This window comes from Chenopodium album, chromosome 20 (assembly GCF_948465745.1).
Source record: "Chenopodium album chromosome 20, dcCheAlbu1.1, whole genome shotgun sequence".
NCBI classification, from domain to species: domain Eukaryota; kingdom Viridiplantae; phylum Streptophyta; class Magnoliopsida; order Caryophyllales; family Amaranthaceae; genus Chenopodium; species Chenopodium album.
In genome coordinates, this window is record NC_137853.1 from 6,728,939 (window position 1) to 6,873,117 (window position 144,179).

At 34.8% G+C, this 144,179-nt stretch overlaps 9 protein-coding genes, 1 long non-coding RNA gene and 1 pseudogene across 11 annotated transcripts; 9 read left to right on the forward strand and 2 right to left on the reverse strand.

The window, feature by feature from the left end:
* Nucleotides 1-32,044: 32,044 nt before the first annotated feature.
* Nucleotides 32,045-32,912, forward strand: LOC145598234 (brassinosteroid-responsive RING protein 1 pseudogene; annotated as a pseudogene).
* A 5,368-nt stretch (nucleotides 32,913-38,280) lies between these two features.
* On the reverse strand, nucleotides 38,281-46,243 carry LOC145597493 (uncharacterized). Its single transcript, XM_081653676.1, has 8 exons — nucleotides 45,985-46,243; nucleotides 45,843-45,864; nucleotides 44,042-44,098; nucleotides 43,354-43,435; nucleotides 41,790-41,885; nucleotides 41,582-41,706; nucleotides 41,490-41,508; nucleotides 38,281-38,882 (listed from the first exon to the last, which is right to left on the reverse strand). The coding sequence occupies exons 1-8, from the start codon at nucleotides 46,082-46,084 to the stop codon at nucleotides 38,568-38,570; spliced, it is 816 nt and encodes a 271-aa protein (XP_081509802.1). The 5' UTR covers nucleotides 46,085-46,243; the 3' UTR covers nucleotides 38,281-38,567.
* An 8,703-nt stretch (nucleotides 46,244-54,946) lies between these two features.
* Nucleotides 54,947-57,375, forward strand: LOC145599437 (two-component response regulator-like APRR1). 2 transcript variants are annotated; one of them, XM_081655818.1, is made up of 4 exons: nucleotides 54,947-55,143; nucleotides 55,271-55,438; nucleotides 55,644-55,772; nucleotides 56,783-57,375. In XM_081655818.1, exons 1-4 carry the CDS (start codon nucleotides 55,006-55,008, stop codon nucleotides 56,888-56,890), a joined length of 543 nt encoding a protein of 180 aa, XP_081511944.1. In that variant the 5' UTR covers nucleotides 54,947-55,005; the 3' UTR covers nucleotides 56,891-57,375. The 2 variants fall into 2 exon arrangements, with proteins under 2 accessions (XP_081511944.1, XP_081511943.1); XM_081655817.1 differs by having other exon boundaries at nucleotides 54,952-55,167.
* Nucleotides 57,376-65,475: 8,100 nt separating this feature from the next.
* On the reverse strand, nucleotides 65,476-66,216 carry LOC145596695 (uncharacterized). The gene has a single exon (XM_081652910.1). It carries the CDS (start codon nucleotides 66,214-66,216, stop codon nucleotides 65,476-65,478), a length of 741 nt encoding a protein of 246 aa, XP_081509036.1.
* Nucleotides 66,217-78,266: 12,050 nt separating this feature from the next.
* LOC145599430 (uncharacterized) lies at nucleotides 78,267-83,690 on the forward strand. The gene is made up of 3 exons (XR_014103751.1): nucleotides 78,267-78,402; nucleotides 81,579-81,683; nucleotides 82,797-83,690. It is a non-coding gene; the product is annotated as an uncharacterized LOC145599430 (long non-coding RNA).
* A 1,352-nt stretch (nucleotides 83,691-85,042) lies between these two features.
* LOC145597530 (beta-adaptin-like protein C) lies at nucleotides 85,043-94,993 on the forward strand. Its single transcript, XM_081653717.1, has 15 exons — nucleotides 85,043-85,283; nucleotides 87,045-87,242; nucleotides 88,699-88,812; nucleotides 88,934-89,184; nucleotides 89,921-90,056; nucleotides 90,162-90,341; nucleotides 90,467-90,559; nucleotides 90,640-90,851; nucleotides 90,971-91,034; nucleotides 91,127-91,306; nucleotides 91,966-92,058; nucleotides 92,462-92,847; nucleotides 93,417-93,606; nucleotides 93,698-93,901; nucleotides 94,455-94,993. The coding sequence occupies exons 1-15, from the start codon at nucleotides 85,197-85,199 to the stop codon at nucleotides 94,752-94,754; spliced, it is 2,688 nt and encodes an 895-aa protein (XP_081509843.1). The 5' UTR covers nucleotides 85,043-85,196; the 3' UTR covers nucleotides 94,755-94,993.
* A 1,987-nt stretch (nucleotides 94,994-96,980) lies between these two features.
* On the forward strand, nucleotides 96,981-102,076 carry LOC145596696 (uncharacterized). The gene is made up of 14 exons (XM_081652912.1): nucleotides 96,981-97,128; nucleotides 98,479-98,537; nucleotides 98,678-98,789; nucleotides 98,876-98,982; nucleotides 99,093-99,161; nucleotides 99,236-99,808; nucleotides 99,947-100,431; nucleotides 100,551-100,615; nucleotides 100,714-100,793; nucleotides 100,904-101,008; nucleotides 101,097-101,236; nucleotides 101,351-101,458; nucleotides 101,678-101,830; nucleotides 101,935-102,076. Exons 1-14 carry the CDS (start codon nucleotides 96,981-96,983, stop codon nucleotides 102,074-102,076), a joined length of 2,346 nt encoding a protein of 781 aa, XP_081509038.1.
* Nucleotides 102,077-102,867: 791 nt separating this feature from the next.
* LOC145598406 (serine/arginine-rich splicing factor SR45a-like) lies at nucleotides 102,868-107,777 on the forward strand. The gene is made up of 7 exons (XM_081654753.1): nucleotides 102,868-103,012; nucleotides 103,517-103,539; nucleotides 103,670-103,768; nucleotides 104,077-104,182; nucleotides 105,149-105,298; nucleotides 105,931-106,006; nucleotides 107,275-107,777. The coding sequence occupies exons 2-7, from the start codon at nucleotides 103,517-103,519 to the stop codon at nucleotides 107,469-107,471; spliced, it is 651 nt and encodes a 216-aa protein (XP_081510879.1). The 5' UTR covers nucleotides 102,868-103,012; the 3' UTR covers nucleotides 107,472-107,777.
* A 9,219-nt stretch (nucleotides 107,778-116,996) lies between these two features.
* On the forward strand, nucleotides 116,997-121,427 carry LOC145598377 (uncharacterized). Its single transcript, XM_081654720.1, has 8 exons — nucleotides 116,997-117,188; nucleotides 117,541-117,622; nucleotides 117,722-118,269; nucleotides 119,247-119,385; nucleotides 119,486-119,619; nucleotides 120,621-120,683; nucleotides 120,794-120,859; nucleotides 120,991-121,427. Exons 3-8 carry the CDS (start codon nucleotides 118,078-118,080, stop codon nucleotides 121,069-121,071), a joined length of 675 nt encoding a protein of 224 aa, XP_081510846.1. The 5' UTR covers nucleotides 116,997-117,188; nucleotides 117,541-117,622; nucleotides 117,722-118,077; the 3' UTR covers nucleotides 121,072-121,427.
* Nucleotides 121,428-123,938: 2,511 nt separating this feature from the next.
* Nucleotides 123,939-129,621, forward strand: LOC145598311 (putative E3 ubiquitin-protein ligase RHB1A). Its single transcript, XM_081654649.1, has 5 exons — nucleotides 123,939-124,089; nucleotides 126,468-126,604; nucleotides 128,390-128,804; nucleotides 129,225-129,334; nucleotides 129,429-129,621. Exons 2-5 carry the CDS (start codon nucleotides 126,533-126,535, stop codon nucleotides 129,459-129,461), a joined length of 630 nt encoding a protein of 209 aa, XP_081510775.1. The 5' UTR covers nucleotides 123,939-124,089; nucleotides 126,468-126,532; the 3' UTR covers nucleotides 129,462-129,621.
* A 4,222-nt stretch (nucleotides 129,622-133,843) lies between these two features.
* Nucleotides 133,844-143,032, forward strand: LOC145598635 (AT-rich interactive domain-containing protein 2-like). The gene is made up of 3 exons (XM_081655013.1): nucleotides 133,844-134,227; nucleotides 134,315-135,423; nucleotides 141,688-143,032. The coding sequence occupies exons 2-3, from the start codon at nucleotides 134,467-134,469 to the stop codon at nucleotides 142,552-142,554; spliced, it is 1,824 nt and encodes a 607-aa protein (XP_081511139.1). The 5' UTR covers nucleotides 133,844-134,227; nucleotides 134,315-134,466; the 3' UTR covers nucleotides 142,555-143,032.
* Nucleotides 143,033-144,179: the final 1,147 nt, after the last annotated feature.

The following is a 144,179-nucleotide window of genomic DNA, read 5'->3' on the forward strand; positions in this document are numbered from 1 at the left end:
TAACTCCATGAACATAAGAAGTAATGGAAGACATGGATTGGAGTTAAAAACATGTTCTCCATGATCTCCTTATTTTTCTCCAGTAAAAAGTTGTTTCAAATTAAACGTGAAAAGTAATTTTTATTTTTCCAAAAACTTAATAAATAAAAAAATAGAAAATATAAAACAATTTAATCCTAACCGAATCAGATTTTTATCAATTAAAAACTGATTCAGATTTTATTCATTAAAAATAAATATTTTATAAAAACTATTTTATCCTAAAATAACTAACACATTTAATATGAAATATTAAACCAATTAGAGATTAGATAGGAAGCAACTTAAAATAAATCCCTAAAATATAGGAGAAGATAAGGAGAATAAAATATCTTTTTGACTAACAAGAAAATCAGATTTTATTTAAAAACTTATCTTTTATAAAATAAAATCTATTTGAAAATAAATAATACTTAGTCAAAACTAATTACCTAAAAAGTAGGCAAAGATAATGCAATGACTATTAACGTTGAAAACTGACTTTTAGAGCTGTGCAAACTCGTGTTTCTCCTATACACGAATTTTAGACTAACCCGTAAGGAACTGGCTGGTCAGCAATACCCAGTTCCTTCCAGACTGTCAGTTCCTTTGAGATTGAAGTTCCAATTTAGTTCCATAGGCATGTTCCAAACAATTTCTCTTGTCCAACATACTTACATGATTCTTAGAAAAATATACTCCTATTTTTCCAGTCTTCATGTTTCTCTTATGAAGCTTCTACTCCGATGCTTCTGTTCCTGTCAAGGAACTTCTCTTTTCTTGTTCCCCCTCAGGAACTGCTGCTTATTCCTTGCAAAGAACATCTTCTCATTCTTCTTAGGAACTGCATGTAAAGTCTAACTATACGTTTGTATGTTTAGACTTCTTCTCTTTGTGTTCCCCTGAGGAACTCAAGCACGATCCATACATTGTATGTAGGGAACCATCTTCTATAATGATCTAACCTGTACTCAATCATCTTCATGCTTCATGACTTGTTCATGCACATCTTGTTTAGGGTAAAAATACCCCAGGTACGTGGCCCAATCTCATAGTGACACGTGGCCCAATAAACAGGTGACACGTGGCCCTATGAGAATGTGACACGTGTCCACTGGTCATAGTGACACATGTCAGCCATCTCTAAATGCCCCAATGCTAAAATCAGAAAGAGAAAAGGGCCCTGATGACCTCAGGCCCAAATCCCGAGAAAACCTTGAAAGCCGTAAAACGGCGCCCCTTACGACACGTGGCGACTTCTGATTGCGCAGCCAATCATGTCACGAAATTCTAGGGTATAAACCCTAGAGGGGTACATGTTCTCACCCCTATAAATACCCCAATCATTTATGATGGGAGGGGGATTTGGCGACATAACATAAATACAGAGCATCAAAACGCTCCAACTTCTCTCTACTTTCTCTCTCTAGCCTTTTCCGTTTCCGTTCACTAACTTGAGCGTCGGAGGCGAATATTCCGTACACCGGAATATTCGTTATTTTGCAGGTGTCCGAGTCTCATTGCCAGCAGAGCGTGACCAGTATCCGAGGGAATCACAAAAAACCCCGAAACATCTGGCGCCGTCTGTGGGGATACTCGTCCGTTATGGCAATAGACGGTCAGGCACCTAATTCTGGACCTCGTCCAGGCGAAGATGGATATGTAGAGGACATACATACTACCATACACTCAAGCAATCCTTTGACCGCCTCATTTGAAGAGGCCGAACAACCTTCCCCGGCTGCTTTAATGGCCGAGCTGACTAAGCTCCGCAAGGAGTTAGCGGCTGTCCAGCAAAAAGGGGGAGGAAGTATCTCTAAGAAAGCAAACAACAAGACCAATGCAACCGATGCTGGTAATACCCCATTCCGTCGTCCGCACGGAAGATCTCCCCGAGTCCCTCGGACCAATTTCTCTGACCTGCTGGCGAAAACACAGTCGGCTGGGGGGAAGGGCAGACAGCCAAAAAGAGTAGAGGCTGAACCGTCCCAGCGTTTTAAGGATGCAAGGGATTACATTCGGCACAAACAAAGGGAGAGGGCCGCATACTCTGACACGGCCTCTACCCCAACCATGCCGGAGGGAGTCTCCAACCAATCTTTCTCCCAATACACCAACACGGCTGCTTCTAGCAAGAGTCATACTATTACTCCCCGACCAGTTCAGCCGTTGCCATATCAGCCCCCTCAGGTACTCAATGGGTGGATGCAACCAACTCCCCAAGTTTTTGGGCAAAATGGGCCGTATGGTCAGATGTTCGGCCAGACTCCCTACCTGGCTGGAACGTCCGCTCAGCCTCAGCCCATTGACTGGCAGATGCGTTTGTTGAATTTGGGAGATAAGCCGCCTCCGTTTTCGCAAGACATATTAGCATCTCCTCAACCAGCAAAAGTCAAGAGTGTACTAGTGGGTGCCTATGATGGTACGGGCAACCCAGAAGAGCATGTTACCTCGTACAGGAATCTGATGTACTTGCAAAGTGTAGATGATGCTACATGGTGTAGATGCTTTCCGGCCACTCTCAAAGGGGTAGCTCAGGATTGGTTTAACAGCCTCCCAGCCGGGTGCATCAATTGCTTTACCACCCTCAGTTTGTTGTTTGTGGGAAACTTCTCATACAACATCCCACCAAGAAAGACAAGTCTCAACTTGGCTACAATTGTCCAAGAAAAGAATGAAGGACTACGTTCGTACGTCCAAAGGTTTAACCAAGAAAAAGCCCAAATTCATAATCTTCCGGACGAAATGGCTTACTCAGAATTTCTCCGGGGATTAAGGCATAATGGTTTTAAGTTTGATTTGGTAAGAAAAAAGATTCGGTCATACGCAGGTGTATTGCGGGAAGCCGAAGCCTATATTGAGGCCGCGGATTTTTGTTCGCTCACCAAATCAGAACAGCCGGCCAAGGGGGCTGAGAAGAAACAATCTTCTCGGCAAGACTCGGCCGGTCGAAAGAAAGAAAGAAACAAAAGAAAAGAAATCTGGGTAGCTGATGACCAGCAACCCAAGTCAAAGAAAACCAAGACATACGAGCCTCAGTATGAGTTCAACAAGGATGGGTACTCTATTTTGATGGAGATAAAAGACAAGTTTGAGTTTGAGAAGCCTCAGCCTCTGAGAGGCTCAGCCCAGTACAGGAACAAAAACAAGTATTGTCATTACCACAAGGATGTGGGTCATGACACGAATGAGTGTATCAATTTGAAGAGACTGTTGGATAAGTTGGCCGACAAGGGTCTACTGAAACCCTATGTGACCAAATCCAAATTCACCTTCAAGCGGACAGACAACACGTCCGAGAAAAAGCAACAAAGCGAAAAGAAAAATGACAAGGAAGATGATGGGAATAGCACTGATTCAGGTTTTGTGGCCGTCATATCAGGAGGCTTTGCCTCAGGCGGCCCTACCATGAAAGGAATCAAGCAGGACGCTCGAAACCTGTCAAATGTGATGCAAATGGACGTTGTTAAAGCCGAGCCATTTCCTGAAGTGATCATAAGTGAAGCTGACCGTGGTGAGGTCAGAGCTTTGCACAATGATCCCATGGTCTTTGTAATGAAAATAGCAAATTTGAAGGTGGGACGGGTATTGATTGATACGGGCAGTTCGGCCGATATCATAAGTCTCTCTGCCTTGAGGAATTTAAGCTTCCCAGAAGATGCTCTCCAAGATATAACTCATCCTTTAGTAGGATTTGGGGGGAATATCATTCATCCAGTCGGACGGATTGACCTTCCCATCCGTTTCGGGCAGAAGGGGGAAGGAAGAGACATGGTCGTCCGTTTCCTTGTGGTAAAAGAGTTGACTGGGTACAACGTAATCCTTGGCCGCCCTACTCTCAATGCAGCCAAGGCGGTCATAGTGCCTCACTTGATGTTGCTCAAGTTTGAAAGGTCAGACGGAAAAATCGGAACAATTCAAGGAAGTCAGAAAATGGCCAAGGAATGTAATCAGCTGGCCGTGAAGCCAACAGCACGCGGCCCAAAGTTGTCCGAGGTAAAGGAGGAAGGAGCCTCACTCCCAGCATACCAGGTCGGCCAGAAGCGTAAGGCGAACAGGACAGAGGAAGCCTAGCAACTAATGACTGTCGGCCGGCCAGATGAGTTGAGGCCCCAGCCGGCCGGCAGCCACCAGGATATAGTGCTTGACTCCAACCACCCAGAACGGACAGTTAGTGTCGGCACTATAGCCTTGGAATTGCTTGGGGATGAGTTAGTGCGGCTGTTAAGAGAATTCAAAGATGTGTTTGCATTTGAAGTTGGTGAAATGCCAGGAATAAGCCCTGACCTGGCCGTGCACAAGTTGGCCGTGAATCCTTTGATAAAGCCTATCCGCCAGAAGAAGAGAAATCACGGAGAAGAAAGGAATCAGGCGGCCGCAGCAGAGGTAAAAAAGCTGCTGGACGCCGGTTTCATTCGGCAATGCTTTTACCCAGATTGGGTGGCCAATGTAGTTCTTGTGAAAAAGCCGAATGGGACTTGGAGGATGTGCGTGGATTACACGGACTTGAACAAGGCGTGTCCTAAGGATAGTTTCCCCTTGCCTAAGATCGACCGCTTGGTTGACTCTACAGCCGGACACGCCCTCATGAGCTTCATGGACGCATACTCCGGATTCCATCAAATTCCTTTGTGGGAAGAAGATCAAGAGAAAACAACGTTTGTGACCGAGCAGGGGTTGTACTGTTACAAGGTTATGCCATTCGGCCTCAAGAATGCCCCTGCTACATTTCAGAGGCTGGTTAATACAGTCTTCAGAGACCAGATCGGCCGTAACATGGAGGCGTACATTGATGACATGATTGTCAAGTCAAAAGAGCCGGCCGACCATCTCAAGGATCTACGAGAAACGTTCGCCGAACTCAGGCGGCATAAGATGATGTTAAATCCAAAGAAGTGTGTATTTGGTGTTGAGTCCGGCAAGTTTCTCGGATTTTTGATTGATCAACGTGGAATCGAGGCCAACCCTGAAAAAATTCAAGCCGTCCTTGACATGAAGTCTCCAAGAACAGTCAAGGAAGTGCAAAGACTGACCGGTTGTTTAGCAGCCCTTGGAAGATTTTTGTCAAGGTCAGGGGATAAGTGCCGTTACTTTTTTCAAACCATAAAGAAGAAAGCCATGTTCGAGTGGACAGAGGAGGCCGAGGAAGCATTTGTACAGTTGAAAAATCACTTGCATACATTGCCTCGCCTCGTCAGTCCGTTCAAGAATGAGAAACTATACATCTACCTTGCCATCTCTGAACACTCTCTAAGTGCCGTCCTTCTCGCTGAAAGAGACGGCCATCAGGTCCCAGTGTATTTTATCAGCCATGTACTTCACAATGCTGAGCTGAAGTACCCTCCAATTGAAAAATTTGGCCTGGCCTTGTACATGGCATCTAAGAAGCTGCGGCCATATTTTTTAACACATTCAATCGTGGTCTATACAGACCAACCCTTGAAGAAGCCGTTCTCAACTTTGGAGGCAAGCGGCCGCATGCTCAAGTGGGCCTTAGAGCTCAGAGGTTTTGACCTTGTATTTGAGCCAAGGAAGGCAATCAAGGGGCAAGCCTTTGCAGATTTTTTGGCTGAAATGACACGGCCTGATCTTCAGCCGGCCGGGGACCGAGTTTGGAAAGTGTTTGTGGATGGTAGTGCAACAGCGACCGGGTGTGGCGCTGGTATTATATGTGAATCTCCTGAGGGAGACAAGTATGAGTACGCGTTGAGGTTTCAGTTCCAAGCGTCAAACAATGAAGCTGAGTACGAAGCATTGTTGGCCGGCCTAAGGATGTGTAAAGCGGCCGGGGCAACCAAAATTGAAGTATGCTCGGACTCCCGGCTAATAGTCCATCAGGTCAATGGTGGCTTTGAGGCCAGGGAGCCGGCCATGATGAAGTACATGCAGCTAGTTAAAAATGAGGCCGAAGGCCTAGAGCTTTTCTCTCTCAAGCAAGTTCCCCGTTCAGAGAATCATCAAGCGGACGCCCTCTCCAAATTGGCTTCCTCGGCGTCATGTGATACTCCTAGATCAGTGTTTTGGGAGGTAAAGGAAAAAAGGAGCATTGATGCCGAGCCCGTTCATATAATAGATAGAAGTTCAACCTGGATGGACGGAATCATTTCCTACTTAAGGGATGGAATACTTCCGGACGATCCGAAAGAAGGTTGGCTATTGAAGAGGAAGGCGGCCTGGTTTGAGATGAAGGACGGAGAGCTATTCAAAAGAGCCTTTGTGAAGCCTTACCTTAAATGTATAACTCCCGAAAGAGGGCATGATGTGTTGGATGACCTTCATCAGGGGCATTGTGGTTCGCATATTGGAGGCCGAGCCTTAGCTGAAAAGGCGACACAGTTGGGATATTACTGGCCGAGCCTAAAATCGGACGCCATGAAAATGGTGAAAAAATGTGACAAGTGCCAGAAATTTTCAACCCTTATTCATCGTCCAGCAAATAGCCTATCAGCCATCAGTAGTCCACTCCCCTTTGCCAAATGGGGCATGGACATTTTGGGACCGTATACTCCTGCATCCGGCCAGAGACGGTATGTATTGGTGGCAGTAGACTACTTCACCAAATGGGTTGAAGCTGAGGCCGTCCGGGGCATTAAATGGACGGATGTGTCGGCCTTCATTTGGAAAAGCATTATCACTCGGTATGGGGTGCCTCAGTCAATGGTGTTCGACAATGGACCCCAATTTGAGACCCGTCAACTCAAAGAATGGCTGGGCGACCAAGGCATTACCCATTGCTTTGCCTCGGTCGGCCGACCACAAGCCAATGGTCAAGTTGAGGCCTATAACAAGTTGATTGCAAATGGGATCAAGCGCAGGCTTGAAAAAGCAGGCGGCCTATGGGCAGACGAGCTGGTCAATGTACTATGGTCCATACGGACAACAGCAAAGAGTTCTACAGGGGAGACTCCATTCTTTTTGGTCTATGGAGCTGAGGCCGTACTCCCAATTGAAATGTATGAGCTCACTTTGCGGGTAATGCTTTATGATGAATCGGCCAATTGGGAAGCCATGAAGACCGCCCTAGATTTCCTTCCGGAAGCTAGGGGCAATGCGGCGCTTAGGCATGAAATTTATCGCCTAAGGATGACAAGGGCATATAACCGCCGAGTGTCTAAGCGGCCGCTCAAGATGGGGGATCTAGTGTTGAGAAAAATGGAAGCTGTTGGTCGTGCCAATGAGGACGGCAAGTTGACTCCAAACTGGGAGGGACCGTACAGAATCAGGGAAGAAGTCCGAGACGGCACATATCGCCTTGAGGCAATTGATGGCCGTCAGATCCCACGGACATGGAACACTGATAACTTGAAAAAGTATCATGTTTGAGCTTGGTTTCTTTAAGTACTTAGCCAAAAAGCTGTTTATACAGCTAGGTCTACTGACCGAGCCTTGTAATTAAAGCCGTACGGCCACAACAATGTACTTTTGACAAAAATTAATGAAAGTCAGGCATTGTTGAATTGTTTGGTGTTTTTATGTTTAAAGGCCGAGTTAATAAGGAAGCAAGGTTGCTTCCAATAAAGTAACGCGGCCTACCATTCTTTTTGAATGGCCGAGTTAACAAGGAAGCAAAGTTGCTTCCAATGTAGTAACACGGCCTATCATTCTTTTTGAATGGCCGAATCAAAAAGGAAGCAAGGTTGCTCCCAATATAGCAACTCGGCCACACAAAAAAAAAAAAAAAAAAAAAAAAGAAGAAGCTGATTTAATTCAGAGATCAATGCGTCCGCCCAAATCTAGGCGGACGATTGAGGCAAGGTATCCCGAACTTGTGTAGAGAACAAGTGTCCTTTATAAATAGGGCAAGGGCATACCTAGACATTTAGCCCGGCCAATCAAGGAATCTCTGAGTTGAGATAATACTCAGGATTTCTAGGGTAAGTCCGAGCGATAGATTCAACGGACCACTCGTACAATGATAGCCGAACGGCCGATTAAATTAATTCGGTGCTTCACCTAGCCCAAGGGCAATCATTACTATGATTTGATTAACCTGCTAGCCGTCATGCCCTTTTAAGGCATAAAAACTACCAAGTTAATCAAACCACTTAGAAAATGGACTAGGCGAACACCGAATAAAGGGGCATACCCCTAGAAGCGTACGAAAAGGCATAATACTGAGACGTACGGAAAACTTGCAAAAAGCATAAAATTTGCAAAAAATTGCCAAGTATGAAACAGAAGTAAGAGCCGCCATAAGGCGGACAAAGCTTTCATTAATAAGACCGCACAAAGGCGGCCGAAATGCTTACATAACCGCTTGTACAGGCGGCCTCAAAAAAAAAAAAAAAAAAAAAAAAAGTACAAAATAAACTAAGTACACAGTAAGCTGAAAAAGAAAAGGAAAGCTGAGCAGACGGCTGCTGGAGGACCTGAGCTCTACTTAGCCGTGTTATCTGTGGCAGGCTCCTCCGCTATCTTGGCGTCCTTGGCCGGGGCAGCCTTCTTGTCCGCCTCCTCCTCCTCCTCATCCCCGTCCTCTCCGGACTCGGGGGAAGTAACTACTAGTTCTGGAGGAGGCATGCCGGCCTTCCTTGCCTCTTCTTTAAGGCAGACGTACTGAAGCCGCTTTTTGAAGCGTTCCTCGTAGTAGGCGGCTTCACCTTCGTCCACCATCAAGTTGAAGGCATCATAGAAGTATGCCTTAAGCCTGTCTTCTGCATTTTGCTCGATGCGGATGACTTCTTCAACGCTGATCGGCCGAGGAGTTTTAAGTTGCTCCTCATAGTCCGCAAGGGACTTCTTTAGGGTTTCCACCTCGGCCTTCAACGCGTCCGCTTCATCTAGCGCAGACTTAAGGTTGGCTTGTGCCATCTTCAGTTCGCTCTTCAGGGCCTCGGACGCCTCGAAGCCCAACCGCCATTTTTCCTTTTCCAGGACGGCCTCGTCCCTCTCAACCCTCATGGCCTCCCTGGCCAAGGACTCCTGTTCGAGTGCCTGGCCCAGTTTGACCAGGTCCTCTGTTTGCCGCGCCGCTTTGTCGGACAGCGCGGTTATTTGGGTCTCAAAGTGTACCCTTTGGACGGCGGCCGTCCCAGTTACAGCGTCCTCAGCTTTCCTGATTTCAATCCAAGCGTTCTTCAACCGTTCATTCTCCTTGTCCTTCCAATCTAGGAAGGCGTTCAAACGGAGGAAGAGCTGCGGACAGAAGGAAGAAACTCAGTCAAAAATATAAAAAGTTGGCTAAGTGTTGGAGAGCAAAAACATAAGGAGATAGAAGTCTACCTCGGCACTGCAGTTCAGCATGGGGCCGAGGAAGCCTTCGTTGATCCCCCGCAGCTTATCACGCTGCGCTTGTGGGACCGCGCGAACCATGGCCTCGCGCATGGCCTTCCTGTCCGCGCCAGTCAGTGACTGGCCGGGTACCCTCAACTGCATCTCCTCTGATATATCTGCGGACGACCGTGTAAGAGAAGTTAGCTGAATTTTACAACAGACTTATAAAAAGTGAGGAAAAAGATGGCTAACCAGTGGAGAAGGTTGGAGGAGAACGGTTGGTGGGAGGAGGCGGTAAAGGAGCTTCCTCCTCTTCCGGACGGCTCCCTTCAGCGTCGCTGGACGGTGGGTTGACCAGCACCGTCCCGATCCAGCGACCGGTCATTTGTTCTGGGGTTAACCTATCCCCACCGTCCGAAGGGACGGACTCCTCACGGACCTGACCAGCAACAGGTTCCGTGGGCTTGGAGGCCCCGCTTTGTGTCAGCCGGGGTTGTTCTCCTTTAGACTGCGTTGTAGCAGTCTGCGACTTTGCCATGGCCGCTGCTTGAGAAGACGTCTTGGAAGCAACCGTCTTTCTCCTCTTGGATGCGTTCGCATCAGGAGTGGACGTGGCCGGCTGCTTCCGCCTGGCCTTCGGGGTGGAAGAGGAGGTCTGCAAAAACACCAAGTCAGAACAATTTGATGGCGTCCGTGCGATTTGGGAAAGGAGCTCCCTGTCAGCATGCATGAACGGACATAGAGCGTCCGTGCAAACTCAGGAAGTAGGCTCCTTCCAATATAGCAGAGCGGACGCATTAAGAAATGAGAAATTCAAAAAATAAGCTAAGTGTTTACCTCTTTGAGTTGCTCGTACATCTTGAAGCGAGCCTTGTATCTGGCCAAGTCCACCTCGGACATCTCAACCTCCGCTTTTTGGGCCGAGTCAAGCATAGCGTACGCCTCCGCTGCAAAAACAGAAGGCAAAAGTGTTAGAATATTTTTCTGAAGAATTCTATGTGCGTACAGAAAAGTTTATATATCTAGGTGCCCACCTTGGGGCATGTTCTGGTACAGGCCGTACGCAGACATGAAGATAGGGTCCCTAAGCCAATTGGCAAGTGGAACCCAATGGCTAGGGACCCGTTCAGTTTTGTTGCCCCGCCTGACTCGATTAACTTTGAAGTACTCGAGCTGGTGTTCGTGGCTTGGGTGGATGGGCGGCTTGTCAGGCTTGAGGTCTCCGCGTCCGAGTTGAATAGGCTCTGGACGGCACCTGTTCATGCGGAGGTTGAACTCCGCGTCCTGAGTTTTGATACGGTAGAAACGGTGCTTCCAGTCCCTCCACTTACTGACACGGTCGACCACGACCATGTAATCCCTGGTTGCACTCAAGATAAGCCAACCATCCACCTCCTTTTCCAGCCGAGTGAGTGAGTGCATCTCACAAAAGACCGCAAAGTCTGGTGTAAATTTCTTAGCGATGCACGTCACTAAGTACCCAAAGATGTTCAACCAACTGTTTGGCGTCAGTTGGAAGAGGCCGATGTCATACTCGTCCAGGACAGTCCGGACGAATGGGTGAAGAGGGAAGCGGAGCCCTACATCAAAGGCGGCCCGGTAAACGCAAAACGCTCGTTTGCGCGGCTTCTCCTCATCCCAGATAGCCACAGCAATGGCCTTCCTGGGGACTTGAATCTCGAATCCCTCCCCCAAATGGAGGGACTCCTTATACTTCTCAAAATCTTTCTTTAAAAACTTTAGGGCTGTCTCCCCAATTGTACAGGCGTACGGGTCCCTAAAGTTATCAATGTTGGCGACGGTCTCTTCGACCGCCTCCTCGCCCTCGGCTGTCTCACCCACGGCCTCTTTTTCAACTTCCTCCTCTTCCACTTGGTGAGAAGGGGCACTCCCAAACTCTGAAGACAGCACTCTGTCCAAATCTGCTGCCTCGGCCGAGCTTCGGCCCCTTGAGCTTGGGACGCCCATCGAAGAAGGAACGTCCTCCTCGACCATTGGACGCTTGCCTTTATCCTTGGCAGCGTCCGCCCCATTTCCCGAAGGAGGGGCGCTGCGAATAGGCAGAGCGGACGGTTCACGGATTGAGATTCCTGTCAAGGGTCTGTCCGCCCCACCCAGTTGAGGCCGAGGTTGAGAAGAAGGGACGGACGAACCAGAAGCGTCCGCCCCCGGGTTGGAAGGGTTGTCCATACAGGCTACCAGTTCAGCCCCATCCATGACTGAATTGGCAAATTGAGGGAACCTAAGTTCCGGAGCGGGTGCGGACGAGGCGCCTTCAGCTCTAAGACGTTCCTCGAAGGAAGAAGTGACCTCCACGGCCAAGTGATGAGAGCCAGTGGAGGCGGTCGTTGTTTGGGCGGTGGAGTCAGTCTCCACCATTGTACTTGGATCACTAGGGTCATAAAGGACCCTAGGATGAACCAGACTTCCGTCTGGGTTCCTGGCCGCGTTAAGCTCACGCGTACGCATGGTTCTCGCCATTGCCTGTTGGGACAGAGAAGAATAAGTGGGGGTGAGTATGTACGCATCAGACATAGACTCACTCCAGGGAGGAGACAACTCTTCTCCGTCCACTCTAGATTCCTCAGTCCCAGGCGAACGGCCGGCCTCATGAGAAGAGTCGGACGAAGCCGAGTATGGATCCAGAATTGAAGTAAAAGAAAAAGAAAACGAGTAAAAGAGAAGATGTAGACGGCCTACCTCTGTACGTTCTGAAAGTTCTGAAGGTGGTGGTGAAGTTCTTGAAGATTGACCGGAAAGCTCAAAAATGCCCGGAAAACTCAAACTCACGGCGGCGCTCTTGAAGATTAAGGGAAAAATAACTTTCTCTCGCTAGAACGCTCTGACTTCTCTCTAGAATTCACAATTGGGTAAAGTGTGAAAATGAGAATTCACCTCCCATATTTATAGAGTGAATTCAGGAGGGCAAAATGGTAAAACCATCTTTCCCGCCTAAACACTCAAACGGTAATTTCTTGAGAAATCACTCGAAGAAAGGGCCAGGACGACGTTAGGGTTCTGTTAACTTGTGAAAGAGACCAGATGAACAATTAACACCTTCAGCACTTAGTCTCCAAAAATTGAGAAAATCTAAGAGGAAAAGCGTCCGCCCAGTTCTCAGACGTACAAAGCATGATTAGAAAGCCAGGAAGTACATCTGAAATCATGGAAGCCCAGATTACCCCAAAGAAGATATATGGCCGTTCTGGGTGGTTAGGAGATCAACTCCTCCCAGAGTACCAGAACGTCCAGTCCCATTAAAGTGGCCGTTCTGGTCAGTTAGGAGATCAACTCCTCCCAGAGTACCAGGACGTCCAGTCCCATTAAAGTGGCCGTTCTGGTCAGTTAGGAGATCAACTCCTCCCAGAGTACCAGGACGTCCAGTCCCATTAAAGTGGCCGTTCTGGTCAGTTAGGAGATCAACTCCTCCCAGAGTACCAGAACGTCCGGTCCCACTAAAGTGGCCGTTCTGGTCAGTTAGGAGATCAACTCCTTCCAGAGTACCAGGACGTCCAGAGTGCAAGATCAGAGGAGGCGGCCAGTAAGTGTACGAGCCACCCCCTCTGAGGGGCAAATGTTTAGGGTAAAAATACCCCAGGTACGTGGCCCAATCTCATAGTGACACGTGGCCCAATAAACAGGTGACACGTGGCCCTATGAGAATGTGACACGTGTCCACTGGTCATAGTGACACATGTCAGCCATCTCTAAATGCCCCAATGCTAAAATCAGAAAGAGAAAAGGGCCCTGATGACCTCAGGCCCAAATCCCGAGAAAACCTTGAAAGCCGTAAAACGGCGCCCCTTACGACACGTGGCGACTTCTGATTGCGCAGCCAATCATGTCACGAAATTCTAGGGTATAAACCCTAGAGGGGTACATGTTCTCACCCCTATAAATACCCCAATCATTTATGATGGGAGGGGGATTTGGCGACATAACATAAATACAGAGCATCAAAACGCTCCAACTTCTCTCTACTTTCTCTCTCTAGCCTTTTCCGTTTCCGTTCACTAACTTGAGCGTCGGAGGCGAATATTCCGTACACCGGAATATTCGTTATTTTGCAGGTGTCCGAGTCTCATTGCCAGCAGAGCGTGACCAGTATCCGAGGGAATCACAAAAAACCCCGAAACACATCTCAATACACATATTAGTTAGATAATCATCATTTGTTTACAATCATCAAAACCTTACAACAATGAGGCTTTACTTATCGAAGGAGGTAGGAAAGGAACACCCTAATCCCATTTCCTACCGGAAATGGTAGGGCTTGAAGACAAGGAAAGGAACTTAACATTGAAATGGTAAGTTCAATGTTTTATTTACAATGTTTACTTCGGGCGGGACACCTACCGGCTACCACCTTTGCGGCTGGTCGTGCTATCGCCTTGACTTAATTTTATGCCTCGGCTTAAAAAGGTGTAAACCCTTATGATCTAATAATGCTAATTTTGGTATATATAGTGTATTTTTCACCTATAAAATATCTCTTTTATTTGTTACACTACATCACCAACATCATCTATACCTAATTACCTATTGATCTATCCCTCCTATTATCGTTTGGACTAGTTGAACAACTTCAGTTTCAATTGTCAATAATTAGCTCAAAATTATTAGACAAATCATCTCACTTATAATCTTCTATTGGCTGAATACTGATCATATATCTCTCAACTTTGAGTTAGCATTCTTGCTTGTGACAATTTTTTTTGTTCTTGTTAAATGATTACATACAAAGTATAAACCTTTCCACCTATTTATTTCTTATCAATTTAGAGAAACACAAAGTATATTAAATATTAACTTATTCTCCATAAATATTACCATGATCAATAATACCATTACTCAATAGTCTTAAAGGCCAATGACATAATTTTACAAAAATAGTGACGTAATTTCAATTGTTGTTGTTGGTTCATGTAACCGACCTTATCTTTTGGAGTTAAAATTCGATTATTGTATTTGTTGTAGTAACACAGCTTTAAACAGTGTTCTATAGAGAATGTATTAACAATAGCCTAAAATCTAAATCTTTTTTTTTTTTTTAATTTTTTTTTTCATGAGAACAATTGATCAATACAAAAAGAAAGAAGACATAGTATGCGAAAAGAAGTTGGCAAAGAACATGCTTAATTGTTTTTCCAAAGACTACAAGTCAAAAAGGTACACAAAAAAAAGTGCATATACAATTGGAAAAATTCCACATTTTCTAAAAAATATGATAATGTCTCTATAATGGCTCTCTTTAACACAACACATCAGATTTGGCTTAGTGAGAAACAAAGATGAAGAAGAGAATATATTAATATCTTTATTAGTATAAATTTAATGAATTAAGGAGTAATTAATTAAAAAGAGATTAATAACAAAACCCAAAATGTTCCTGTCCTAAAATTGAAGTTGATTGGTGTCAGTAAAATTGTGCCCCTCCGTACAATGGTGAACAAAAGTAAAGATAATAAGTTATGGTGCAATAACAGTCGTCACATGCTCTAGCCGGTCCTCTTGTTTGCTGGTGGAGACATGGTGTACACTTTAGAATTCAACAACATGGCCTGCCCGGGGACAACGTACTCTCGCTTAAAGTTGTACTCATATACTCTATTTGTCCCTTTAAAATTGTCTCGCTTTTCTTTTTTATTTGACCTTTTGAATTTGCCTCATGTTGTAAATGACTACAAGGCATGACCTATGACTATTTTACTTGTGCATAACACTTCATAATTTTATTCTAACCAATTTACTCTCGTCTTTAGATGTGTATATCTATATCTTACCAATTTTTGGGAGAAAGGTAGACGTTAATTTGATTAGTAGTATTTCCCAATAGGTAAAATGGGCCAAGCCCATTATCAAGAGTTAAGCCCTAAATCGAGTAGGGTAACAGCCATATATTTAGTCAGAAGTTAGGCACAAATGGCCCATATACCTGATCACTTAATTTTTTTTTTTTTTTTTTTTTTGAAAGATATACCTCATGACTTCATAATTCATCAAAAAGCTTAAAAGTCATCATCATGATAAGCTGATACGGGTTATGGGTTAGTCCCTCCATCTACCCCCACCCCAAAGTCATGGGGTTCGATTCCTCACAGAACCCCTTCACCCCCCCCCCCTGGTTCCTGAGATAGGAGGGGGGGGGGGGGTTTCATGTAGTTTACCGTTAAAAAAAACAATAAAAAAAATGATAACCTAATACAGATTAACATTCTATACTAATTTGCGTATATAAAATTTAAATACTTTATCATGCCTAATATTAATATATTAATTCAAAAATATTGAGGGTGATATCTCTTTTCAAGATCAAGTGTTTTAATAGGTGGTTGTCAAAAAATTATTTGAGTATGTGTGTGAGTGTGACATTTATGATTTAATTATATTTCTATGATAAATATAGCAAACCATTAATAATGCTGAAATGTTCAATCGATTAAAAAAGAATACCATTATTTCCTTTTAAAAAAACCATTATATGTTATTGCTTCAGCTTTCCTCGTGTCTTCCAAGAGTACAAGATCAATAGGTCAATGCACATCAACGTAATCATCATGAAATTCAAAATTCATCAAGCACACATAGACCGTACATATTTAAGAAAATCGCTTGTTTATAATCATTAAAATCAATATCAACTTCAATCATTTAATAGCTTTTCTCATTGTAACTAAATATGTTCAAATCAAACTTGTGGAAGTCCAAGCCCAACAACTTGATAATTAAATAGTCTCATTGTCTCAATGAATTATCACAATTATATTTATCCAATAACACAGGTTACAAGATCGAATCATACCTCGCTTGCTATTATAGTGTTATACGGGCATATACAACGTATATATGTTAAGAGCGCATTGAAAGGGCTAGAAAACAACACAAAACATTGTTGTAGCTCGCTAGGGTCATAGTTACTCAATTTGTTCCAAGATTTCCTTGAAAAAAACCTCTCTCAAATCCAAAATTCCCATCACAATTGAAAGGAGACATGAAACAAGAGTAACCACGTGGGACAAATCAGTTGGATGACCCGCCAAAAATCACACAATCAAAATTGGCTTCACATGTCCTTAGGAACATCCCCTACCTCTTGTTGCTATTTAATTGTCACATACTATAGATTATATAAATATATACTTGTACATACCAACTATATCATATAATAGCATGATATATATAGGCCTTGTTTGGCAATTGGCTGTTGGCTGTTGGCTGTCGGCTGGTTTGATAGTATAGACAATTTCTGATTTGCAAGGTTGTAATATTTTTGGCGCTACACTCTTGGTTCTTTTCTAAATCTTTATTAACAGACAGTTGTGCTTAAGTAATCAGAGATTAGTTGGTCACAAGTCTTAATCACAAGCAAATCATTGTCCTTTTCATTTTTTTTTTATTTTTAATTTTATTTTTGTTGAAATGTTTACTTTAAATAGTTAAAGATAAGAACAAGGGAAATGACTAGTGACTAGGATGAATTGATGGGGATTTAAATTAAACTTTATTATATAAACCTAATTCAGCTTTGTGTCGATTTAATTGAGATTATACTTATATTTAAAGCTGTTAATCACAGAAGATTTAGTTGGCAATGTCTCTAATTTATCTAACACTCTGACAAAGCCAAACTCAGAGTTGCGAGGCAATGCAATACCACTTTTGTAGAATTGGTTGTTTTAGCATTTATGGGAATCTTTGTCCCTTTGTAATTTTCTTGTGTAATACCTCGATTAAAATTAACCGTCTTTTAAGATTATATGGACATATTATATTATTGTACTTATTGATGTTAAAATAATACCATATATGAATGAAATACGTACTCGTATATATGTACTCTGTATGTAATAATAGACCATTAAATAACATATTATTGCATAGTATGAAAAAGAAAAATTATGTAAATAATGCGATAATATGGAACATAAATGGTGAGCTTGATGAGCTATTGTTCTCATTTGATAATGACATGAATTCGGTCCCCATTTGTGATGTAGTTGTTTGGATAAAAATTAACCCTAATGAGATAGACAAGTCCAAGTGCCCAAGACTACAAGACAAGCCTAAGCGCAAGGCACACGAAACACCCAATCTTGTATGTCTGAAGAGAGAGAGACTATTTGCCATCCATATTCCATATTGAAGTGCCCTTATTTTGCCCCTTCGAAATCCTTTACGTACGCGTAACAAAAGCTAATGTTGTACATTATATGCCCTTGATTGGTACCCATCTAGTCATGTTACTGATACTTGTCGTTGCTCCCTCCATTTTTATGTAAGTGTCCATAATTTGACTTTGACAGTACACTATTTATATGCATCGTTGTGACTAATGGTTTTACTTTATGCATAAGATTAGTCGTGACAGTACTTGTTATAATTGTCGCAATGTATAATTTTCACATATAAGCTTTTTATATAATTTATATTTATTAATAACTAAATATATCATAAGTTAAATGCATTTGCAAATTAAATGTGCCAATCAAATCAAGACACTTAAACAAAAACAGACGGGTGCCATATGACAATAACAAATCAGACCTTCTACTAATATAATATTAGGTCTATGCTAGAAGTACCAAGCAACAAGCATTGTTAATGCCTATAAGATAAGAGTAATTATAGATCTAGAAGGCTTCACTTATTGTTTGGTAAAAACCCACTTTTAGTTGTTATTTGTGTTAGTGTACTTATGGAGGGTAATCTAACACCCCTAAAAAAGACAGTAAGTTAAGTAATTTACCAATCAAATTTTCCATAGTTTTCAAGTATAGTACTATGTAATTAATTTGGTTAATTATCAAACAACTATTTGGATGTGAGTCCCATCACTAATTACTTGTATCTCAAGCTCACTATTTTTCTTTGAATTTTATGTAATGTAGGGCCATTCACATTTATTGAATTGAGCTGAATTAAACTGAGCTGAAATGAATATTTTATTAGAGCAACTCCTTTTGCATGCCCCCGGTTTACAATAATTTTATTGTACATCGAACATTTTTGCAAAAAGTTACCCTTTTTTCTTTATAAAAGTGACTCTTTTTATTACAAAAGTGACCCATTTTTTCACAAAAGTGACCTTTTTTTTAGAAAAGTGACTCTTTTTTTCACAAAAGTGACCCTTTTTTTTTCCACAAAACAGAGTATCAAAATTAAAAAAATAAACACAAAATGCAAAAGTTAACCCAATGGCTCTACTTTCATCCCGTATATTTATCTCTCCTCAAAACTAAACATTTCCACCATTAACAAACCTTCAAATTCTTTCTTCGCTAGCAACGCCGATAGCGCTGAGACCATCGCCGATTCCACCATTTCCGACCATCTCACCGAGCAAAGTGACGACGATGACGATGACGACAACTATGCACTTCAAGCTTATTAACTGCGAAATTCCATTAAATAACAAAAATCAATAAATAAAAAAGGCAAAAACCTTTGAATCTCAAAATCAATAGAGATAAATCATGGAAAGAAATGAACTGCAGCAAAAAAGAAGAGAAGAGGAAGTAAGAGTGGAGAGAGAAAGTGAAAGAAGAAAGCACTCAAAGAAGATGAGGATCCAGAAAATGAAAAAGATAGGAAGAAGGTGCTCACGTGCGAGTCCAAAGAAGCTGATTTACAATATTGATATTGTAAACCGGATTTTAATAAACTTTTGTGTTATTAGAGAAGGAAATTAGGAGTTAAAATGAACTGAAGTGAACTGATTGGAGCTGAACTGAACTGAACTAAAATTAAGCTGAAGTGAATAGACCTTTAACTCATTATTATCCTTGCTTCAATAAAATTTTATAACTTGTATTAATTAGTTGTACTGTATTATTTTTTCCACCATTTAAAAAACCTCTTTTAATTTATACGTGTGGCCAATCAAGTTTAAGAAGAATAATTTGATGACGAAGTGAGTATTATATGTATAAAGAAAAGACAATATTGCATGATACTGAATAATGAAGTAGACTGTTGAAATAATGATCCGAGTCTCCTAGATGAGCATGTAGTAGCTAAGAGTAGTATCTTTCCCTTTAAATAATAGTGTGGGTGTACCCCCCACATATTAATGAGAAATTAAAGAGAAGTTTATATCACACACACAAAATTCCTGATAAAAAATAGGTGAGGCAATCTAACATTTATAGCAGTAGTATATACATGCGTGGTTGATATTTGATTGTCTATCACTTCAATATATATTATGCCTTCAATTTTAATAATTGTACGATTACTTTGAAAGGGATGGAGTACTTATTGCATACTTGTATGTGAGTACCATTTATGTTGTGAACTGACAATTGTTGATTATCATGGTTTTCAATTCTCATAGTATTAGGCATGAAATTATACTAACATGACCAACACTCAGTTATAGAATACAATAACTAATCTAATAAGACACACAACTCCTTTATTGATCTCATCATTTCTGTGATGGTTGATCTGATCTTGATTCTAACCTCGAGTCCTTGACCGGAAATTGATTTTGGCACACCCATATGTGAGAAGAGCATAGAAAGCTGTGCTCTCATATAAGGGTGTGCCAACACTACTACAAAAAATGGCAAAGAAACCATTCAAAATAGGTATAAGAAACCATCAATTGTATGGTTTCTATCTCAATGGTCTCTTAGCATAAGAAACCATACTTTTGGTATGGTTTGTTAGATTGAAATAAATAACCATACCTTTAAGATATATGGTTTCTTAAATACCTTCTTAATTTATGACTAATGAAGGCAAAGACACCTTTATTCAATAAAAAATGATTTCTTTGGTTAGAGATAAGGGACCACATGTGTAAGAAGTCTGGTCTCTTAGATCCAATTTTTTTTAAAAAAAAAATGAGAAACCACCTTTAATTTTGTCAAACTAGACTCACGTGGCCACCTCTACCGGCCACTCCCGCTACCCATTATACCGCCACCCTAGCAGGCCGTTGTGGCCCTTTTTACCGCCACCTCCTCCACCCGCCCAACATTGGATATGAAATTGTAGCAGTAATAATCAAATAAAATTAAAATACAATGTACATAAAACTTATATTATCACAAACCCAGATTTACAAGTTCATATAATACAATTATCCCTACAAAAATTATACTAAAAATTCTTACAAAAAATATAAACAAATCTAACAAAAATAAAATTAAAAAAATAAAAATTTTACAAACAATTACAATGAAATCTGAGGTGAGAGGAGTAATTAATAGAACAAATAGATCTAAAATTGAAAACCAAATATCAAAATAATCTAAGTAATATAAATAACTAACTGATAAATTTTTCCTTGCTCTTGTTCCTCTCAAAGATGCTTCAATGGAAGATAACTGAAGAAGTAGTGCTAATTCAATGGTCGAAGAACGGAGAACTCATAGATGCACCGTGAGGAGAAAGTCAAACACTTGCTAATTCAATGGTCGAAGAACGGAGAACTCAAAGATCTCACAGTGATACACATCGGCGGCGAAGATTCCGTTTGTTGTTCCATTTCTTTCTCCTCCCTCACCATTTTAGCATCCAATAATCAACCAAAAATTGCTGCTCCTTCGAGTTATACTGAATCTTTCTTGCTCTTCTCCGCCGCACCACACATTACGAGCCTCACAATTCGAAATGCGAAACCATGGATCAAAATGAATGAGCAATTGAAAACATTGTAAGAAATTTTTAGATCGTAATGCTCCGTATTAAATTTGTCAATCTAATTTTGGCTGAATTTTTTTCTTACTTTGATACTATTATAATGAGTGAAAGATGAGAGTGAATGAAACGGCAGCATTGATCCGATATAATGTTAGGGTTTTAGCTTTTGATGTTTAGTTGTTTCAAAAAATATATTAAACAAATCAACTTTTAATTAAAAAAAAAAAAAGGGATTTCTTTCTAAAAAAAAATACGAAGTATGTGGGTTCCTTAGCTTGCTCCCTGTCAATTCCTCTCTAAGAGACCATGATTCTACAACAATGATTTCTTATTCATCTCTAAGACACCATAACTTTGAGTTGTATGGTTTCTTTATCTAAGAAACCTTATTAGTGACATAAATGGTTTCTTATTAATGGTTTCTTAGCCATATTTTGTAGTAGTGCAAAATCAATTGGGGGTGTGCCAAAATCATTTCCCTCCTTGACCCTATGCTCGGTTTGTGTTAGATTAACACTTTTTTTTTTTTTTTAAGGTAAGGAAAATAAAATTTGAAAGCTCTATGCTAGATTAGCACTTGATCCCTTCGTTGCAAGACTATGTTACCATTCTTACAAATAATCAGTAAATTACTACGACGTACCATAATGTATAAACCGATAATTTCTTGACAAATTATTTATGAGAGAATAGCTTGATTATTATTCATCCATAGGTAGAGTATTTATACAAAACCTACGCTCATAAGATAGGAAACAATATTCCTAAAGATATACTAACATAACCATAAACCTGAAGATATATTCTCTAAATAATATCTTAACATAAAATAAACATAAATATATTAATCTCTTAATAATATCTACGGAAAATATATGTGATAATCTCATATCTCTAACATTTCTTAACCAAATCGATAAGTTTATTACATTGACTTTAGTCACTAATTAAATCATGAAACTCCCACGATTTAAGTAAACCCAAAAGTGATAATTTAATGCAATAATATACAAAGTTTGATGAATTCATAAAATAATCTCTAATTTCTCAAAAAAAAAAAAAAAAAAAAAAAAAAAAAAAAAAAAAACTCTAGTTCTCTACGACATAAACGTGACACATGGAGTCATAACATACTATCTATAATTATACTCCGAATCTATATAATATTGTTACCATGATTATATTTAAGCATGCATATTAGTAATTAACACCAAATTAATTAAGATTAATAATAACACCAACTTAAGATTAGTATTGACTTTTTAAATATCTAATTGGTCGTACTTCACACTTTTCGCATTGATTTTCTCACTTCGATTAATTATGTCTTACAAGAAGATTTCATGTAAGAAATTAATAAACGGAGAGAGTAGTAAATTAATATTGATTATCAGGTACTTGATAATAAACTATGAATTGTATGTAGCATAGACATGTACTTAAATGTAAACTACTTTAAACTTCGCAAGTTTGTAATTCAAGATTTTTTAATTCACAAATTTGATAATCAACAAGCTAGGTTAGATGATAAGTAGCTCGATTTAGGACTTGTTCTCTCCCTTCAAGGCTTCAACTAGTAATTTAGATACCTATTAAAATTAGACCAGATCTCCTTGTTTCAAATGAAGAGGACAAGTTCTTAGATCTCGCTGAAAAAGTAAATCATCTTGCACAAGATATTACTCCGATCTGTAGGTTTTATCTCACATTATTTCACTTATTCTCCCACAATTTTTGTATATATAAAGCATTTATGTTTTCAATTTGAATTATTAGGAGACAATGTTGACACAATGTAATGACAACATATTATTAGTCATTAATTAAGTGTTGTAACATTATTTAAATGGTCATTAATCTCATTATATCATAGACTGTCTCCGACAACATGATCCATAATTTCTCATATTTGATATGTGAGAGACTGAAAATTCAAAGAATAAACATGATACTACTCGCTCGTATAAGGTAAGCCCTATATCGTAAATTATTGTCCTAATACATGTTTTACAACAACGATTTTCATTTTATTCTTTCTATATATTCTTTTTTTTTTTGATGGATGATAGGTAATTGTGTCTCATCTTTGTAAGACAACCCTTCAGAGGAAAGTTAACATTTAGTGGAATTAAGAATCCTCGTCACTTCCTAACCCTTTATACCTTTTCTTTTTATTTTTATTTTTAATATATTGTTTTTAAAAATAATAAATATTTTTTGGGTGGTTGTTTCTTGTTCTTTGGCTTTAGCCTTAGCTTGAGCCAAGTTCACACTTAGACTTAGACATATCACATAAAATTAGCCGAGTGGTCTAGTCTAGCTAATGGATTATTTCTCTTTCAAAGTCCCACCAAATTTTGGATGGTTGGTTGGCTAGGGTTCATACCATTACTCCACCCAAACCCCTCATGACCCATCTTTAATTTGATTTGTTGTCCATGCCATACTTTTACATTCTACATGATACATCTACATCTCTTTATTTTAGTTGGGTATAATTATCCATTATTAGTATGAATGCCTTTGGTTACTATTTATTTTATGGTTACTATTGCTTGAAGCTCATGTAATTGTCATCATGGACCACTATAGTGTTTGTACATTGTCTAATTAATTGAATTTTATAATTAGTTCAAATTAATTTTGTCTTACTAGCTAGATAATCAATTGTCTTACCAAGTAATCAATTGATTATACGAAATATGTGTGAAATGTGACGGAGTACATTTTATTGTTTGAAATTGTTTGGCCTATATTTTTGCAGTGGTATACTAGTATATCACCTATCGTAAGAGATTATAGACAAATCGATCGATAATTTATATCTCTATCTATTATATAAGCTAAGTGAGAGGAGAAAGGTGATGATGTCCACCTAAAAAGTCTCATTATATTAACTGATTAAAACTTATATTTACTGATTCTTGGTTATATTTGTTCTTTAAGTTATTGATTTTTATTGATTATAAATTAATTTTACTAAGCGTAAATTATTTTTACTAAACTGAACTTAGCTTTACTAAAATGAAATTATTTCAACTGATTTTTTAGTTTTAATTTTTTATTACGGTGAGTGGATAAGTCTAATCAACTAACAACGTTTGCTCCTTGTGTTCGTTTTTAGAAAGTAACTAGTGTGCGGTCCGGACGTTGCACCGGGGTTACCACTTTGATTAAATTGTTTATTTATGTAATATATTATCATCCATTATATATGTTATGTATAAATGTTACTAATTAACAAAGAGTATAGAAAGCAATTTTAATACTCTATTGTTTGAGAAATTTGGATTTTATTCCTCTTATTTTTTTTCAAACTGCTTATCCGGTTTTCTTTTTAATTGGTTCATGTCATTTATAGTTATATTTATTTGTATAGATGACATGAATTATTATTAGCTAATATGGTAAAGAGTTAGCCTTGTATCCTCAAGGTCTAGAGTTCGAAACCCATTATATATTAGTTGGAATGATTTGTTAATTGGTAATGACATGTCATTAAGTGATGATGTGGCACAATGCTATGAGAGGGGAATGACGTGGAACATAAATGATTTTAGGAACGCTTTTTAATATATAAGTATAGATATAGATTGAGTTTCGTATAAAAACACACAATAACAATATCACTAGAATAATTTACAATAAAATCCATAATACATTTATAATTTTATACACATAGCTTTGATAAATTACATGGATACGGACATACGGTCCAACAAGAATAAATGTATAATCTTCACATTAACAAATTAATAATTATCATTAAGATGGTGGGAATACTAATGATGAATGTTCTACTACATATTGATTGCAATACAAAGTAGCCGTTAGTGGAGTTAACAAATCACGGCCCATGGAATGAATGCTTCTAAAATTCCTCCCACCTACTAGCATATCGAGCACTTCACCAATTAAGGGACATATGTACCGCTAGCTTGAGCTCCAAATCTTTCAAATGATTTGTATTGTACAAAATCCTTGGAATAATCTCAAACGTCAACAACTTATAGTGGTATAAAATAGAAAATGAGTTGTTTAGATCAGCTTCAATTCAAGATGATTCATCAATTCGAGTTTTATTGTTGGAATAATGAGCGTATAGAAGCATCATTTTCTTTTAAATTAGGTCATACTAAGGTACAATTATAATGTCAATTAACTTATTATGATAATTTAATAGCTAAGTTCTCAAAAAATAAGTAATAATAACTAAGTTATTTCTTTATGATAAATTTTGAATCAAATGACATTTATTCTATTACAAAAGGGTTTAATCAAGCTGAGTAATTTGAATAAGGTATTTTATAATCAACCAACTTTATCAATCATAAGTAATATTCTTTAATTTGTCAAGTAGATTCCTCATATTACGTGGTTTTGTGCCTTTAATTTCCATTACAAAACTCAGAACTCAAATGAAGTGAATCAACACTATACATGTACTTTAGTTCCTCATAATAGTAATCTAAGTGCAATACAAAATTACTTTGTACCAAACATCCAAATTAATTTAATTCGGTTCTCAGGTACTTTAATCACTATTTTACAAATAAAATGTTGTTTAACCTACCTTGTCCCCCAAAATGGATGTCAACAAATTACAATTATATGTCTAGGTTAGTATCAAAAAAGCCTAAGGGGCTCAGAACACTGCTCCACCATAGATTAACTTTAATTTTTGTTTACCTCTTTAAACATTCATTCTCATTTTATTTTATTTTTAAAGGGCACTTATCTAATTAATGATCATCAATTAGTTTAACGGGAAAACCTTTTTAAAAGTAATTCTCAAAAAGTCTATTATGACCAATTAATTTTCTTTAGATTATTTTGAAGATAATACGTTATTATTCAACAATTTTCACTAGCAAAAGATTGCATTTCCTCCAATTATTAGTCCAATATTCCTAAATACTTCGTAATAGGTCATGTTTGAATGAAAAACATTGCAAATATTGGGTTGTAATTCAATATTTTTAAGGTGTAAAGAGAGCCGGGCCTCAAAGACAGTAGAGTTGTAGAAAGGATTCAATCCCAGATTTTGGGTATCAGCCCCATAAACTTTTACCAACTAAGCTAAGGGCCTGTTCTCTTACGTTGAAATTCAGTTCAGTTCAGTTCAGCTGAGTTCAGTTCAGTTCAGCTCAGCTCAGCTCAATTCAGTTCAGTTCAGTTCAGTTCAATTCAGTTCAGTTCAGTTCAGCTCATAATTTCCTTCTCTTATAAAATATTCATTTCAGTTCAGTTCAGTTCAGCTGAGTTCAGTCAATGAGAACAGGCCCTAAATGTTGCCTGCTAGCATCTACTTTGATGGAAATGTCATAAGTCATAACTATCCTTTTTAATGCAAGCACATCTCTATCTTGGCTCAAGGTAATCATCTAGGTTATCAATAAAGGTAAAAAGGACTAATTTAATTAACAGATTATGTAGGAGATAATAGGAATTAATGTGGACATATGTAAAAACTAATCAAAGAATTAAATCTAAAACTAGTCTAGCAAAAATAACATAATCATGTCAGGTGAGATATTGTTAAATTCATCTCAAGGTTTAGTTTTATCATACTCCGTATCAACTTTTAATAGTTTTTGTTAATGAGCAATTAAAGATACTGAGAAACTATATAATGAGATAGATAGAAATGGAAGTAATATAATTTAATTTTTAAGTACAAGAGAGATTTTTTTTTTCCCTTCTATCTTGAGTTGGGAAGAGGAAGACTCTACATGAAATTTATTTCTATGTCAAGCAAGCACCTCCTATTGTGTCTAAAGTAGCTAGTAGGAATTCAATAATAAGGGTGTGTTCTATTCACGTGATTTTCACTTATCGATCTAAACTTAACTAAGTTATAACTTGTATTTCGTTAATCCTTATTATCAATACTTATATTTCCTAATTAAACTAAGAGTCTGTTCTCTTACGTTGAAATTCAGTTCAGTTCAGTTCAGCTGAGTTCAGTTCAGTTCATTTCAGCTCAGTTCTGTTCTGTTCAGTTCAGCTCCTAATTTCCTTCTCTTATAAAATATTCATTTCAGTTCAGTTCAGCTGAGTTCAGTTCAGTTCAGTTCAGCTGAGTTCAGTCAATGAGAACAAGCCCTAAGTTTATCTGAACTTATTAGACCTAAAATAAGTGAAAATAAGGCGAACAAAACATACCCTAAGTGGTCCTCCAACCTTATTTAATTTATTTATATTTTTATTTCGTGAAAGCATTGGTTTTTGTAATGTTGATGGTTTTATAAATTACTGTTTCCCTAATCTTCAAATTATTGGAGACATAGCTTTCCTTAGCGTATCAAATATACTATTATATACTTATGTGGCTTTGTAAGTCATTCGCTAAAACTTCTTACCTTATTTCTAATTTTTATTTCATAACAATTAATCGAAGAGTTATACTAAAATTAATATGATCCGAGTCCAAGTCATGTAATATTAAAGATATCATATGATTCATATCCCTTTAGGTAAGTTATATGTCATTCTCATATCAAATGCAATCGTTGACATATCCGCATATTGTATTCTGATCCAATATTCATAGTGTTCGTATCTTTTAGTGAATCATAAATTTTGTATAATTTTAATATTAAAAATGAATTTGTATAGAAAATAAGTTAATTATTTAAGATTATAAATTAATTGACTTTTTATTCTATAGGTACTTTAAAATAAAAATAAAAATAAAAAAATAAAAAAAATAAAATAAAAAAAAAACTATTGTTATACACTTCCAAATATAACATGATTTCCCTTCTTGACTAAATGAAAGCTAGGATATGTAAATAATTTTGCAATGTTGAAGAAAGACACGAATAGTAGCTTAGCAACTAGCAATAGTCAATTTTGTTGATATTATCAAATGGAGAATATATTGTTTTTAATTTTAATAGAGGAGTGTGAAGTAGTTTATGATTAACCTAGCTACAACCTTTAATGAGCACTTGTTAAGATATATAAAAAGTTTTAAATAAAATGCATTTTCTTTACCTCCAAAGGCTCCAATTAGTCCAATTCCATTTTAAGGTTTTATATCATTCCTCTTTTAAAATATACAATCATAGACACATGTATTAGACAAACTGTTATTGTTACGAAAGTTTATGTCTAAGTTCCTAGAAAAGGTTAGAGGAAAAGAAATCAACAAAAGCAAATGGGAAAGGGGCATCTGAAATGGTAGTGCTTGCAAACTAGCCCCATCAAGATGGGAACAGTGATAATTGTGGCATAGAGTCCCCCACTATTAGGGTATGGCCTTATTTTTTGCTCCCACTTCATAAGATTTGTTATCTTTCTAAAATTGTTTGATTAATTGTTCATAAGTCATCATTAAAATGTCACACAACTTGGATGCCGTGGGGAAACAGCAATCCTCAATCCTCATGGCTTCTAATAAAGAGCCTAGTTTTCTTCTTAGGGAACCTTTTAACTTTATATTTTAAGTGGGAAATATGTTTAAATCAATGGTTGTAAGATTGAACTCTTTTAAGAAAAATAGTTTATATGGAACTACATACTCAATATATTTTGACTAATGTCTTTATTTGCTTAACTTTTTATAAACGTTCTTATTTTAAAGGGTTGTACCGTTGTAAGATAGGTTTACAACTAGCTAGTATAGTATGGTGCTACTGTTGTATATATAGGAAGTTCGTGTTTGAATAATAATAAAATTTAATTTGGTGCATGCTTGAACGGTTGAACCCTTGTACTCCGTATATATGTAGTTTAATTTTTTGTCCATCGTTTGTAAACCTTGTGTAGTTGTACATGTGTCATTGAGATGAAGCACAATCAAAACCTACTAGGCTACTTCATATTTGACGACATTATTTATCTTTGAGAATTAGAGGCATTTACAACTAGCTACATATTAATTATGTATGATGCACATGACTAAAATTGGATAGATGATCCAGATTCCAGAGAGTGTAAGAAACGGCACACCATATAATTATATGTTACGTGCAAGTTTGAGTTTTTAATACAATTTGACGGTATTTAGCAAGATATTATAAATATTAAATTATTCAGAGTTGTGCTGAGGTGAAAAGACTTTTTAATTTCAATTATCTCATTTGTTTTGCGACTTTTGCGTATATAATATAGCAAGTGCGTAATAAAATTTGTGAATCTTTGATGTTTTCTAATGACGGTTTAAAGTGGCTAGTAGGGGTGGCAATATCATCCAAATCCGATGGATAACCATTCACCCGATCCAAATATATGGATGAAAACCCGAACTTAAGCGGATGACGGATGGATGATGGATGGGTTGGGTGACGGATCGGGGTGGATACGGATGATGATACATCCAACCCATCACCCGATCCATCACTCGACCCATCCATCCACCCGTTAAATTTATATATAAAAAAATAAAAATAAATATTTTTTTTAATAAATTAATGTCTATTGTAGTGTTAGGAATTGACATTTGTTTTTAATTTAGTAAAAATGAACGAGTATTAGAAGGATGTATAAAAGTTTTAATTAATTGATCATTTTTTTTTCAATTCTTAATTTTTAATTATATATATATTTCACCCGAATTATCACCCGATCCACCCGATTCATCCATGGATGACGGATGGATCGGATGTGGATAAAGGAAAATTAGGTGATGGATGGGTCGGGTGATGGATGGATTGTTGGCGGACGGAGGCGGATGAAGCATCACCCGACCCACCTCCGATCCATTGCCATCCCTAGTGGCTAGTTTGAGTTAATCTTTTATGTGATTTATTTGATCTTTAAATCTATACGATAATATAACCAAAAAAATACACTAAAAAGAAATTTAGAACTCTATGTTTCAATAATTTATAATAAATCCAATTCAATTGAATAAAACAAATCATTAAACAATGAGTCTAATACCAAAAAAAAAAAAAAAAAAAAAAAAAGGCACTTTATGGTTATGATGCACAATTGCACCGTAAAACGTAGTAGGGCATAATTCAGCTCCAATTCAGTTAAGTAAGGATCTATTAGAAATTAAATTAATAATAAAAATATCAATACAATGATGATGATGTTACATGTCTTGAACCCCACTAGAAATTGAGAAATTCCCCATAATAAAATCGTTTATAAATAAAAATTCAAAAACACGCATATTTTTATGATATATTCCCCTTGTTTTTAAATAATTGCCCTATTTCACCATGTGCGGAGTTTTAGGAAAATTTAGATAAAGTAATAAATAAAGGTATTGGGGTTAGTGAGAGGTAAATTGGAGGGGAGAGAATCTAAAAGTAATAACATTGGATCTCATTAGTTGGGAGAAATAAATTAAATGTTATTAAATATTTCCAAATAAGGAAATAGCGCAAGTGTTTAAAAACGACCGAAAAAAGAAAGTGGAACAAGTATTAAAAAACGAATGGAGTACATCAACACCATACTTAGGGCCTGTTCACATTTACTTAATTTCAATTCAGTTCAGTTCAATTAAGCTCCAATCACTTCAGTTCAGTTCAGCTCCTAATTTCCTTCTCTCATAAAATATTCATTTCATCTCAGTTTAGTTTAGTTCAGCTCCAATCAGTTCAGTTCAGTTCAGTTGCAATCAGTTCAGTTCAGCTCAGTTCAGTAAATGTGAACAAGCCCTTAGTATTATACTCAGTATTCCATAAGACCATAACTAATACGTATATGTGTATAACTTACCAAAATTGTACCTGATACATGTTACTTGCTTACTTCTATGTTGTGTGGTTCTTTCTTTTTTCTTTTTTTTTTTCTTTAAGGGTAAGAAAAAAGACAAACTTTAGGAACCCCTCTTCACTAAGGGTATTTCTAATGCATCAAAAGAAATAATAGGGTACAAACATGAGGAAGTACAAAGAGTAATGTCCAATTGTCCATGTTATCACTAACAAGATGACCTACATTCGCAATCCAATTTGCTGCTCTATAAACATGGTGAATATTCTGTTTTTGAAACCTTTGAAGAAGATTGAGGATGTCGGCGATGATGTGATCGATTTTCCATGGAACGGACCAAACTCCTTTTACTGCGTTGATTAATAGGAGATTATCCCCTTCGATGACTAAATGTTAAATCCTGTGTTGAAGAGCGAGAAGGATGCCTTTTTGGAGAGTTGTAGCTAGGGGTGTCTATTATTCGGATAAAAACCGCGCGAAATCCAATTCAATCCAAACTGAATTATCAATTCGGATCGGATCCAAACTTTAAATCAGATCGGATTAAATTTTTTTGAAAATTCGGATTTTCGGATCGGATCGGATTTACCTTGTTCAGATCCAAAAAACCCGAAGTAACCGAATTATAAAAGCGTTATTTTACAAAAAAAATATTGTTAACATTAATCACGTTAAAGTATGTTTATAATTATAATAATATTAATCATGTAAACCTATGTTTTTAATACTTGTATAAATCATGTATTATTATACTCTTAAGAATTGAAATTTTATTATTGTAATTTTATTTTTATAATCGCATTAGACCCAAAAAAAATAGCAACGTATTTTAATTCGGATTTTCGGATTGGATCCAAGTAACCGATTTATAATTCGGATTGGATCGGATTGGATTTGGTAAGTAATTCGGATCCGGTTGGATTTGAAAATTAAAAACCGAAATTTATTTCAGATCGGATTGGATTTGGGCTAAATCCAAACCGAATACCGAATGAACACCCCTAGTTGTAGCTTCTGCAACAAAAATAGTGGTTTTGCCGAGGTTGAAGGTGCGAGCTGCAATAAGGGAACCAGTGATGTCCTCTAATGATGACACATGTTGCTGTTAAGTTGTTTTTGAGTTAACCGTCGAAGTTGAGTTTGAAAGAGTTTAAGGGGGGTGTTTCCTAGAAACCTGCTGGCGCGGAATGGAATGGATGGGTTGGTGATGGGTATAGGTTTGGGATCACTGAGCTTAAAACTAAATTAGTAACTTACAAGTAGTATAGTTTTAATTTTTTTTATGATATGATTTATACAATGTTGATGCTGACTCTAAATTATTTAATCATAGTGACATTGTCACAAGAAAAAAAATTCCTAACAAAAAATTAATTAATTAATTATTATTTTTTTTATAATTTTTAATTATACCTTTATACACTCTCAAATTCCACTATCCCCATCCCATCACCATCTCCCTATATAAATAATTCCCATCATAACTCATCTTCTCCCTCCTCATCTTCACTATCCTTCCACTTTCTCTCTCTTACTTCTCCCTCTTTCTCTCTCTACAAATCACACATGGGCTTTCCGGCAGGCTACACGGAGGTCCTCCTCCCCAAGCTCCTCCTCACAACGCTCTCGCTCCTCGGCTTTCTCCGCAACCTCATCCTCTCCTTCCTCCGCCTCATGGGCCTCTCCTCCCTCGTCGAGGCCGCAAACGACTTCGATCAGCCCGAGCCCGGCCCGGTCCAATCCATCTCCTCCGCCGGCGCCCTCATCCGGGAGATGCTCCCCGCCGTCACCTACGCCGAGGTCCTCTCCGCCGCGGGGCCCGACGAGCCCGGCCCGCCGGAGAGCTGCGCGGTGTGCCTCTACGAGTTCGAGGAGGACGACGAGATCCGGCGAATGAGGAATTGCCGACACATGTTCCACCGGTGCTGTGTGGACCGTTGGATCGATCACGATCGGAAGACGTGTCCGCTTTGTAGGATGCCATTTGTCCCTGATGAATTGCAAGAAGATTTCAACGAGAAACTTTGGGCTGCTTCTGGCATTCCAGATTTTTACTCTGAATATTCTCCTATCACTAATTTCTTGTAGTTTTGATAGGTGGTAAGAAAAACAAAAAATGAGAGTAAATACCACTTTCTTTCTTTTATTGGCTTAATTTTTTGGGCCGAAACTTTAGATTAGTTTCTTTTTTCTTAAATCATAGTTCTCGGGTTGTGTGGATCCGAGACCTATCGAGCTAAGTTAGTTGATATCCGCATCAGAGACTTGAGCTGAGTTCAGTCCTATGAGATGTACATATTACTGAATACTTACAATGGAAAGGAAGAAAAAAAATTGGAAATAATTTCATGTAATCTTGTCAAGTATTTTTGTTTTTTTGCCATTTAATTGTGAAATTTTAGGTAATTATTGTCAATCGAGAAAGGTAATTGGGTGAATTGTCAATTGAGAAAGGTAATTGGGTGAAAATTAGTGCGGGACAAATTTGCTTTTATTTTTTGTTCATTGTTGTGTGGTTAGTGGCAAAGCAAATGACATGTTTTGGCACATTGGGTAGATTCATTGGCACATTTAGATGTGAGAATGAGGGCAAATATTATATGATATGACAACGTACTATTGACGTATGTTTAGGTATTTTCTTTGCATCAATACATCATATTATGGAATTAAGTTTGCCCATCAAAATCATCATATTTGATTAATCTAAGAGTAGAAATATAATAAGTGAGTGGTCACTTATGGTGGCTGTTATTTGGAGAAGTACAATTTCTTTTTGTGGTTGCACTTATTGGATATAATTGGATCTTAAATTATGTATTTATGGGGACAATTATCTTAAAGTGCTACCATTAGAGTATTAGTTTAAGCCTTTAAGAATTAAGATAGTGTAAGACGAGTAGGAAAGATTAAATTAAGGACAAGGGGGAATTGGATAGGCAGAGCTTACATAGGTTGTGCTACTTTATATTTTATAAGCGAAGTTAAAGAAAAAATACTTCGTTGTTGTTTTACAATATAGTACAGTACATTGCTTGCGGTAAATCATTTTTTATCGGTAAACTATTAATTTAAAATTTTTCGCCAATAGTAAGGAAAATATGACTTCAAAGTACTCCGTGTGTTTTATTAGGAAAAGTTTGAGTGGTTGTATCACTGCCATTAATCAATTTCTGGATGCGAATATGAAATTAATTACAACATGATCCAAATTGGTCAAGTTATTAATTAAGATTGACTAAGTTTTTCATGATCTATAATTTAATAGCATTGATAATGATAATGATAATGATTATTCATTGTTCACGAGAGACTAATTGACAAACTAAGAATCCAAAAGTCACTTGATAAACAAGACTAATGATCGAAACAAATAACACGTCTAGATCGAAATCAATTTAAACGATCCATCTGCCGCCTCTAATAAAAACGCTACAGAATAATAATTAGTCCTATTCTTATATACAGCTTATGCCAAAGTTCATTTTAGTAACACAAATGCAATAATAATAATAATAATACGTAGTAATAACTTAACGTCATGATAATACTAATTCTATAATTAATTTTTTAAATAAGAACACTTGTGATATGAAACTTCTTCCCTCTTGTTCAAGAAAAGTTTCACACCCCATCCATCTTTTAAAGTATTCTTGCAACTAAAAACTTTCTATAAAAAGACAAAGATTTATAAACTTTTGACATAATCAATTGAATAAAGTTAAGATGTTTAATTCAGAAATTAGAATTATAGACACTGTATTATTGCATGCGTGTCTTTAAAAGAAAATATGATTAGTATGTATTATTACAAGACTATAGCTGGAAGTGTTGTTGATTTAGCACAATGCTGAACCTTCCACTGCAATGCGTATGCGTAGAGATTGCATGATATAACAAAACTTGATCTTTTCCTTGTGGTATTGGAATCCCTTCGAATATTTCTATTACATCCCTTTCATATTATACTCACTTTAATTTAAATTACGCTTAATTTCTCTACTATTTTACCTATTTTTAATCGGTTTTTTTTTTTCACACTTGTTTATCTTTTTACATTTTCTCTTCCGTTTTTAGTTAACATATACTCACTTTTTTTAAAATTTATTTAATTTACAGTATTAATTGAGATTTTTTTTTTTTTTAGGGAAACCGAGCATGTATATTCCTTTCCCCAAAGTATTATCACTTTGGCGGATTTGGATACAGTATTAATTGTGTTAGTTAACATAGAAACGCGAAGTGGCTATATTTTTATATTTTTAATTTTCTGTTTTTAACACCTTATATATTTTTCTTTTTCTATTGTAACCGTTAAGATCTAAGCAACTCTCTTTTTTTTTTTTTTTTTTTTTTTTGATGAAAATTTAGGCAATTCCCTAAACCAAAGGGAATTTTTTTTTGAGGGGAAACCAAAGGGAATTTATGGTAGGTGTAACTTTCAAAATTTTTTAAAAAAGAAATATTATTGAATATTTCGGTAAACAAAGAAGGTAAGTAGTAACGTAACACTATATGTTTGCCTAGCAAACCTTATTAAGTCCAAGTTAGGATTAGCTTTATAGGTAAAACTATATATTTAAGGGTATTCCGTACTAATGAAAAAAAAAGATAAAGATCAAGGATGAAGATGGCTTAAGAATATAGTGATATGATCATCAAGGACGAACATATAATGATGAAATTTGTCACCTTCAATAATGGAGGCAACAAACTTCATCCTTCCAATTTGTTACTTTAACTGAAAAAAATTATTTTCGGAGAAAATATGTTAAATTACCCTAAAAAAAAGATATGGGTAATTTGTAGTAATAATCCATTGCATCCACCTCCTAGCTTCAATAATGACCACTAATAACTTACCTTAGCTTCCTTTTGTTTATTCTTTGAAAACTCATTCTATGTTTACCTTGAATTCAAGCATCTCCACTAGATAGTGTAAACTCCGTACAATTGAATGAATGATAAACCATTATTTATACTTAGCTTCCCTACATCCTTCTTCACCACGTTATTATCCATGCATGTGTCATGTGTCATGTGTCATGTGTATTTGTGAATGTGTGATCACTAAACATTTGAGTTTGAATGGGGCCCTAATCTTATTAAATGAAACGTACCACAATTTATTCAATTATAATGGTGAACGTACGTACCACCTCGATCTTTTTCTTACATATGTCATGCTCTTCTTCTTTCTAGCAATTGCGTGCTATTTAAACAGAGCCCGTATTCTTTAAAGTTTGTAGTGTGAGTAGGAATATGAATAAAAAAAAATTTAAGCATAAATAAAGCTGATTATATTATATTAATCGATATCATATGAAGTAACATTAATGACTACATATTATAAAATGATGTACATCTATTCTCTTAATTATTGTTATTTTATCAATACGGAGTATATGATAATTAAAACAGTAATCAATGCAATGACGTAATAAGCATAACACGTAACGTGTTACCATGTAACCTTCAATGTTTAATTGTTTAAAAATAAAAGTTTCATTTTACATGTAAAGGACATTTGGCATATAACACTAATACCTCTAGTGTGTGAAATTTACACAGTGTTACCTCGTATACATGATTACATTGTTATTCCACTTAAAATTAAAACCACTAAAGACCGAAATAGGTGTCAGCAATACTCCAACACCAAAACTTTGTATTAAGAGATACTTTAATTTACTTAAGGAATCAACTACAGATGAAAATAAAACAGGCGTAACAGTTGACTATGTTATTTTTAATAATTAAGCTGACAATTTTAAAGTAGTTACCGGCATTTCATAATTTCATTAAGTACAACTAATAAGTCAACCAGATGACTAACTAAATCCCCTACATTGTGATCACTACTTCGTCATGGATCCAATTAGTGTCAACTAATTGCAAAAATCTCAATTATTTTTATATGACTTGCACGCATTATGGAAATAATTTTGTACCCACGCTTTATCTATAAACAACGTTACAAATTTGACTTTGGCTTAAATTAACATTAAAATTCTGAGCTTAATTAAACTCTGTTTGGTGTATTGATTTTTGCTCAACATTATATTAATCATATATTAATTTGTCAAAACCCTTTTTTTTTTTTTTTTTTTTTTTTTTGACAAAACTAAACCTACTTCAATTTGACTAAACTTCTCAACAATAAAATGAAATCATGTCTGAATTTTTCTACTAATACTTTTTTTAAAAAAATACTTCCTAACACTTATTATATCTATTCTTATTTTGTCAAAATAGTATATACATAGTATATAAATACTTACAAGTATATATATTTTTTGGTTTTCCACCCACTTCACCCTTTGGGCTGATCTAGATTCGGGATCAATTTTGGGTGGTTAAGTGTCAGTTTCCTCCCAATTGTTATTGTGGGGGATCGAACACGGGTTCTCCCTACCAAGTGTAGTCCCAATTAACACTACACCAATAGTTATGGTTTATAAAAGGTAAGGACAATCGACGTGCATCGACAATTTAGCTAGTTTAAGTTAACAACTTAACACCAGACTTGTACTGTATAAGATGAGATAATGTAACCAACAAACTGCAAAAAGATTTGATCAACGAGATATATAGTTGGCACGAACACGAAAACAATTAAAAATCAAATCGAAGCACGACCACAAATTGTATAATGAATAATTAAGCGTACAATTAGTCAAAAAGTACGGAATTCCAGTAACTAATAACAGATAATTGATGATTGAAACGCGTAATAATATCAAAAGTTTAACTAACTGGCTTCAATAATTGGCCACTGTCCTATGCGTTGCTTCGGGGATGTTGTGCGGCCGTACATGCGCAAATGTGCAATATTATACTCACTTTGATTCAACAACATACGACGCTGCGAAGAAGCCTCTTACTTGTTGTTATTAACAAAATCAGGTGATGTCAATGAAATTACTCAAAAGTATAAAGCATACATAGTTTGCTTTTTAGGATGGTTCTATGATTTTGTTTTGAATGGATACGAGTGTGAACAAAGTTGCAGCTTTCCAGCAAATATTGTTGAATTACGAGTTTAGTTAGTTAGCTTTCATGTATGGGAAACCCTCATGAAGGTCAGTAGGTCACAGTTCGTGTTTAACATTTTCTAAGGCTCGGTCCATTTTGATAGAAAGTATTGTTCATAAAAATTAAAATAATAAAAAAAAAAAATTATTTTCTTCTATCAAAGACAAATTTCGATATAAAACATGATTGTGAAAAGGGTTTTTTCATTTGTTTGTTTGATTATAAGAGAACTTATGGAGAAAAAAAAAATGGAGAAAAAGAAAAATGAAAGTAAATTGGAAACGACAAATAAAGGTGAGAAAATACATTAGTGATGAGTAAAGAGGAAAAAGTGACATACTTTTTTTATGGGGTTATGATTTTCCTTCTCTTAAAAGTAACTTTTCACTTATGAAAATATTATTTTCCACTCTAACAAACAATTAAGGAAGATAGAGAAGTGAAAGAAAAAATCATTTTCCACAAAAACAAACGTAGTCTAATACGTAGTATGGAGTAGGAAAATTTTGATTTACTGCTTTAATTTTGTTTTATCCAAATTTAATAAGGTTGTGCTTCCACTTATCCGTCTAGTATACCTATGGCAATGCAAAGTGATTGACAATATGAGGAAAACCTGAAGTATGAAGGAACATGAGGCAATAATATGCAAAAACCCAAAGCAAAATAGTCTATAGGACACCACTCTTCGACTGAAAATTCCAATATTAGCAATGTGCATATTACAATTTACGAACATTCAGACAAAAAAATAAAATAAAAGATAGACATAGTGTATCTTAGACAAGTTTTAAAGGGTAGAATCTACAATAGACGCCGCAGCACTGCTACAACATAGCTAGTTTGAGAGTTGTCGACTTGTCAATCAAGTCTAGACACATCAAGAATAATTAAGCGTAAAATCTATGTATATCACACATAGCTCGACACAATACAGTCAAATATTTTAGACCACTTTAACTAGCAAAAGGCGATCACTTGGGATAGCCAGCGGGTGGGTAGCCTTGAGGAGGATAAGCAGAACCTGCTGGTGGGTAGCCTGGAGCAGGATATCCTTGAGGTTGAGGTGGATATCCATGAGCTTGAGGTGGATATCCATGAGCTTGAGGAGGATATCCTTGGGGTGGATATCCTTGAGGCTGAGGTGGATATCCTTGAGGTTGAGATGGATATCCAACAGTGGGAGGATACGGCTGGTCAATCCGAGACATCTGCTGAACTGGGGGCACTGCCATCGGCTGAGGCCCAAACTTGCCATCTCGCTTGTCCATTTCAATCTTATGCTGTGTCTGCAATAATAAGCAACTTGCAATATGTTATCTAAGTGCGGTGAGAATAATAGTAATAAGACATTTCAGTGTGCCAGATACGGTGACGAGCTTTAGTGAAAACAGTGGATGCTCAACCATAGCAATTTAATTTCTGACCTTACAACAATAAAAACAAAAGCAGAAGTTGCCTTCCCAAAAATGCATGCTAAGATTGTTTTGCCAAAAAACTTGTTCATTGTCACATTTAAATTTAAAATCCTCTTTTTTCTCTCACAGTCAAGGACTGTATTTTTTACCAACGGAGGACGAAGAGTCTCTACATCTCATGACTTTTGCAATGCCTTGTTGCCAATATTGGTCACTTATCAGCCCCTTGAACACCCAGAAAGTTCCGCGCATGCTAAACTAACAATCTCTCTCACCCTGAGCATGACCACAAACATGCAGATTTAGGCCGAACAAGCTACCTTTCCAAAGAACTTGGAACAAGAGCAAAGCTTAATTGCTATATTCAGGGTATAAAGCCTATTAGATTTACAGCAAGGCTCTAGTCACATGTCAATAATGCAGATTATTTGTTTATTTAAATAAGACAAACACTTTATTTTTCACTCTTCATGACTTATGAAGCAAGTCCTTAGTAAAGTAACTAGTAGCTAGTCCAATCCATAACAAGTCTATACTCACAGACACATTAAGTTTGATGTGTTTGTGAGTGGGTGAGTTGGTTTTGGGGGAGGTGGGGTGGGGAGCAAAACAGTGAAAGCCTCAACAGTGTGGTGACTGGGTACACCTGCAAGTATGTGAATCCAAGTGTTTTTTTCTTTTTTTTTTTTTTTTTTTTGGCACTCATTTGCCTTTTTTCACCCATTTGGGGAAAGCTTCAACGAACAAGATATTTAAAACAAATTACACCCAAACCCCCAAAAGAAATAAAAAGAAAAGGCACAGGAAGTTCTATTACAAGACAGCCATGAAAGGAGAAAGAGGTGCTTTCCAGCTAGATCAAATGACAATTGGAGGCAATTTTCCAAGTCAAAGGAGCTTGGAGGAAGATTATAGGCATAATTGACAAAAATAAATTAAACTCCTTATGTCCATATTCCTAACTTGACTAGACTTGCCTTTTATAATCCTTCTAGCGTGATGAGGCAAAATGGCTTTACGCGCATATTATTCCAAGGCAAAATTTTATACGCCCACGTGATGTTGATTTCTCCTCGGAAAATGCCATATATTTCAAGAGTATTGGACCAAGAGGCCAATGTCATCTTTTAACATTGTGCTTGAGTCGGCATATTGTCCAACATTTACAAATGTGAATGAATGCCCAAAATGAGAAGAGCAAAATCAATGCTAGAAGGAAAGAGTAAAGTAAGTTGCCCGTTCGCAAGGGTTCTCTAGCTAGTGAAGCTACCACACAACCACATATTCCAACAAAGTCAAAGAGTAACAAAGAGCGGCTTGTAGGAAGAGGCTCCTCCAAAAAAGTGCTTAGTTCCGAAATCCCAAGAAAATGTGTATGAGACCCCTATCATGCCTAAGAGCGTGCCTACAGGTAAGGGTAAAGAAAAGATGGTTTATAGAGAAACACGACCCAACCCTAACGGGTTACTAAGGGCTGTGAAAGTGGATGTGGAAGAAGATCCTAAAAATGACGCACAAAAGGCCCCAAAGTTAAGGTAGATTAGAATGCTTTGCTTATGATGACTTGGACATTTATCAATATAGTTAATGCCATATGAGTGTATTGACAAATTGTTAATATATTCAATTTGAAATTTTGCCTTTAATAAAAACATTTTTTTTTTCCTTTTTTTTATATAAACCAGATCGCAATGGAAGAAATCGCAAAATGCCTGACGCACAGAAACTCGGGGTTCAATATCTGACAATCCTAAATATATCTTTGTTAAGGATCAAAGGAAAGAGAAGCGTTAAATGAAAGAAAATGCTCCATTCCTAGCCAATTAGCCATAGCAAGGGACCCTTGATCATGGGATTTCAGAGCAATTAGTTGCATTTGCTAGGCTGGTTCAGACAGCAGATAGATCATGTGAGCGAGGTTGTCAAAATTAAAAGTGCCTTGTGACTATTTTGGACACAAGCAACTTTTTATGATACCAATAAGTGTGTTGTTGGCACTAAATTTGTGCTTATTAATACCCAAACTAAGTACCAATACATTTCTTTATTGGTTCCAATTTCCAAATTGAATTAATGGTACCAATAAAGCACGTCGATAGAACTAATGGTACCCATTAAGCACATTTTTTAAATGGCACCAATAAAGAAGTGTATTGGTACTTAATTCAGGTATCAATAAGCACAAGTTCAGTATAACAACCTTATTGGTACCACTCAAGGTTGCTTGCGTCCATTAGACACAAGCCCCTTTTGATTCCTTGTATTGTACTTCGTATGTTAGAATATCAGATCAACTCAATACAAGCATGTATTTAAAAAGAGAGCATAATGTACTTCACCCTGTCACAAGGCTTAGTTTAAGGTATGCTGTTGTTGAACTTGCATTCCCACGAACTAAAATGTAATGGATTTTTTAGAAGTCACTTAAGCATACCATTAAGTCCATGATACTTTAATAAAAAGTTGATGACTGCTTACCTGCATACACGCACAGACACTGCACAAACAAAAAACAAATCAGGTGGATATTCACTAGTCGGATAAAGAAGAATGAGGAAGAAAAGACTTACGTGCAGTAAACCAAATCAGAAAGGCAATTCAACAATTGAGATGCTTCTTGGATTTCTTGACTTCCCACAATCATTGCTACTATAGAAAATATGCATGCAATTTGGTTCAGGCAGACCATAAAACCCTACCATAGAAAGCATATTAGTAATAGAGGAAAAGATAAATGAACACAAAGGACTAGTTGAAGAAGCAGAGCAAGGGAAATACAATTATGCAGTTATCACATTGAGTTGTCTGTATGTTGAACTCATCTTGTAACATGAAACGAGTGGAGGCCACTGAATTCCCAAAGCAGAGAAAGACCTGTATATCAAAGGCCGCAGAGATAGTAAGGATCCAATATGCAACTGTTTCACCAAGTAGCTAATCCACATTATAGAAACAAGAAGACAGACATAGAAGCTGCTGCCGACAGGACAGTTAACTGTCAGTGGTTATCAAATAAACAAACCACGAATGAGGATCAGGTATGGATGACAAAGGGCGGTTTTCTCTCACGCATATGATGCGTTGAGCTTGTAAGTTACTTAAACTTCAGTCATCACAGCAGGAGATAGTAAGCATTTATCAGCAATGATAAAAGAACATAAAAGAAACTACCATCAAATCAAATTGGTGGCCATACAGCTTATGGATAGAGTACATAGAAAAGGGATGGAAATGGAAAAGGACACATGTTGCATACAAAATTCAATAAGTCCCAACGCAATTCCATCGAAATTAGCAAGAATGTGGAGGATGCACCTCTGACCACATGGACAAGCATAAAACCTGGTCAAGTGACACCAAGTTTTTCTTTCCTTGCCATAACAATCATTGTCACAACATTTTGATCAAAGGGATGAGGGTGAAAAAGGACACATGCCATATGCAAAATTCAAGTCTTACTCTAAATCCCAACCCAAACCCTTTGAAATTAGCAAGACTTTGAAGGATGCGCCTATGACCAAATGGACAGAATAAAACAAGGTCAGGTGACACCACATTTGTTCTATCCTTGGCCACACCCCAAATTTCTCTAATTTTGGAGGAATGGTCTTCATTAAAGGAATGCCTTCCCCAACCTCCTATCCAAACAAAGGAACTGTTACCTCCCTTTCCCATCTCTCCAATTTCTCTTATCCATACAAAGTGTAGAGGTGAAGAGAATAGAGCCTAATTGATAAAACTCAAATTGACACTAACCATGAGACATCAGCAACCAGTCAGCCACAACCTCTTCTGCACACCCCTCTTATTCCCCTTTAACCTTCTCATCCAAGTCACAACAAAATAGCAAACAAAAGGGAGGGGGGGAGATGAGAACAAGGTAATCAGCACCTTCCTCTTTGTCTGCCTACTCTTATCATCCAGACAAAAATCAACTCTCTTGGTTAGTAATCTCTCTTTCAAAGCAGGTGAATAGATCTAAAGTGGTAATTCCACATTGAATAGCATGGTAATGAGGCCTAAACAGCTCTTAAATGTTGCCTCTATTGAAATCAATAGGTACTAATTAGGTAATCATCTTGGTTAGATTAAAAAGAAGAACACTTAGCTCAAAAACAAATAATTGTCTGAATAGGAGGGAAATGTTTCATAGGCAGGGAGAAAGGAAATAGAAGACAGCCACTGCCATTCTCCCAACCCATTTTGTTGTGTGCTAATCAACCAAGCTAAAAAAGAGTAGGGACAGAGAGGAAGGAATTAAGAGAGAGGGGAATGCAGAGTTAACAGCCTTTTAATTTTTTTTAAAAAAGGTGAACTATTAAATTAAGCACATCCACTATACCTCAGTTGCAAGACAAAATTCAGGGCATTTGCTTTCACCACACCGACCACTGCAAGGCATATAACCTGCACAACATACATATCTACAAGCAAAAGAAAAGTTTGTTAAAATTCACTTCAATGTACTACCTTTGTTCCATGAAGTTCTATCCACTTAGCATTTTTCCTTTCTTAGCAAATTACAGTTGTATAAACTTCTTCCGTTTTCTAGATGCATCACTTTCTTAATAGCGAAGTTTCAATTTAGATGTATCACTTTTTTTTCTTTCCCTCTTGGCCTCTTGGGTAAGTTTTTACTTGTGAAAATTACCATTTGTCTTTACTACCCTCAATAAACTACCCCTAACCCCATTTAATATCACTTACCATAAATTGCCTAGGAGACCGTGAAATCCTAAGTAATGCATCAAAAAGTTAAACGGGGAAGCATTATTTTACGGACCTTTGGCCCATACACTCTCTTTTCCTTGAAATATATTAAACCCCAACCTTTAGCTCCTCTGTATAATATACTTCATAGTAACAGAGCAAATGGTCCCAAAAGTTGCAATCTCTTATAGCATATTACTGCCTATTACAACAAAATGGGTAGAACTTCAAAGGGCGAAGGTAGTATTTCTTTTCAGGGAAGGCATTTTTTTTATATACACTTCACAAAGTACTTTAACAGCTAAAAAATATATACTCACCTTGACATGTCATTGTAAAGAGCACGTTTACGCAGCATATATGATACACATGGAGCACTATAAACAGAAACAAAAATAATCAGCAATGCTACTTTAAGAAACTTAACAGTTAACATGCATGATAAACAAAGATTAGCATTAAGTCGACTAATGCATGCTGAGAGTGCATATAATAAGAACATAACATTATGTGCTACGCGAGAAGAAAAATGAAAAACACTGAAGTCCATCATAAAGCACAAAACAATAAAACATTTGAGATAAAATCTCATTTCTAAAAGCACAGAAAAAGTTTAACATTCATTAGCTATAGCAATATATAGATTTATTAAACTTCAAATTTTAAGAAAACCTCCCCCTGCTAATTAACTAAGAAATTAACAAGCTCTCAATCTCCAGAAGTATATTTAAAACTAAGATAAAAAAAATCTGATGCAAGCTTGATTGTTGACAGTATATGACCTCTTTTGACATTTTGTAATTCAAATCATTAGTCAGCATTTCTCCAAAATTTAAATACTGCAATAATATTTACAAGGCCTCTTTTGACATCGATGAACCATACATCAAATGAAGCTTCCTATTAAGAATTCCTCCTTTCTCCCACTATCTTAATGCAGTGTTTGGTTGGAAGGGATATTTTTTCAGGAAATCTAATTTTTCCAATCTTCTTAGTTTGGTTTGTAAGTGGATGAAAATAACTTTCGAGGGTTGGAATACATTTTTCAAGGGTGGAAAAAGCATTCCTAGCTTAAGGAAGGAGTGCTACATGTGCTTCCCCAACTTACCTTCCTCCTCCCTTCCAACACAGGAAATCAATCTCGATTGAAAACTAATCTCTATTGCAATAACATTCCATAGACTGAAGCTAGTTCGAATTGCTTCTTTTAAATCAACACAACTTGAGTGATAAACTACTTAGGAATTTTCAGCCTAAAAAAATCCTTTTTGAGATCAATTTTCATTGGGACTTGGGAGTATAAATCCTATGGCTAAAAATTATGTGAACTTTTTCTGCTCCTCACTAATCTGGCACAATTCATTTCAATGTTACAGATCAAGCACAAGATATAAATCAAGTACCCCCTTCCTATTCTACATATCCCAAGTGTCTACTTGAAAATTAGATTGTCTATAAACTACTCGAGGCATTTTGAAGCTATATTTGATGCATGCTATATTCAATTACATGATAGATATTATCAACTGAAATGTAAACTATCAAAAATTAAATAAAAAGAACAAGTGGAACATTTCATAAGCATTCTATGTCAAATTACAAATCTGGCAATCACAATTCAATTAAAAAGCAAGGTTCTAAATTCTAATATATCAACTGAAACTCAGTGCCAATTTCAGTTGCAAATCACTAAATTGACAATCAAACTTCATCTAAAATGCAAATTTCTAATTACCAGCTGAAAATTACGACTAATTTCAGTTACAGATCAAAAAATTAACAAGTGCCAATTTCAGTTGCAAATCACTAAATTGACAATCAAAATTCATCTAAAACGCAAATTTCTAATTACCAGGTGAAATTTACGACCAATTTCAGTTACAAATCACAAAATTAACAATCAAAATTCAATTAAAAACCTACATTTCAGTACTTTCTTAAATAAAATCTGCTCTAAAGTCGATAATATCATATAACTGAAAACCTAATCAAATATCTCGAACAAACCGCAAAGTCAACCAGCCAAATCATCCATATCTAATCAAACAATCACTAAACACACTAACAAAACTAAAATTCAGCTAATCAGAAACTGAGAAATTAGCGGATCAAAGAATTTACCAGAACAACGACAAACAGCAATCTGCAACAAAATCAAAAAATTCCAAACAAAAATCAGAAAAACAGTGATTTCCGCAGTGAAAATTCAAAGTAGAGAAAACTATACAAATTGAAGAAGAAGAAGAAGAAGAAATAATCTTACAAGGAGTATCAGCCTGAATAGTATGAAGAAGATCAGTGTGCCAGAGGTTGCGGAAGTTCTGCCGAACCTCCATTTTCTGTATATAATCCTGCGACACCATTTTTACGACTCAGAGTTCTTCGATCTACAGAATTTTTAGAGAGAGAAAGAGAGAAACCCTAAGATTTTGATTTATTTGAATGGAGTGAAAATGAATTTTGAAGTTTTTGAAAGGAAATGGGCAGGTAAGGTAGTTTGATAATGAGATGACGAAATAGGAGGCTTTGTTTTTGTGAGTGGAGTTCCAAAAAACAACTAACGTAATTAATCAGGAGTCAACTCCGTGTTGACTGGAATACTTTTCAAAATCTGTCCGTTGTTAATTGCTCTCTCTCTCTCTCTTTTTTTTTTTTCTTCTATTCCATTCCAAGTTTCCAACTTTAGGTTACTTAACAATGAGAGATTGACAGTTGATTCAATTCTGGAGTGCGAGATCAAGTCCTCGAAAAATGGACAGATTGCATCCGATATTATTTACGGAGAAGTTGATTATGTATACTAATCATTGATAATAAATCTAAGCGTATGTTCTCTTCAGTTTAATTTCAGTTTAGTTCAGCTCCAATCAGTTCAGTTCAATTTAATTTAGTTCAGTTCAGTTCAGCTTCTAATTTCCTTCTCTTATAAAATGTACAGTTCAGTAAATTTAAACAAGCACTAATTATCGAAATGTGGAGTATTTATATATTATAACAACTTTGTATTTGTCCGTAATTTAGTATTGAGGAGGAGAAAATAAATAACATTGTGTTTATCTATCAAAATCTTAGAGAGTGAGAGATGCCTTAGGTGGTTAGAACCCTCCCGATTTTAGGGGATCCTGGGATTATAATAGCTTAAATTTCATGTCATTTTAACGCAATTTAAGAAAAATTTTCCAAACTCTCACAAAGCTTGAATTAATTTACTTGATTAAGAATAAATTCTAACCATCACAATGGATTTTTAATAGAATATATAAATCGATCATGAGTTTCAACCATCAGTTTTACCTTTTGGTTGAAATGGTCCTAACATGGTACCGAGGCCAACGTGACACAAAGGTCAGAGTTCAATTATCATCCACCCACCATTTTCAAGTGAACCATCAGCTGAATTTTGTTGTTGAAACGCTCTTTAAATAATTTTTAATGATTAAAATTATTTTTTTTACTAACTACCCTTTTAATGTGAAGATATTAGCTTAGGGTCTTATAGTCTATTATTTTGCTTCCTTTGCTCTTTGCTTCCTTACACTAGTATAATATTAATAAGGAAGGTGTACATAATCAACAAGTTAAATTGTCAAGTTTACCATAATATCTCTCATAATGTCAAGTTTAGCTTGCTTAATTGGATCGGAAAGGAGTGTTTAGAGTTGTGTATGTAACTATGTATGTATAATGCAATGTAAAAGTGTACTCTCCTAGGGCGGGTTTATGGAATATTCTATAGGATCATATCATTGTTGCTCAACTTTGCTACATTGTTGAAGATTAGTGATAAGACTACGTTGATGCGGGAAGAGTGTATTTTGTAATTATAAAATCTATATTAAAATTGAAGGCGTAGCTATTATAATTAGGATAAAATGTAAAGATGATTATAGGGATTTGTAAACATGCATCCCCTACAATTCTAGAAAGAATCGAAGAAATGAAGAATAGGTCGAACAAAACGGTTTTTTTAAAGATAAATCGTAATTTTTCTTCTTCATGCATACACTAGTTTAGTAGTTTTGACCTTAATTAATCATCATTTTAATTTCTAAAGGATACTATCAATTATTAAATTAATACTTTGGAAGAGCTTCTCAAGTTTATGGGTGCATAATTACATTGGATATTAAAATTAAATAAATAAATAAAATAAAAAAAACACTTTTGTCTAGAGAAGAGAAATCAATGTGTTTGGATTATTTGAAAAAGTACATACTTTTGGGCGGAGTTGGACACAACTGTATGAAATATGATATTAAGGCCTGATTTGAATTTTTTATCACCTCTAATTTCAGTGTATTGATTATATTTTTGAATGTATATAGACAAGTCACATGTATTAGCTTATCCCGGCTACCTTTTCAAGTCTAAACTTTGTTTTTAAGCTTTATTGAGGTTATACGTTCAACGATTTACACTACATTAAAAAAGAAATTGCCACTCATTTATTGCCTCAATGGCTTCAACATGCATGGGTTTACAAGTCAATAGTTAACTTGTAAATCTAATTTTCATATTACAAGTGGCGTCAACTTCACATTGAGTTGCAATATTCGTGCATTCCTGCTAGAATTAACGCACATGGTTTGACTAACTTTCTTATGGCTACATAAGCAGCATACCTGCATGCTAACTTAATAGCTACTCTGTAGTTCCGTTTGGGATTAATCGTTACGATGGTGTTCCGAGCTTCCGGCTATGGTTCGAGTAGCAATGTAAAACACCAAATCACATAAAAGGTGTGAGGCAAGTCTCCAACACCCAAAGTAGTAATCTAGTATAGTCGTATAGACCATGATATTCATAATGGCCGGAAACCTGTTCATAAAAGGTAGTTCCATTCAAACAAATAATGTGACCGCTAAATTGGAACTTATGGCACAATGACTTAAATTCGGGGAGATACGTAGTGAACTAGTGATTGTCAAGGTTGATGCTGAGACAAGTTCGTTTCTAAATCAAGAATGCATCAAACATCAACTTATCAAGAAATCAAGCCGGCCATTGGATTCCTAGAAAGTTTGAAATGCAAGTTACATTTTGGACGATTAAACGGGCTATAAATAAGTTGGGCCAACGAGTCAGACCCAATAAATAAAAGAGTTAATTATGGGCCTATATTTGCTTTAAACATAACTTCTAGCCCAAATGGAAGCCATATCATTTCAAAAACTTCAAAACCTTATCTTAAATCTTAATTAATTTTTTCTTTTTTTTTTAATTAATTTTTTCTTTATAATGTCAATCAAATGCTAGCCCGTATAGTCGCATTCATGACAAAAAATTTTATTTAATCCGCATGTTTCAAATGCTAAACAAACAATCAATCAATCAATCAATCAAAGCCTTAATCCCAAAAGTGGGGTCGGCTAACATGAACCAAATTTGATTATTCCGTGTAGTCATCAACATAAATCTTTCTCCTCCATCCCTTACGATCCAAAACTTCATCCTCACGTAAATCCATGCACTTCATATCCTTCCTCACTCCTTCCAACCAAGTCATCTTTGGTCTCCCTCTTCCTCGTTTAATCCCTCCATGGTCCCACTCTTCCACTCTTCGCACCGGTGCACCCTCGGGTCTCCGTCTTACATGTCCAAACCAACGCAGACGATTTTCCCTTAATTTATCTACAATGCCCGCCACACCTACTTTCTTGCGAATAACCTCATTTCTGATTCTATCTCTTAAAGTGTTTCCACACATCCACCTTAACATGCGCATTTCCGTAACCTCCATCTTTTTAATATGCTCTTTCTTAGAAGCCCAACATTCTGTACCATAGAGCAACACTGGTCTTATGGCAGTCCTGTAGAATTTTCCCTTCAACTTTAAGGGAATGCTGCGGTCGCATAACACTCCCGTGGCCGCTCTCCATTTAAGCCACCCTGACTTAATCCTGTGGGTCACGTCTTGATCAATGTCACCATTCTTCTGGATGATCGACCCTAGGTACTTAAAACATTCACTCATGGTCAAATCCTTTCCATCCAAACTCACCACTTCATTGCTTGTCCCCCTCTGAGTGCCAAAACGACATACCAAATATTCAGTCTTACTCCGACTTAGCTTAAACCCTCTAGATTCCAACCTTTGCCTCCATTGCTCCAACTTGACATTAACCCCATCCTTAGTCTCATCCACCAAAACGATATCATCTGCGAACAGCATACACCATGGAACCTCATCTTGAATTGGTCTAGTTAATTCATCTAGAACCGTTGCAAAAAGAAAAGGGCTTAATGCAGACCCTTGATGCAATCCGATTGTAATAGGGAAATCTTTTGTCAACCCTCCGCATGTCCTCACATTTGTTGACACATCCCGATACATATCCTTAACTAGGTCTACATACCTTCGTGGGATACCTTTCTTCAACATTGCCCACCAAAGTATCTCTCTTGGCACCTTGTCATATGCCTTCTCTAAATCAATAAAGACCATATGAAGATCTTTCTTCTTTACCCTATAAAACTCCATCATTTGTCTTATCAAATGGATTGCCTCCATAGTAGATCTCCCAGGCATAAAACCAAATTGGTTATCTGAAATGCTTGTGCATGCCCTCAACCTTTGTTCAATCACCCTTTCCCACAACTTCATAGTATGGCTCATAAGCTTAATTCCTCGATAGTTAGAACAATCTTGAGCGTCTTCTTTGTTTTTATAAACCGGGACCAAGGTGCTCTTCCTCCAATCTTGTGGGATCCTTGTAGCCGTCCATATCTTGTTGAAAAGGTTTGTTAACCAATCAATACCAATCTTACCCAAACACCTCCACACCTCTATCGGTACCCCATCAGGGCCAACCGCCTTCTTAGGTTTCATCTTCCTCAGTGCAATCTCCACCTCTACTCTCCTAATCCTTCGCACATACTCCATGTTGATTTCTTCATCACTCATAGAGGTATCTCCTATCACAACTCCATTACTTCCATTAAATAATTCATCGAAGTACCCCTTCCACCTGTCCTTGATGCCCTCCTCTTGCACTAGGACCATTTGGTTCTTATCTTTGACACACTTCACCATGCCAATATCCTTCCTTGCCTCTTGTCTTCTCTTTGCCATCTTATAAATGATCCTTTCTCCCTCCTTGGAATCAAGCTTTTCATAAACCTCCTGATATGCCTTTTCTTTTGCTTGGCGAACAGCTGCCTTTGCCTTACTCTTAGCCTCCTTATACGCTGCAAAGGTTTCATCACTCCTACATTTTCCTAAGGCTTGATAGCATTCCCTTTTTTGCTTAATTACTGCTTTCACCTCTTCATTCCACCACGAAGTATCTCTCTGTACCGAAGTTCTTCCCCTTACTTCCCCTAAGACCTCTTTGGCCACTCTTAGGAAACAGTTCTTCATTCGTAACCAAGTCATGTCCGGATCCACCTCTCCATCCCAATCCGCTTCTTCAATTACCTTTTCTGTAAAAACCTTAGCTTTTGCATCCCTTAGGGTCCACCATCTTATCCTTGGTTCTTCTTGTCTAACTTTTTTCTTCGCCTTCTCTTTCAGACGAATAGTCATTACCAATAGCCGGTGTTGGGTGACCACACTCTCCCCTGGGATAACCTTACAGTTTATGCAACTTTGTCTATCTATGCTCCTTGTGAGCAGGAAGTCTATTTGAGTTGCATTTGCTCCATTCCGAAAAGTTATCAAGTGTGAATCCCTCTTCTTAAACCAAGTATTAGCCAAAATTAAATCATATGATTGGGCAAAATCCATAATAGCTTCACCACCGGCGTCCCTCTGCCCATACCCAAAGCCTCCATGGACACTCTCATAGCCATCTCGGCTCGCCCCAACGTGCCCATTTAGATCCCCTCCAATATATAACTTCTCTGAGTGGTGGACACCCTGCACCACCTCGTCTAGGTCCTCCCAAAATTGTCGTTTCTCTTCTGCATCTAAACCCACTTGGGGAGCATAAGCACTGATAACATTCACAATCTCCTTGCCACATAGCAACTTCAGCCTTATCAACCTATCGTTCTTCCGATAGACCTCGATCACCTCTTTTGCCAACCTCTCATCGAGAACCACACCAACTCCGTTCCTAGCTCCACCATTCCTTGTTCTGTGGCTCGTTTCTTGCCCAACATACCATACCTTATACCCCAAAACCAAGCCTCGAGCTCCTTCTCCTGTCCATCTTGTCTCTTGGAGGCACATGATGTTCACGCGTCGTCTTTTCATTACTTCTACCAATTCTGCTGATTTTCCCGTAAGAGACCCCACATTCCAAGAACCAATCCGCAAACTAAATTCTTTTCTCCCACGCTCCCTCCTGATCCCAACTCCAAGCCCTTGATTATTTGACACCACAATTGGGCAATATGGCGCGTCGCTTCTGGGCGACGACCTAGCAACCCTTACATACTTATCACTGCACCCGGGTCTGGGAAGTGCAGCGCGTCGCTCAGTAGGGAACGCCCCAATGGCACGCCCTTGCTCATTTGACACCACACTCGGGCAATGTGGCGCGTCGCTTCTGGGCGACGACCTAGCAACCCTTGCATACTTATCACTACACCCGGGTCTAGGAAGTGCAGCGCGTCGCTGAGTAGGGAACGCCCCCACGAAAATATCTGTTTGGCTCATGTCATGGGATGTGACGAAGTTTTATACTGGCTGTCACTGGCCTACCGTAACCCTCCTCCTTTATCCAGGCTTGGGACTGGCAGCGGGAAACCCACTGGCGGAGTTAAATGCTAAACAAACAAGCAACCAATATTTCAATTTGAAGTAATTCTTTCCACGTTCCTTAGATATTTCAATAATTATGAATGGGGTCACCTATGTACTCCTATTATTATTATCACCTCATTATGCAAGTTAGTTGGTAGATATATTTTTGTTTTTCAGTATTTAAGAGTGTGAAAGTTTTGTTTGCAATTTTATTTTCCTTGTTAAATACTAATATTGTATAAGATTTAATTGGCCTTGGTTTAATTCTATTGCTTTAACAATAGTAATCTAATCAATCTATGATTAGTTGTGTTATCATGTAAATATAAATTGACGATGTTACTACTCTTAATAAATAGTTTAGAGATTAACCAAGGGGAAGGAAGACAAACGGAGCTAGTGGTGGGTTTGAATGAAGAAGAAGGAGTGAAAATTTGGTTACAGGGTACTTTTAAAATGAGAGTAATAGTTCTCCACCACTTTGTATTATCAAGGGTAATACATTTTATCTTTAAAATAAGGGTAATGTTTACTCCATCTTCCTATGTTTAGCTATAGGTGCACCACCTCATTAGGTATTTCTCATTCTTATTTAGATCATTCACGGTCACGGGAGCTACCCTTTCTACAAACTTTTATCTCAATAGGTGTTTTTCATTCTTATTGTGACAAGTAGCCAAATTATCGTAGTCTTCGTTGAGGTTGAGGCTTCTAAACAACTTCTCAAGAGGAAGATCAAGTGGGGATTGCACATCAAGACATTATAAATAATAACCTACTTTAATTAATTTACTTATTTTGTACTAGTGATTAATTGTAGGCCGGACAATTTAGTATTGTGAAAAATTAAAGATAAACTGAAAAAGATTACGAGTAAAGTTAGTGAAAAGTAGAGTGTATATGAGACGAAATGAAAGAGAATTGTTGGCTCGAGCCACTTAACTAGCACAATATATGCTCTTAGTGACTTAGCCTCCATTACACTTGAATACTTGATTGACCCATAATGACTATTGGTCCTATCTCATAGCCTAATGTCATTGTTAAGAAGATATTTGCTAGTACTGTATTAATTATATCTTTACCCATTGAACCAGAATTTTCCGCTTTTAAGATTACCCTAATTTTTAATGAAATTGGGTCCCCTATCTTTTTTCCAACTTCACACGTCAACATAAATAGATCCTCAAAACCCATTAATTACAAAATTGAAAAACATTAAAAACCACCTTGATTTTTCATTGATTTTGAGAGTTGGACCACCTTGTCGTAAGGTCCAGCCCAACCTTTTATATTTATGTTCTTCAGACAAGTATAGTAAATAGTACTTTCCATAGTCTCAAATAACTCAACAAACAAACATGAACATAATGGAGCATATTGTTAGTCCAATAGACCAAAAGTGGCCCAAAATATCCCCAACATAAACAAAAACATCTTTTCAAAATTTTTAAGGTTAAATAAGTCTAAGGTCTTTCTAGTAACGGAAAAAAAGGAAAATCCTGTCAATGAGATTTGACTGTTTTAACCTTAACTTTTTTTATTTTAAAAACTCGACAATTATAACCCTAAACCACTTGCCATAAATATAATTTGTTCTACCATTAATCAATGATCATAGATACCACTCTCAAAACTTCAATCAAATAAAAATAAGTTAGTTGACATCCACACCTCCGCCATAAAGTCGGAGCGAGCCAGCACAGACAAAACAACTCTTTTAAATAGTTTGTAGTACAGAGTATCGAACCTTGACCTCATCATACATAAATTAGTGGGCATGAGCAACAACTAGACGTAGGAAATAGTACAACTTTTTTGGTTCTTTAAATAGATAGCATCGAGCCATCAGTGCACTGGTCCAACTATTACCTCCACTTTCAACATTAAAAAAAAAACACAAACTACATAGCAGCAAGAAGACACACAATTTAGAGAAAAAGAAAGTCAAGTGAAGTTTTGCCTTCGTCTTTCTTTTTGTCTCTCTTCTTCAATTCTTCCTCCATTTCATGCCAAATTTCATTTGATCATACAAAAACCCACCAAAAAAAACAAAAAATGTCTTCTGATATGTTCATGTTTGATGAACCTTATTACTCTCATTTACCAACAAACATGATTTCTCCTGATGAAATTTCAGGGAATTTCTTCACTGACCAAATTCCAACTCTTTCCGACTCTTCCATTGATAGCATCTTTCACGAATTTTCCGATGATCAAACAAACAATAGCCGCAGCCGCGGCCGTGGCCGCAACAGCACCAACTATCAAACCACCACCACTACAACCACTACTACAACCCAAATTTCACCTGATGATGCACAATCTTTTGATCAAATTGCCCATACCCTTTTCACCAATTCACCTCCAAGTCATCAATTGGAAACACTCTCTCTTCAACAACAGCAACAACAAAGTCATTTGGTGGGTAATTTGGGAAATGTGTTTAGTAGTGAAAATTACTCTGTTATTTCAGATAGTATAAAATCAGAGGATTTTCAAGTGGGTTTTGACTACCCACCAAATAGTTACAACTCTTATTTTCTTAATAATAATAATAATAATTCTAATACTAATGAAAGTAGTAATGAAACTATGCTGAAATTCATGCAAAGAAGTTACAGTAGTAACTCTTTTGATGGGAAACCAAGTTTTTGGTTTCAACCCAAGTTTAGTACTCTATTGGAGGTTCAAAATTTTGCGCCGGAACTCGAAAATGGTCAAATGAGACGGGTTTGTAGCACTGGAGATTTACCAGTTAAGCCTTTTTTTTCACACATATATTTTTCGATATCTTATATCTCTAGAAAATTAGAATTATCATTATTAAAAATGTATTATTATTTTTTATTTCTTAAAGGTGGGAGGAAGAGTATGTTCATCAACAGCAAGTCCATTATCAGGAGAAGGAAATACGACGGAAGAATCAAATTTCAAAGTAGGAAAATATAGTGCGGAAGAAAGAAAAGAAAGGATTGATAGGTACAGAGCTAAACGTACTCAACGCAACTTCAACAAGACTATCAAGGTAGGTACATACCCTTTTACGGAATCGTTATTTTATGTATCGGAATTTAGCTGTCACGTTACTAGTTTATGTTACGTGATTCACCTAAACAAGAGGATGACATGATTATAGATTAATGTTTGCATTATTCTATTATTAACAAATTATTACTATTTTTGTTGAATTATAAGTGTAAAATTAGTAATTAATTTTGTTGGGGTGGCAGTATGCATGCCGAAAAACGCTAGCCGACAATAGACCAAGAGTACGTGGCAGATTCGCACGCAACGATGAGACTGGAGAGATTCCAAAACCAACCTGTTTTAATCGTTATGAAGATGATGATGATCTTTGGGTAATTTAATTAGTTTTTCTTTTGCTTTTCTTAATTAAATTCTTCTAAGTAATTTTTTTAGGATTATGATTAATAATTTTTCTTCATGCATTCAATTATTGGGTTTGGATAATTTGAATGAAAAATGATGATTACAAGAATATAAATGAAAATAATTGTACATGGAATATGAAAGGAATTCGATAGCTACTATTATATGTGTGATTTCTTTTTGCATGTTCCATCTTTATCTTTATTGATGCCAATTTGATGAAAACTGAAATTTGTATGATTAATTGATTAGGTATCAGTCAAATGAATGCATCTATGTGACTGTAGGATTTTTATGCTGTTATATTCGTCTTCGTGCGTAAAGGTTATAAAGAACAATGATGTATTATGTAGTTCTGTTTCGATTTAATCTTTGATAACACACTCCATGGCATATCTATATGCTTTACATGAGTGTGATGGATGGATTGTGGTATTGTACTACGACAATATAACCTGTTATTTCAAAGTTGGTTACATATGTTCTAGCCCTGTCCCTTTCAGTCAATACACTTTTCATAAGCAGTAATAACACTATTTTTCCTAGAGAAAATGCCTCAAAATTCGAGAATCTAATTTCACGGCCTAGTCGGACACTCGGAACCCATAATGTTATGAGATACGGAGTAGAAAGTTTATTAATTTGTCCTATGAGTAAGTCAACTACCACCAAACAAATTTACCAATCGGAGTCAATTACCTTTAAGTTATTGAAGAAGAGACCGTAACTGTTAGGCAATTAACACAACTCGCGTAGTTGCAAACAATCATAGAACGAGTACTCGTATGTAGTACTAGATGCAAAGTAAGCTACCACGCCAAGTCTTTGTCAACATATATAGCTTAAAAAGTTCTTGCATCTTTATGCAATGTTTTCCTCAACCGAATATTTACCATATTTAGCATGACAAATTGACAATTGAGAACCTTATGTAATGTGATTAATAACATATTTTTTTTATATTTTGGTAATTTGACAGGTTGATAATTTGCAAGAAGAAGACGAAGAAGGAATATTAGGTAGAGGAGGGGGACGGTTCCTGAACAATTTTGGAGCTACTCATCACTTTCAGTACTGTGGTTATTGATATTGCTGCTCAAGCACAGAAAATTTTAAGCTAGTTAGCAAAAACCCATTTTTTTTAATATATAAAAAATGGTTTTTTTTTTTATTAAAATTAAAACAAAAAAGACCCAAAAAATTTGGGTAGTTTTAGGTTGGGACAATTGATGAATTGACCAAATATTAAAGTCCCCAAAATGAAAGGTGTAACAAAAACAGAGAAAGGGGCTTTAAATAATGTTACAGAAAAGTGGGTAGACTAGCTTAATTTTTTCTGAACAAGTTTGTTGGGGATCATATAATATAAAAATGTGTTATTATTGAAAAAAAAAAATAGAAGTGGGAAGAAAAACTGAAACAGCAGTAAATTTTATCAGGGATACTTAATTTGTTGTTTGACTGCTGATTTTTTTGTGCTCCTTTTAACTAGGGGAGGGTGCCCACTTAGCTTAGGTCACTTACAACTACCTGCTGCAGAAGCATTTGATCCTTCCTCTTTTACCAAAATTTGTTACCCTTTTGTTGTAATTCTGACCAATTTGTACATAAATAGTGATTTCATTAATAAATATAATTGCTTGTCTAAAGTATTTACTCTTGCTTATGTTTGTGACTGTTGGGAGTTGGGACTCCATATATGTGTACTCTTGTACGTGTAAAATGTACCCATTCGCTATGTGCATTGATAAATCGGCATAGTTTTCATTTTCGCCCGTTACTATAACTTGATAATTGACACATTTAAAAATCTCCACGTTTTCTCTATTCTTTCACATTCATGCTTTATGTGGATTATAAACTATCTCACTTACTTAACATTATAAAGCAAACAATTAATTAAATCAACTCATTCAACTTTTTTCTTAAACTTTGTGTCAGTTGGAATATGTCAATTGTTACAAAATGAAGAGAGCACTGCATTAAATGATTCGATAAAAGGAGAGAAGACAATGGCCAAGTCTAGAGAGTTCATTTACTCATAGTTGTTACAAAGTAATTGGTTTTGGAATGAAGTTTCAATTTGAACTATGGTGCAAGGAAGGTTTAGCAAAAGAGGTGTGCAATTACGACTTTTTCTTTTCTTGTCTTTCTTAAATTTTCGATACCCTTATATTTTTTTTAGAGAATAATACTATGTAGGTAATATTTCGGCACCTAATACTTATTAAATTATCTAAGACATCCTTTACATGTACAAATATACACATAATATATGTGTATATTGGGGGTCATAATTGTATTGTTTGGTTTTACATAGTAAACAACTACTTATCATTGCAATTGAAAAATCATCGTTCTCAGGCATCTCAGCCTAAAACACTCTGTATTTAACTAATGGACAGATAAAGATTAGGTCAGAGTTTTAAGAGAGATCTAGAAAGACTGAAAGAGGCGGTGATGGATTAAGTTTATTATTTAATATATGGGGTCATAATTGTATTGTTTATTATTGAATTATTTGGTAATATATGGTACTATATTGCTTTAATTTTGCATTAAGCTATACTAATCAAATCAAATGTACCAGCCGCCTTGTTTTCTTACGACAGAATGATCGAAGTAATATTGTGATTGTTTGTTTGTTGGACTTTTTTTGGGGCACGTTTGACAATTCTAATTAGTCATAATCTTTGTAATTTTTGTGTACTCGTAAGGATCTCTGAACTTTATCTGTCACACAAACGAAATTTTGTTAATCTTGTGGCATTTCTGTAAATATATTGAAAAAACGTGATCATTTGTTCAGTATTTTTGGTGGGGTATCCATTTACTGTTTGCAACTTGCTATTACTGTTTGGTGAGGAAATTACACATGTCCCCATCAACTAGTACATGAAAAGACACATGTACCCCTCCACAGATACTTGAAAAGACGATTATATCCCTAGATAAAAAAATTATCTGGAGAATTAACTGGGCACAGCTCGTCAGTATGTATTACAGTAGTAAGCTATAGTTAAAATTTCTACATGATTCTTCACCAAAAAAAAATTTCTACATGATTATTATAAAATGTCGTAATCTTCAATTATTCTGAAATGATGGTACTTTGTAATTTTTTTTTTTTTTTTTCAATACATGATTACTTTGACTAATACTGCTGTAAAATCTATTATGAACAATAATGCTTATCTACCACCCTGGAGATATTCGGTAGCAAGATCCTTTTCATTGAAATTGATTTAAGCTGAAAATATTTGAATTCAATTAAACTAAAAAGTAAATCCATTTGCCAAATGACCACTTTTATGTTTTTCAGAGCAACTTCCTTAAGATTTTCAACTAAGCCATGAAAAGGTCTAATTGACTAGTACTGCTGTCGGATTACCCCAAGGCCAATGATAATTGGTTAGAAAACTTTAGACATCTTCATTATTCATTCAAAAGAATATCAAAAGTAAAGTACTCGCATTTTGTTCCTTCAACAACCTTTTATATATACCTTTTTTTTTTTTTTTTTTTTTTTTTTGACAATAACCTATTATACATTTGCGTAGCTTCGTTTAGTCATTGTGATTTTTGATTTAACATAATAGAGCTATTAAACAAGTTACATAATAAGATATACTTCATAATATGAGTATATTACTATCAACCATGCACGCGTCATTTTATAGTAGTTATGAATGAAGGATATTGATTTAGACGAATTTTAATTATATGTCTTGAATTGATGAATATCATCCCCAAGACTTTAACCAATTAACTTAAACTCACTCAATACATTCAAATAATTTTCAAACTAGTGTGTGGCTCGGGCGATGCCCCAAGTTGCTAGTTTATAATTAACGTTTGATTATTTTTGCTTAATGTATTGATAATTATCTTCAAAATGTAATATTTTGAATAAAGATTTGTATTAGGAGAATCATATTCAATATTTGTAACAAAATTTAATATAAGTTGTTATATTATCCTATGATATGTAACAAATGGTACAATTAAGGGCTAATCATCTTATCCAAGTTAACTATAATTGTGTTGGATAAATTAACACAATATATGGTTAGCTAAGGTGGTAAGACTTGTATCGTAGTACTTATTGGTCTCAAGTTCAAGTCATGTTGTAAGCATTTTTTAAATGTCAAATGTAATTCTGATCTTGTTGTACTGTGGAGGTAACATGACATATTTATAGTGTTTTAATACATGACACATGGCATATATTGATGACTTGGCACGTGTATAGAGCTTAAAAGGGTGACACATGGTACATATTCTGTTTTAGGAACGCTTCTGTCCCGTGCAATGCACGGGTTGTTCATAGATAATTGTATTGAGAGATGAGTGAGGAAATATCAATAAATTAGTATGGGTGTAATGTGTAACAAAAACCATGATTAAAGAAATTTATCTTTTTAGACTTTGATTCACAATGAAGCTTTGTAAAAAAGAAGGTGATGGGAACTAAAATTAAATAAGAAAAGGAAAAGGTTGAATTGAAGAGGGGAGATGAAGATGAAAGGTTTAATGAATGAGTGAAGAAAGATATTGTAATAAAAAAAGAAATTAAACATATAAGATGACATGTGGCACATTGGCTTGGAAAAGAAGATGGAGAAATGTAATAGGATGAGGACACATGTCTTTTTGGTTTGAGTTTTTAAATACTAAAGTATAGATAAGTATAGATTAGTACTTGATTCAAAACATATGAGTAGAAATATGTACTATATATATAATTTTCAATTTAAAAGTACATAACTACAGAGTAAATAAGCTTAGTGGTGTAGTTGGTTCTGCATTTTGTTCTTACTTATGGCCTTAAGGTCACCAATTCAAATCCTATATACAACCTCATTCATTATTGATTTTAGGGGCCGAGCTTTTAGGTGGTTAAAGCTAATAGAGTGTCTATTTAACCAGTACCTCATCCATATAAGGTGAAGCATTAGAATCAGAATAGATTCATTATCTATATTGCTCAACAAGATTCAAAGCTGAGGGCTCTTTAAACAACCAAAGTCCTTGTACAATCCAAGAGAAAGCATATTATAATTGTCCTTCTTCCCCTACTTGAGAAGCTACCCCTGTTCAATCTTTCTATTTTAATTGTGCATATAGTTTTCTATTCATATAGTACTACTTAATTTGTTAAATATTGGCCGGGATCATCATATTAAGAGAGAGTCTAGTTCATAAGATCAACAACTGAGGTTTTATCCAAAAATCATTTGATAATTAGTCTTAACTTTGTAAAGATTTTTTTCTTAATCAACTTGCATTGGGAGACTCATATGATTTTCAATTCGTTGTATAAAAGTTATGTTTTAACACTATTGATATACTTGGTATGTTAATATTAAAAATGTTAACCTTAAATTAAAGTTTGACCACATAAAAAATTAAGAAGATAAAGAAAGAATGGACATAATAATTGTACAATATGTGTCTAGACTCTAGAGTATAACAATTCAAATATAGTTGAGAAAAAACTTAATTCTATTAGCATGATTTCCTTATACTCCACTCACTCATATACTATACTTGTATTACGGAGTATTAATTTATTTTACTGTAGACTAGTGAATGTAAACTCATCAGTCACCATGCATGGCAACTTTTTACCAGCATATGCACCTCAATAGTGGATTCAAATAATTAATTATGTGAGGGTTTATTAGAGGTAATAATCAAGTAGTTGAATTGATAAGAAATTTGTTAACATTTATACTCTTATAAGCAAAGAGTAAATTTTCCCAAATTTTTACAATTAATTGGGTTCAGTTGACCAACTATTGTCAATGTGCCTTCACCAAGGGGGCAAGGGTCATGCTCTAACTATCAAAATAATGTTTAGAACTAATCAATTTGGATTTAATAAAAAAATAAAAAAAATAATTAAAAAAAAAAAACCTTAATACAATTTTATGTATGTACCTAATATATCTGTAATATATGGAATATTGATGCAGCAATATTTCATATTTAGGTAATTTGACCATAGTCATGTTAATAAAAATCGAGTAAAGATGAGATTATATATTTCGCCAACTTTCTTAAATAAGGCCTTTAAAACTTATCATCAATTTGACGAGCAAGTATTGTCACAGCAAAATTGTTTTCAAAAATAACTTCTTGCTTTCTTAGTCTAATTTACTTTTTACAACATAGTTTATGTTTGTGTACATATAAAAAAAAAAATTTAAAAAGAGAGAGAGAGAGAGGATGAATGTAGTCAGCGAAAATGATGTTTTATTCTTTTTTTGTATTATTTGTTGTGAGGTGAGAAAATGATATTTTGATTTAGGTTGAAATAGGAGAGGAATTTTAAGCTTTCTAAATTTGGATATTCCACCTTCAAATTGGGTTGCAAATCGCTTAGAATAACGACCAAAAGCACTGTATTGTTTTCTTTTCTAGTAAAGCTTCTGTCATCTTTTGATCAAAAAAGAAACCCTCTGTCATCTTACTCCTCTTTTGCAGATTGCTATTTAAGATACCCCTACCCAATTCTATTTATCTGTTTATACTTTAAGTAATCAAGTATTAATCATTACTTATACGTAGTATTAATCAATATGAAGTTTTTTATTTTTTTATGAGGTCTAAAAAATCACCCTTTAAAAAAAAACTGCCCGATTTTTATTACTTTTATGCAAGATTAAGGGCCTGTTCTCTTACGTTGAAATTCAGTTCAGTTCAGTTCATTTCAATTCAGCTCCTAATTTCCTTCTCTTATAAAATATTCAGTTCAGTTCAGTTCAGCTGAGTTCAGTCAATGAGAACATGCCCTAAGTCTTTAATCATAGTAATCTCTATTCTCTATGTAATTTAAACAGTTTGATTGTGTTAATTATAATGAGAAGGATCTTATAATGAGAAGGATGAAATATGCAATTATTTTGAACTAAATGTGCATATACTTCAATACTTGTATTTTCTACTAAACATGCATATTTGATTTTTCACCTGATACTTTTTTTTTGCAATTTCTGGAAAAATGAGAACTGATGCACATTATGTGCAAAAAATATGCACATTCAATTTCGGTCAAATTTTTTTTTGCACATTTTATTTAAAAAATAAGCAAATTCAGTGAAAATTTTATGCACATAAAATCCTTCTCATCCTTCTCGTTTTAAGGCTCTCGTGAGAATTTTTCTTATGTGAGAACACTATTTGTGTTCTAAATTTTTATTCGCATGTTCTAAATTTTATATCTGATGTTCTAAACTTTTCCTTAGGTGTTCTAAATTAAATCAAATGTTCTAATTTAGTACTCACATGTTCAAAACCATAAATTAGTTAAGTTTAATTTGATGTCATAAATTTTAAATAACTTGTTCCAAAATTTTAACTTATATGTTCTAAATTTTAAAACGTGTGTTCTAAGATTTTTAATTACATGTTCCAGATTGTAAAGCGTATGTTCTATTTTTTTACACGTATGATCTAAATTCTTTACTCACACTTTTTATATTCTATATCAGTTTGTTCTAAATTTTTATTCACATGTTCATAATCTTAAATCAAATGTTCTAAATTTTACTCATATGTTTGAAATTTCATAAAGCAAATTTTATAAATTTTTAATCACTTATCCTAATTCTTAAATCAGATGTTCTAAACATTTTATTCACACAAATGTTCTAAATTATAACTCATATGTTCAGAATTTTAGTTTGAGTCACATGTTCTAAATTTTAACTCACATGTTCTAAATTTTTACTCACATGTTCTAAATTTTTACTCATACATTCAGAATTTTAGTTTGAGTTCCATGTTCAAAATTTTAACTCGCATGTTCTAAATGTTTACTCACATGTTCTAAAGTTATACTCATATGTTCTAAATTTTAAATTAGTTCTCATATAAGTATGAATTCTCACATATGAACATATTCTCACCGAATCCCTTCCCTATATATGTGTGTGTGTGTGTGTGTGTGTGTATATACATACATATATGTATATACATACATATTGTATATGTGTGTATGTATATATATATGTGTGTGTATGTGTATATATATATATACTTCGTATATATTACTATTAAGCGAAAATGCAATACATAATTATACCTCAAAAATACTTAATTTTGTTATTTGTAGTCAGCTAAACCATACAAATTAAGTTTAAATCCAACCTATATCATGTTTATATAAAAGTCATATCAGTAGTATATATATTACAATTCAATCGTGAATTTAAAACGTTTCCTTGTATACTTCGTATTCTTTCTATTTCTCAATTTCATCATCACATGGGTCATTTTTATCTCTCGGTCTAATATATGGATCCTTAAAATATATTTATTTATACATGTTATATTTTTTTTATACTACGTATATTGCAGTGATTTGCAGTACTAAAAGAACGGCCGAATATAAGGTATAACTGCATTTGGATTGAGTCAAATTTGACACCCAAAAAAAAAAAAAAAAAAAATTGAGTCGTGTTAATTTCGTAAATGTGGCATATCATGCAATTGAATATTTGATCTTCCCCGAGAAAATGTAGTAGCCTATGTAGCTATCACTGCCACTTAATTAGCAAGTAGACTATACTTGACCAATCCCTTTCTTGCTACTTTTAAACCTTCAAGTGGTACAAGTTCGAATAAAGTAATGGTTTTTTTTTAAAAAAAAAAAATGAATTACGCAATTAAATTTTGCCATTTAACCACATGAAATAGCTAGTGGGAATGTAGGTTAGTAAGGTTACAAATGTGTTAAGTTTAGGCTAGCTACATAGAGACTAGGGACTAGGGAGTAATAATGAACGTAAGAAGTTAGTTTAATTGCAAAAATGTTACTTTTTATAATTAAGGTAGAATCAACTATCACTGTTAAAATTAAATGATAAAATTAATATGGATTAGTACATTTTTACCTCAATTCTTCCTATTCCTTGAAACTATAGAACTAGCTAGGTACTTTCTTTGCTTCTTATTACTTACAATACTTCTTATTTTACACTTGTCAATATGTTATTTCGATTGCAACATTTTTTAATAAGTAAAAACTTCGATTTTGTAATATGAAAGTATAAATCAAGACAAATCAAACAAGATATCACATGGTGACATGGCTATATTATTTTTCCTTAACTTGCAAGTTGCAATGCGAATTGTAAAGACATTTTTCTTCAACATTGTGACCTAGCCTAAAGAAAATACTTGGTAAAAAAAATTTCTATCGATAAAAAGGTTTATTTATTAGGGAGTAATTAGTAGCTTTTCATCATATGACCTAGAGAAGACATTTAGGCCCTATTCTTTTGATCTTTTGAGCAAGCAAAGTAGAGCAGATCGATTTCAGCAGAGCACAACTTATTTATACTCAGTAAAGTAGAGCACACCACAACAATACAACTCAAAAGAACAGTATCCTATTTATATTTGCTTCCTTATAAACATGCATGTTGATCGTGATTGAATCTTATTGAAAGCTTGAAATAGTTGCTTTACATCACCTGTTAGCCGCTATATCTTCAATTTATAAGCTTTTAATTTATACTCTATACGAAGTTTATAGTAATTTCTCTATTCATACTCTACAAGAAGTATAATGTAATTCCTCCTTAACGAGGCCAAGCCGGATAATAATAATCATTTCACTTTTTTTTTTTTTTTTTTTTTTTGAAAACACGTATTCTCCATTAATCAATCAAGGGACAAAGAGTCCATAAGAACATAAGGAGAAATACAAGAAGGAACATGATTTTCCCACAATTGTTCATTGCCATACGAAATCATCTTAGTTAAATTATGGGCAACGCAATTTCCATTTCTCTTCACATGAGACCAAGCCACAGATGCAAAATTCGAGCTAAGAGCAAGGATATCTCCTAACACCCCATCCATCTCCAAAGAAGCTGAGCTCCTTGAGATCTTTTCGACCATAGACTTGCAATCAGATTCGAAAATGACCTCAGTGAAACCATACAACCTGCCAATCTTCAAAGCAAATAACATAGCTTTGGCTTCTGCTGTTTCGGGAGTCCAGTAGGCACGGCTTCTTCTTGTAGCAGCAACAAAAACCTTTCCCTCAGCATCCCTTGCAACCACACCCAGACCAACCCAACCCTCGTCTGCGAGGCAAGCATCAGCATTAATCTTGACAGTGTTAGCAGGTGGAGCACACCATTTGTCAGAGCTAGGAGCAGGACGAATACCCACAGCCCCATAAATTCGTACAGCATAGGTACCTTGCTCCTCAACATATCTGTTAACACGCTCAATAATAATAGCATTGGGAGTATACTTATTTTGGAACACTTTCAAGTTTCTATCCCCCCAAATGCACCAGGCAAGGAACATACCTCTTTGTATGGTTTTAGGATCCAACTTCTTCCAGCTTACCACCAGATCACAAAAGGAGTCAAAACCACTCCAATTCGCCATTTCGGAGCAGCGACAATCCTCCCACAGCCCTTGAACTCTAGTGCACTCCACTAAGGCATGCTACACACTTTCAGATTCATTAGAGCACCAGGGACAGTTGGCATCAGGCGTGAGGTGGCGGAAAAAAAGCAGGTTCTTTACAGGGAGAGTGTTGGTGCAGAGACGCCAGAAAAAATGTCGCACCTTTGGGGTAACATTCGCCTTCCAAATTTCCAACCAAGCTTGGTGGAAATTGTCCAAATCACACCCCTTTCCCAGCAGGTATGCCGTCTTCACAGTGTACTCCTCCGTCTTAGAAAAAGCCCAAATAATCTCGTCTTCTTGATCTCTTTCGCTCAAAGGAATAGCCAAAATACATTGTTTATCCCTTTCCAAGAAATGCTCATCAAGGATATCCAGATTCCATTCCTTACTCACCGGGTCAATAATATCGCTCACACGTGAGAAAGCAGTAGATTCCTCACTCATGATGTAGCGTCCATTAGCATCCGCAATCCAAGGGTCGGACCACAAATTGATATTATGACCATTCCCCACCTTCCACAACATTCCCTCCTTGATGATTGCCTTTGATGACCAAATGCTACGCCATGAAAAACTCCCCGCCAAGCCGAGGTACGAGCCAAGAAAATCAGAATGGGGATAATACTTGGCTTTAAGTACACGCTCAAGGAGTGAGAAAGGAGCCTTCACTAATCGCCAAGCTTGCCTTCCCAAAAGAGCATCGTTAAAGACACTTAAATCACGAAAACCCATCCCCCCTAAGCACTTCAAAGTACACAAAGACTCCCAATTTTTCCAGTGAATCTTCCTCTTCCCCTCACTTGATCCCCACCAAAACCTAGCCATAGCCGAGTGGATGCGTTGAATAATCATACTAGGGAATTTGTACACACCCATTAGATAAGTTGGGATGGCTTGGATAACAGATTTTAAAAGAATCTCTTTCCCCGCCCTCGATAAAAGCTTCTCCTTCCATCCCTGCAATTTCTTCCATATTCTGTCAAGGACTGCCTCAAAAATGGCTTTTTTCGAACGACCCACCATAGTCAGGATACCCAAATATTTCTCATGTCTGTCGACCTCTCTCATGTGTAAAATCTCCATCAAACCTTCTCTTTGCTCAATAGGGACTCCTTTGCTAAAAGAAACCTCCGACTTATCATAATTAATTTTCTGCCCGGATGCTTTTTCATACTGGTTGAGAACCTCAACTACAACTTTGCATTCCTGTCGGTTAGCTCTGGCAAAAAGAAGACTATCATCAGCAAAAAGAAGATGAGAAATTTCCGGCCCATTGCGACTAGCTCTAGCCCCGTGGAGGGCCCTATCATGCACCTTCTTCTGTAACATACTAGAGAAAACATCAGTCACCAGAATAAATAAGTAGGGGGGAAGAGGGTCCCCCTGCCGAAGCCCCCTAGTAGGAGACACCGAGCCACCTACTCCTCCATTAATCACAAAGGAGTAAGACACAGAAGAAACACAATCCATCACCAAATTCACCCATCTTCCATCGAAACCCATTGTCAAGAGAAGTTTTTGCAGAAAACTCCATTCAACCCTGTCATAGGCCTTACTCATGTCAAGTTTCATAGCTATCGTCCCCCTTTTACTTTTGTTCCTATTTTTCATAGTATGAAAAATTTCCAGAGCAATAAGAGCATTATCAGTGATTAACCGTCCAGGAACAAAAGCACTCTGATTTTCGGAAATAATGCCCGGAAGGATATGTTTAAGCCTCATAACAATAGACTTCGAAACCAATTTATAGAGGACATTACACAAAGCTATAGGACGATATTCAGCAGTAATAGTGGGGGCATTGACTTTGGGAATAAGCACAATATTAGTGTGATTCACAGGCTTCGAAGAAGAAAAACCATGTAAAATACTACTAACAAAAGAAGTCACCTCGTTACCAATGATGTGCCAGAATCGCTGATAGAAAATAGCGTGCATTCCATCCGGTCCCGGGGCTTTGCAAGGATGCATCTGTTTCAGTGCTACTAGAATCTCCTCTTTCGTGAATGGCCGCGTGAGCTCAACATTTATTTCTGGGGTGATGCAAGGACTGATACTCTCAAGAGCTTCATTGATGTCGAAATCAGAAGGAGAGGAAGTAGAGAAGAGGTTGCTGAAATGCTTGGAGATGACTTCTTCAATTTTTTCCTCATCTGACTGCCAAACTCCCTGCTCATCATATATACCACCAATAAAATTCTTTTTCTTTCTTTGGGAAGCTTTGTGATGGATGTATTTGGTATTTTTGTCGCCATCTCGAACCTCCGACACCCTACTACGAATATACCAGTACGCCTCCAACTTCTCATTTAAAGAATCCAGCTTTTTTTCGAGATGAGCACACACCCGAATGCTCTCTCCTGTAGTTCTCTGAAGCTGGGCTGTTTATAATGCTTGCTTGGTTTCATCAATTTGCTTCTCTAGCTTGTTGAATTTTGCCTTACTCCATTTTTCAAGACCCCTTGCAATAGCAGCCACCCTTTCGAAAGTTGACACCCCAGCCGAACTGTCCCACGCTTCTTTTACAGCACTCTCACAAGTATCATCTAATAACCAACCTATTTCGAACCTGAATCTTCTCTTCTTCTGTTTTTTCCTATTATTCCCCACATTACACCTGAGCAGAAGAGCCATATGATCAGATTTGTAGCGAAGCAAGTGTTCGACCTCAGCCTTGGGAAATAAATTCATCCAAGAACGAGACCCCAAGCATCGATCTAGCCGTTCCCGAACTCTAGTTTCAGTTGAATTCCCCATTTCCCACGTGTACCAGCTACCAACATATCCCAAATCACGTAACTCACAAACATCCACCGTTTCCCGAAACTTCTCAACCTCCCTCCTAGGCCTACAAGCTCCACCTTCAATCTCACCATATGAAAGTATCTCATTAAAATCTCCACCAAGAAGAATGGGGTTAGGAGAGTTAGTAACGAGATGTCGAATCAAGTCCCAAGTTTTGTGCTTCTCATCTTCTTTCGGCCACCCGTAAATGCCAACAAATCTCCATCTACCATCGGAGTTGGTAACATCCCCACATATATGATTATCGGAAAAAGAGACCAGAGAAAAAGTCACCACATTCCTCCAATATAGACACAAGCCCCCGGCTTTACCTCTACTAGCAACACCAAAAGCGTTTTCAAAGCCTAAACGCCCTTTTATTTTTTCTACCTCAATTTTATTAATCATGGTCTCCGACACAAAAATCATGTTGGGAGCAAATTTTATACTCCACTTTCGGAGCTGTCGAACTGACCGGGGGTTGCCCAAACCCCGGCAGTTCCAAATTAAAGCATTCATTGAGAGAGGCGGGGTTGGTCCTCACCAACCTCCACCGCCAAATCAGTCTCCATGTTTGCCCGTCCCTCCACCTCAACAGTCTCCTTCTGCTTGCTTCGTTTCCCTATGTGTTCATCATTCATCATATTCATCTCCCGTTCCTCCAAATGTCTTTTGCGGGTGAGTTGGGAAGTGGTACTCGTTTTGATACCAGTAGGGACACGGCCTTTCTTTTTACCCACACGAGTATCATCAATCGAAGTACACCCCACATTAAACACGTTCATTGCAGGGGAGTAAAAAAGATGGGGTCAGAGTACTTAGATTCACTGGCACATTATTTGCTGCTCCACACTCCTGTGAGGTGTTATTTGAAATTACAGTGGAAGTGGCAGTCACCTCCCGATTATTTCCAGACTTTTTTACAATCTGATCTTCCAAAGCATCCATAGAATTCAACACAACTGCATCTTGATTAGAAACATTAGAGTCCTTAGTCACAAAAACTAGGCGCTTAGCAGATTTCAGATTCTCCATTTCTTCCTTCTCTTTCGATACCCCTTTCCTTGGCGTGGCCTTAAGAGTGGTACTCCACCCAAGTTTCTCCTGCTTGTCTTCTTCAGTAACCTCCAAACATTCACGCTCAGAGTGACCCATTATACCACACGCAAAGCAAAAGAAAGGGAGGCGTTCATACGCGAAATCAACTTGCAATTCCTTTCCCCTACGATCTCTAATCTTTTGAAACCTTCGAAGCGGCCGAGTCACATCAAGCATAATTTTAACCCGTCTAAATCGACCAACCCCCAGCAAATCATCCTCCAGTTCCAGTATTTCACCCATCCCCTCCACCAATTTCCTAACATGACCATCAGACCTACAATTGAAAGGTAGGTTTTTGATCCGAACCCAGAAAGGAGAGGTTGTGAGCGATACCTCTTCCGGCTGTTCATTGCCATCAATCTCCTTCAAAAGCATAAGCATATTATCAAAACACCATGGTCTACCATTTAAAACTTTCTCCATGTCCTTCCAGTGAAAAAACTGAAAAGCATATAGGTTAGGGCCAAGCACCCTGATCGCCACACCACTCCCCGGAGCCCAGACGTTGGTAATGGTCTTTTTGAACGCATCAACATTGTAGGATCGACGCGTTAACAGTTTTCCAATAAGCATGAGCGACAGATTTTTCTCCTCTGCATTAGGGTTTATATCACCCAAATCAATAGTCGTGTTCTCCTCTTCTTGGATGCTTAGGTTTTTGCACAGACTAGTAATTTCCTCTTCTGCCATCGCAGCGAGAGGACAAAAACGAACGGAAAATAAAGAAAATCACCGGAATCCGGTAGGGTTCTATCCACGGATAGAGAGAGCGCTTTTTTTTGAGAGAGGGAGCCCTTTCTTTCGAGGGAGTTATTTTAATTACAATTTGTTATACTCGTCTAAGTCGTATTTCATATAATCATTTCACTTATCTAGCTATTTCATTTGATTCTTTTTTTTTTTATTTAAAAATAGACTAATTTCATAATAACAGATACTTGTAATAATCATAGTGTATTGGACAATAATGTAACTTAGATATTCTCTAATTTAAGAAGACTGTCAAGTTTATTATTGTTTCATTATATGAAAATATAAACCCTAAACGTCTTTAGATATTATTAAAGTAACTAAAAGCAACAAACTAACAACCTTTATTTCCTCTAATTAGAGATTATTATGGTATATATTCCTCTTGTACATCACAACTAGCATGTCAAAACTCCAAAAAGACGCTTTCAATAACAAAGTAAATCATACATAGTTAATTTAATCACAAAGTAAGGCACAGATCATACATACTTATGATTGATGAAACTTTGCATCTTGTATTAAAAATAAAAATTGATAAAATGTTGACCGACTTCTTTATAGAGTTATAAATATTTCTCCACATAGGGAACCTTAAAAAAAGTGCTTTTTTGCCTCAATTTTAAAATATTGTCTTCGTTTTAATAGATTGTCAGTAATTCTTTTTAATTTTCCTAAAAAGATTGACTCATCTCTCGATTTTTTTAATTGTCGATATTTTTCCTACTATATATCCCTCAGTACCTTATTCATCATCCTACATGCAAAAAAAAAAAAAAAATAAATAAATAAAAAAATAAAAAAATCAACCTACATGCAAAAAACTAATACAATGTGAATAAATGTATCCATTTGCTCAATAAAACTCTAATAAAGTGAAAATAAGCGATAGGACGATGAGGTTTCAAAGACAAGAATGGATTTATGCTCTAATATTGTAGAGTAGATAAGTATAGCACAGATGTCAGAGTGACGCAAAAAGCTAAATTAGCAAAGCATCTTATATAAGAGAGTCATAAAAGCAAAGATTGAAGAATTTGAAGACCGAATCTTCTTCACTAGTTACTTACCTCTTTCAATTCGCCTTTATTATGATATTGGTCCCCTTCTTAATTTTAGTTATATTCATGATTACTTGAATACTTGATTCAATTTAGTTGTCAATAGTATAGGGGCCTGTTCACATTTACTTAATTTCAGTTCAGTTAAGTTAAGTTCAGTTCAGTTCAATTCAGTTCAGTTCCAATCAGTTCAGTTCAGTTCAGTTCAGTTCAGCTCTTAATTTCCCTCTCACATAAAATATTCATTTCAGCTCAGTTCAGTTCCAATCAGTTCAGCTCCAATCAGTTCAGTTTAGTTTAGCTCAATTCAGTAAATATGAACAGACCCTAAATTGCAATTTTCCGTTACGTAATTAAATATGTTGAAGTCTTTATTTGAATATTTTGTGATATACTGCGTATAAGGTTAAAGCGGATTTAACAATTTGTAAAGAAGCAATGCTCTTGGTTGATTGTTCGTGTGGTCATATAGATTGCCCTATGTATGTAAGTAGTTAAAAAAAATTTTGCCAAAAAGAATATTTTTTCTAATGTATGGTTGGTGCACCCGGGTGCACCATGCGCATGGTGCATCCGGAAAGAACATTAGGTATATTTAAAAGAACATGGGGAAAAAAAAGAACATTATAGATATTTATAAAAAAACGTGAGCATAATATGTTCTTTAAGTTTGATTAATATGTTCTTTGAGTTTGAAATATATGTTCTTTACTATATACAATATGTTCTTTAATGGAAAAAAAAAAACCGAGTAACCAGGAAAAAGAACATGTTCTTTAATGTATTATCATGTTCTTTTTGTAAAGACTTTATGTTCTTTGGCTAGAAGTGATCAAAGTTAGACCGGCCCGATTTTGGACGGGTTTTGGGCAGAATTTTTTCGCCCCCGCATCGGGTCGGACCCGAAAAACGGGTTTGGGAATGCGTTTTTATGCATTTTAGTTGATTCTTTTACTCGACCCGAAAAACCCGCATGACCGGACTATTTTGGGTGGGTTTGGGCACAAAAAATTTGGCCCAAAACTTGTCCCGACACGAGAAGTGATCTGATTTTTTAACTTTGGCCCGACCCGCCCAATGATTACCTCTATCTTTGTCAAATGCAAGCATGTTCTTTTTTTTTGTCAAATATTATGTTCTTTTTCAAACACGTTCAACCACCCGAGTAACCATGAAAAATAACATGTTCTTTTTATATAGACTTTATGTTCTTTGAAATGTCATGTTCTTGTTAAACACAGGTATGTTCTTTTTCAAACACTAGCATGTTCTTTTTTTTTTTACCCATGTTCTTTTTTTTTTACCCATGTTCTTTAAAATATGTCTAATGTTCTTTCCGGGTGCACCATGCGCATGGTGCACCCGGGTGCACTATACTATTTTCATATTTTTTTCATAGATATTGAAAGCTAAAATGAACAAAAAAAAGTGCTCATTGACAAAAAATATGAATTTGTTAATAACCCTGAGTCCCTGAGATTATACAATATACGTAGTACTAACTATATATGTATAAAAACAGTAAAACCCGAAAAATATTACTTATTGATAATTCGGAATTTAAGTACCTCAAGCCCTCAACTAACATCTCTAATAAGAAAATAAAAAAGTACCTCAACTAACTAAAATGATTCCAAGCTTTACCTTTGACCAACACCCCTTAGCTTAATGGAGGAACTATATCATCATGTATAATTAATACGGAGTACTTGGTATGTATTATTACGTGGCCTCACCATCCAATCAACACATAGCTAGAGATCTTAATACGAAATCCATAAGCTTTTACTTAAAGGCGCTCCATTTTAATATCCATTTTTTTGCATGATAAAATTATATAAAGAAAATTGAGATATTAGGAAAAGCATTAGTTTAATTTTTTTGGTTCTTTTGAAAAAATGTCCTATATTTGTACATGAAGATTTCCACTATTTATTTGATGATTCTTCTTCCAATCATTTCGCGGGAATTAATATTTTATTAATGTGCACGAAGGTATATTAGTATGCATCATTTTTATTAGTGGACCATCATTACATATATTTTCTTTCCAAAGTTAATTATTATCAAAGAATCCTTATGGGTTGATTGATCAAAAAATTAATTAATTAAAGAATCCCTAGCTTATAGGTTGATGATGGGAACTTTTTACAAGTCGAACACCTAGGCCGTAATGGCTAGAGGGAATATTGCAAAGAAAATCAAAATTATATAATTTTGCAAGTATTTAACGATTGCTATTTGTATACAATCTGTCCCATAATTTGTGTCCCATTGGTGTTCCACTAAATATGATTGGTTCTTAAAATATTTATTTGCTTTTTAAAATTTGAGAAGTGGGACCTTGTAATTATTACAACCAATGATATTAAGTGGAACACAAATTGAACACGAAAAATGGGACAGAGGATTTAAACCCTTAATTTTATATCAGTAACAATTAATTAAAGTCACGATAGATAGATGACGTAAATAAAAATTAATTTCAAGCTTTGAATAACTCTTGAAACTTTAACAATAGTCTAATTAAATGTTATATCTATTGAAGAATTCTAAATTGAGACATAAGATAAGGCGGTAACAGGAATAGTTGCATAGGGGGTGGTGGAATAGTGGAGGTGGTCAATGACTCAAAGGATGGTGGATGAGACCTAAAATGTATAGAGAGGGACTAGGGAATTGAACTTGAGTTTTATGTTTCCTTTTTCTAATAGATTTAACAACTCTATTACTTCTAAACCATGCAAATTATTAAGTATACTCTATATTCTTAATCTTTCTTTTCTTGCTCGATCAGTTTTCTTCTCAATCTTTATTGTGAACAAGATACAAACTAGAGCACTATCAATCCATTGGTAGCCAATCGTATAATGGTAACCACAAACTAAAGAAACACTAAACAGAAAAGCTTAATAAATCTACTCTACATCTAGTAGCAATGTCATGTGCCTCAACCACCTGATCCCTGCTAACTTTCCAGATTAGACAAGTTTGAAACAGTTGCCCTTCCTGCAATAATGGTAGTGGAGTATTTATGTACTCCTTTTTTATTGCAAGGGTAATTTTCATGCATATTTCATGCTAACAAGACTTCATCATTGTAATTTTCTTATGGAGTATATATATCTAAGTACTACTCTTAGAGAAAACTGCAAAAAAAAAAAAAAAAAAAAAAAAAAAAAAAGGGTTATATAATACACCTAGAAATCTAGAATGTTATATGCATGGTGCATTATCCACCAGTACTTTTTAGTTTTTACACATTTGATAATTAAATGAGCAAACAACACTCTTCGATACAACGTGCACCTGATTGTATATAAAAATCTTTAAATAAATAAAAAAAAAAGATGTATAAAGTTCTATAGTAAACAAACATTAATTGACATAATTTATTACTTGCAATCAAATACGATCCAAGTTGAGAGTGAGGGATAACTCAAGTGGTTAGAGTTTCCTTCCTGATTTCAAGAGATCTTGAGATCGATTCTCACCCCGCCCTTGTGGCTCTCTAAACACCAAAAAAAATACGATCCAAGTTAATTAGTGATCACTAATTAATTTCATGTGGCTTCATTGTGTTTTTCACTTAGTGCATTCGTTGACAATAAAAACCGCCATTTGGTGCAAATCATCAGCAAAATCTTGATTAAAATTTATAGTCAAAGTTTCCAATACTAAACTATACAAATATTCTCAGTTGAAATTTAATAAAACTTATAAAAACAATAAAATACTTGTTCGTATCATTGTAGTGAATCTGGCATGTCCTTTTTACTACCTTCATGCTAATATTTTTCTAAGAGAATTTAGGTTAGTGGGCCTTCCAACTAATTCCACTCCCAAACTTTTTGGGCTTGTTAACATGCTTATGATGGGCTTTTTGTTGACTGAAGCATATAAAAGTCAACATCTAAAATGTAGTGCGTCACCCTATTTGTGTCTGTTGTTATGATTTACCAGCATTAAGTCTTGCTTTACTGCTAAAACGACTTGTTTTCTTATGTTAATTAATGTTCAATGGATGTAGAATTTTGGAATTTAGAATCGTCAAGTAGAACCGTTAGTCGCCCATGCTTAATCTACCTTGGTTAACAGTTTGATTCTTATACGAGTGTAGAGAATGTGGAGGAGCTATTACGATTATGTTCTACCTTCTTCTATTTGTTATCATGTACGGTCATTTTAGAGTCCTTTTACTCGTGGTTTATAATGTAAGAAATTGAATATGTTTTCTACATATATGCGTCACTTTAATCTAAGATAAGATGCATGTATCTATAATCTATGATATGAATGCAAATAAAGGTTACATAGATAATTCGGATAGTAGTGCCTTTCAAGAACAAAATTTGAAAACCAAATTTAAAGTACCTACGTTGAGTAAATAAGTGACGAATCATATTGGCAACAAACAATATCTTTTTAATTTAACTTTTTCAGTTATTTTACAAAACTCCACTATCATGCTAAATTCAAGGCCGATATTCTTGTGTTGTAGTTTTCATAGTTCTTGTGACACACATATAAGATTTCGGTCTTAATTGAGGTAGTTTTTGAAGAAGGAAGAACAAAAACATTATAAAACAAGCTTAAGCATAAGACATGTAAGTTATATCGAGTTATTTTCTTAACTATCAATCACAATTAATGATAGTGAACGATATCTCAAGTGGTTAAAGCTTCCCTACCGATTCCAGGAGATCTTGAGATCGATTCTCATCACTCGTCCTTGAGGCTCTCTAAACACCCAAAAAAAAAAATTCAATCACAATAAAGTTATCCCTAGGTGCTAGCCTTTGCTTCGTCTTTAGAATTTCTCTGTCTGCTAGTAACTAGATCAATTATTGCCTTTCTAACTTTTAATGGAGCATTTGGTAATATAATCAATTCACAACTCATTAAGAAAAGCCTAAAGAACTCAAAGAGATGTTCTAAAGAGGGAAAAAAAGCAGTCAAATGCTAGTAACCCTAGGAGTCACTCTATTAGTCTTTGCAATTTCTTCCACTCGTGTGAAGAATCTATAAAAGCTTCCCATCAAAACATTTCACTTCATTCCCCACGCCTAAGAGAAAGAAGTTGTTTTTGCGAAGGAAGTTTGTGTGCTTCATGTGGGTCTATAGCCATTAGCTAGCTAGGACATTATTTGATGTGACAATGTAAGTTTTTTTAAGGAGGTGTCATGATTTGGGGGACCATGAGAATTCTATAAAATTATAGACTTTTGCCACTTCTACTCTTTTTTACCCACTTGTAATTTTAATTGCATAAAATACATTATTAACTTTTTGTGTATTGCTTTAATTTATTTCCACTTGGTAAATTCAATTCCAAAATTCTAATATTAACTAAACCAATAGCAACACATATGTTTTAAAATAAGCTTTGATTAGCCGTTAGTTGTTAGCTATGTTGAATTAGCTGATTTGATTAACTTGGATTAACTATTTATGTAAAAAAAATGTTTTGTAAATAACATATTGTTGTTTTTTTTTGTGTTTGAAGGTTAAAATAACCAATAAAAATATTGACATAAATATATAGGTTGGAAATTATTTTAGAATTCTTGGTAGTAAAGTTGAAAAGAGTCATTTCATCACTAAGTTCACAAGGTTCTCTTTCAAAAAGTTTCTCAATCATCTTTTACAAAAATCCTTTGGATTTAAACCTCTATTTCAATTATGTTCCCAACCAAACACTTCCATTAGAAGTTTGAGGATAATAGGTTAAACATTGAAATCTTAACCCCACTCTTACATATTGCTTCGTATTGTAATTCAAATATTACAATTTTTTTGCATTTTTAAAGGAAAAAAGAACTCATAAATATATCATACAGAATTACAGACTACATTGTAGCCAATTATAGAGTGTTGTGCGCAAATTATGAAAAAATGTCTCATTTACTCATATTATTCCTTACTTAAATGTAAAGATGCTTATAAATCTATAGATTCATATAATGTTAGAAATGTCAGAAACTTAGAATGTTTTAAAGTATGAACTTAAATGACAAATTAAAAAAAGGATTAAGGGTTTATTCTCATTGACTGAACTGAGCTTAATTGAACTGAACTTATTAGAATTGAACTGAATTGAAATGAATTTTTTGTAGGAGAAGGAAACTAAGTTTTGAACTGAAATGAACTGAACTTATTACAATTGAACTTTTTTTTTTTGAAAGGATATTACAATTGAACTTAATTGAAAATAATCGTATGAAAACATGCCCCAATTACCAAGGACAACCATTTTGCAATCCTCTGATTTTTGTCCATCTACCCAACGAAATTAGCCATATGGGCTGGACCAGATCTTTAGGCCCGATGCTGAAAATGACCGGCCCATATTCGAGAGAGCGCGAAGAACACTGAACGGTGAACGCTACACTGTCAAATATCAATGGCGGCAACAAATTTTTCCCGCGATAATCTCTTCAACGCCGTTTGTTCTTACAAATTCTCTGTAAGTTTTTTGCGCTTTAACTTTATATTCTAATTTTATGTATTGCTAAACCCTAATTTATGTAATAGAAGTAGTGTTTTTTAGGGTTTCGTAATGTAATTGATTAAAATTCGTGGTTGTACTTCTAATTTTTTCGGTATGTTTGAAATTTTTGTTAGGGCAACTTACGAAATCTATAGTTTGTGAACTTGGATGAGATTGATTGGGATTAATAGGTGTTGAGAGAAGGAACTCAAATTTGATGGATTTAAGAATTATTAGTGGAATTTAATGTTAATTTCTAAGCTTTGGGATGAGAATTATTGTACAGGTAATTGAATTGGGGAAATAGAATAGTGAAAGGTGATCCTAGTTTCGCGTTGGTCGTTGATTAAAACTACATTTGAATTGTGTTATTTGGAAGAATATAATGTTGTTTTTTGCTCCAATAAAGTCGTATTAAGGGATTTAGGCAAGATAAAGAATTGGAATTTGATGTGGGATGTGATATTCTGTATTAAGGGAACACATTGTTAAAGGAATGGGATAGGGTAGTTTGGATCGAGTTTGTGTATGATGGTGATTTAATTTAGGACTTAGGAGTTTTATTAAAAGAGTTTCTTATTCATTTAACTCATCATTGAGAAGAATGAGAACTAAGCTATTAGCCTACTACTTTATGGATTAGTGAGAGGTAGAAAATGATGCTATATTTTGTGACTAGAAGGTAAGCACGCGGCTTTTGAGTTGTCGTATTTGTCTTTCTCCCTTTGTGTAGTATTAAACAAGTGTTTGGATTTGTTAGCATAATTGAGCAAAAATTCATATACGTTGTAGTTCAGTAGTTGTAGTTTAGTTGGTGGCTACTTCTTGTCTCGTTGATGACGTTGTAGTAAAGGGAAGATTTAGATAATGAAGTGGAAGCAATTTTATAGGGACATTCATCTGAAAGAAGAACAGTTCGGGTTAGGTAGTTGAGGGACTTGTGTAATGTTCTTTATGTAGCTATGTTAGTTTTTTTTTTTTAGATTGATTTAGTTTGCCAGGATATGAGGATGAGTTTGATTCATTATTGTGGATGTTATCATGCTATAGAAAGATGGATTGTATAAGTTTTTCTTTTTGGCTTTGTAAAATGCACAAAAGGGTGATGAAAAAGGGAATCATGTGATGAATAATTGAGCTCAGCTTCTCATTCTTCGTCTTTTGAGATGTTTTCCAGAATCAGGTGGTTTCTCTCTTCACTAGAATAGCTAAGAATGGAAGATGTTAAAAAATTTTAAGGTCTGGATAAGTATATGTTCAGGTTTGTGAGATGGAAGGACTTGAAATGTTATTTTGAATATGAGTTTGTGCAAGAGTTCTTTCGCTTTGTTACATGATCTTAAAAAGAAGGGAAAGGAGTTGAGTAAGGGGTAGTCTGCACTCAATGGATAATTTGGGATATGACAATTATGCGGGGAACAGAGTAAAAGTGTCACAATCTTACATTCATAGATTATAGTTATTGTTAGGAGTGAATTTATTAGAAGTATGAGTTAAAGTAGTTGGACTTCACTCTTCAGATGAAAGTAACGGAATGGTTATCTTTCTCTTGATTTTTTTTTTCCCTGCCAATAAATCTCCATTCTAGTTACCATCAACAATCTTATATGACAACATACTGGTTATTGTCAAAAGTCTAATCTATACATCCATTGTTGGACTACCTCCGTGACTAATGCCTCATGTGAGGTTCTATAGCTGCCACAGTCTAATGATCAGAGTTGAAAACAAAAATGGAACCAAAGGCTCTTATCCATGTGAATACTTTTATTACCTCATGTAAGACTTAAACTTGTTCGAAAGGAAGTGGGTGAGATAGTAAGATATATGCTTTGCTGTTATGCTTTTTAGGCATTTTTCCTGGCAGGAAGTTATAGGTTACTAGTTACTGCTATATGAAGATGAAGTAAGTGTCTATATGCCATTAAGTCCAAACATTTGTATTAACTAATCTCTTTGATGTGGATCTGAGTGTTCATATAAAACCTGGAAGTTTCTGGATAGTTGGGTGTAGACTGTTGCTTAGCACTAAGCACTTTTGCTATTGCCTAACGGATAGCGCTAATGGAATTTTTTCTTTGTAGTAACTGAACATATGAATGGATCTGTTTAAGTGGTAATAAGACTCACTAGACGGTGTCTTCAAAAAAAAAAAAAAAAGACTCACTAGATGGTGAGACTACCTATGCACATCAATAGTAGCAGTTTGTTGCTATAGAAATCTTTTCTCTTTCCATATACGATTATACGAATACCTTTTATCGCCAGTTTTGTAACTTTGTTAGAGTCATTTCCTAGCTGAATACGAGAGTGGATGTGAAATGTGAGTCATGTGACCATTGGAATCTCTATGTCATCCTTTCGGGAGTCTCAGTGCTTGAATTTACCTTCCTTTCTTACTCTTGTATTTCTAATATAATGCTCATTATGATTTTCCATTAACTTTAATAGGCTTGAGATAGAATTATTATGTTATCGTTCACTAGAAAGCTGTTTAGGGAGTGGTGATTATGAGAATCAAAGTTTCTTACCCATTGTTGTCTTGCTTTAATATGTGTGTTGTATCAGACCAATATATATATCGTGTTGCAACTGTTGCCACTTGTTTCAAAGCATCCCAAACTCATTAAAGACCCTCAAACTAGATTTTCTCATCATCGACCCTGCTTGTGCCTGGCCGTGCACGTAAGCACCCCAATCAAGCTTGTCCCTTGCTATCGTGTGCTGACCAAAATTATCCATCTGATTGTCTTGTAATACCTAAAAATCCTTTTCCTTAGGTGGGTTTTCTTTGGCATAATTGTTTTCTTTCACTTGATTATAGTCCCTACTCCCGTGTTATGTTCAATCTTGGTGAACTCCTCGTATTGTTATTTAGTTACTTGACATATTGTTGAACCAATCAGTTTTAATGGAGTAACCTTCCATGTGGCCAGGAGGTACACATTTGCTTTTGTCACTAAGTTTATTTGAGAGAGCCAAGGCTGACTGAAACGAGAGTTGTGGTTACTTGAATCTGTATATTGTTGGTGACATGAGTCAATTTGCCTTTTTTTAATAGATTTTTAATCAGACCTGGTAGTAGCAGAAATGGGGTATTTTTCTTATTATATTGCGAAAAATTTAACGTATATTCCTCTTTCATGTTATAGGGAATCTTTCCATGTATGACATATCACTATATCAGGCAGTGTTATTTTCCCATGATGCGGTGGAATGAAGTCATCAATTCGAGCCTGACTATCTCTGAACCCAATGTGAGTTTTTCTAAGCCCTTGCGAACTTAAGTGGGAAAAATTAAGTAGAAAATGGAATTGGCTTAACTTGTACATCCTTGTCCTGTGATGTTATTCTAGCTCGATGTACATTATTGTTCATGAAGATACACCGATTATAATTGTCGCTTTCTTTGCATACTGTAAGAATTTGAAGATGATTGATTGTGCTCTTGGCTTTTTTTTTTTTTTTTTTTTTTTTAAAGATGATTGATTGTGCTCTTGTTTGTTTGCTTGTTTTTTCTCTCCTAGAGTTGAATGAAATTGATGTGGAATATTATACTTCCTCTGTTTTTTTTTACTTGCAACACTTCACTTTTCACGTTTGTCGATGCATTATTTCAATCGTTTATATCTTTAATTAGCAATATGTAAAAATTATAAATGTTAAACATTAAAATAGTATAAAACGAGACGAATCTAACAAGATCACACATGACTATATTTTTTCTTAGCTATAAATCGTTAAAGCTAGTCAAAGTGGAGTACATGAATAGTGTAAAAGTCAAACTGTTGCAAGTATAAAAAAACGGAGGAAGTATTTCTGTAGTTGCTTGTCAATAAAGTTTCTGGAAGGTGTCATATATCTCGTTTCTTGGCTACATTTTTTGCCAATATTGATCTCACATTTCCCAAACTGTTAATCTCTCTTGGTCATACTCAGCTAGCTCTATTTGTACTGTTTCCTCCAAACATCTAGACCTTTTACAGAAGTATTGAGGAATTTCCTGAGACTTTGTGCTTTAGATTCGAGTTTCAGGGTGGATTTTCTTAACAGCACACAGTTCCCATTCCTTGAATCTTCTATGGAAGAGATACCTTGATTCCTTGTTCACTTGACCATCATGAAAGACTGAAGTGCCCACCTTTTTTTTTTTTCCTCAGATTTGTGTATTCAGGACATTATTTTTGTTTGTAAATTAGTAGTCTGCTAATTCTCTTGTAATAAACTGATGGCAAGTTTGTTGAGTTCAGCTACTTTAGCCTTTTAATGGTATGGACACTCTATGTGGTTAGCTTTTCTCTTCTTATGTCCACTTATTTCTTCAGTGAAAGAAAGAAAGGTTATTGATACAAGGCTTCGTAATTTTGCAGAGATGGCCCCGGTAAAAGCATCGAGTGCTAGAGGATCTTCAAGGTGATGGATGCCTTGGTGGAGGCATCTGATATGATCCAATGTGTCCTATCTATTCTTATCAGTGGAGAAGGCATGCAAATTTTGCAGAGATGCTGGTGGTTTACAACTTCATGCCCTGGAGGCTTCTTCTTTCGAGGAAATACAAGTCTATGAGGCTGATTTACCAACTTTGTAAATCAGGAGGTATATTGGTAATTTCAGCAATAAAAATGGGGACAAATAAGTAATTGAAATCTTCTTCTCTTCTCACATCAGTACATCAATGGTTGTGTAAACTGTTCTCCTCCTTCCTCCCCATGAGCAATACCATTGTCGTTGAGATGAAGATGTCGTCACGAAGAAGATGCTTTCCCTAAAGGTTTAGTATGGCCCTAATAAATTTACACCCTTTGCTACTAGGGTGTCGTTTTATTGGTGTTGGGTCATTGCGGTTGACAAGGGATGAACAAGAAGAGGAAAGCCTCTATGGTTGATTGACGGGAAGACAGATTGTGGTTTCGAGCGGTGGCGGTTGTTGCGAACTTGCAATTGTGATATTGAGTAGATCTGGAATCCTAGAATCTTTTTTTTTGTTTGTGCAAAAAATTACTGAATTGCCACTTGATTTGCAATGTCTGTTGATCAGGCTGATTGACTGGGTATTCCCCTCTTCTTTCTCCGTTTAAATCCAATTTTAAAATTTTGGTATTTGTTTTAATTTAAGTTAAAGCGATAGATCTATTCAAAAAAAAAAAAAAGTTAAAGTGATAGATGTATATGTTCCATCATGAGTTCATTTCTATAATGGAGCCTAATTATTGAGGGTGTGCACTGTAATTTGAACATTGCTTTGTCTGTGCTATATGGAAGATGGATTTTTATAAAGTTTTATTGTAATTTACAACTCTTTTAAACGAACAATATATTAACTAACACTAAAAATAAATAAAAAATAAATAAAAAATAAAAATTGTTTTAGGTGCTTATGGTACCAAAGGTTCTATAGTAGAGGTTGCTTTTTTAATGAATCTCTCCACTCCCAAGTATCGTTAAGGATCCATGGTGTAACAAGGATTTACCCTTGCTCTAGGGCATGTAGGCCAAATATGTAAAATTTGTTCTCCCTCCTTTTCCAACTAATGTTCTTGGTTCTTATGGTCACAATTGTTAGAGAAAATGTGATAATTTATTATGTGGTGAGAAAATATGGTTTTATTGAGTAAAATTTAACTAAAAAGAAATTAGTGGGTTAGTTTAATTTTGGCTACTTGAAGCCAAGTGGGGACATAACTAACAATAAGATCTTCAACTCCTCATGGGCTACACGACCATGAACAAAATGATAATCAAAATTAATATGTTTGCTATGATCATGTTGAATTGGGGGCTTGTAAGATAAAGTAGAAGAGAAATGCTTTACAATAAGACCAAGCCTTGTTAATAAGGATAAGATTTATCTCCTAAAAATGACACATTTAGGAAGTAGAAAGACAATTATCACCCCAAAATGAGCAATTTGAATATGCAATGATGAAGGAGACACATTTTGAAGTTTTGATAACAAAACTAAATATCATTACCAACAATTCGAATCCTTCTCCTCTATATATAATGTTTTTATAAGATACATATGACCATAAATTAGATTTATATGGAGTAATAAAACAGTAAAACGGTATGGTTAAAAATCCAAATATGAAAATATTAAGTCAAATTGGCTCTAGTTCAACTTATTCGAGTTAATAGTTACTTTTCTCAGAAATGATTAATTAGAAGTGCAAGTGTAATGACATCTTACTTAATAACTTTTTATTTTGAAGAAAATAGAGTTAAAGTTTGGTCAAAACGTAACAGATCAAATCAAATCTAACAGATCAGAAAAATACAAATAAGGTAAACAAATTATAATAAATCAAACGGTTAAGTCAGTTACGGAATGAATCCTTATATAATGAGGATTGCATATAACATTACCCTATAACAAAATTTTTTTTGACGAAAATCCTATAACAAATTTAATATTATTCAAAATTACTGTAATGTGTTAATATTATAGAATGGTGAATTATTTTTTTGACAAGAAAAAGATAATTCACCATTCTTCAATTTTAGACTATGGAATAAAGTCAAAAATTAATTCCGATCTTAATTAAGAACGACAATTTCTATTATACACTCGAATATACCCCCAAATATGAACAAACATTTCCAAATGCCAGTCAGCAACCTCCTCAAAACATCCAAGCCCAACCATCGAAAAAGCCAGTTAACTCATTAGTCTTCTTCTCTTACATCCGCCATTGTTGATTCTCTCTCCTCCATTGACGCCATTTTCAAATCACCTCCAAAAGCTTTGAGAACGAAACACAGCGAGAACGATGAGCGGTCACGATTCCAAGTACTTCTCCACTACGAAGAAGGGTGAAATCCCTGAACTCAAAGAAGAGCTCAATTCTCAGTATAAGGTTCTCTTTTTGCTACATCTTTTCATTCAATTCGTTTTCTTACTAGTCTTTTTCTTCGCTTAATTTCTCGAATTTCGAAGTTTTCATTGCTAATCGGCGGAAATGTGTGTAGATCTGCTCGTTTTTTTTCGAAATCCGTGCTTGTTTAATTGATTTTTGTGTGATTGTTGAAGAATTCGTGTAATTTTGGATTTGTTGTTGATGATTTTATACGGATCAGACCTAGGGTTAGCTGTAGATTAGTGACAATGTAACTGCAGCTTCAATTTTTGATTTATCGAATTACATGATTTACATCGGTTCATTTTTTTTTTGAAGTTATAAAATTTGGTGGAATTCGATTATAATTGGATGTCTGATGAGTTGCTGTTATGAAATTGAAATGTTTGGATGAATTTCGTGCTGGTGTTATATCTAAATTCGACTAGGATTTGCATAGCTAAGCTGTGTATTGAAGGCCAGAAAATGTATCAGTCCATTAGACGGAGCAGGATTTTCGACTTTACGTTGTGCAATTGGAATGTTTGCGATAATTCGAGAGGTTGCTGGGGTGATTAGAGATTGCCGAGAAAGTGGTTTTTGCTGATCTTAGTCCTTTGGACTCTTAGACTTTGAGAAAAACATTTTGACATAGTTTGATATTATTGATATTACAAGCATAGTGCCTTTCAAATTTTACAGCTGGATTGATAGTGGGCTGAATTTAAAGTATTTCCTACTGTTGTAGAGAATAATAACCAGTATATAGAGATGTAGTCTTCTATTTTCTTTAGTTTTTAGAGTAATGTAAATGCAAATATGCAATCTTTATCCATTTTATGCCAGGCTTATTATTAGCACAGACATGCATCTTAGTTTCTTATCGAAGTATGGAGATCAAAACTATTGAATTGATGATAGATCTCTTGTACTGTGAACTCTATCGAGTTTTGGTTGACTGAAAAATTGGGAATGATCTATCAGCAAACTAGAACAGGACAGGTTAGGTCATAGAAGTGATGAAGGATATGAGTTTTAAATTGCATGGATTCTGGACTAATAATTCCCAAGGTTTTTTTTTCTAGGTTGCTAAATTTTGTATGATGCTATTGATTTTAAAATATTGGTTTGTAGACTTGGCATTTCATTATTTGCACTTTTGCAGTATATAATGTTTCCTTCATCCATATCAATTCCAACTTTGTTCCAGACCTTAATATTAGGGAATTGGTATGATGTCACCTAAACAGAGGACGTGTGAGGCTGCGCAAGGCTGCGTCCTCATGTTCCCAAGGGAATGTCTCAATTTGATCTTTATGCCCTTATAATCACCTTCAGCCAACATAATGTTTCTCCCAAAGCAGTTATTCAGCTTTTGTATAGCTGTGTATCCAATCCTCCTTCCACCATCAAATTTATAAAGGGGGAACTAGGGAAATGTGATCTTACGATAGTATATTCAACCAGAGGGGGATATTGTTAATATGTGTACTAAGCTTCTGATCAAGGAGCCTATCCCCACTTAAAAGGAGAAAGAAGACATTTAAGGGAGATGAATTGGAGAGATCTTTTTGAATAGATTTGCAACTTTTATACCTCATTACCTCAGGTGTGGTAGAGTTGCAGCTCAAGAGTTTATACTCCTATTGTTGTATTCTTTGTGGTTTTATTTTTCATTGAATTCACAGTTTGTGCCAATTATATGGTATTTTCATACTGTGTTTTCATGTGGCTGTCTATTTTGTATATGCTTTTTACCTGCCTGTTATCATCTCTTTTTAGGATAAAAGGAAGGATGCTGTGAAAAAGGTTATTGCTGCAATGACTGTAGGCAAAGATGTGTCATCATTGTTCACTGATGTTGTGAACTGCATGCAAACAGAAAATTTGGAGTTGAAGAAACTAGTATACTTGTATCTCATTAATTATGCTAAAAGCCAACCGGATCTGGCAATTCTTGCAGTCAACACATTTGTGAAGGTAAGGTGCAACCTCACCATTGTATGCCCTTGATACATAATTTTTCCTGGCTTCATTGTTAAATCTTGGCTGTTGAATTTTATGTTGATTATCCATCAAAATGCTTTTGGCTCAACCTGTTTATGTGGTTACTAATAGACAAATGCTTGTAAAGAAAATTTGGTAGAGTCGAATAAAGTTAACATGCGTGTCTATGTGTTGCTAGCATCGCATGATACATTTACACTATCAATGGCATTTGCAATTACTCAAGTTACTAGACTGAATAGCCCATATCTCTTGAAGAAGCAATATCTTCATTATCTTAAGCTATGACTGTTCTCAATCTGTCTAAAAAACTGTCCACTTTGAAATTGTGACTCACACCAAGCGGGAATCTTTTGCAGAATATGTAGTTTAAACGTTGCCACACAGCAACACCCTTATACCTAAGTGGTTTATGATTGAAACTCCAATTTGTAACCATGCCAAGCTTGAAATTTCTAATGATATAACTGATTTCTGACTGATGAGGGATGGAAATAGTTGCATGTCTAGGTTATCAAATAGCTCTGGACGTTGATTAGACTTTTGGAAGATCTGTAAACGAGGTTGTGGTTGGAAGGAAGTAAGTTCAAGTCACTTCTCAAGCAATAAAGCACACTTTTAGGCTCACCTTCTGCAGTATCTTTTTTTTTTTTTTTTTTTTTTTTTTTTATTTAAAGATCATCTACCCTTTCCCATGGGGCTTATTTTTCCTTGCTTTCATCTTAACACGTGGTGGAGCCAGGATTTCAGGCTAGAGGGTTCTTCTTTTCTTCTTCTTCTTCTTCTTCTTTTTTATTTATTTATTTATTTATTTATTTTTTTAATTTTTTAAATTTTATTATTATTATTATTATTATTATTATTATTATTATTATTATAATTATGAGGGCCAAAAGTTAACCAAGTACCAACATTTTAATTTAAAGTTTATAGTTTTTGTCTAAAGATATCTGAAATTCTATGAAGTCTAATAAATATGTATGAAGCTCCATTGCAAAAGAAAAATAGTAAATAGTCATAACCTAGACACACTTATGAGTTATGGTTTTGAAATATTGGGATCATCAAATTTAGATGTAGATTGTAGAAAACTAAATAGACCCCACCAGTGGGTCTGTGCAGCAATTTATATCCAGTACTAAAGCTTTGAAGAGGAGATTTTATTTCTGATTGTAAGTAAATGTTCTAATAAGGAGTATCAGGTGTTGTTTGTAGCTATGGGCCTATTGCGCCAACTTTGTTACTGATGCTACAAGTTATTTGTACAATTGATAAACATTTATGATTGAAGGGGATGGCTCCTGATGTAGCACCTTTTTTAAAAAAAAATGAATTGTAATACCAGTTTTCCTTTTTAATAATGCTGTGTGTTTCATTAACCATAATTCTTTGCTGCTCTAGCTAATAATGTACTGTTGTATCTCTGCAGGATTCACAGGACCCAAATCCTTTAATTCGGGCATTAGCAGTGAGAACAATGGGCTGCATTCGGGTTGATAAAATTACCGAGTATTTGTGTGATCCTCTTCAGAGGTGCCTCAAGGTTGGCATATTGATTAAAATATCTTTCAAAAATTTCATTGTTGGACTTATCTGCAATGGATAACATCTATCTTTGAGCAATGCAGGTCTAATTTGCTTGTTTTCTCTTGCTTCCTTAACAGGATGATGATCCATATGTTCGCAAGACAGCTGCTATATGTGTGGCTAAGCTTTTCGATATAAATGCTGAGCTTGTTGAGGATAGGGGATTTTTGGATTCGCTGAAAGACTTGATATCTGACAATAACCCGATGGTAGTTGCCAATGCTGTGGCAGCTCTTGCTGAGATTCAAGAGAACAGCGCAAGACCCATCTTTGAAATCACAAGTGTCACACTTCAGAAGCTTCTTACTGCCCTGAATGAGTGCACAGAGTGAGTTGTGATCTCCTGAAGTTATTGTTTTCTGTGTAAATGTGCTGTTAAGATATCATTCTTGTCTCAGTTGTGATGTGGACGTTTTCTTGTTTATATTGGATGTTTAAGTTCAGGGTTACTTAACTTTGAACGACGCCCGTCTTTTGCAATTTTCGTTTACTTTTCAGTAAGCATACAAATTACAAGTGATAGATTAACCATATGAATTATTGCTTTCTGTCCAAGAATAGCCTTTCAGCACTTCTAGTTTTTTCCTGGTCAATTTTGTTGTATGGACAATGGAAGTACCCTGGACTTGATAGTAATTAATTGTGTACCATTCTTTTCTAATATAATGAATTTTACTCATTTGACTAGTCTTTCACAATTTTCTGAGATGGAGAGTGTTTAGATGTTTTTAGAGTGAAGGCTTAACATAGTTAATTGATTATATATGGTTCTTTGCACCCTTTCCATGCACTAACTGCTGTCTCATCTTCCTTTGAGATAATGGCATTCATATGCGTGTTCTTCATACACACAAATGCATAAAATTTATACGGGTGGTTTAAGAACGATAACTATTTTTTTTTTTTTTTATTATCTTGGTAATTGCCATCTTGAGTATGGCTGCACAACTTATTTGCACCTGAACATATATTTTATTTAGCTCGTTTTTTTTACTTTGGGGGGGGGGGGGGGGGGGAAGCCACATACACGCTTACCTAGCTGTTATAATTTTCACTGTTTTCAGGTGGGGTCAAGTTTTTATATTGGATGCTCTGTCAAGATATAAAGCAGCTGATGCTCGAGAAGCTGAAAACATTGTAGAGAGAGTCACTCCGCGTCTACAACATGCAAATTGCGCTGTTGTGCTTTCAGCTGTGAAGGTAAGCTTTTCCTTTTCTCTTTTTCTGACTGTTTAATGTTCATTGTTAGATGTCTGTGCTGCAGCCTGCATCCTTTGATTTTTTTTTTTTGATGGATTTATGCAGATGATTCTTCAGCAGATGGAACTCATTACTAGTACTGACATTGTTCGAAATCTTTGTAAGAAAATGGCTCCTCCACTTGTAACCCTTCTTTCTGCAGAACCTGAGATACAGTATGTTGCCCTAAGAAATATCAATCTGATTGTGCAAAAGAGGCCAACTATTCTGGCCCATGAAATTAAGGTATTGCAGTTTTTATAGAGCCTGCAGTTCTAGCTGTGATTGCCTGTGTTTGTAAAATTAAGTACACTCTTGCCAATTTACATTCCGTAGCTGTTGATGACCAAACATGCCTTTTTTGTTATAAGGTGTTTTTCTGCAAGTACAATGACCCTATATATGTCAAAATGGAGAAGTTGGAAATTATGATCAAGCTTGCTTCAGACAGAAATATTGATCAGGTAAATGATCAATTAATTGTTGCTTCCTAAAGATTCTGCAATTCAATGGTTCTGTGCTTATTTGATGATCGTGTTTCTAGGTCTTACTGGAGTTCAAAGAGTATGCCACGGAAGTAGATGTAGATTTTGTTAGAAAGGCTGTTCGTGCAATTGGTCGTTGTGCCATCAAGTTGGAGAGAGCTGCTGAACGCTGCATCAGTGTCTTGCTAGAGCTTATCAAGATTAAAGTAAACTATGTAGTTCAGGAGGCAATTATAGTCATTAAAGATATATTTAGAAGATACCCTAACACGTAAGTTGGTAAAATATGAGTTCTTTATGCTATGATATGGCCTAATTTTTTATTTATTTATATTTTTATTTTTTTTTGTTGTTGATATGTCTTCCTAAATTTTACCATGATTTTTCCAGCTATGAATCTATTATTGCAACTCTTTGTGAGAGCTTAGACACTTTAGATGAACCAGAAGCCAAGGTAAAGATCTTTGACAGTCAGTTGTTTCTCTTTTCTATTCTTTTCTTCATTTGTTTTTATTGAGACTTATTTATCTGCATATATTATCTCAGGCTTCTATGATTTGGATCATTGGTGAATATGCGGAAAGAATTGATAATGCAGATGAGTTACTTGAGAGCTTCTTGGAAAGTTTTCCTGAAGAGCCACCACAAGTGCAGTTGCAATTGCTGACAGCTACTGTCAAGCTTTTTCTAAAGAAACCAACAGAAGGGCCACAGCAGATGATTCAGGTATCTGCCATTTCTTAAGGCCAAATATAGTCGTTGCTGATCTGATTGCATGTTTGGTGTTATATTAGAAAATAACTGATTAAATCCTTATATATAATAAATAATAAAAGGCAAAGGGCAACTTTTAGTTTGGTTTATTGTAACCCAACACTAAATATTGCCGTGCTAATTGAGTGGTGAGGTAACTGTTATTGAAGCTGGAAAGTGATGTGTTTGTGTATTAAACTACTAATGGTAATCAATATTCGAAAAAGAAATAGGATTGAGGATAAAATGCTTAGAGATATTGAGGAATTGGGCTGTGGAAATTGATAGCCAACAAAACACAGTACTTTTTCTTACACAAGGATTCGATGGGGTTTGGTAAGAATCTAATAAGAACTGTATAGTAACTGTGCTCTAATTGGTAGTTGGGTAGATATGTGATGAAGATTTCTGTGGCTACTAGCTAGAAAATAAATTTGTGTCTTCCACAAATTTTTGCATTAGTATAGTTGAGTTGGACAAGTTATAATTAGAAAATTGTGGCTATTAAACCGAGGCAGGTAAAAATAAAAATAATTACTTCGTATATAAACAAACAAATAATAAAAATAATTATATAGTCCATTTTGTTGCAACCTTTTTTTCTGATGCTGCCCCTGGATTTTATTTCACAGGCTGTTTTGAACAATGCCACCGTTGAGACTGACAATCCTGATTTGCGTGATCGTGCTTATATATATTGGCGTCTTCTTTCAACTGATCCTGAGGTTAGTATACTGTAGTTTATCTACAGTATGTTGATTTGTTGAGCATTAATATTTGCTTTGTTATCAAAGAGATTGTGGATAATCACTACCACCCATTACCATTTTAATGATGCTTGGGCAATCGCTTTGGTTGCTTGCAATAATAAATAATTATAAAAAAAAAAAAAAGAAACAATTATTAGCATCTTTAATGGTTCTTCTATGCACCTGCTTGCAGATAAGTAAAAAAGTAGGTAGCTCTCCAGTGGAGGATAGAAATCAAATATTTTTATCCTCCAACTGTGAGCTACCTGCTTGATAATTTCATGTATCTGCAACCAGATACCTAATGGAAACTATTGGAGATGCTTAATTGTCTTTCATATCACTTACACAGCTGCATTGATCTATTTTCTTGTTGCAGGCAGCTAAAGATGTCGTGTTAGCAGAAAAGCCTGTGATCACTGATGATTCAAACCAGCTTGATTCTTCTCTCCTTGATGAACTTCTTGCAAATATTGCAACTCTGTCATCTGTGTATCACAAGCCACCAGAATCATTTGTAACTCGTCTCAAAACAGTAGCCCAGAGAGCTGAGGAAGAGGATTACCCTGAGGGAAGTGAAACTGGATATCCTGAATCTCCTGCACATCCTGCTGATGGAGCTACGTCACCTACATCAAGCTCAGGATCCAGGCAGCCAGCAGCTGCTCCACCAGTTGCAGCTCCTGTTCCTGATTTACTTGGTGATCTGATAGGCCTGGACAATTCGAATTCTCTTGTCCCAGTTGATCAGCCTGTACCAGCTGGGTGAGTGAGATGTGCCTTCAGCTTGAAAAAAATTCTCATCATGAAAATATGTCCATAAAGTTTTTGGGGACCTTTTTATATTCTAAAGAAATCCAAAAGGAGAGGGCTATTCATTCACAACTTGCTAGTAAGAGTCCATCAAATGATACCACAGAACTAGAAAACTGTCAAGCCAACTACAACTACCTACTTCCCACATTTTAAAATGAGTGCCTTTCTGTGTCTGTACTTGGAGTTCTAGCTTTCTTCATACCAGGTTCTTCAACATGGTATTCTACTCATGGACAACCTTATTAGATTATCCATCCTTTGGTCAAAAGACCAAGAAATGCACTCATAATATTATCTAGAAGTGAATGTAAAATACTAAGGCGTTCCTCTTAAACAAAGCATTATTCATTCATGAACATCATCTTGGCTTGGTTCTGACTTGTCTGAAGATCATGCTTCTTGGTATTGCCAGACATCGAAGCACTTAAGCACTTGTCTTGCTATGTTGTTAGAATCTTAAAGATTGCTCTAATCTTGATCTACTTTTTCTGAACACATGTTCATTTCTTCCTGTGCAGACCTCCATTGCCAGTGCTATTGCCTGCAGCCAAAGGTCAAGGTTTACAAATTAGTGCAGAACTTACAAGGAGAGATGGACAAGTATTTTACAGCATGCTATTTGAGAACAATACACAGTCGGTCCTTGATGGGTTCATGATCCAGTTCAATAAAAATACATTCGGCCTTGCAGCTGGTGGACCTTTGCAGGTACATGTTGCTAGCTGGAAAGTCTTTCCTGGAGAATTTATCTTGTATGTTTTTTACAACTTTTTTTTTTTTTTTTTTTTTTGTTTGCCAGGTTCCACCGTTGCAACCTGGGACATCGGAGAGGACTCTTCTTCCCATGGTTCTATTTCAAAATGTTGCTCCCGGGGCTCCAAACACTCTACTCCAGGTGGCAGTAAAGAACAACCAGCAACCGGTTTGGTACTTTAGTGATAAGATTTCATTGCATGTTCTCTTAACTGAAGATGGCAGAATGGAACGTGGAACCTTTTTGGAGGTAATTTATTTGATTCTTTTTTAATCAAGCAAACTGCCAACCATTTTATTTTCATGCTGCTTCATGTCTGTATCCCTGTTTATATTATGACAATGCTACTGAAACTCTGTGATGTTTGTTAATGGAAGTAATTGTCTCTGTGGCATGTCTGTCTAACTAGTTAACATAAACAAGAAAAGCAATATCATCAATTGGACCCTTGACCATTGAATGTGAGAAATTCAAAGTCAAATTATGAATTGCCTAAAGCTTTTTTTCAAATGAAAAAGAAATTTCACTGTGCCTAAAGCATCTATGGCTCATACACTAGCTCTATACTTCTATCTGAAGAATACACAGTTTATTAACTCATAAAATTAACTTTACATAATTGATTGTTGAGCAACTAAGATATTAGCAGATTTAGTTTCCCATTCAATTTCTGTAAATAGCAGTTTAAATATCCCTTATATTCTGCTCTGTAATTTGTTAGTGATTGGATTTTATCTTGCGCTTAGGCTATCTAGTAGTTGATGACTTGAACTGTTATTTACTAACATTTCTTACGTGACAGACATGGAAATCTCTTCCTGATTCAAATGAGGTTTTGAGAGAATTCCCAGGACTTGTAATAAACAGCATGGACTCAACTCTTGACAAATTGGCTGCCTCAAATATGTTCTTCATAGCAAAGAGGAAAAATGCAAACCAGGAGGTGTTGTATCTCTCAGCCAAGATTCCTAGAGGAATTCCATTTTTGATCGAATTGACTGCAGCAGCCGGAATCCCTGGAGTCAAATGTGCAGTCAAGACACCAAGCCCTGAAATGGCACCTCTGTTCTTTGAAGCACTTGAGCATTTTCTCCAAAGTTAATGGTACTTTCATCCTCGTTACCCCATCGACGAATCTGTAGACTTCTAAGCACTGTTGCTAGGTTATGGGGGGTTTGTCATCTATATCCTTCTGTATGTCATTGTGTTCATGCTGGTTTCTGGTTAGTTAAAATCTTGTTTTCCGGCCAATTTTTGAGGTTTGTAAGGCGAGCTATATATTTCACTGTCATTTTTTTTTTTTTTCATTTTATCAAAGGGTGTAATTTAATTGGTCAAGAATTTTAGTTTCTGATTAAATTTTCTTTACCTCAAATTGATTATCTTTGAGCTGTATAACTGTATTGATTATTCGGTTGCCATTTATATAGTGTAGAGCTTGGTTTTAAAAAGCGCGCCTCGGACGCGCCTAGGCGCGCCTCGGGCCCAGGCTCAGGGAAATGGGCTTTAGCTAGTCGAGGCTCAGACACCTACGGAAGGCGCGCACCTCGTGCGCCTCAAAGCGCCTTGGGTAAGGTGCGCCTTTGCGCTTCAAGGATAATAACTAAGGTTTAAGTTATAATTTGAAGAATGGTGGACATTTTTTCAAATTTAGACTACCTTAGATATACATATATCATTATTTAATTTATTATGAATCTTTTTAATTGGTATCAAGTACAATCAAAGTAAAATATAATTTGAAATAAATATATAAATACACGCGCCTTGCATACAAAAGGCGCGCCTTCGCCTTGCGCCTCGCGCCTAGGCTGCAAGGACCATTTGCGCCTTGGTGCGCCCTGCGCCTTTTAAAACTAAGGTGTAGAGTATTCCTTGTTATGAAATTACGTATCTCTTCGCAAGAAAGGTAGAATGCTTTTGCTTCAGAGTTTCAGCATTACTTGTTAAGGAGCAAATGCATTCATTTTTTTTTTTTTTTTTTTTTTGAAAAGGAATATTTGAAGGTGTGTTTTCAAAACTAGCTGAAATTTGACTAAGAAGTCGTGGAAAGTAGAAACAATGGTAGCCAAATTCTCGTACCAGATTTCCAACAAGACTTTGTTTTTGAATTTTGTGACTGTTCGTGACCTTTACATTCTTTGGTAATTTGCCTATTTACTTTGGTAATAGAACCAACCTACATAGGTCAACAATTTACAATTAATCAGATTAGATAACAAATTAAAAAAATGTTGCGATAAACATTGAAATATATGGAGTAGCTTTAAGTCAAGTTCTCAATTTTCTAAGTTTTTAACAAATCTAGTCCATCCATTTAGTCTCAACTCAATAATTTAGGGCATGTTCTCTTCGGATTATTTTCAGTTCAGTTCTTATTTTCCTTCTCTAAAAAATATTCAGTTTAGCTCAGTTCAGTCAAACAGAACAGACCCTTACCTTCGACGGATTTTTTATTTTTTTCACCTTATATGCTTTACTTTTTTTTATTTTTTTATTTTTATATTTTATTTTTGTATTTTCTACGCCGCTTACTATTTTTCTACGCCACTTACTTTTATACCCCAACCTTGTTTGCCAAAAATTGGCCTTGCTTGTTCCCAAGTAGAGTTGCAACTATCATGTTCGTAATCCCCAAACAATAATAAATTTGGAGTGCTAATTAGAAACGGGAAAGGGACTTTTTAATTTAATCTTTATAATATACCCATAAAAAAACAAAAATAATTTGATAATCATACTGAAAACGAAATTAAGTTTTACTTGAGTTCTAGAATGAACTTTTATGTAAACACACCTTCATATAGGATTGAGTGTTAAAATTAAAAACCAATTTATAAATGAAACAATTAGCGTAGTTGGCGTACACGTGATATTATGATTGTGAAAATCTACTTCTAATTCTATTCATTCTAATTCAATAATAAATGGCTCGAGCAGTGTAGATCGTATACACGCGATTAAAATTATATGTACTAAACTACTTATGCGTTTAATTTTAAATTAGAACATATGCGCGAAGTGAATTGCTATTGGTCAAAAGTCAATTAAGGAAGTAAATCATGGTTAGCCAAAGCCACAAAGGTACATTAAAGGTGACAAAGGCCACAAAAAAGTGTGACTTCCCATTAAAGGTAATAAATCATGCACAAAATAAAATCCTAAGTTGTCCTATTTTCTCAAGTTTATATATATATTTCCCATATAATTTCCTCCAATTTCTCTCAAATCCTCCTCAATGATTCATTTCTACTTACACAAAAACTTCATCCTTTCCTCTTTCAATTCCTCCTTGCCGAAGCATATGATTAGCAACCAAGTATCGATCATGGCGGTCTTTTACGTGTTGTGCGTATCTTTCCTAGCAGTAAATTGTTATGTTACTGGTGAAAATAGCACTAGTGATCTTTACAATGTTTGGAGTAAGAATTACACCCAAATTATCCTCAAACCATATGAATGGTCTTACCTAAGAGGTCAGTTTTTACTTTGTTATATTACTCGTATCTAATGCACGGGATATAATTATTTTTATTTAACGGGATCTTATTTTATTAAATAGAATCATTATGGAAGAAAAAAAACATGCCATGTAAATACATTTTCTTATGAGATTTTAAGGTTGATTATAGTTTTATGTAAGTTGTAATGAATGGTCGGTTTAATTCTCTCAAAGGCCTATTTTCAACATTCAAGTCAATTCAATATATACCTTCATTCATCAACACAATTATATCCTATGTTAATGACTTGAAGGAGAATGAGTCAAATTTATTAAACAGAATTCACCAATAAAGCTCTTAGTGGAGTCCAATTATGCATAATGCAGTAGTTGGCCTGGTTTTCCAACATAAGTAATGTAAACTAAAAATAGTGTCTGATTTTTTTAGTGTGAATGCACTGATTTACTTCCATATGCTGTATTAGTAGCAAGTCATTTGATCCTTGTGATTTGCAAACTGCTTAAAAAAAATAATGAGGGATTGAGGTGGATGATTTCCATATTCATAGTAATGATATGCAAATTTTGCATATTGTGGTACAATTAACCCGAAAATACCCTTATGATATCCATTTTTAGGGTATTGCGGTTGTATATTTGGCACGACGCCAAAAAAATAAATAAATAAAGAGCATGTTTTGAATTTGGCCACCCTCAAATGGGTGGCATTATAGTTAGTATTTAGTAGGCTATATTTTCAACTTTATACCATCAATTTTTTGTTAAGAAATTATTTGAAGATTGTTTGATGTCAATATCAACGTAAAATTATACCATCAAGTTTGAGTCACTTTTTTCTTTGTTTTTTCGGAAAGTGTACAAATTTGCTAAGGATCAACGTAAAATTGACTTGCAATTTTGCTTCTCTAGACAAGTCATGGTTAAAATGATTTTACTTTGCGTGCTAGTGAAACTGATATACGAGTAATAAGTAAAGAAAAACCAACAACAACAATTTAAAACCCAAATTATTTATAAAGCAATTGAGACCAAAGCGTGCTCGTCTAATTGCACTTGAAAAAGGTACGAAACTGTTTTGTTCAGCTTATTTACACATCGGAAAAAAAAAATTATTAAGATAAATTAAGGTTGATAAATTAACTTTATATTAGAACACTCTAATAAATTATGATAAGTTCAAATGAGTTAAAATCAGGTGAATATAAGTATATAACGCACCATAACAAGTGCTTTGTATTTATTTGACTATTAAACAAACACGTCCAAAAATAAATTTGATTTATCTTGCCACAATCCAGACTACATAGCTTGTAAATTCCTTGTATGTAAATGATTCTTACTTCTTAGTTTTGTTGTTTCATAGTTGAGCTGCCACCGAGGTTCTCTGCCCTGACCATTTCCTTGAACACAAATATAGAACTAGTAAGCTTACTTCATACTAGTACATGTTAAATAGTGTTCATTCTAATATTTCTAACACACTTATAATTTCAAATTTGATAGTTGCCTCAATTATGTTACTCACATAATAATGCATTAAGCATTCTGTTTATTAATAACAGGATTATTCAAAATCCATAAACAAAAGGGGTGCATATCGACTGCCTATGATGTGCTTTCGACAAGGAGGTCCTCCTCTTCCTGATTTCTCACATGCTGCTTTAAATAACTTTGGTACGTAAAACTTGTGTTTACATACCCTTTTTCTTCTTTTATATAAGCTGAACATTTTGATATGTATATTTTGTTTCTTGTTGCAGTGCTAGGTGATGTTTATGATCAATCAAGGAAGAACCTTCGCGCTTTAAGCATTGATAAATGCTATGTTGTGCAAGATACTATGTGGCTTACACTGTCAAATGAGCAGGTATTATGAACTAGGAAGGTTGTATAACTTGCTTTTATAATATAACATTGTGCAAAAGTTTACTTTTCTAAGTTGAAATCATAGTAAAGGTTTGTTCTTAACTGATGCAGATTAAAGAAGGTGTTCTGTTCATAGGTCTGTTCAATGGTATTGGACCAGCTCGAACACAGTCTAAAATGGTACGCGTCTTTCCACTATAATGTTCAAAGAGTTACAGTTTTGATTTTTAGTAGATGACTGTAAGAATCAACAGATCAACAGAGGTAGATCTTACACAATCAGCGCCTTTTTAAGTGTTGAAGCATGTAATAGAACAATTTTCTGGGGACAATTCTGTGACAACAAACTTCACCGACTTCAATGTGTTCCAGTGAATAACCATGATGATGATACACAAAGTAATCAAATCATTGGAGGGAGTGATGTTGCTTGCAGAAACCACTTCCGTTCTTGTCACATGCCTGATATGAGTCCAAAGCTCTTCTTTCTGAATGTCGAAAACATGTCAGTGGAGTTGAGATTCTCAGCTTATGATATCAGATTGGGAAATCAGTCCATTAGAATTAATGACACAGGACATGGTGCGATATCTTTGATCGTTTATGCAAGAAATGGTGCAGTCCCAACCAGTAATTTGTTTGATTACATTACTGATCTAAGCAGGAATGAACTCGTAATTGAAACACCAAAGCTCGGTACATGGTACTTCTACATTGTGCCTGATGTTACACATACTGCAAAAGTTAGTGGCAAAAGTCTTCATAAAACACCAGTAAAACAGCTCTGCTATTCCTTGAGATGGAAAATCCTGAACTATCCTTTACAGGTCAGTGAGTCAGGAAAATCCTGAAATATCCTGAAACAAGCTTGTGTTCTCAGTTACAGTTAAATTATAAGGTCACCTAAGAAAAAGTTAAACTTTTATAGTACTAATACTTGTTGTCTTTGACATGTGAATTTTCAGGAAAGCCCCATTATGGATGTGGATGGCACTAAGCTCTCGTCGATTAATTTTCCTCAAAGGATATCATTACAGGAACATAACTTAGACTATCCATGGACATATTTTTTTATGGAAGTTCCATCAAATGCTTCAAGAAGAAACATTAGAATCGAGATTGTGTCAAATACAAGTATAGAATATGAACTATATGCTAGATTTGGTGGTCTACCATCTCTTAAGGCGTATGATTATTACTATGCAAACCAATCAAGTAATAGCAATAATGGATTATCCCTGTTTAAGGCATATTTATCAAGCAATCAAAGGGTGAAATTTGATATAGTTAATGCTCAAGAAGGAAAATGGAGTTTTGGATTGATAAGGAGACCGAATTCCATGAAGAATTTGGAGTCTCAGACTGACCTCTTCCTTTCTCTCGAGTCTTGTGCTGATAGCTGTTCCGGTTATGGGACATGCAAAGATGTTGATGCCTTGAGATCTTGCAGGTCTTCTTTGTTCATTCATGTTTATGCTCTTTATACACATATATATTATGCAGAGCTATTCTGCATTACTTTTCCATTTTCTGTTCTGATTTTCACATTTTCCTTCACTGATTTTGCAGCTTCTGTGAATGTGATACTTTCCATGGTGGGTTTGATTGCAGCATAGAAATAGTACCGAGAACTGGTAGAAACCGAGCAGATATATACTTCCCTTTTAATTATTTTTTTAATTTCCTTTCATCATCTTTTCCTGTTAAAAAATCCAACTTAAATATAACGCAGAACAGAAGGTTCAGATTTTATTTCTGGTAGTATCAAATGCAGCAGCTCTACTTCCTGCAATTTGTGCCCTCTGGCAAAAAGTAAGGCCTTAAATTTTACTGTGAAATTTGAAGATTCCACATTTATAGTTCACTTATATTGCACGCTATATAGCCATTCTTATTCTAATCATGGGATTATTTGAATGCAGTCTTATGCAGAGTGGGTGGTTTTTCTCTCTAGTGGAGTCGCGAGTGCTATCTATCATGCTTGTGATGTACAGTGGACATGTGTTCTAGAGTATGGTACACTACAGGTAAATATTCTAACTTCTTACAATTCATTTGAACATAGGTTGTCATTGTACTTTGTGTGTCTTACATTCTACTTTCGAGTGCTTTCAGTTCATGGATTTCTGGCTCTCTTTTGTGGCTGTGATAAGCACATTCATATATATGGTTTCTGTAAGTGAAGCTATGAAAAGAGGCATTCTTTCAGTTGTGTGGATTCTCACAGCACTCATGGCGCTTAGTGATGCCACCAGGTTAGTAGTTTTTTCGAGTTTTTTACCATTCAGCCAATTTTATGAGATCTCAACTTCATTATCAGCAAACTTGAATTTCAGTTATGATCTATCGTAGTTTGAATGTTTTTGCAGTTCCAGAAACATAAAATTTGTGATTATCATTGGTGTGGCGTGTCTTCTCATTGCATTGCTGGTAGAATCATCAACCAAATTGATAGCATTCTCTGCCCATTCTCAAAGGTTACTATAGAAGTAACTTCTTTAGATGATCTGTTCTTTCTTTTTTCGATTCTATCAATTATTAAGAAAATCTAGCTAAAACTTATACAGAATACTGCACAATTTCAGCAATATCAGCAAAATATAATCGGATATAATTCTCTAGGCATCAGTCTGGCACATTGCAATGCACACATATATAAACTTCCTTCTTAATGACATAGTAAAATGTTTGTACAGGCCAACGGTATCTAGTTCATGGTTCCTTGAAAATTTGAAGAAAATGCTCAGAAGCTTTCGTTGGAGGTTTCTGATAGCGGGTTTTGTTGCATTAGCCTTGGCAGCAATAAGCTGGAATCTAGAAGACACTGAAAATTACTGGATTTTTCACAGGTACAGAACTTTCTTCTCCTGCAACAGAAATTATTGGCCTAATGTAACAAAAATTGTTGTATACTACGTTTGTTAGAACTAATAGTATGCCTTAGTCTATACAGTACATGGCACATTGCAATGTACACAGCAGCATTCTTCTTCCTTTGCTCCAAGGTTAACTTACAAAGTGAGGGTTCGAAGCCTGATGAATATAACGATATGGCAGTCGCACCAACTACATCAACTGACAGCAATATCCCCTGATCCTGATGTTTAAGGTGTTGCTGTCAAATTGTCCTAGTACAGAATGTCAGAATAGGTACAAAACAAAACCAAAGATTGGTTGGTTATAGTGATATACTATCCGATTAAGATGATAGACCGCCTCCAGAAGATTGTCAGGCCTCAGGCGCTAAGTTTTGCTGACTTGTTATTTGTTACTGAATTTGTGATAACTGTAAGGCAAAGAAAAATGTATAGCAAAATACAAAGAACCAACAATTTTCATGAAAGCCATTACAAGGTCAAAATGCTCTTTGTGTTTTCCAGCCTGCTTTCTGCCCATACGACCTCATCCTTGATAGAACATACTAATCAATCTCATTCATCACAAGTATAGCTAGAAACACTATATGACAGTCTCATTGCTCATATTTGTACAGAATCATTGGTGATACCGGAGATAATTAAGTGAGTATTATATCCCGTGTGATGCACAATAATGTACGTGATGGTAGACGCGTAGAGAAAAGGTCCTACAAAGCTTTAGTTATCTTCTCTTGTTGATGGAAAGCCCCTTGGGTTCATTAGAGTTTAAAGTTGATTTTTTCTTCTAGCATTATTTTCTAACTTAAAAGCTCTTTACTTGTGAGAGTACTTCTCCCATATTTTTGTGACTGAATCTGATATTCTCACCTAATCACTTACAATAATCATGTCACTAATAAAATACTAACAATTGTATGAATATCTCGTCACACTAATATTGTCCCATTACTCCACTCTGTAACGGGGCAATAACACCAATTAACTTGGGAGTAATTAGGAGTTTAGGACATTGTTTTTGCAAGAAAGGAGGTACTGTACAAGTTAAATCATGGTAGGACTCGATTAAACTATTAAAGCCCCACTTTTCTGTATTTCTTTCATTTATCCTCAAAAAAATCATCAACCCACTTCATTTCTGCTCCTCGAATCAAGGTAATTCCTCTTCTCTCTCTAAATTTCAGCTGTAATTGTTGTTCAGTTTCTTCAATTCTGCCCCTTTTCTTTGGTCTATTATGAAATTGTATTTCAATTCACCAAAAACCCTAGATTTTGTTAATCCAGAAAAAAAAAACCCCCCCCTTTATTCCCACAAAATTTCAACTTTATTTTTCCTTTCTTCTATCTTTCTCTTGTTTTTTGTAACAATTAAGCTCTATTTTCGTACAATTTTATAACCCCTGAATTGTTTATTTGAAAGAATTTGAATGGAACTGAAAAAAAGGGGTTGAGCTTACCTCTTCGTTGTCAATAATTCACTTAACATTTAATCTATGAATTATTCATAGGAATAAAATGTATAATAAAGGTAGATTTTTGCTCTGGAAATTTGGAATTTTAAAACTTTCTGTACTCAAAATTGCAGCTTTACTTTTGTTCAATATAGTTGTGATGTGGGGATCTTAATGATACATTTTTTGTTTTTGTTTTATGATTTAGATGTCAAATTCGAGGGATGAAAGGTTAGTTGGTTGATTGATTGTTTTTTATGAATATTTTTGGTGTTTTTTCATTTTTAGCAGCTATTCTTATGTTTTACTATGTGTTATATTGAATTGATTATTTATGTTGTACTGCATGGTGTGTGATTAGGTCTCCGTCACCAAATGGGTCTGCCTCACCTGTGATTAATCCTAGGCATCAACGATCGAGGTCGAGGTCGAGGTCACCTCCCAGACGTAGTCGATCTGGGTATATTCATTACACCTTTATAATGTTTAGGCATCCTAACATGTGCTTTATAAGATAGATTATGGCTGACATTGAAATGGAGAAGAAAAACATCATTACACCTTTATAATGTTTAGTCATCCTAATATGTATTTGATAGGATAGATTATGGCTGGCATTGAAATGGAGAAGAAAAATATATGTGTGATGTTGAGCTAGAATTTATTTGTGCCTGACTAAGCCTTATACAATACTTGTTTAATTGGAATTTAGGTAACTTTGATATTATAGCTTGCTTATTTTCTGATTTTTGGATTATGTTGTTTTAGGAGTCCTGAAGATGCATCAAACCCTGGAAACAATTTGTATGTGACTGGCTTATCCACTAGGGTTACTAACAGTGATCTCGAGAAGTTCTTCAGCAAAGAAGGGAAGGTATGGATTTCTTTTGGTATCAAAGTTTGCAGTTTTTGAGAAATGGGTATCCTACTTTTAGCAAGTTTTGTTTTTAGTGTTTTCGAGCATCCTAGATTGCAACTGGCTTAAAGTAATTGAATATTCTTCCTTGTTTGTCATTGGAAGGAAGGGGGCATCGATAGCTGCAATCATCCTCTTTCTTCCTTTGAGTTTTGTGAGCAAAATGATATGAAATGAAGTACCTCATTATGTTAAAAATGTGCTTCTTTTACTGAATTGAGTGCAAAAAGAAGAGCTAAAAAATATTAGTCTAACATAACATCGGTTCTCCAATTTTCCAATTGCCTTGTTAACCCAAATCCGGCACATATGAATCTTTATGTGATTCCAAGAATAAATATGCATATCTGTCCATGATCTTTGCAAAGAATTGAAAAAATGTAATATTTTTTTGTATCTTTGCTGGGTACTTCACTACCTCTAATGGTTTTGACATTTGAGTGACATACTGAACAGTTTGGTGCATCTCCTCTATAAATAGTTGAAAATCAGGATTCCTGATGATCCAATAACTCAATATATCAGTATTCTCTGTATTATTGCCTTAAAGCTTAAATTTTATGTTATAATTTCATTTAGCACATCTTCACTGGCTATAACTCTATTAGTAATGTATAACTCTTTTTTCCCAAGTGATGTATGGTAATGTGGGAGATTTGCTGATGTTAAGGTTAGAATGCTTCTTAAGAGGGTAAAGGGGGTAGGGTGGTCACAGAGGATTCCACATTCCATGGCTTAGTGCCTAAAACCTCTGGAAGTTGATTCAGAAGCCATGCAATCGTTTTAGAGCATCTGTAGTTCCTGATTTTCTTTTCAAGCTATAAACAAGGATATTGATATACAGTCATTTTTCTTATAATCTTCCTATAAAACCTTGTCTTTGTCTTTGAGTACCATTGCATAAAGAATGTGTCACTTTTGTAGGTCCTTGAATGCTGTTTGGTTACTGATCCTCGCACTAAAGAATCCCGTGGTTTTGCATTTGTTACTATGGAAACTAGAGAACAAGCTGAACGATGTATCAAGTATCTGAATCGCTCTGTGCTTGAGGGGCGACTGGTCTCAGTGGAAAAGGTTTGTCTTCTTAGAGTGTCTTTGCTGATAAAATCTGTGTGAGTTTGGTACTTTCCAGTTTCCCCCCTGCATGGATTGTTTTTTAATTAGTTTTGGCAGCAGGTTATGTCATTGTAGCTCCATCGAAATCAATCTATGCTCTAACAGTTGACTTGTCCCCTTCACGACATGAGCTCTTCATCGACATTGCTCATCGATTTGAACCGACTAATTGCAAGGGGTCTATGCCCTCAATCCCATTTCTTCATCAGATAGAAGACACATCATCGATGTTTTAGACCTACTTTAATTTTCAAAAACCGTAAATATGGTAAATAATTCAGTAGTCTCATTTTTATGGTCTCGCACTTTCAGCTGTAGTGAGATGTTTCTGTGTCTTAAAATCGGAGACCTCTTAAAGGATTATGTTTTCCTGCTTACAAATACATTGACAGAAATGTGGGAAAGGTGTAGATGAACATGAGGTGGGGTTTGGTTACTTGTTCTATCACCGAAAATAAATATCTTTTAGAGTTTGCATGCTATGTCTTATACCCCTTTGTCAATGTGATTCACCAGAAGAGGGAGGTAGTTCAACTGTGCTGCATCTTTTCTATCCTGTTTGATGTGACAAAATTCTGTTTAATCTGTAGGCAAAAAGGTCCCGTGGGAGGACACCAACTCCTGGTCGATACCAGGGTCTAAGGAAAGAAAGAGGACCACCAAGAGGTATGCTTTATCTATGTCTTTTTATAAGTCGCATTAACCTACACCTCAAATGGCTATGAACATTTGTTCAGGATCCTCAAAAACAGGAGAACAAACAAAAAACATGAATCTGGATAATAGTCATAGCATGTATGTGAAGTTCATAGATATTGAGAAAGACCCCCTATGGCATATAAGCTAAATTCATGAGAAGGGTCCAGGGCCTTAGCTATTTATCTTCTATCTGTGAGTTGTGCTCTAGGTTTCATGAATAGTACTATGTTGAAATCAAAATAGATATGTCCAATTGCACATATTTAGAGACCTCTTCAGGCACTGGTTCTCCCTTACATTGTTTAACTGGCAACAAAATCTTCATTTCTTTGACATGTGCCAGCTAAACCATCTTCTTACACAACTTCAATCTCAAATCAAAAATACAAAATACTAGTAAGAGGGGAAACAATTCGCAGGCGCAAATCAATTCCTACAATACACCCCCTTGCTCTTAAGTCCATAGCCCACACTATCCCTTTCTACTACTGCTACCATGTACACTCACCCATTCTCTGACACTTCAGTTTGACAACAGCTTTTTTTTTTTTTTTTTTTTGGGGGGGGGGGGGGACCTAAAAATATTAGCTTTGAACTTCTTAATTTTGTAACCAGCCTTGTTACAAACAAGCTACCAACACGTGTGGGGAGTGTTTATATTTTATCAACAGTCGATGTGTGGGTTTTTCATCATAAACTTAAAAAAGCAACTACTCGTAATAGATATTTTATTGAGCTCAAGTTTTCATGTCAAAGTAGTATGACCTTTCCAAAATTTAGTTAAGATCTTATCAAGGATAGTTTGTTTGAAAGAAATGGGAATTTCATGCACCATTATGATCTAGTTTTTTTTCACCTGTGGATTTCTGCAATAATTTGTTAAGATGAATTCTATTTTTTCTTTTTCCAAACTAGTATTGCTGTATAAATGGGGGCTTAATTCTTCATTGAGTATGGTCAGATTTTTATCAGAATTTGGGATTGCATAATTACTATTTTGGTTTAGACATTATCTGCTGACAAACTTCATTTTGTAGTAGGTTGGAATTTTTTATGTCTCTTACATTCCTGATTTTCTTAGAAAATCTGCATTGTGGTCCTTTTGGCTTTAATTCTTTTCTTCTTCAAATTGGGTCTACAAGCACTTTCTCTTCAATCCACCTACAATTTTAGTTAGATATGTTGAGAAGGATTCACTTACTCATTGGTGTACACGTTATCTGAAAATCCTGCAGGTCGAGGTCGTAGACGGTCTCGCAGTTTTTCTCCTCGCCGACGGTATGATAGAGGTCATTATGACAGAGATCCTTATCCTCGTGACAGGCGAGGACGATCACGCTCTCCCTATGGAAGGAGACCAGATGATTATCCTGACACATACCGGAGGCGTAGGGAGCGGTCTTTGTCAGCGGGTCGCGGTGGCTACCCATGAAACCATTATACCCTCACTCAAACTGGCTTACTGAGATTCACATGTGATTTACTATCGCAGTTGTTGTACTTTGTAGCTTTGGTGTGACAAACTCCTTAGGTTCCCAACACAGCTACACCTCACAATGTGTTGCTATGAACTTCGTAATGTCGTGTTGTTGTGTTAGAATGTTTTAGAATGATCTGCTAATGGAACTCATGTGTTCTCCATGACTTTATATTAGGCTTGAAACTTTGGTACATTAGAAAGTGACCTTAATCAATACTTAAAAGAATTTCTGCTGAGGTTTCAGTAGAACTTGCACTATATTATTTATCTTGTCACAGACTATTATACACAGAAAAGGCAGGCCTCCATTGACCAGCTCTTCTAGTAGCAAACCATGGATAATCGATTATTGAGATAATAAGTATATAGTACTTGGTGTGAATATGTAATACACTCCAAATCAATGAGCTTTAGACTAACGGTATGGAACCAAGCTCGGTTTTGGTGTTCGATAACACTAACTCGCATTTAGCATGAGCTCGAAGTCGTGAGATTAAGTCCTGTACCTACGCGTATGGGCAATTGAGCTTGAAGCACCATTGTCTTAGGTCTTTGGCTTAAGCTCACGTCCATTACAGTACCAAAAAAAAAATACTCGTACGTAGTAGACTAGTATGAATAAGCAGAAGAGAATCCAATGACCTGACTATTGTAGTACACTGCAGAAGTGGATATTTTTGATAAACATCAGATGTAAAGGAGTTGATATTGACTAGGCATTCTAAAATAATTTGGCTTATTACGACATAATGATTACTATATAGTGATCCCTAATCTATTTCAACTTTCAAGTATTCAATTTGCTAATCTATATCTATACTTAGTATTTAAAAAAGCAAACCAAAAAAAACATGTGTCATCATGCTATTACACTTCCTTATCTTCTTCTTCAATACGACGTGCCACATGTCGTTTTACATTTTTTATTTTTTATTTTACAATTTTTCTTAACTCTTCCATTAAACACTTCATCTTCATCTCCCCTCTTTAATTCAACCTTTTTAATTTCTCTCTTTGATTTTAGTCCCTTCATCTTCTTTCTATTAAGTCTCATTTCAATTAAAGTCCCACAATTTTTATTTTTTTAATTATGTTTTAATTTACATATTACACTCATAATTATTTATTGGTATTTTCTCACTCATCTCTCAGTGCAATAATCTATGAACAAGTCGTGCATTGCACGGGCCAAAAGACTAGTTCAGAGGTTAATTTGCTTAACCAAATTCGAGTCTACTAGGCTGAAATACTTGTAAAGTAATTGGCTTGCCTAACATTAAAGCCAGTGGATGACAAGAATTAGGGACGTCAGTGGGGCTGGTCAAGTAGGAGACCCGCCCCATCCCTGCTCCAGTGGTGGGTGGTGGGGTGGGGTGGGGATGGGGATAAAAACCATACCTGCCATGGGTGATGGGGCGGGGGTGGATTTTAAGTTGTACCTGTCTCAGCCTCGCCCCGCCCCACTTTGTACCCGCCCCGTACCCACCTCATACCCACATCTATATACTTTTATACTTCCTTTGTTTCTTTTTAGTTGACACGTTTCTTTAGTCACGTTTGCCAATGCACAAATCAAAACGTTAATATCTTTAGTTACCGATAAGTAAAAATTATAAAAGGTTGATATTTTGAAACTATATACCGTGACGAATTTAACAAGATCCCACATGACTATATTTTTCGATAGGTATAAATCACAAAACATGGTCAAAGGGGAGTGTGTGAATAGTGCTAAAGTCAAAACGTGTCAACTAATAAAAAACGGAGGTAGTACTATTTTATAAAATAATTACGTGAAATAAAATATTAATTATAATACACTTATATTATAAACAAAAATGTGTGTAATTTTAAGATTTTTTTTTTAGTATTATAATCTGTATTAATTATGTAGGATTTTATATTTGAGAGACGGAGATTAGGTGGGGATTAGGCGGATACTTGGTGGGGATGAATATCCAAGTGGGGGGTGGGGTGGGATGGTTTTGGAGTTGTACCCGCCGGGGCGGGGATGGGGATGAACGCCCCGCCCCACCCCATTGACATCCCTAATAAGAATGCAATTTACAATATTTTGCAGTAAGTTTTTACCAAATTTCCCCAATTTCCAATAACCTGATAACAAGAACTAAAATTAAAACCAAAATTTAGAAAAAATAAATAAAATTTAATGTAATCAAGATATTAGACAACCAATTTGGGAAGAACTTGGAATAAATTTATGGGTTAATATTAGACAACGTTTTGTGACATGGCATTGTATTCATGTCAACCATGGCAAAAATACAATCTTACTCTTTTTAAAGTGTTTCAAATGTCCAAAATAGCCCTTGATATATTTTTTTTTTTTATCAAACAGATTAACTTGTATTTTCTCGAAAAACCGTATCTTTCAAGGGAGAATAAATCCTCTTAAAAGAAGAAGGGTTACTAAAAACTTAAAAACAAACCAAAGTAAAAAGAATAACACATAAGAAACAAATCCGCTAGTTAAAACCAATTCTTATCTAAATTTATTTTTCCGTAAATAAGCGAAAATAACTTCAACAAAAGTAAGTGATTTATCTCACATTTTTCACTCACACGTCACAATTTCATTCTTTTAACTTCTACCAAAGTAACTCTAAGAGACCTATCTCATATTTTTCACTAACACATATCACAATTTCATTCTTTTAGAATAACTTGAGTAAAACAACTTATAACATTAAAATAAATTAATCTTTAGCATGTTAACCTGGGTAAGCCCACCCGGTCTGATAGATTAGGTTAAGCCCGTATAAAAGGGCTTGGTTTTTCCACATTTATCTTATTGGAAAACCTTGAGGTTAAGCCCGACTTGTATTCCATCCAAGCTTGCGAATGATACCTCTAAACTTGGTCATATTTTCTAACTATGTTTAATAGTTTTCCCCACTTCTCTTAATGTGTATAAAAGTCAACTAAAGTGACACTTCAAATGGATGAAGTGATATCCATAAAAGGAAAGGAGTAAAACTAAAAAACAAAAATTATAGTCCATAGGCATTGAAAATGTGAACCAACCTATACCACTCAATCACTAGTACAGTAATACAAAGTACCAATGAAATTGTGAAAGTAATATGATTTTCACTTTGCATCCATGTAATATACTAGTAGTACTCACTCCTTTATTTAAATACGAGTATTTGCATTAAATTTAAACGGTACATTCGTGGTGAGTTTGTGACATAATTTTGACCAGTACATATTATTAAGTAAAAATTCTAAAAAACTTAAATTATGAAGATAGATATTGTAACTACTCGTATAATAATACCTTATAATATTTATTTTTATAATCGTGAGAAAGTAAGATTATGAGTGTAAAAATTTACGAAGTATTTGATAACACATTGAATTAGAGACATTTAGGGCATGTTCACATGTACTTAATTTCAGTTCACTTCAGTTTAGTCCAGCTCTAATCAGTTCAGTTCAATTCAGTTCAATTCACTCAATTAACTACTAATTTCCCCTTAATTCTTCTAATTACTCATAAATATTCATTTCAGCTAAGTTCAGTTCCAATCAGTTCAAATCCATCAGTTCAGCTCCAATCAGTTCAGTTCAGTAAATGTGAACAGACCCTTACTTTAAACTTTGTATATGAGACAAACTATTAAGAATGAAGCGAGTACGTTATGTTATGTAAAGTACAAATCACAAACAATAGTCAAAATTTTAAAATAAGTCAAATAAATAGGAGGAACTAAAAGTGGAGGAAAGTTAGGCATTTACAAATGCATAATATTGATTAAAATATTTTAAAAACACATGGTAGAGACTGAAAAGAGGAGAGAGATAGAAAGAGAGAGGCCTGTAGGTGGACCCCACCTATTTTTTGGTCAGATTGTATCATGTGATGGGGGACCACATGTTGATTGTTCCACTGAAAGTTTATATAGTACCATTGAATTCTCAGTGGTACTATTTAGTATTTACGCATAAATTTAGGACAACTGAATGCATATATAATACCATTATATGCATATATAGTATCACTATATATTCAGTGATACTATTTGATCATCCAATGATACCTGAATATTTTTTCGTTTGTACATATACATAATTACATGAATACCCCTTGTTATACATATCTAAATGGCTAATATTCCTCCCTTTAAAATCCCTCAAATAAAGAATGCAAAAAATCAAATGGAACATGTAATTGGCGAAGTGCTACACAAATTCACATGCACAAGTGTACAACATTTTTTCATTTTTTTTATACTGCGTATGTTTACAAAAACAAAGCGGATAAATACATTTTTTTAAAAAAAAAAAAAAAAAAAGGATATGATGTAAGAATTGAATAGAATTGAATAAATTCATGAAAAACTGATGAGAGAGAAAGCAAAGAGAGAGTGTGAAAATTGTTTGAAGAAATAAGTTGAACTGAGGAGGAAGCTGATGAGTTGTGCAGAGCATGTGCTAAATGGACCCCACTTTCTTTCAATCCTAAAAATTCCCCCTTTTTTGTGCGCGCCAGCTGCCCCTCCATTTTTCATAAATAAGCGGACTCCAAATCCAAATTCAAATTTAACCCAATAAATAAATACGGACTATAACCAATAATAATGCATTAATAATCAATATTTTTTTAATCATATCATTTTGACTTTTCAAATATTCATACATCCATTTTTAATCTTTTTATTTTATGCAACTCTTTAATCATCTTTTAAGTTTTTTTTTGTACGATTTCATATACGTAGTAGTTAAATAAGATCCTACGGAGTATTTTATTTATATATAAAAAAAATATATAAGAATTTAGAAATATTAGACTAGTCTTAATTTATGCTTTCCAAATACTATATCAATGCTACTTTCGTTTCATACGGAATATCATTTACAACAATTACACATTTTATATTAAATCATTGCAAATAATATGAAACGGAGATAATATTTTACAGTACTCCATAATTTTTACTACTACCTCTGTTACAGGTCATGTGCAACGATTTGACATAAATCATAGAAGGAAAATGTCTAATCGTTACACATAATCTGTAACGGAGGTAGTAGTACAAGAAAATATACCAAGATTAAAAATATTACAGTAATAATCAAAATTCAACACTGGTATTGACAGACAAACAAAAAACTTCAAAATGTTTTGTTTAAAAAAAGGGAAAAAGTAATGTAATTTGACGTATGTTTGTAATTTTTGGTAATTCCCTCCCCAAAATTTGAAACAGTAAGTATATTTGCCAGGATAAGATCCGACAGCTGGTCCTCTGACACGTGTACGTCATTCTTTTGTCCTTCTTGGGATTCCCTCCCTCCTTTTTTTTCTTCTCAAAATTAAAAAGCCACAAGCTGAGCCAAGCCGATTGTGGTTATGAAAAGACGAAAAAGCCCTTAAGAGGGAGTGAGATAGATAACGACGTACTAGTTAGCTGGGAACATAAAGGCGGGAGAAGATCTTGGCCGTTGATTACGTTGTCGGACGTGAATAAGGTGAACGTACGTACACTAACACTGGCGCCTTGTGTCCAATAATCACTCTAATTTAATTAATATTACTATAAAAAAAGTGGGCTCCATTTTTCAAACCCACATCAATTATTTATGACCCGACTCATTCATTACTCTATTTTTATCCCATTTTTCTTCCTTATTTACAACTTTTTTCTCTTTTTTTTAAGTAGCCTTACTAGAAGATCAACTTTTTTTCCTTTTCTTTTTTCGTTTTATAAGCCATCTATAATTTGCAAATTTTTAGCAGTTAAGAGTTGATGAATTATTGCATTTGTTGTTTTCAAAAAAATAAAAAAATTATTTGCATCTGTTTACATATATATACAGGCTTTAGATTTTATGTTTGGCCATGATAGCTAAATGATTGTACTGTGTGTATGTATATTTGGTAAATGGATTGGTCTGGAACCCAAAAAAAAACCAACCAAAATGGAAAAATAAATAAATTATGTCCCTAGTTGTTCTCTCTCACCCATTGGCTTATACTTCGTACTCAGTACTTTTAAAATGGTGCATTATATTCATTTAAATATAATTTGGTGAAATCTATATTTAAACTGATCAAGATAGGTCAATTAGAGACACAATAATAATGTGTATAATTTGCTTTCAAGACAAGTATTAGTTTTATGCTAACAATGGATTTGAATATAGGTCAAACTACTAGGTGACTAAAATAATCAATATAAAATGTTAATGCTACCATATACTCAAGCATGTAAAATTAACAACTCAAATCTTAGGGCATGTTATTCATTTGATTTCCGGTTACTTGAACTTCTTAGGACTAATAAGAAATTATACTCTGTATGAGTAGTTGTGACTTGAACTTGATAGCCCCTATTCGACATCATCAAACAAACAAAAAATAACTAATGATTAATTAGGCCTTGAATATATAATGCATCACCAAGACTAATAATCAAATGTAAAGTTATGAGCATTTTGTAACTGTGAAATCAAAAAAAAAAAAAAAAAAAACCAAAAAAAAAAAAACACTCTTTTAAATAAGTGCATCAGTTTAACCTTTACATTATTTATACGTAGTATATTAACTTTGACTTGATTTTATACTACTGTATAATAGACATTTTTTTTAATCTTTTTGAAATCCTAATAGACGAGTATTATTATGTTAACCTTTGATAAGCAAACAATTTGGTTTTAATAATTTTGCAGTTCAGCTCCAATCATAAACAATTCATTCCAGCCGTTCAGTTCAATTGTTTTCGGTAAATCTAAATAGGCCCTAAGGACACTCATTCAAATATAGATAGAAATATAGAATACAATTGATAAAAAGGGAAACACATATTATCAACACAAAATACTACGAGTACTTTTGTTTTGTTTTTTTGTTTTTTTTTTTTTAAATGCATTACTTGTTAAGATTGCATAGAGTTAGGCCCTATTCTCTTCACCTTAAAAAATAATATTAAAAAAATAATTTTAGTTCAGCAAACACAAGTTCAGTAAAATTAATTTCAGTTCAGTAAAAATAATTTCAGTTTAGTAAAAATAAGTTCAGTTCAGTAAAATTCAGTTTTCTTAAAGAAGAATTATAATAGAAAATCAATAAAAATAATTTCAGTTCAGCAAAAATAATTTCAGTTTAGTAAAAATAATTTAAGTTCAACAAAAATAATTTCTATTCAGTAAAAATAATTTCAGTTCAGTAAAATTAAGGTGAAGAGAACAGGGCCTTATAGGAGAGTAAATTTGCTACTTCCTTTTTTACAGTTAACACCATTTGACTTTTACATTATTTACAAACTATACTTTGACTACCTTTAATTTTATGGGTTATAGATACATCGTCTCAGTTTATATTTTATTAATATCCACTTTGGAAATTTTGACTTTTACCACCAAAAAAATCAAAAAATTGTTTTTTACCACCAAAACTTCTAAAACTTTTATTTTACCACCAAAAAAATTTCTAAAAATTGTTTTTTACCACCAAACGTCAAGAAAACCGTTAAATCTAACGGCTTAAAAAAATTTCCTTCGAATTTCGCGCGCAAAATATGTTTTTTCATAGGTTTAGGGGGGCACTTTGGTCCTATGAGTCCAATTTGAGGTCAAAATTGACAAAAAATGATCGGAAATGCCTCGTTTTGCGTGTTCACGCAAATCGTGGTTTTTTAAACACGCAAAATGAGGCATTTCCGATCATTTTTTGTCAATTTTGACCTCAAATTGGGTCCATAAGGCTAAAGTGCCCCCCAAAACCCCTTAAGAGCATGTGTTTGACACAAAAATCGAAGAATTTAAAAAATTCCGTTAGGTTTTTGACGACAGGTGGTAAAAAACAACTTTTAATTTTTTATTTGGGGGTAAAATAAAAGTTTTAAAAGTTTTGGTGGTAAAAAACATTTTTTTGATTTTTTTTTGTGGTAAAAGTCAAAAAATCCATCCACTTTTTATAATTTTAGGATGTCGAGAATTTGAGATATTAATTTTAAAATAGTGTGTTGGCAACATTGGTGGATGCAATTAAGTTTAACAGAGTGGTGTCCCTTGAACATGGAAAATAAAAATAAAATTTTATCCTATAAAAATTGCTTAATTTTTAATCAAATGACCCCATTAAAATTTATCAAATGTATTTTGACCCGTTGATAATTTTTTTAAGATCTGCCACTGGTTGGCAAGTGGTGGCATTTTAATGGGAAGAATGGTATGCATGTAGAAATGCATAACAAGAGGCATTTGTGTACTTACTTATATAAACAAACGAATGCATATTCCGGTATCATTGAATGATCAATTATATCTCTGAGCATACGATGATACTATACATGCATATAGTGGTATCATATATGCATTCAGTTGTATTAAATTTATGCATAAATAGCACCACTAAAGATTCAATAGTACTATTCAAGCTTTCAGTGGAATAATTAGCATATGGTCTCCCACCACGCGAGACAATCTGACCAAAAAATAGACGGGGTCCACCTATAGACCTCTCTCTATCATGTGTTTTTAGAATATTTTTTTCATTGCTATGTATTTACAAATACATAACATTCCTCCATTAGTATTTTCTCAGATGAAAGAAACGTGTCAACGAAATAAAAACAAAGATAATATAATATTATATTGTGAGTGGATGAATAAATGAGAACAATGAAAAAGAAAATACGAGTACGTGAGAGAGCTGATTTTTTTTTAAAATTTTTTTATTATGAGTGGGGATTGCGAACCATGACAGAGAGATAAATGATAAAATAATTTGAGTGTAGTTCAAAGTAAGAGAGAAATGATAAGATATAGTATAAAATTACCAAATACAAAAATGATGTATTCATATATATATATATATATATATATATATATATATATATAAACCACATAAAAGATAAGTGATGCATTTAAAAAGAAAATGGAGGAAGTATTTTGTATATACTCTCTATGTATTTTATTACTTGCTCCACTTTTTTTATTTTTTTTTTCGCCCATTCTTTATTATTTGCTACATTTTCTTTTCTCTTCTTTTCTTTTTTTTGGAAAATTTTAACAATATTTTCCTTTTTCTTTTCCATTAGTGATCTCCTCATATCTTATGGAGTATTTAATAATTTTCATATTCTATCTCCTCCCCACTTATACTCACTTTTTTTAATTTTTTTTTTCTCAACCAACTCTACTTCCATCATATATGATTATTATACTTTCTACTATTCCTCATAAAGTTCCGTGCATGGAGAAATACTTCCTCCGTTAATGGTTATTTGCAACAAAGGGGTATTATTTGTGAGATATAAAATATTCCTTTGTTGCAAATAACCATTAACGGAAAAAGTAAAACAAATAATAATAAAATACGGGAAGAAGTAATCCGTTTTTGGCCCCAAACTCAGTCATCAACCAAGCCACGCCAAAGGCCAGTTGGTAAGCATTTAGTGCGTGCTTCTCTTTCTCTCTCCTCTCTTTCTCACTCACTTCTCACTCATTATTATTTTCAATTTTACTGGGTTTTTGATTTTGATTTAGTGAGAGAAAATTTCAAGTAGTAACTGCTCTCATTTTCTCTCTCTAAAAACTCCATTTTTTTTTTTTCATCTTCTTAATAATAATAACAATAGATCCGTTACACTTTTTTCATTCTACTACATTCTGTTCTATTCTCTGTAATTGATACATTATGAGGTGAGTGTAATTTTGGGTTTTGAATTTCTGGGTTTTGTGTTATTTGATTTTTGAATTTCTGGGTTTGTTTTTGATTTTTTTTTTATGTTTGCATTGAATTTGACAAAAATGGGTGTTTCTCAAAACCTTTCTTTTTGAAGTAATGTCATTTTTTAAAAAAAACTTTTGATTTATTGGAATTTGGGTTTGTGTAATCATCTTCTTGATTCATGTGCTTCTTTTTCTGGGAAATTCTGATCAATGAGTTTAAAATTCAAGTTTCTATGAGTGAATGAATTTGTTCTTCTAAATTCTTCTTACAGTTAGTTATGATTGATTATTAATACTGTTTTTGATTTTTGAGTGCATGCAGATTTTGAAGGAAGATGAAGAAGTTCATTTATTCTCATTGGAAATGATTAGTTAGATTGAGCTTCAGTCATTTATGAATCCAGGTCAGACCATAATCATACCTTATTTTGAATTCATATTTCAATAATGTAGTTCACATGATTAATGGAATTTATCTGATTTAATCTGTTCTACATTTTCAGGGATTATTATTGACTTTCAGAAATTCTCAGCATCTGGGTTTCTTACATGCTATTAGTGGTAACTTATTGTACAGTTGGGGTAAATTTGACAAAAAAGAAAAAATTGATCTGGGATTCAATTTGATGCTTTGGAGATCATCAGGCTATGGATTGTGATTAGGGTAACAATTAATTCGATTCGATTTCGTCGAGAAATAGGATCTAATTGTGTATTGGGATTGTTTGATGAATTGGTATATAATCCAATTAGTGCTAAATTTAGAAATAGAGGGTATTTAGGGTTAGATTATTGGTGATTTAGGGTTTGGATTAATTCGTTGACAAGAAAGTAAATTTGGGTAAAAAAAGTGAAGAAAATGATTGAATCAGAGCTATGTGCATCAAGGGTGATGTCACCATTTAGAGAAGAAAGTGGGGATGAAGAGCTTTCAGTATTACCAAGGCACACAAAAGTTATTGTGACTGGAAATAATAGAACTAAATCAGTTTTAGTTGGTTTACAAGGTGTTGTTAAGAAGGCTGTTGGTCTTGGTGGTTGGCATTGGCTGGTAAATTTTCTTACTTATAATACTTTATTGTATAATTCTAATACTATTATTTAGAATGAATTGGTTTTATGCACATTGTTTAAGTTTATGATATAGTTTGGTTAAATACTAAATAATACAGTATATTCAACTTTTGTGTTGGTTAAGATTCATACATTGTTTGTAGTTACTGTTTGTCTTCTTCAATGATTGAATTTTATTATTTCTTTTGTACTAAATAATTCAATAATATAGTCTAGTTTATGCTGGAGTTTAGATAATTCCCCGACCCGAGTTATTTTATAAAAACTAAATAGTACAATGTTCTTTTGTGTTTGTTAAGATTCTTAATATTTGTGATTAGTTGTTTTCTTTAGGAAATGCATTTCTTAATGTTTTTGTACTAATTTATACATAGGGTTATATCCGTATTTATAATGTTCCAGGGTATTGTTGGATTCTTAAATATTAAATAGCATTTTGCACGGGGTGTCCTGAAATCAGCTGGCTTCGTGTTTTATTCCCTGCTGTGATTTTTGTGAGGATAAAATGATCGAATATTGCGACGTTATTTTGATCAAAATAACGCTGAAAAGCTGTTAGGCGATTGTCGTATACGAGTAAAGCATGATTACTACTGTTATTAAACTTTATTTTTTTTTAAAAAAATGCTAATCATTTTCCTGGCATGGCATGATTTTTTAGTGGGAAGACTTTAATATGTCATTTGGACCGACAATTTGTACAAATTCTTCTAAAAAAAGAAAATTTTAAAAAATAGCGCGGTGAAAAGATCCAAAAAGTGTTGCCATTCTTGTCAACTATGTAGCATTTTCTAATGTTCATTGAAGCTTTGCCTTTATTAATAATGTGGTATATGAATGAAATGTTTAGCTTCTTTTTACTTTCTGCTTGCTGGTTGCTTACTGGGTGTGGAAAAGCAACATAGTTGCTTTCTCTTTTTTGTGATTATTGAGAATTGTCATGATTTGTTGAAGGTCTTGAAGAATGGGATTGAGGTGAAGCTGCAACGGAATGCACTGAGTGTTCTAGAACCCCCTACGGGTAATGAAGAAGATGATGAGCTTGATCACTCAAGTAGCAGCTCTGATCTTGGAGAAAAAGACCATGATTTTGGTAAGCTACATCAATAGTTCAGCTTCCTTCCTCCTTAAATGTATACATGAGCATTAAAGTGCTTTTGTTCCACTTTTTGATTGCTGGTAATATGCTGCAGCTAGTATGGAGTTCCACAAAGTGAGCAAACCAAGAGTGCGCCATACTAGACCATGGGGTCCAACAGCTTCTGCTAAGTCAAACCACCGGAATTGCTTGAAGGAACTCCACTCCAACATTCATACCTCTAACTGTGTAAGCTGCTTAGCGAACTTTGTGGGCATCATATATTAGCATAGCACAGATTAGCAAATAGCAATAGAGTGAAGTATTAGGTTGTGCATACGAGTCCTCTATAAATTTATTTAAATAAAATCATGTTGGGGATGGAGAAACTAAAAGTATATTTTCTTTTCATCACAGCTCCAATGACATAAATGGGTCCTTGTTGTTCCCTAGTAACACCCCTAAATGTCTTTATGAACCCAGAAACACCCCTCTGAGATGTTCGTCACAGTAATTGCTCTATTTCTGATAAGATATTGGCAAGTCTTTTATGTGTTTGGCCATTCTGTGTATAAAGTGCAAAATTTTCATAAATAACAAAATGATCTTGTATTGTTGTTTTAGGGGTAATTGAGTTATTAACATAATTTTTATGATCCCGCTCTTTGGTATAGTATAATTAATGCTTGTCCATATCTTTCTTTTGTTGACTGCTGTCGAGATAGCTCTTTCAATTGGATTTCATTCTATTATTCTTGCTTTTGTGTCTGGGGTAGGGAGTTGAAAGTGTTTACCTTTGGACAAGTAGGTATATCATTACTTTGCTAAGTGGTTGTAACTAATTCCACTGTAGGAATAATTGGATACATGAGATGGGGAACAAAAGCTTATTTTATATGCCTCATCCTGTTTCATGGTTTTTTTTTTTTTTTGGGACAATCCTCATTTCGCGGATTGTATTATTTCTAATTGCGAGTTAATCTAGGTATTGGTTTGAGAAATAAGATATTTTGGGCCCTACATAAATTCTATGATCAATGGAAAAATTCTGTCATGCAGATCTTTGGAAATAATGTTGTTATTGTTCTAAAATCAAATTACATGATTATATGTGGTCCTGAAATTGTGCCACAAAGAATATCAAAATTAAGGTTTAAGAACATAAATTAGGGTATTGTCTTTTTTTTATTAATATACAAAGTGTAATGTACTATGTGGTCCTAATGCCTTCCTGTTCTTGAATTTGCCAGAGGCTGGACTTTGCAAAGCTTGGAAGTGATTCACTGTGGAGATATTTGAGCCGGTTTCACCTGGTTAGTTTCATATACGAACTACCCCCTAAACAATTCAACAATCTTCTTAAAAAAACTCAGACTTCCACAATATTGCCTTATATTCTTGATTTTGATTACCAAATCTTCAGGGGAGCATGAATTCTAGCTCGAAGGAGCAGATGGTTAATATAGTGCAGCACCACTTTGCTTCACAGGTTTTTCACTCATTTCCTCGTTCTATTTAATATTGATTTAGGGATGCTCATGTTGTTTAGTGTAATGTTATTGCTGCTGTTCAGTAGACCGACTATCACATTTACTAAATATCGATTTATTGACATTACAGCAAGTTGATGAAGTACAAGTGATTGCAGACTTCGTTCGTGCAGCGAAGAAACTGAGGAGCAGTAACAGAAGTAGGGAGTGAAAATATCCAGGTGTTGATCTAGAAAATGCTCTATGTAATTATATTATATATTATACATAAATCTTAGCCTAACTTTTAGATTAAATCTAACTGAAAGACCATGGTTTTGGAGGAGTTAGTTCATTTACCACAGCTCTGGCTAGAACTCTCTCTCGACTCGGATTCTAACCTTGTAATCTGGTGTGTAGGCTAGAAGGCCCAGTTAATATTTATAACTTGAGTTCTCTCTGTTATATATTCAAGTTCTTGAGAATCATGATTCATGGTAGACTAGATTTGGGCATGAGATTGCAGATTTTCAGGTTGATAATATATATTAGTATTAGTATGCAGTATATAATTTACTTTAGTGATACTTTTTGACTTATTTTTCCACATATTCCAAATTACTTGGTAGGCAGGCTATTATTTGTGTTTTCTTTTTCCTATTTACTTTTCATTTTTATGATTGTGAACCGTGCTCTTCTTTTTATGATAGACGGCATAGACCAATAACAATTGAACCAAGAAAAAAAGTGGGGCCATTGGATTTATTTAATTACTTGTAATTTTAACACTAATTGGAGAGATAATATGTTCTTTAACAGCTTGTCAAAAAAAAAAAATGTTCTTTTACAGACTAATTCCATTTTTTTCCATCTTTAGATTGTTGTGTTTTTTGTATAATGACCTTGTTACTTTCGCTTTGAACTTTGATGAAGGGGAAATATATTTATGAATACGTTGATTAGTTGATGCAAGACAAATCCATATAAGACTTGCTCTTATTAAGTAATACTTGGTCTATAGGTAAGGATATCTCGCAATCATGAACTAAAATAATTGAGAAGAGTTCTACATAACAATGACAATGGCGTGTATGCTTATCGATTTTTCTTATTAGCATCCCTCCTTGTCCTCCCTTAAAGTAATCACACCTATGGAAACCCCTAAAGGTCTAATCTGCCTCCCATCTTGGCCACCACATTCGCCATTCATCCGGTCATAGCAGCATTAATCTACTCTCAAAAACAGGCCAAGCTTTGAACCTCCAAAATCAACTTGTTCAATGATTGCAGTATCTCCAATTCTCCATTGGCAACTTTGGTCGCAGGCTTGTAATGTTGGGCACAGGCCAGTCAAGCCACTATTAACTTATTAAGTACTCCATAATAACTTGGGTAGTGGTCTAGTAGCGTTGGTAATAAGGCCAATAAAAACTCCGTGTCAACTTATAAGAAGTGGTTATGTAAAAACTTTATGTCAAATAAAGAGAAGGAGAGTTCAATCTACTTACAAATTCAAAGAAGGTTTCATAATAAAAACCAATTAATGATAGGATTAACACATATACTCCCATCATTTTCCATTATTCTTTTTGTTTTGACTGTAAAAAGTGTGCACGTTTATGTATTAATGCATCTTTAATCATATATTCATATGCGACAAAGACCCATATATGACTATGTGTGTGTGTGTATACCTATATGTAGATAGATAAGAATTTAGAATATTTTTGTAATTGTAAATAATGTCAAGCTTAACAAAAAGGAACGGAGGAAGTACCTTAAATATGGTACTAGATTCTAATGTGGGACAACTTATATGAACAATACAATGAGATATCGACAATTTCAATTACGCTATGTGATAGAAATATAGAATAGACCCATACTATGAAATTTAAAAATATCGAGTTGTTGAATAATGATGAGCATTTTAGTTTGAAAAATTCTCGTAGGTTCAAATTTAATGGTACTAATAGTCATATACAAGAAATGTGTAGGTTTAAATTTAAGATTTCAAAATTGTGTACCCAATAACTTTACCTCATAAATTAATGCATAATGATGGTTTAAGGATCTTTATGAGCTTTTGTGAAAGTATATACTACTTCCTCCACCTCTTTTATAGTTCCCATTTTAACTGGGCACGCTTGCGGCTTGCCAATATAAGATTTTGACCATAAATACCGTTAGTTGCTTATTACATAACAATTGAATATTAATAATCTATTCATCGAGACGAATTAAATAAGACCTAACATGACTATGTTATATCTTATACTAAGACTAATTTTGATCTGCGCATGATTTTGTCATGCATTGCTAAACTTATACGTAGTACTCGTACTAAATAAGAAATGATATTGAAATTATTTCGCTTGAAAATCGTAAAAAGTTAAGAAATCATAAAAATAGAAAAGCTAATTTCACTAATTTACACGTGTTTTTGTCATGAATTCCTTATTTTATACAATTTCCAAAAGTGTATTTAATGCTTATATGTATCCTTATATGTATCCCTTAAGGCTACATATATTATTACCCTTAAAAAAATATGGAGGGAGTATTCACTATCAATAATATCCACCTTGTTGAAAAATGTACCCACATTTTTTTCCTTAAAATTCTAAAATTAGCTCAATGTCATTTTGTGTTTTTCTCCATATTTCTACCCAAAAACATTACTAGTCAACTACCGAACCTACAAAATATCACCCCCTTATAAATACTTCGTACGTACTTTGTATAAAATATAAAAAATTGTACTCCCTCCGTTCCTAAATTACATTCCTTCTTCTAGCATTTATTCCTCACATAATAGAGAGAAAGAGGAATGTAATTTAGGGATGGAGGGAGTACTGTATAAATGCAAAAGGTTGAAAATAAAAATCAAAGTTACCTAAATACGAAAATTTGGAAAATAAAGTGTAGTCAAAATTGCGTGAATACAAGTGTCCATTCCAAATTTCCAACCCCATTAAACGAGCTAAGTCAAAAAAAAAAAAAAAAAAAAATAAAAATTCCACGTAGTTTCTAAACTGACACATCTACTCCTCCAATATTGACGCTATTTTATATTTATCGCTGAACAAAATTCTATTTTCTCTTTCTCTCTCTTCCCAATAACAAAAATACAAGAGAGGGAACCAAAGCTAAAGCGTCAGCTCTAACGATACCGCCGATATTTTCACTCGCTTTCTATCTCCTCTACTATACTCAACCTCGATTTTCCGACGATTTTTCAATTTATCAGGTATTTTAATCACTACTTTTTCTTGATTTTTATGTTTAATTTTTTGATTTTTTTTTATTAGTGTGTTTCTTGATTGAATTTCCAGGTTGTAGCAGATTTTTGTTTTGGTTTATGCCTTTGTTTTCTTTTGTTTTTTAGGTTTTTGATTTTGTTTTTGGTTTTTCTGATTTGATTGGCGGAATTTTGTTGATGATTTTGATGTTATTTTGATTTGAGGAGATAAGGTTTTGCTGACTTGATTGTTTTTTAGCAAGAAATTTCTAAATTTGTCCGAATTTTTTCAGATGATGATTGACTATAAATTTGGTGTTATTATTGTTATTAATTTAAGTTTCTGTTTTTGCTGATGAATCAGTTTGTTGTGTATGATTTTTGTTCTTTGATCAATGATTGAAATTGATAAGCTTATGTTTGAGTAATTGGTACAATTGTGTGATTGAGTAATAGCGTCTTAGGATTGATCTACTGAAACTAAAATTTAGGGATTCTTCAGTATCGCTGCGAGTTTTTCGTGTTTGGTTTTGAGACTTGAAAAGTTTAATCATACAAACAAGTTGTATCATGAACTTATAAGTTATCATACACGGTTTTCAAATGTTGTGTTTAGTTTCGGAAAAGGCTTGCAATGACGATTTACAAACCCTTATTGTCCTGGCAATATGTTAAGGTAGAGGAATGAGGACACAGTCAATTTAATTATTAGTTATTGATTCGGTTGTTGTTTGTAACTTGCAAACTCTTAAGACGACTTGGATATGGCAAAAAAATTAATTAAGCAAGATTCGTGACAGAGTTGGCACTAGTTATATTACTCACTCTTGGTAAGAAGTGTTGGACACGAGTATGTGTCCAAGTGTCAGTGAAGGCCATATCCTAAAATGTGTGGCTTTATTCTAAAATGGAGTGTCTATGAGGCAAACCCATGTTTTAGTGTTGAGTATTGTTAAACTAATAAGTTTTATATACAGGTACTTAGGTGAAATGAAGGAACGAAGCAACATAAGTTAATAACTGTATCAAAATTAATAGCCATGTTTGACTTTGATGGTCAAGTTAATTTTTGAGTTGTATGTGAATAAATTAGCCTTATTAAGTACTCAGGGGTTCCTTTCAAAAAAATAAAAATTTCAAAATACTTGAGAGACATAATAAGAAAGTGAAAGTAGAAAATATGATTAAAGTTGACCGTGTTTGATGATATAAGTGAAATTGTGTCCTGATTTATTAAATGGATGATTGTTAAACAAGTTAGTAGTAGTGTCAATTTTTAAGAAGTATTAATTTGAGTAAATACTTGTGAAATGGAAATTATTGCTTGCTTAAGGAATATTTGCATGTTTGACAGGTAATGACATGCCTCATCTCCATGATGGGGTGCTCCTAGGAGCTAGTGTGATCTTTTGACTGTGTATTGGCTCTCCTCTGGCTCACTAACTCTTCCACTTAGCACTAGTGTGATCTTTTGACTGTGTATTGGCTCTCCTCTGGCTCACTAACTCTTCCACTTAGCACTATACATGGCATACCAGTTTGTTGTTGTGTTAATCACATTGGTAATGGAGCTCTTAGCAGCGCATAGCCTTGATTCATAAATCTATAGGTGGGCTTTCGAAAACATGATAAGTCCTGGTTGGTCCTACCATGATCAATATGATTATGGGTTCCAGATTCCTCAAATTATTCTTCCTCTTAACTTTCAGATAGAATATGGAATGAAACCATTGAAACCACCAACATTTTATATGAGAATCTTCCAGCAGAATCATTTCTCTTTATAGAATCATTTCTGTTCACGTGACGTTAGCATAACTTGTCAAGTTATCAAGCAACTCTTCAGCTACATGTTGTAGCTAATTGTTTCTTAGACAGCAGGCATAATAGACTATACATTATATTTTAGCAAAATTCAAATCCTCATATAATAAAAGGAATAATGCAGATTCATAGTGCTAGTTTGAAAGAAATGTGGATGAGGTATAACGTAGGATTGTATTTTTTTTGAAGGTTTTCAATGATTTTCTGTCAAATCAGAATATATTCATACATAAAGAAAAAATTAAAAATCTTGATTGTTGAGTAGTTTTATAGCCTTAAAATGTCAAAGTAACCTGGCATCTGTTCTGCGCTTTATATCATGGATTTTGAAATTTGTAGGGTTTATAAATCTGATCTTTTTGGTTGTGCATACTATGATGAATGTCTTCTGCTGCCTAATCTTGATGACGCTTTTCCTCACGCAATGTAGTGTGGGAGTAAGATTATATACATCTAAACCTCTTTGGATCTAGCCTGTGGCGGAAATTGCTCTGGGATGCTGCTGTTATTCTTCTCTTAATGCATTATTTACATTTGTGCATGAATTGTATTCTTTTGTGCAGGGAGACAACTAGAGATGCTCCAGGTGTATATAATTTTAAGTGGATGATAAAGTATAAGTGAGAGAATGGGAGGTTGTTGCTGTTGCTGCTTTTCGTCTAGAAGATCTGAACCAGCTAGGACCCCGACTTATTATTATGTAAGAAATTTCATTCTGAATACAACTACCCTATAAAATTATTGGACCATTATTTATTTTATTTTATTTTTATTATAAAGTTACAACTAGCAGTTCCAATTCATTATATAGGTCTCCTATCTAGTTTTGTCATCGTCTAGGAATAAAATCAGAATGAGCTAATAATGCAATTCCAAGCCTGATGCATCAGCATAACTTTAACAATGTTGTCATCTTTTGGTTAGAGTATTTTATGGCTGCTATGCTGTAGTTCAATAAGATGGAAATGTCATAGGGTGTGACTGTTGGAGTACCAATTGTAGACAGTAATTCTGCTTGTACTAGCAAGTTCATTGTAACATAATTTTGTATTTGTTAATTTGTTTTAAATAAACACAGTGCAATTTAATAACTCCTTTTATTTGTGCAAGTAACTAGGTTAAAATTATGCTGGCAATATGCAATATAGTTTGTGTTTAAGATTACGAGTCAAATTTCTTTTTGGGTGGAACTGTGTGACATGTGAACTCACAAGTTTTAGAAGATTATTGAAACTCTGGGAGGATCACGTTCAGGTTCCATAAAACATCCAATTATTAGTTTGTTACGAAGTTGGTGACTCAGCAAACTTGTGACCAAATGAACCTCTGATCAGTCTGATGTATGAATTAGCACCAGCTGATGTTTGAGAGGGCACCGTCTCGTGCAGTTATTTTTCTATCTTTTTTTTTTTTTTTTTTTTTTGGGGGGGGGGGGGGGGGAAGGGGGTAAACAGGTGCTGCATTTTAAGTTTGTGCTTTGTTGGTCACTATCTTGGTTAATCTATGAACTTTGTGACTTATTAAGGCCTAATAAGTAGTCTCTTTAGTTGTCTTGCCCTTGTCCTGTATTTTTGTACATGCTTTTTAAGATACAAATCCAAATGATCAAGAAAAATTCTTGTACACGGTAAGATTTTTGTAAGAAACTCCTGTTGAAATGAGAATATCAAAATACTCATGGTGACTAACACTCTCGTGGTGCGATGCGAGGATAATGTGGCCTAGGATAGAGAATATATTTTGGGTTTGATGAAGAATAGGCAGCTAGACAATGAGGAATGCCAATATGAATATGGAATTGCAAAGCTGTTAATGTCTGGGGTGATAATTACAGTGGAAGCCTTTTGTAAACTATGATTTGTTACTTAAATTGTAGGGCATTCTTGCTGTCAGATGAGTCCCAAACTGTCTTAAGTTCTTCTAATATGCTCCCATCCAGCCATATGTACTATCTTTACTTAAATCGATGATGCTGAATGTTTTGAACATGGTGACCTTTTGTAGCTCTAGGTGATATACTTATTTGCTTTGGAAAGCAGAAAGTAAGATGGAATATCTGCAATTTAGCTTGTTTTCATAAGAAAATGTTTATTCATGGTGTTAATTCATTGCTAGTGTATGTAATTATTTGACAAGCCCAGCAACAGTCAAGTCCATGGCCTAGTACTTTTGTATTGATACATGATAATATGAATAGGAACAATTACTAAATGACCCTGATATATTAAATATAGGCAGTCACTCTCACCACCTCTACAAATTACACTGTAGAGGTTCCTGAAGAATTTATATTGGTTTGAAGTTCATCATTCCTTTTTGTTATCTTGGTCATGTCAGATATTCTCTTTCAGAGTCATTAAAATTCTCAAATGCTATTGCAATTTTAATGTCTGGAGCAATATGTGCAGGTTGCTTAATCTTTACCTATATCAATATAATGTAGTAACCTCTGAAATTTTGTTTCAACAATTTCAACTTTCTTCAGTGCCCCAGAACGTCTGAGGAGCGTGAGCCCTTGTCAGCTAACCGTGGAATACCTCCCGGACTGGCAGGAGGACTGCTGGTTGATACCAATTTAGACACATCAAGTCCAGATACATATACTCCACCTCCTGCTCCTATTCCTTACGATGTTGATTTAGGACGTCCTCGAACACCACATGGTAGAGAGATTCATCTTACCAAGAGCGACACAACAAGTGAAATAGCAAATTCTGGTTCTGAGGAAGGACAGAACAATGCTGATTCTTCAGAAAATCAAGAGAAGAAAGAAATAGACGAGAAAACAAAATCTGTCGTGGAACTTACCTTATCTGAGGATTCTGAAGATGATCTTAAGAAGCCGATCGAACAGAATCTTACAATCATAGAAGAAGAAGATTGTCCTATATGCCTTGAAGGTAACAATTGGATGTAGCTCTTTCATTTCTACTTCCTGTCTTGTAATGAATTTTATATATGGGCTGGAAACAGAGTTAAAAGTAGTTATGTAAAGAACGAAAAGTTGAAAAGGAGGAGGGGGAGGGAAATGTAATGTCCAAACTACTGTAATGCATTAAATTCAAGCTGAAGGGAAGTGTTAAATCATTTGGGGGGACATATCATAATGGAGTTTGAAGCTCATTCTAAGTAGAATGTTGGGATTAATAAAAAATTGAAGTCAGCAAATGATGATATCAGCCTTTTTGTTGAGTGTTGACTTTCATATCTTACTATATGTCTATATGTAGTATTTTAAGCTTGTGCTATCTCTGATCTTGTTAATGTATCAGGTTTTGTTTAAATGTCAATTACATTCCTGTTGCTGGTTTTGTTTGCAGAGTACACAGAGGAGAATCCAAAGATGCTTACTAAATGCGAGCATCATTTTCATCTTTGTTGCATTCTCGAATGGATGGAAAGAAGTGAAACTTGTCCAGTGTGTGATAAGGTCTGTTACTGCATACCCTTCAGATTAATAATAGACTAGATTGATCTACCTTTCAGTTCCTATTTCATCTTACAATTCTCTTATTATGATGCAGGAAATGGTGTTTGATGAAGATTTTAATATTTAGCCTTGATGCAAGCTCAATTGTTTTACTTCCTTTCTTGTTATCGAGGCCTTGGCTAGAGTAGAATCATCTGTTTTGTGTCGCAATTGCAAGTTAGCTTCCACCTGACATGGGTGATTGTAATTAGACAATTCAGTGTCATGAGAGTGATGATCATATCTCTCGGCGTTTGTCAAACTAGTAGAATTTAAAACGGAGTAGGTAAACCGGGGGGGGGGGGGGGGGGGGGGGGGGAACAAAAACAAGAGTGTTGGGGGAGGGGAGGGGGGGGGTGGTCTTCTAGGTAGATTTTCCAAAAAGCTCTTCGGTGTTGGCCTTGCTATTTGATTGATGAATCGTTGGAGCTTCGATCAATTCAGTGACAAAACATGGTAGTAGGAAAAGGTTTAACATTCGGTAGCATGCAGTACAATGCAGTTGGGGGATTGAATTCGGCATTACCGATTGCATTGTACTGTATGCTACTTTTATACTGGAAATACTGGCGGGAATAAGCAGGTTCTTTGTGTTCCCGTTGTGTTGGTTTTTTCTGTCATTTTTTACATACGTGTATAGGTCCATTGAACAGAGTTTTAGGTGTTTTGAATTTTTTTTTTTAACCTTTTTTACAGTCGTTCTTACCTGAAGATTGGCTTTTTCTGCCGTGTGCTTTTTTCGATTTTGCTGAATTCGCGTGCATAATGTATATATTTCTTATTTTTATCGGATTGGATTCTTGGTTATTTATTTATGGAGGATTACAGAGTTGATGCCTGATGGTATTGTCATATATGTCAACAAACAAATACTCTCTTCGTCTCAAATAGTCACCTTTTTTTTTTTTTCTCTAAATATTTCCATATAAATTCAATTTAATAGCTAACAAAAACCATATTTCCTCATATCATTTTATCGTTTATATATGACAATTCTTCATATTTTTCTTTATATCATTGTTTGTACAACCTTTTATTAGAAGTTCTATCAATTGAATGTAATAAGTTGGTTTTGGTTTGCTTCAAATATCATCTTCTTCAAATCACATAAATTCGCGTCAATGAATCAATTTGTAATGAACTGATAAGTAGGCCTGTTCACGGATCGGATATCCGATCCGAAATGTGATTTCGGATCGGATATCCGAAGACTCGGATATCAAAAATTGATATCCAAATCCGATTTGAAAAATTCGGATATCTGATATTCGGATATCCAAAATTTTCGGATCGGATGCATCGGATATCCATTATCCAATATTAAGTAAAATTGTTATGATTACTTTCTAAACTTCACTAATTTTACCGTTTTTTTTATCGCTAAGTTGTACAAAATATATTAACAAAAATAGTAGTCCTTTTGCAATTAATATTATCATCAAATATATTAAGAATATTACAATAAGTTAATAATACAGGGTTAGTTTTATATGAACAATTTAAAAATTTTATATATATTTCACTATTTTAGGCTTTATATTTCGGATATCGGATATACGAAATTATGAAAACTAATATCCAAATCCGCATCCGATATCCGCTTTATCCGATCCGAAATGAAAACTCGGATCGGATATCCAAAAATTCGGATCGGTTGCGGATCGAATTATCGGATTTTCAGATTCTCGGATAGTTTTGTACAGGCCTACTGATAAGGACTACCTTGACTAAGTAACAAAATCAGTAACAAAATCAAATTCAAACTTAAATCGAATTCAAAATCATAATTTCACTGGGAAGACTAAGTAACAAAATCGAATTCAAACTACACTCCTATAGCTCTATATTATTGCATTATTGTTTTTGAAACTTAAATGTAAAAATTGAAATAATGTAGGAGAGTCAACGTTTTCCTTTATTTATTTATTTATTTTTTTTATGGTAAGGTGACAATTGTTACATTGTTAGCTATGAGACCAATGACAATTTAACTAACGGATCAACTCGCATATAAGAGGTGTGAATAGATGATTCAAATCCATATACAACGCCCCGGGGCGCTCGTTAGCAAGATTCATGTATCAATCACATTAATCCCCTAATAATGTGATTAATGTGATTGATACATATAGGAATGAATATTTGTTTCCTGTTATGCTATGTGGCATTAAAATAGTCCTCATTCATTGATGATAATAATTGACCTAGAAATAATAATGGCTTGTGGCATTCTCATCAATGTCATATTGTCATAAGTATCATTATGATGCATTCTCATTAGTATGATTTCGTAATTTGACTTGTTCTAAAAAATCCTCAAAAGTTATTATGAATAACTAAAGTGAACCCATGCTTCGGAAAATATCCAATTTACAAAGTACAATAATCTTAACAACAAAATATTTTTGACTGTTTTTTTGAATCAAAATACACTAAATTGTTCCATTAAAAATTTAAAGTGTAGTATTATCAACACAATCAGTTTATAATACCTATCACATTCATTCATTTACATGAGCTTAAAAAACCTAACTATTATTCGTAGTGTGCTACATGCAATAGGAGTTTTCTATGGAGGAGAGTCCTAATGTTCTCTCTTTTTCTAACCTTCATTTAAAAAAAACCAAAAAAAAAAAAAAAAAAAAAACCACTACATCAATTCATGATGTTGAGTTTTACACTGCACCTCTATTGGAAAAAAGAAATCACTAGTAATAGTAAGGCATGATATTGGTCAAATTGATACTTATTCAACTTTTTTTCTTAAAAAAAATAAAAAATAAAAACCTTGACCAAAATTTAGGCACTATTCACTTCACCTTATTGAAATTATTTTTAATTAACTAAAATTGTTTTTACTAAACTGAAATTATTTTTGCCGAACTTATAGTATTTTTAATGAACTGAAATTAATTGTACTAAACTAAAATTATTTTTGTTGTTCTGAATTATTTAACTGATTCTGTGCAGAATTTCTTCTTTAAAGTTACTGATTTTTACTATAATGAAATTATTTTTGCTGAACTGAACTTAAATTTCTAGAACTGAAATTATTTTTACTGAACTGAAATATATTTTACTGAATATTCTTTTTTAAGGTGAGATGAACAAGGTCTTACACATTAGAGTAATTATTGGAGTACTGTCCTTTTCCAATGATTTATAAGATTCAAATCCATATAAATCATCTGATTTATATCTATTTCCTCTGCTATTTTAATTTTGTAATGTTCTCTATTCAAATATCATTTTGTAAGGTTTAAATTGTATTTTAGGAAGTGTGAATTCCAATTCCTATTCATGCTACAAAGCATACAATATCAAAAGAATGAAGGAAGTAAAAGAGCTTCAAATACAAATTCTATGGGCTTGGCTAGTGGTCAACTACTTCCGGTACTGGTTAGAGTCTTGGAGGGTGAAACCCAAAACTTAAGATTAAATTTCATCTGCATGAGTATATTGTTGCTAGAAATTAGTAAATTGACGATTACATTTTGAAATTGGTTTCTATTAAGTTTTTTTCCCCCTTCCTTTTGGTGTCGAACTCTTCTTCCAACTCCTTCTCAAGCAAACACTCCCATTAGATCAGATGCTCAAACTAGTCAAGCCTTTTATTTCGTGTTGCTCCTAACATTTCTCAAATAAGCACCTCGTATTATGAAAAATATTCTCAAATCACATGCTTTCAAGCACGCCGACAATAACTTGGGGCTAACTTCAACATAAGTGGCTTAAATTCGAAAGCCATTAAAAATCACATAAAATAGATTTAGTCTTTTTTTTTAAAGACTAAACAGATTTAGTCTAATGATCAATATCATCCTAAATAACATAATTACAACAATAACTTATACGAAGAATATTTCTCATGTCAGATCATACATAATTCAGCACTGTAAAGGGGTGATATTTACGAGGGTTGAGGTGACTAAAATCAACGAATTATACAAATTTATCACATTGATGAAACAAAAAATGCAAATAAAATTGCAAACCGTAAATAAATCAATATGTTTTATATTAAATATGGGCCACACACTTTAGATATTATGACAATAATGCTGTTGATCGGACATTTTTGTAGATTTATTTATAATTTTGCCATTTGATCGGTACATTTTGTCTATCAACATGATAAATAAGGGCAACCTCCTAAAGCCATTGTATTGTTTTTATATCACTCGATCTGATCTATTTTATACAAGGTTTGCTTAATCCGGATTATTATGAGGTTATCAAATTTAAGACAATTATAAAATTAATCCAATCTTAAAATTAATGTTTGATATTTTTTGTTATTTCATCCCACCAAACCCTTGTAGTCAAAAACATAATTCCATATAATAACATGATCCAAAAAAAAAAAAAATCTTATACTCCATCTCTCTTTGTCTTTATAAAACACAAAACCAAATTTCTCAAAGTTCGAAAATCAAAATTATTTAGGGTTTCTTTCAAGCCCATCTTGTCTCTCCTAAAAAATTCCCTTTGAACCCTTAATTCGCACCATCATCTATATTCATATTGACCCAAAACAAACTACAATTTCTATTTCTCCTTAATTATTCTATTTTTCCCCTTTAATTAAAATTTCATTTCCAGCTAATTTCTTGATGATTGCTTTCATACATTTCCAAAACCCCCATTTGTTCTAATCTTAGCTTCCTAAAATTCAGACGCCCACCTTCCTATTCTTTTCATTTTTCTCATACACTTTTTTTTTTCCTTGTTTTTTTTTTTTTTAAATTTTAATTTTTTATTTTTAATATTTCCAGCGCTCAATTTAGTTCAGGTGGACTCAACTGGGAACAGAAGAAATGGGTGTTTGTTTGCATGTCCGAAGAACACATTGAGGTAATCAATTGACTTAAAAAGCTATAATCTTTGATGCCCATTTCAATTGAATTGATTAAAAATGTTGTGGTTTTGCTCTGTTATCAGTCATTGAACCTAAAATTAGAGAAACAGAGTGATTTTGATGGAGTTTTTGTAGTAAAGATCAAATCTTTTTGCTCTCTTCAATTCCCATTTTAGCATTTGTTATAGGCTTAATTGATTTGGGAGGAATTGAGATAGGAAAAGAGGGGAAATTCATGGCCGAATGGTCGATTTCCGATCACCGGGTTGAGGTGAATTGCACTGATAATAGTGAGAGCAGTGAGCTAATTAATGGGTGTTTGTTATCTAAGAGTGATGATGATGTGAAATGGGGTGATTGTGATGACAATTTGCGCGGTTTGTTTGATCAAGTTTTAATGGTCTTGTCAAGGGGTGTGTATGCCAATGGGAGTAGGCCGATTCCGGCATTGTTGGGGGACGGTCGAACTGTGGATTTATTCAAGCTGTTCTGTTTAGTGAGAGATAGAGGCGGTTATCATTCGGTTTCGGAGGATAATTTGTGGGGCTTAATTGCTGAAAAGTTTGGGTTTGAATGCACAATGTGTGGATCCCTTAAGTTGATCTATTACAAGTATTTGGATGAATTGGACCAATGGTTGAATAGAATTACTAGAGAAAAGGTTTCAGCAAATGGGAGTTATGAGTGTGGAGGTAGTTTAGGGTTATTGTCATTAGAATTGGAGAAAAGGTTAAGGAATTTCTCAACAGATGAGAATGAATTTAATATGGATAATAATGGCATTGGATATGATAAGATTTGCAAGAATGTTAAAGTCACTGTGAAGGAAACTTTGCATTTGCCAAATGCTGAAGAGGGAACCGAAGTGCATAACGTTGTGGTTAAACTTGCTGTTGATGATGGGGATGGATTATGTGATAGTAAGGAGTTTATTGGAAAAGCGAAGCAAGGTGTCGTTGATGAAGATAGTACTTCTCGCAAGAGGAAACATGACATGTTTGGAGGTACGCTGGGCTGGATGATCAAAGTTGCAAAAAACCCTTGTCATCCGTCCATAGGAGTTATGTCAGGAAGCTCTAGATGGAAGGAAAGTAGTCACAAGGAATTCTGGTCAATAGCACTTATGGTCCGGGAAGCAAGACTGCGAAAAAGATATACTGATTCAAATGATCAGCAATCTCATTTTCATCAGGTATAACTAGCCCCTTCTCCATTTAATTTAATTTTTTAGATGGTCAAATTATATGATTAAAAATTGGTTGAAGCTAGATCTAACTATGTCATAGTTTTGGTTGACGCATTTAATATAACTTTAGATTATCAAAAGAATTAATGTACAATGATTAAGTTGAAGATAATGTTACCCACCTATAACGGATGGGTGATACACTGATATACAATGATCAAGAAACTTAGGTGTCTACTCGATAGGTATTAATGTTAACAGAATCTTGGACTTGTATGTTTGAATATATGTCCAATTTCCATCTAGTTTGCTCTTTGGAGTCATAAACTGCCACTTTTGATACGGACTTATAGGATAGTTCATAGTTGATCTCATCAATATGAAAAGATGAGAAATGGTTTTCATGTGTATAACAGTGCTAGTATAAGTAGATTCTAATGATATCATGCATTTATATCCAACTTATTTTTGTGATAGGAATTGTTTGGCACTTTCAACTTATTTTTGTGATACATTTATATCCAACTTATATCCATCTTGGAAATGCTAGCATTGTGAAAATTATATCCTACTTATTTTTTATTTGATCAAAATTGGAATGATGCTTAATCATAATTTTGTGAAATTTTTTCGGAGGCTTTAAAAGAAAATCTTGAGAAAGCGGTCAAACAGGTAGAATTTTGACATGATTGTTACGTCATAGATTGGTCTCTTTCTTGAAATGTCTCTATCTCAGTGTTTCCTAGGAATTGTTTGGCACCACGAAGGGTGATACTGAAAGGGATTGATTATATAGGCATATAGCATGCTGGATACAACTAGATACTACGAGTCAAGTTGAGTTGAGTTCTATTTTGTTTAAACTTGATGAAGATTATTAGAGTTCCAGCTTAATTGATATTGAACGAATTTGGAATTCTAGCTCAAGCTTGATTTGTTATAGTTTGGTTTGTTCAAGCTTTGCTCATGAACATGCTCGTTTGCATTTAAGTTTGAGCTTGAGCATTAACAAATTTATTTCAAGTTTGATAAAATAAATGAGCCTTAAGTACCTTTAAAAATTAATTTTGGAATTTCTAATAACCACATGTATTTCAATGTTTCTATATACAAAAAATTCGCCAAATTTTCATGTAATGAGATTTTTTTATTTTTTATAAGATATGCATAAATAACTGAAGTAATTTTAAAATTTAAGATATTTTTTCAAGCTAGTACTATAATTTTTTTTTTATACGGAGCATGAACAAACTTACAAACAAACTTAAACAAGTTGTTCACGGATATTAATGAGTTGAACCTGATGTTGTTTGTGCTTGGTTTATTTGTAATGATTTGTTCGAGCTTGTTTATTTACTTAACTAACGAGTTTTTACTGAACTTTTTTGCAAGTAGTTCGCTAGTGTATTAGTTTGTTTGTACCCCTATAGCTAATGTACTTAGGTGCTAAATGTCATAGAATTTTTTTTTTTATTTATTTATTTATTTTTTTTTTTCTAGTTGCATTGATTAAAATACATAGAACATACCCTTTGAACTATATGGTAAATGGGATGAGAAAAAAAAGGGCTACTTAGTCTTAGAACTTACAATGAGGTTCTGTACAAAAGAAATATTGAGCCAGGGGCATATGTTTATACTTTTGTTAGATCAAGGTTTTGGAGATATAGGCAGCTTCCTCCCCCTCTTGACGATGTAAATGAGTATGGTAAAGAAGCAGACAACTAATATCCAATTGTCCTTAATAACTGACTTCAATGAAGTGTCATTTCTGAATTCCAAGACTTTATTGTTTGGTGTTTTCTATTTTAGATTGCAGTGTCTCGGATGATTTGCATGAAACAGGCAAAGAGAGGGTAGAAGATCTATGTTCAGATGAGCTTTAGAAAATTTGAATACTCTGTACAGGACTTGTAGTGGAAATTCAATTCTAGCATCTTGGGTAATGATGAATTTTGTGGGATATACTGGACTACCTTTCTTGGTGGAGGATAATTAAATTGTTAGAAAACAAAAGAAATTCCATATATGTGGGAGCATTGACTGAAGCAGATACAGAAATGGAAGTAAGAGGGAATTGTGGGTAGGAATATTGAAAAGAAATCCATCTGGTTTGAGGTGTGCTTTTCATACTTTATTGTAGAAAAGGATAAACATTATTGAGCGTCTGTAAGAACTTACAGATATATAATGTTTAAGAGGCTTTAACAATATCTGTAAGATGGATGGAAGTCATCAGATATGAAGGAATGGATTTAGTAGTCACAACGTAAAAGAAGAACGTATGAGATTTAAAGGGAACAAAGAAGGAAAGCGTGATTGAGGTTAGATAGTGCATTGTTACTCTAGGTTTCTCTTGTGGCGACATTTCTTTCACCCTTTTATCCTTTAGGGACTCTATCAATGCATACAAGATGTGACTTCATATTGTTCCATTAGCAGACTTAAGAAGGGATATAGAGCTTTTTATGATCATTTTCTGGCTGCAGCCTGCATTTAGCTGTTTACTTGGAATTTGGTGCTATTATATTCTATAAAAGGCCTTTGATCTTTTTTACTAAAAGTTGTTAAAGTATGCCCACTTTAAGCTTGGAGTTCTATTATGAGTCATCTTAACTTATCTTGTTCTAGCCTTTTAGGCTCTCAAAGGATCTTTAGGAACATAGCTTATTTGCCGTTTGCTATTATCTCTCCTAAACAAGCCATCCATTTTAAGGGATTTAAGTTTCAATATGAGACTTGGTGGTGCAATCTTAGATACTTAACTCTTTGGTATCCCATTTTATATTGAAAAATAATGTTAATATATTGAAATAACTTTCTTAAATATTGTATTAGATAGTACAAAGGGACGAGAGGATGGTAAATTTTAAAATTGGAAATTTTAGACTGAATATTACTCCTCTGTTTTTTTTATTTTTTTAGGTGCATTACTTTCCGTTTGCAAGCGTTTTTTAAGTGCACCACTTTTTTTTTTTAATATTTTTTTTAATATATCTCTCTTTTTACATTCTTTGCTTTTACTTTTTAATAGACTATTACCTCACTATCTATATTCTATGATTTTTGATTCCCCGACAAACCCCAATTACACAATATTTTTAAAACTTAGTGTCGGTCTACATGACTTTTAATACGGATTTAGTGTTAATGCATGCGATGCGTGTGTTCAAATTCTATGTTTACAAGTTTGGTCTTCTAATTTTTTTATTTTTTCAAAAGAGTCACAATATTCATATGAAATGAATATGGGTTATATAATCAAACTTTTAAAATTTGATTGTCTATTCTAGTTTGATAACATTGAAGGGTGTTCATAACTCGGTTTGAATCCTAAAATTGGACTGGCGAAGAGAACCGGTTTGATATGTGGGTTGAGATATTTATATCGGTTTTCTGTTTGGTTTGGTCTAAACCATTCTTGGATTAGACCAATTAATTTGTTTAACATTAAGAGGAAATCTTCTATAATGTTTAATTTTTACCTTCAATATGCTAGAAATAATATTTTATTATGAGTTATTTTTATGTTAAACATTCAAAATAGGCATTAAACGATTATTTTCCTTACATTTTTTTTCATAATGTTATAAAAATATTTAAAAATATAGGAAAAGTTCTTAAACCAGTCTAAACCGCCTCGTGTGGTCCGTCCAAGTAAAACATATTCGGTTTGCGGTTCTTAAATTTTGAATTTCCGGTCTTTGGTCCGGTCAATTCAAGGCAAGCGAACAAACTTATTAACATTGTATTTTTATAATTGTTTAAACTGTTGTTCTAAGTAAGTCCATTAATTGTCCATTGTTAAATATTTATTTATTTTGTGAAGCTCTATCAATTATTTTACTTTTTTTTTAATTTCTAAATCTATTTTCAATTAAAGTGAAAAGGGTATTTTGGGCTCTTCTTTCTTCCTTCACTAAATAATAGAGATTCTAAAAAATAAATACCAAAACACAAAAAACAAAAGGTTGAAGGTGTATACGAAACTTCTTAGCGGTAACAAGTAGATATGGTTATTGGATAAGGTAGCCTAATGATAATAGGGTCTGGGCTAATTTATAGGGCCCTTAATGGACAATACCTTTAATAGACAAAACCCTTATTGGGTAGGGCTAATATAGAGCTAAAATGTTTTTCCAATTTAATACATAAAGAAAATAGATAATGTTAATAAAATTAAATTCATGTTTTCGTATTTATAATAACATTAAACTATGGCTTTGTCCAATATTTATTTTAATTATAGTTTGTTGCCCCACCTATTATCAACCTGCCACCCGTTTTGGACTTATAAAATGTGACCTTCTTTGATCTGACCCAAACTGACCCTGATCCGTCCTGCATTGACCGTCCTTGATCCGACCCGCACTGACCCTAACCCAACCCGCCTAATAACTAGGTCTAGGTACAAAAGTAACATCTAGGGCTATGTTCGATTTAACTTAGGCAATAATATGCTTATTTCATAAATAGTAAGTACTAGATTTGACCATAGCTTTTGAACATGTTATTGTTTCTCCCATCGTTTTTGTTATCTTAAGTGAACCACTTTTATCTACACGAAGTTATGGGAAGTACAGTTGATTTAAGCAATATATTGTTGAAGTAGGATTTGTTGGGGAATTAAAGTTGTAAAAATAAGAGATTATAGGTTATTCGTTTCTTCATTTTCCTAAGTTTTACTCTCTTATTGTTTTCGTATTTTAATTAAAATCCACATAGGTACTTCATATAATACAATATATTTTGTAAGATAAAAAAATACTCCCTCCATTTCATTTTATTCTTCTTATTGTAAGTTTGACACTATTTATAAGTTTGAAGAAACTTCCAAATTACTCTTATATATAGTCATGTTGGGTATTATTTGATATATTTCTATCAGTGGTTTGTTAATTTTCAATTGTTATAATTTTTTTAACTAGTATACAACCAAAGAAATTTATGATCAAAGTATTGCATTAGAAAACATGCACAATGAAAACGTAAAGAAGATTAGTATTGGAGGTAGTAATAATGACATTGCACTTCAAAAGTTCAATTTGATGTATTCTATTATTAAGATGCAGTAGATGAAGAAAATAATGAAACATACTCCCTCCGTATTATATTGATTGTTACGTTTTGGGTTAAGGGAAAAAATATAGTGGATTAAGGATTACTATTCACACATCTCAAGTATTTTGGGAAAGTTTTGACATGTACTCCCTCCGTTCCTAAAAAAAGGTTATGTTTGATGATTTACATGATTGAGGGCCTGTTCATATTTACTGAAGTGAGTTGAACTGAACTGAACTGAACTGATTGGAACTGAACTGAATTGAGCTGAAATGAATATTTTATGTGAGAGAGAAATTAAGAGCTGAACTGAACTGAACTGAACTGATTGGAACTGAACTGAACTGAACTGATTGGAGCTGAACTGAATTGAACTGAACTGAAAATAAGTAAATGTGAATAGACCCTGAGTATTAAGGAAAATAAGATAGTGTAAAACAATTTTAAAATTAACTTTATTTGAAAATAGGAATATTTTTATTGGGAGTATGTAAATATTTTTGTAGATAGAAATAATTGCATTGGGAGTATGCAAATATTTTAATAAATGGGGATAGTCGCATGGAAAATATGTAGGTATGAAGGGGATGTATTAAAAAGTATAATTATTTAATTTAGGAATTAATTGATACGTTTCATAAACCCCTGTGAGTAACAAACAAAGAACTTGTCAAAAGAGGCAAACGTAACAATCAATATGAAATCAATCAATCAATCAAAGCCTTAATCCCATAAGTGGGGTCGGCTAACATGAACCAAATTTGATTATTCCGTATAGTTATCGAGATAAATCTTCCTCCTCCATCTCTTACGGTCCAATGCTTCATCCTCATGAACAATCAATATGAAGTGGAGGGAGTAAAAAAATATCCTTTTTTGTTCATAAGATAAAGTGTTGCCATAAATGTTTGTGAAGAAATACTCCATATTTGTTTATTTAAAAAAGATACACTAAACGTCTAAACATATATTTTAAAAAACAAGGCTTGGTGGAAGGGTGATGACATATACGCACATGTGGCACCAAATTATATTGAAAGAAGGGTGACACATAATGTTAGCATGTTGTTCTAATGACAAAATCATGTATTCATCTGTGTAATTTTGGGCTGTATATTTCATATTCTTTAATGATGGTGGTGAATGGTTACTTGCCTTGGCTTTCTTACACCAATATTATCAATTATCTGAATGTTTCAATAAATGCAGAAGAAACATAAGATGCATCCCTCCATGTATGAAGACGATATTATCTCTGATTCTGCTGAAGGACTCAGATGCAGCAAAAGGCTTCTGTCTTTAACGAATACTTCTCCTTGTCAATGTTGCAAGTCATTCTCCGTTGAAAAGTGTAAGTTCAATAATCCTTCTGAGTATCCACTCCAGAATGGATTACAAAAAGAGCTTGAACTTGCTAACATTTCAGAAACAAAGAGAGTAGTTGTTCCAGCTTTTGAGGATTACCCTGTCGAGAAGTATGTCTTAGTTGGGCCGCAATTTCAAGCTGAGGTTCCTATCTGGACTGGCATTACTTCCGAGAGTGATTCAAAATGGCTAGGCACTCAAATCTGGACTCCTGACATGCAAGAAGTGAATTCCAGTTGTGGAATCAAACTCGTGGGGAAGGGAAGACTCGAGTCATGCAGTTGCTTTTTTCCTGGTTCGGTAGAATGCTACAGATTTCACATTGCAGAAAACAGGATGAAATTAAGGCGTGAGCTGGGTTTGGCTTTCTATCATTGGAAGTTTGATCGTATGGGTGAGGAGGTTTCTCTTTCTTGGTCAGCCGAAGAAGAAAAGAGGTTTAAGCAAATCATCAGATCGAACAATCCATTCCTAGGAAAACCATTTTTTCCTAGGAAATCAAGGATGGACTTAGTTAGCTACTACTTCAACGTCTTTCTTATCAAACGTAGAAGTTATCAGAATCGAGTGACCCCAAAAGAAATTGACAGTGATGATGACGAAACTGAATTTGGCTCTGTTAGTGAAGCATTTGGGAACAAGGCAGTGAAGGTCTTAGGATCAGAGCCCCTGAAATGCTTCCAAAATAAGCAGGTTATTGATTTGGACTAGTCTGCCAAAATTTCGGGTATGAGAGCATACAGTGGCTATCTTCTAATGTTGCAGCCGTCTGTTTCCCTGGATTTGACTAGCTTCATCGTCGTGTCATGCCATGTGTGGCTGTGCTTAGCCGAGTACATGAATTTGGAATAGGGGAAGTATGGTATGTTAGCCAAAATTTGTGCTAGTCAGACTCACAGATACAGACCCTCATTTACCAGTCTTGCAAGCGTGGTTAGTTTGTAAAGCTGTTTAACTGACCACAAAGCTTCTCAGTTTTGATAAATTTTCTTTCTTTTTTTTTTTTTTAGTTGAATAGATGATACAGTAGAATCTAGTCAAGAATTACATGATTCTGGAGTTCAATGGTACATATTTCTTTCATTGGAAGTTTGGAAATGCTAGGTTATAGAATTTTCACAAAGCTTTTATTCTTTGTAGATGCTTGCCCTAACGTTTACAATGGTGATGCTACCATCTAGGTAGATACCGGGTGGAACCGTGGAAGTAAATGCATACAAGAAAGAGTGCAAACATCTAACTAGGTAGATTAAGAATAAGTAACGGCATAAGAGATGATATCACAGCAATGAGCCAATAAAGTCGTTTATGAAAGGTATAAGCGTGTAGAAAACAATCTCTCTACTAGTTGTGTCGGATTATTATGGGTTAAACACAACATCGACATATATAATTGAACCTTCTCAAACCCGACATTGCTACACTCATTCTAAAGACATTTGTGTACTTGCATATATAGTTGCATGATGATTAATGGCTAGCCAAAGAGCAAGTGCAAGCAATATAGCTAGCCATGTTACAAATTTACAATGAACGTGTTGAAATAAAAGTGACCAAATTGGCCGACATTGAGTGTGACAAAATTGACCTCTTGCATAGAGAAAAGGATAGAATATACATAGGTCTCAATTAGCATTTACTAGTAAAGACTAAAGAGGATCTTATTCTTTACAAAATGGCAATTGGTATGTTATCAAAGACTATTTACGGTGGGAGAGGATAAGAAAGGAATGAATGAGGGGAGTGGAAATCAATGCATTAGTGTCCTCGTTTGTGTCAATTTGTTGGTAAAAGTCTTATCACTAATCTAGCTATAATTTGTCTTCTACGCACCAATTTTGATTTTTTTTTTTTCTCATATTATTATTTTAGGTACCATCTTCAGAGATTTCATTAGTGCAAATAGGCAAATATGTGTGTTGGGAGTTTAAGATATACCACTAGTTTGACATTTAGTGCTTTTTTCTTCTTTTTTTTTTTTTTTTTTAAGGTAAGGAGAAAGACCACGGTTTTTTTTTGGTTCAGTATTTGCAGGTCATATACTTTAAGAGTGAGGGGGAAGGGTAAGGGATCTCCATTCTCAAAGGTCTCTAGTGGGGATTGAACCACCAACCTCAAGGTTGGAGGGTGACAATCCTTACAACTAGACCAAGCTTAGCTTGATAGTTTAACAATTACTTATGGTGTAACTATTTTACACGCTTTCTTGAATGTATATACACTCAAATGTATGATAGATAAGGTATAAACATATGTGTATTGTGTACGAAATTTAATAAAATAACTAATTGACAATTTAGTATTTTTCTTATAAAATAAAAGGCAACAATTTAATA

What these genes read in the sequence shown, in the direction of transcription:
- LOC145596695 (XM_081652910.1), bottom strand. Translation starts at nt 66,216, where the DNA reads ATGGCGAATTGGAGTGGTTTTGACTCCTTTTGTGATCTGGTGGTAAGC.
- LOC145598406 (XM_081654753.1), top strand. Translation starts at nt 103,517, where the DNA reads ATGTCAAATTCGAGGGATGAAAG. An exon ending in TCAAATTCGAGGGATGAAAG is followed by an intron (nt 103,540 to 103,669) that starts GTTAGTTGGTTG and finishes GTGTGTGATTAG; the next exon opens with GTCTCCGTCACCAAATGGGT. An exon ending in GACTGGTCTCAGTGGAAAAG is followed by an intron (nt 105,299 to 105,930) that starts GTTTGTCTTCTT and finishes TTTAATCTGTAG; the next exon opens with GCAAAAAGGTCCCGTGGGAG.
- LOC145597493 (XM_081653676.1), bottom strand. Translation starts at nt 46,084, where the DNA reads ATGGTGTCGCAGGATTATATACAGAAAATGGAGGTTCGGCAGAACTTC. An exon ending in TATTCAGGCTGATACTCCTT is followed by an intron (nt 45,865 to 45,984) that starts GTAAGATTATTT and finishes ATTTTGTTGCAG; the next exon opens with ATTGCTGTTTGTCGTTGTTC. An exon ending in AATTTTGTCTTGCAACTGAG is followed by an intron (nt 41,886 to 43,353) that starts GTATAGTGGATG and finishes TTTGATATACAG; the next exon opens with GTCTTTCTCTGCTTTGGGAA.
- LOC145598377 (XM_081654720.1), top strand. Translation starts at nt 118,078, where the DNA reads ATGATTGAATCAGAGCTATGTGCATCAAGGGTGATGTCACCATTTAGA. An exon ending in AGAAAAAGACCATGATTTTG is followed by an intron (nt 119,386 to 119,485) that starts GTAAGCTACATC and finishes AATATGCTGCAG; the next exon opens with CTAGTATGGAGTTCCACAAA. An exon ending in ATTTGAGCCGGTTTCACCTG is followed by an intron (nt 120,684 to 120,793) that starts GTTAGTTTCATA and finishes CCAAATCTTCAG; the next exon opens with GGGAGCATGAATTCTAGCTC.
- LOC145598635 (XM_081655013.1), top strand. Translation starts at nt 134,467, where the DNA reads ATGGCCGAATGGTCGATTTCCGATCACCGGGTTGAGGTGAATTGCACT. An exon ending in AGCAATCTCATTTTCATCAG is followed by an intron (nt 135,424 to 141,687) that starts GTATAACTAGCC and finishes CAATAAATGCAG; the next exon opens with AAGAAACATAAGATGCATCC.
- LOC145598311 (XM_081654649.1), top strand. Translation starts at nt 126,533, where the DNA reads ATGGGAGGTTGTTGCTGTTGCTGCTTTTCGTCTAGAAGATCTGAACCA. An exon ending in GGACCCCGACTTATTATTAT is followed by an intron (nt 126,605 to 128,389) that starts GTAAGAAATTTC and finishes AACTTTCTTCAG; the next exon opens with TGCCCCAGAACGTCTGAGGA. An exon ending in TTGTCCTATATGCCTTGAAG is followed by an intron (nt 128,805 to 129,224) that starts GTAACAATTGGA and finishes TTTTGTTTGCAG; the next exon opens with AGTACACAGAGGAGAATCCA.
- LOC145597530 (XM_081653717.1), top strand. Translation starts at nt 85,197, where the DNA reads ATGAGCGGTCACGATTCCAAGTACTTCTCCACTACGAAGAAGGGTGAA. An exon ending in CAGTCAACACATTTGTGAAG is followed by an intron (nt 87,243 to 88,698) that starts GTAAGGTGCAAC and finishes GTATCTCTGCAG; the next exon opens with GATTCACAGGACCCAAATCC. An exon ending in TTCTGGCCCATGAAATTAAG is followed by an intron (nt 90,342 to 90,466) that starts GTATTGCAGTTT and finishes TTTTGTTATAAG; the next exon opens with GTGTTTTTCTGCAAGTACAA.
- LOC145596696 (XM_081652912.1), top strand. Translation starts at nt 96,981, where the DNA reads ATGGCGGTCTTTTACGTGTTGTGCGTATCTTTCCTAGCAGTAAATTGT. An exon ending in TCCTGAACTATCCTTTACAG is followed by an intron (nt 99,809 to 99,946) that starts GTCAGTGAGTCA and finishes GTGAATTTTCAG; the next exon opens with GAAAGCCCCATTATGGATGT. An exon ending in TTTGTGCCCTCTGGCAAAAA is followed by an intron (nt 100,794 to 100,903) that starts GTAAGGCCTTAA and finishes ATTTGAATGCAG; the next exon opens with TCTTATGCAGAGTGGGTGGT.
- LOC145599437 (XM_081655817.1), top strand. Translation starts at nt 55,006, where the DNA reads ATGCTGAAATTCATGCAAAGAAGTTACAGTAGTAACTCTTTTGATGGG. An exon ending in GTAGCACTGGAGATTTACCA is followed by an intron (nt 55,168 to 55,270) that starts GTTAAGCCTTTT and finishes TATTTCTTAAAG; the next exon opens with GTGGGAGGAAGAGTATGTTC. An exon ending in AAGATGATGATGATCTTTGG is followed by an intron (nt 55,773 to 56,782) that starts GTAATTTAATTA and finishes GTAATTTGACAG; the next exon opens with GTTGATAATTTGCAAGAAGA.